This window comes from Coenobita brevimanus, chromosome 50 (assembly GCF_032717465.1).
Source record: "Coenobita brevimanus isolate Jiangsu-jjx chromosome 50, ASM3271746v2, whole genome shotgun sequence".
NCBI classification, from domain to species: domain Eukaryota; kingdom Metazoa; phylum Arthropoda; class Malacostraca; order Decapoda; family Coenobitidae; genus Coenobita; species Coenobita brevimanus.
In genome coordinates, this window is record NC_137003.1 from 48914225 (window position 1) to 49047520 (window position 133296).

A 133296-nucleotide genomic window follows, 5' to 3' on the forward strand; every position below is an offset into this window, starting at 1 on the left:
GCAGGGTGGTCTACATATATAAAACGCTAATTTTCACTCGCCGGGAATTTCTCGTGTCATGCTGGGACGGCTCATGTCAGGCATTATCCAACATCATGTATCCATTTCCTACTCCCACTTTTACATCCACCCACACCAGCAGACTGAACCGTCCCCGCAACACATCATACCGAAAGGACAGTTTCTGGCAGAGAGCTTCTTCCGGGCCAACTTGTATATAACAAATTCACAGGCTGAATGGGTTAATATACGGAACATATGCACCTAGGAAAACTAATTAACCAACATCAGGAGGAAAAAGAATAACCCGATATCCAACCGATAACAATTCCCGGTAACAGTGAAGAAAAAAAGTAAATATTCGAGTTTCCAGAACACAGCAATTCAAAAAATTGTGAAAAAACTTACGAAAATGAAGTGGGATTGCTATAATGAAAGGAGAGAGAGAGAGAGAGAGAGAATTTGAATACGAAATTATTACAGAAATTATCCACACGTACGTAAATTATGCAATCATGTAGGCCTAGGGTACGTGAAGCATGTACCGTACCGTATGTAGGCATGTGTGTGTAAATAACATAATAAACTCAGCACACTGCAAAAGGCACGAGAGTTGATGCAACAGCATTTTCAATCCACACACACACACACACACACACACACACACATATCGGAGAGAGAGAGAGAGAGAGAGATGCGTGAAGTATATGCATGCTTACGAGCAAAAACAAAATAAAGATGTACGTGAAGTGTATGCATGCTTACAAGTAAAAACAAAATAAAAATGTACCATGATTAAAATACAGCCCCCAACGACTGAACCGGGGTGGGTTAGGACAGGGCAGACTAGGCTAGATGGTGTGATATGGTTCCAACTACCCTCACGTCCACCTCCACCCATGTCAGTCCTTTCCCTATTTCCCTATACGGCAGGTGGACCCGTCCCCTTGGTTCAAGGCCCGTCCATGTCCTCACCCACGCACACCCACACCCACCCACATCTCTTCCTTATGTCGCTTGAGCAACAATTATCCCAATATTTTATGTTTCTTTTCAGTATACAGCACTTCTAATCAGCTTACAGGAGACATCGTAGCGAATGGATTTGTCACCAACCACTTCCTCCTATCCACACACACACACACACACACACACACACACACACACACACACACACACACACACCACCACCACCACCATCATAATGCCCACAGAGCCATATCAGCTCATCGTAATTTACCTCTTTCACTATTATGGGTCTTCCCTAAACTGAATTGCCGTGTATCTTCTGGCGTTAACATCACCTTCACATTCACCTTCACCCCAAATCCTCTCATATTCATCCTCACACACTCACTACGGTATCACAAATCCATCATCACATTTCCACTCTCAAACTCACTACGGCATCACACATCCATCATCACATGCCCACTCACACTCACTATAGCATCACATATCCATCGTCACACACTATGACATCACATGCACCACTAGATACTACGGCATCATGAATCCATCATCACATATCTAGGGTTGCCATACGTCCGGATTTTCCCGGACAGGCCTGCATTTACGTGTCAAAATCTTCGTCCGGGAGGAATTCTAAAAATTCTCCACTAAGTCCGGAATTTCAGTTTCCATCACTTTTTCTCTAAAAATTTAATATACCATTACGCTCTAATGACGAGAGAGAGAGAGAGAGAGAGAGAGAGAGAGGCCTTCGTTGTTTTCGTCAGCTGTTAAGTGTTGCCAACTTGGCTGGTTTAGTGCTAGCAGCTGGCTAAAATGTCCTGCCTTTCCCTGCAACTTCAGCCACGAGCTTTTTTTTTTTTTTTTAGGCCTATTCCTCCCATAGTGCTGTTATAGCCATAAAATACATGGTAATTGCACACAATTATTGGCTTAGTTTTCATTTTTACACTGTAGCATTTGTTATTCTTATTATCCTGCATCTAAGGCGCTTTAGCATTTTTCAGTCATAATCTAGCCAATTCTGTACTTGTTTTCGTACACTGAAGAAAGAGGGTTCGCGCCCCGCCAGGGTAATAAACTTTGGGAGCGTTCTTCTGGCCACGTACTGCATTGGCGGAAATAAAGGATGCTGTGGTTGAACCAGTGTTGCATGATATAAAGTATGCTTGCACCCAGTCGGCTTGTGCGGCCGATTATACTTGGTTCACAGACGACACACACATCCAAAGCCACTCCAACAATACAATTACACTTACAAGTACTTGTCACCCTACATACAATCTCTACCAGACAGCCTACAGTAAGCCACTTCGTAGAGATACATTGGCTGTATCGTCTCCACTTGGTCGGGATAGGCCGGTCCTGCAGTGGACACTCAAACGGCTAATGGGAATATATATATATATATATATATATATATATATATATATATATATATATATATATATATATATCTCAAGGTTTCATAACGCCAAAGGCCCAAAGTGTGTGTTGGGGGGCGGGGGTAGCATGGGTTTCAGCGCAGCGTCCGGTATTTTTGACAGGTCAGATATGGCAACCCTACACATATCCATCCTCACACTCACTACGAAATCATACGTCACCATCACATACTACACTACTACAGCATCACACATTCACTCACACACGCACTACAGCATCACAAATCCACTCACACGCACAACGGCAGCATACATCCACCATCACATATCCACTCATACACTCACTACGGCATCACATATCCACTCACACACGCACTACGGCATCATACATTCACCATCACATATCCACTCATACACTCATTACGGCATCACATATCCACTCACACACGCACTACGGCATCATACATTCACCATCACATATCCACTCATACACTCATTACGGCATCACATATCCACTAACACACGCACTACAGCATCATACATTCACCATCACATATCCACTCATACACTCATTACAGCATCACATACCCTCCCATCATGCGGGCTCATGGCCATTGGTTCCTTCTTCCTTGCATTAAAAAAAAAAAATATCCACCCTCACACTCACTACGGCATCACATATCCACCCTCACTATGGCATCACTTATCCACCCTCACACACTACGCCATCACATATCCACCCTCACACACCCACTATGGCATCACATACCCACCCTCATACACTCACTACGCCATCAAATATCCACCCTCACACACCCATTACGGCATCACATATCCAACCCTCACACACTCACTACAACATCACACATCCACCATCACATACCGGTACTGGTACTCAGGAGGTATCACACATCCACTATCACATACTAACATATTCATCTCATACCCTCAGTGGCCTTCTTGTTATCATCACTAATCTTTTCCTCGTATACCTTCACACCAACGCATCTCTCACTCGAAGTTTCTTCACTACGATTATATACTTATTAAATTCATGTAACCGTCAAGCTTGTCATCCTTGGTGTAACCCCTCGTAGTAAAGGGTTTAATATATATTCGTTACCTCTCGCAACTACACACCACATCAACCTTATTAATAATAAGTACAGCATATCACCTTATTACTATCGTCAGACCACTTTACTCAGTTTCGGCATCCTATCGTAGTGAATGGTTAGCCCCTTCGGTCCAATGACGTCGTTTGGTAAGGTATCCATACTGCCTCCGCGCGATTTAATTCAACTCAAGGTAGACCTCTCATCTTGAAATACTAATAGGCTAATAATAATAATAATAATAATAATAACCTTACGATTATTTCTAACCTCTCAATTTCAAAGACTCGTAAGTGAATAAAACCGTTTGGCAATCGAAAACGACTTCAAAACTCGTCATCGCAATGAAGTTAAAATCGCAACCATTTTTATTCCCTTCTAGGTTACCAGCCCCAATACTTTAATTCTCGCACAGTTAACTTTCTTTATACTGTGGCTCGTTTTAAATTGCTGAGGACAAAGGGCTTAGGCGTATATAAAAGTCTGGGACGGTTTTTTAAAAGTTTAATAGAATAACCCGATTAGTGTTTATTTCTGTGGCGTGTAAATATCACACACACACACACACACACACACACACACACACACACGTCTTTATTCCCTTGCTCACCTTCACCCTCAACCCCACATTCTCTCTCCATTCTTACACGTCGCTACTCCATCCTCCATTCTTGCGCACCCACTTCACAGGCTACACCTAATTTCTTCTCACTCCCTCACTTCACCCTACCATCTCTCTCCATTCTTACACTCAATCTTTACCCCTCTCTCTCTCTCTCTCTCTCACACACACGTCGCCTCCCTCTCCATTCTTGCGCACGCACTTCCTTCCCCCGATCCCCACCTTACCCTCTCTGTCCATTCTTATGCACTCCTTCCCCCACCTCCCACTCTTACTGTATGTACACAACTCTCTCTCTCTCTCTCTCTCTCTCTCTCTCTCTCTCTCTCTCTCCAGGTGGCGTGAAGAGAACCAGGTGTCAGGAGAGAAGGAAGGAAGGGAAAAGGGGTGGGGAGGAAGACGGGGTGAGGGAGAAGAGGGAGGGAGGGAGGGGTGTGGTGAGTCACGTAACCGGTGTTGGTGAACCGCGTGAGGCAGCAAATAACAATAACAACAGCACGCCGGCAAAAGCAAGTCGATCCTACCACACACATACTAAACTACCAAACTACCAGACACATTACCTCATACCGGCTTAGTACACCGTTACCACACACGCTCGCCAACCACACTACCTTACAAGTTAAACTCACCCCTGCCATATACACAACATTACCACATGTACTCACTACACTACATGACACACCACTACCACATGAGATACACTCACCACACTACAAGATACATATTGTACACTTCCACTACCAAACATGCAATACTACTGATATCACTACCTCACACACAAGCCTATCACACATGCTACACTCACCACTACCAAATATGTTACTCTACACACGCTACACCTTGGTACACTCACCCCACCACACCCAACCCTAACTGGCCTCCCTCCATCTAGAACTCGGTACGGTTCTCCCCCACACACCACGCTCTCTGCCCCAGCACAACAAACTTACTACACCACAAAGCAACTAAAAACAAAATACACCACTGTAACAACTCTGACACGCTGCCACAATTGCAAGCCGGCGCAAATCCAATTAATACTCCATATCTGGCTCAAAATCAATTTCTGCCAGTACCCCCATGAAAAAAAAAAAAAAAAAAAAAAAAAGCTGGGCCACTACTGTCGTGTTACAAAGATCCCTTCTCTATCCAAGAGAAGTTTCTCAATGACAAGATTGTTCTCGAGCTAACTGCATTACCAACTACCTCCCAACTTGCGCGCGAGCGCACACGCACGCACACGCACACACTAGCTCGAGTCTTGCAAGTCTACCTTCAACAGCTGTTAGGCTACCAGAGTGCAGGTGTGCAATGCTGTTTTTACTTGTACTGGTCTCTATTCAACATTCACTACCTAGCCTGTCTCTCGGCTGATTAACTCCAGCACATTACTACTACTAATACTATTACTATAATGAATGATGAATTTTTCGTTACTTTACGTTCTGTATGTTTCTAGTTACCGATTAACTATAATTCTCAAAACTTGTTAAAACACACACACAATATACAATCAATTCGAACACCACTGCTGCTATCAAATTGCAAGATGATTCGCTACTACACTGATACTACTGCACTACTTCACACTCAACATGATCGCAAACTTCTCGCAATGTCCTTCGGTTCCAAACTGTGCCGGTATGACGTTTGACATTTGGGACTTTAACGAAGCAATTCCCGCGTGGTATCTGCTTTCCGATCGAAGTTAGTGGTCGATGTTCATGGATTATGTGCTAGTAATGTTTCAAAGTTGTTATAGGTTGCATACTTTCTAACCAAGCCCAACACTGTTAAGTACTAAGCATGGACTAACTGCTACACACGAACAATGGAAAACAGGCCAAGCGTGTGGTGATACTAAATTATTTCGCGATTCTGGGTACAAAGTTTGGGCCTCGTGCGTCCACACATTTGTTCCCTGTGAAGGCAAACAAAAACACAACACTTACCTTTGGCTCCAGCATCATCGGACGCCCATACCACAACGCTGATTACGACGGTATGCAGTAGAACCACTTGCCGGTGGAGAAATCCTATATACATGGTTCAACCATCTAAATCACTAAGAATTTTAAGTGAATCACTGGAAATCACGCGCGGCGGCACAGCACTCCTCCCATCTCCCCAGCCCAAAATTCACTGTCATCTGCAGAAATGCTCTCGGAAAAGAGAAGTCAGTTGCCAAGTAGCCATATACCACTATCTTATTTATTGTCATTCCTTCCTCGTGATTCCTTTTAGTAATATTGGTAAGCTTACGTCCATCACGTTCCAGATCATGTTCTAGTGACTGAGTCTGAAAAAATAACTCATTTAAATTAGAGTATAATGTTTCATTAATACTCAAGTCAAGCCAGCTGATTGGTTCACATGTGCAGCGGTGCCAAATCTCTCTCACGGCAGCCTCACAGAAAACGCTGGTTAGATAAAGGGTACACTACTAATTTTCTTACTGACTTTGTTGCACGTCCCGTTCGGTATTTTGCAAACATATTTTGTTATATATAGCTAAAAAAAAATTAAGTCAGCAGCACAGACATTTCCAGTAACCTATACTTGTCTCTAAAACAATGTTATGTGCACTAGGAGATTCGTAGGCAATAATATTACTGCAAAACATATCGATAGTTTATTGTTGCAGCCTTCTCCTTTAATGCCCGTGGGGGATCTCCTGGATAAAGAATATCGCTTGTTGACTGCCAGTAAAAATTAAATCCTTTGTAATTTTTGCCGAACATTTTAATCTAGGTATAAAATTCCCTAATTTCAGTTATTGGTCTTTACCAAGAATACAAACCTGCTTACTAAACCGCAATGGAAAGGCATCCACAAAAACGTCTAATCAAATGCATTCAACTGTTGCTACTAAATGCACTCAACTGTTGTTAGCAAGCTTGTTTGTAATTATATAACACATCGTGCTTCATAAACAGTGCACGAACACCCTCTGACCTCACTGGGAACCGCCGCTGCGGGAGGGGGTCGGATTAGTTCGGGGAGAGGCATTTAGGGGTAAATTACTAAGTTGGGGATAATTTCAAGTATTCTACGGGTAATGGGACCCATCCGGATTACAGAAATTACTATGAACGAAACATCTAGAAAATTAGAGCAGCCAAACTGCCAATTCCGGCAGGCTGACGCGATGCCTCTCGCCCGAAATCTTCCTGGCAAACAGGGATGTTAACTTTTGACATTGGTATTATCGTACAGACCACAGAAAATTTCGTGTTTATTACAGTAAATTATAATCCTATATTATGTAGAAGCAGGATCTGGTCACTCGCCGGGACCCCTGGTAATGTAGGCCTACTCCAGATCTATCGTATTCAGAATCTGAACTGAAGTTTTATTTCAATCCTGTCTAACCGTTATGAACATTATTGGCTTCATATCAACCTATTCGTCAACCACAATTAAAGGTTTAAGGTGAATGCAACTGTTTTGCGTTGCTTCAACCATTTACATTTCTTTGTTTTCATATATCAGCTTATGGATATGCGTAGCAAAATGTTAGTTTTAATTGATTCCTCAGTTGGAATAACAACTCTCTCTCTCTCTCTCTCAAGTAAGTCTTTATTGTGACGAATTATGTTAACCCCATCTGTTGACACGGTGAATGTAACTAATCATATAAACTCACGGAAAGTTCATATTTGACTTTTACATCTAATTTTACCATCAGGTTGGAACAGTAGGGCGGGGATGAGAATTAGATTTAGCAGTTTTACTCAGTCTGTCTTGTAAATAAATAAACCATCTTGGTGTATCGTGTTTATCATATAACCATAAAATAAATAGTTCAGGTAGGCCGGGGTAATGACGATGCTCCGATCTCTTGCCACTGGGTATTACCTGTGTGTATTACACAAATTTAATTAGCGACCCCTTGGTTAGTACAAGCAACCATACTCTAGGTGACTTAGGGCGCTCCCTGGTATTTCTTCCTTAGCGACTTGTTTTGGATATAATAACAGCATTTCTTCTCATAATTTATAACCGTCTCACAGTCTGCATAAAAAAAAAAAAAAATGCAAGAATGTTGATGCGTGTCATACACAGATATAAACTGGTAAGGAAGACGTGCTGAGGATCCATCTAAATGCCAAACGAAGATCGTAGCACTCCTTCCTTACCTATTTATTTTGATTTTATTTTGAATTTCTAGTACCGGTATGTTATTTATGTTGCTTTAATATCGACACAGTATGAATAACATACAAAAGGATACTGGGGTGTAATGGGCAGAATAAATCACTAAGGTAGGAGGGTTACGAAATGCATAAATATTTCACGTAGTTCGTTGCACAACTTCTGCTATCCATCCTCCACAATGCACCTTATCATCCTCTTGAATACTACTAATGCAAATTGTTTTAAAAGATGGAAGTAACACACGAAAGAATAATAACCCTCTCATGGTCGCGACAACTCTGGACGATTTTATTCCGTTGTCATACGAATCTGGGGGTTAATACTGTCCCCACTAACCTTCTGATGAGGGTGGTAACGTAATACACACATAAATCGTTAACGAGGAAAGTGCTACGAAGCCTCCTGAAGCAACAAGAAAATAATTTATTCAGATGGCGCAATTTATTATTATTATTAGTAGTAGTAGTAGTAGTACCTAGACGATTTTATTTAGCCCAGGAGAGACTTTCGAAATGGTGGGGTTAGATAGGTCTCCATTATGTAGATCTTTTAAGACTTGTGCCCCCTCTCAAACTGAATAAAAAATCGTCTGGAAGGAGCTAGAACACACACACACACACACACACACACACACACAAAGCACTTCCTCGAGTGTAATGAGAACTTTTCCAAGTAAAAAATAATTTCATGCAAATATTTACCTCAAAAATTAACAATGAAAAGATAAATAATACAAAATATATATGGTGGTGTAACTACCGTGCCAGTAACAAAAGCTATCCACCCCTATCAACCACAGTCCCGAAACTAAATAAAAATGAATAAATAATACTGCATAAAAATGAATAAATAATACTGCAGATAAATGAATAAGTTTTGTGACTGTGGGGCCAGCATCAAAATATCCCCACCCTGCCCACACACCGCAGAAATATTAACCCCAGAAAATATATAAATGAAAAAGTATGAATAACAACAAATAAACAAAATGATGGTGTGACTCGTGCAAATATCAATATTTATTTACTGACTATATCAAACAAACATTTACCTCCGATAATTAATGAATAAATAAACAATAAATAAATGCATAAATTGATGGTATAACTGTGGCGTATCAAAAGCTATCCACCCTAACCATAAGTCGTGCAAAAAAAAAAAAAAAAATCACCTCCAATAAATAAATTAATAAATGAATGAACGCATAACTAGTGGTGTGACTGTGGCCCAAGGAAAATGCCCGACCATGAACAGCACACAAATTCATTTCCTAAATTAATCAATAAAGATATACAATGAACAATAAATAAATAAATAAATAAAATAATGAATAAATGGTGGTGTAAGTGTAATGCCCATGTTAAGGGTTATTCCCCGTGACCACAGAGCTGACACACCATCACTATGCTGTCCAGTTCCCCCAATCCCAGTAAAGGGGGAGCCTTGTGGTTGCGGAAATACCTCTACTGATGACCTGCCACTATACCACAACCACACCACACCACATCACACCACAATGCACCACACATCACCAAACCACTCCAAACATCACCACAAACTTCACTGTACTATACTACACATCACTACACACTGCACTACACTACAGCACGTATCACCACACATCAGTGTACTAGTTCATACTACATTATACCACACAGCACACCAGAACATAACACATACCACATAACACACCACAGCACATATCACATCGCACCACCCCTCGCACACCATACCACAACACAGCACATCACACCGCACCGCAACCCAGCACATCGCACCATACCACAACCCAGCACATCGCACAACACACCCTACCACTCCACACCACACCACACAAACCATCACTGTGTCGCCCAGCTCCCCATCCCATAAAGAAGGGCCCTTGTGTGTTGGCCGTGGCAGGGGAAATACCTCTACTATACTCCGTTCACTCTAACTTGACCTAAAATTGCCATCTCTCTGAATCACTGGACCATATATTGAAAGACAAACGAAACTCTGTAGCACATCTTCCGTTACGATTTAGTTTGCATATTACACCTAAACATTCTCTTGCATGCTTCTCACGTTATATATATATATATATATATATATATCTTTTCTGGTGTTGACATGCAAGAGGATACTGAGGCTTAATGTGTGGACTACATCGCTAAGAAAGAGGTGTGTTAGGAAATCTTCAAACCAGTGAGCGTCGTCTGTCTGTTGCTGTAAACGTTCTGGAAGTAACGGTAGGGATCCATTATACACTGCGCTGTGAGGGCAGAATCCCTCATCGAAACCGTCAGCTATGAACAGTCGACAGAAGCTGACAGATTTATCGTGTCGCATTAAGATGTTATCGTTTTCACGTCCTGCACTTGAACTTTGGCTGAGTACATGGTATGATATAATAATAATAATAATAATAATAATAATAATAATAATAATAATAATAACAACAACAACAATAATAATGGCGACAATCCATTCACCCATCATCCAATACCCCCCCCCCTTTTTTTTTCTGTCCCATTTGGAACATACCAGGCCCAGAGCTAGGGTGTTCAGTCTCGACATTTAGGGGGAGGGTGGCCAGCCTCATTCTTCCCTAAGTGGCATTATGTGAGCAATAAACCCCAATTATCCCTCAGATGGTAACCCTTACACGCTCCATCCGGTTGGAACGCCTTAACCCACTAGACTACCGGCGTCATTTGGTTATATGGTTACCATCCTCCGTAGTAAATGGTTTCCTGTGTTAAAGGAAACCATTTGCCTTGTCACGCAATGCTGAGCCACCTGAAGGCAGCACTAAATCGCGTGAGTGGACGATGGGCACTTCAACTTACATTTTTTCTTTTTTTTTATGTAGGTGCGTGATTAGTGTGCTTAAGTTTTTTGCATCACTGGCTCTAACAAGATGATTAAAATTACAATATAATGTTAATCACGAGAATGTGATGTGAAAAGGATGTAGCCACACTATGTTTGCTTTGCCACTGAGCTACGGGAAATAAGCTACACAAGAATGTAAATCTCTGCCAAGTGAAGACGGTAGGGTTGGGGGAAAAAAAAAATAAATAACGCTCGGTTAAAAAAAAAAAAAACGGGTTTGTTTAGAATAAAACCCGGGTAAAACCCTGGATTTTTACAAACAAAGAGATTTTTATACCTGTACAGAATTTTTTTTTTTTTTCTTTTAAACGATTAATTGTACAAAATATATTTTAAAGATGACTCCGGTACCATACTGTCATTTCTTTCAGTACTGGACTACAAGTTGAAACATGTAATACAGAGACGATGAAACCTAAGATGCTGACATTCATGTTGATATATATATATATATATATATATATATATATATATATATATATATATATATATATATCAAGTACAGTATTATGCATTTTTTCATCAAAGATTTATCTAACCATATTGTAAATATTCATGTTGAGACGTTGTGTAAAACATGATGAAATCCAGGCTACTTGGCCCTGAGAAGCATTTATATTGTAACGTGTATAAGCAAACACGCATTAATACTTCATCCAGAACAGCAAAACTGGACCAGTCTTTCTTGGGCAGTAGTCAGTGGAGGGTCACTACGCAACAGAACATCAGGACAAGTAAAGGCCGATACAAAGCTATAGAAAGGAGGGGGTTTGATGAAACTAATGATGAGAAGGGAAAAAAAGAACAAAAATGGAGATATTGTAGTGACAAAAAAAAAGAGGTTCAAAAGTAGACAGACTGAGAGAACACCTGAAGAGATGCACTCCTTTTATCAAGAAAACGTCTTCACCCAAAATCCCTGGAGGAGGAGGAGGATAGAAGCACAACTATTGAAAAAAATCTGCCAGGGACATCCACAAGCACTCTTTCATACCCAAAACTCAAAATATGTGCAAGTGACTTCACTACCTCACGTTCTTCCTTTTCACAGAACATTGATAGATTTGTTCACAAGACCACAGAAGCTGAGAAATTACTAGACCTACAGTTATACATATATACATACAGCATGTAGCGATATGTATATATCTATAATATGTATATAAATAATTAATTAATACATGTATTTACTATTATTTTTTAAAATTACCAACCCGGGTTTTTTTAAACTAAATAACCCGGGCCGGGGGAGTAAGTGTGTAGGTAGCTACCCGGGGACCTACCCACGCCAACCCTGGAAAATGGGGGAATTATAGTGATCCATCTGCCTTTCCTCCTCACCACACAGCATCACAATATCACAGCACACCGTTCACACACTACACTATCCTATACGCCACACCAAACTACACCATAACACACACACACACACACACACACACACACACACACACACGAATCAGTTACGACCTGTGACTGATCGTAGGCATGAGGATTGTATCCTGACTGACTTTGGAGATTTCGTAACACCTCCTTCATGACGATTTAAGCTGCACATTAAACCTCAGCATCCTCTATGCCTTCCTTTATCATTCTTTTTGTGTGTCTGCACTCCGTTCTTCCTACTTCTCTCGTCTTTCCTATCGCTTTTTATTACTCATTTATTTTCTGGTAGCTTTACAATGAGTGACAAACGAAATGGTTTCCTGTAAGCCTGGAAACCATTTACAACGCTAACCAAATAACCAACCCACACGTGTTCCCTACGTAACGTGTAAACAAGGGGTTGATGAAGGGTTAGTGCCCCTCCCCGTACAACAAAACTCAAAGACAAACGGCCATCCCTTATGGGATCATGGTGTTCGGCTATAGGTAGGTAGATAGATCCTCCAGCATGTTCGTCATATTAAAACGATATAAACATCATACAGCAGACCTTTTAATGTGCAATGTGTTTACTTAATCGCTATGGAAGACGTGTTAGGAAGCTTCTATGCAGCCTGAAATATACTGTATTTTATAAATCGCTTGTATATGATTTATGCCGTATATCCAACACTTTGAATTCTGAAGTTTTTTTTTTTTTTTTTTTTTTTTGTCAGAATGCCTCCAGGGAAGTATGTCTGCCTCCTATCCCTGTCTCTTCGATTCAGTAAATTCTATTCTGTTGTTGTTGTTGTTGTTATTGTTGTTGTTATTATTATTATTATTATTATTATTATTATCCATCCATCCATTATCCAATCCTATGCCGCCTCATGAGGAGCATAGGAGCCCGGGGCTAGGCAAGATGGTCCTGACATTTAAGATGAGAGTAACCAGCCTCACTTGTCTCTGAGTGACGTTACGTGAGTGATAAATCCCAACAAGATGAGAGTAACCAGCCTCACTTGTCTCTGAGTGACATTACGTGAGTGATAAATCCCAACCTTCCCTTGAATATAAACCTATGCAGGTTCAATCCGACTGGAGCGCCTTAATTACCCACTAAACCACCAGGCGCCATAATTTGGTTATATGGTTACGACCCAGCGTAGTAAATGGTTTCCTGGTGTACAGGAAACCATTTGGCTTGTCACTCAGTGTAGAGTCACCCACAGGTAGAAGGAAGAGGAAAGAGTGAAGGAAAGAAGGAAAGAAAGACAGAAGAGGGAGTGTAAAGTCACCCGCAAGCAGAAGGATGAGGAAAGAATGAACGAAAGACAGAAGAGGAAGGATGGAAAGAAGGAAGAGAGGAAAGGGCAGGCACCCAAGAGCAGCACTACATCGAGTGAGTGGATGGTAAGCGCCCCCCACCAATCGGAAATTATTATTTTTATTATTATTATTATTATTAGTAGTAGTAGTAGTAGTAGTAGTAGTATCCCCAAACGATTTTTCATTCACCTTAGGACAGACTAAGAACTGGTGTTAGATGTGAGCTTTCATTAACGTCTTCTTTACTAAGTGTTGAATGAAATAGTCTGCAAATAACAAGAGTCAAGAAACACGACACTGGACTGAAGTTGTGAAATTATCTGGACTACGGTTAGCCTAGCCCCGGGTTCCTACATTCAAAGAGGAGTAAAGAGGGATTGGATGTTACCGTGTGTGTGTGTGTGTGTGTGTGTGTGTGTGTGTGTGTGTGTGTGTGTCATTCATTCCTGTTCTGTCGGTATTAATAATGATAGGCGTCCAAACTGTAAGAGTTACCTTGCATCTCGCTGTTGATTACCTAAATGTTATTGTGGCCCCAGGTTCATCTGAAAAGTAAACCCAGTGATCTGCAGGGGGACAGGAATGGAGCTGAGTGACGTTTGTATAGCAGGGCAATGGAGCCGGCCAGCAGTATCGGTGCACCCACACGAAGGCATCCCTCTCGCTTTAAGCTGGCATGACAGGAGGAATGGCCAAGATGATTACGCGTGCCTAGTCTTACATACTCGTGTTTTAATCAGGCTTGCCCATCTTTTTATTCAGATAAGGAGTGACTTCCCGTCTTCTAAAGGTCGACCACACTGCTGCTAATCGTCTCTTAGTGGAACGTGACTCCAGCATTGGTTTAACAGATTGGCGTGTGTAATGATGTGCCTGTTGCTACACTGGGTTCGTACATTCCTAAGGAGAGTGGCACAGTACTGCACATGCTTACTGCTAATTGTACGAAAATGATGCTGTGTGTGTGTGTGTGTGTGTGTGTGTGTGTGTGTGTGTGCATATATGGGTCAGATAGGTCCATGAATGTCACGAGGATTAATCGAGAGAAATTTAGAATGAGCATATCACAGTTAAATCACACACTACAACCCTCGATCAACACAAACTGTAGTATTTGTCTTAACCCTGCCTTAAGTTGATGGCCTGCAGTTCACCACCCTCCTTCCAGGGGATGGCGAGGTTGCTGTGGGACGTGTTGAACCAGGCAGCTGAGCGATCTGGCTATATCCATGCTACCACATGAAGGCGTCCCTCTCCAGCACCAGGTACATAGTACACAATTCAGTCAACTTACAACTACTTCCCTCCTGTAACTAACCCTTTCACTCCGATGATGTTTTTAAAATATTATTGCTACCATCAAACTATTTCTATTCAGCTTTGGGGAGATTTTTGGTACTAGAGGCGATAGGTATAGCCTTCGTTAACTCCTTCACTATTTGAGGTATGTCCTAAGTTGGATGAAATTGTCTGGAAATAGGAGAAACACAGGCGTCATCGGACTGAAGGGACATTGTTGCATGAAGAACACAAGACATGTCGGGATTCACTCCTCTCCTTTCCTCCTCTCTCCTTACGAAAGTCCAAGTTGCAGCAAGGATTTATTTATTTAACTGTATTTTCACTTTCCCACAAAGAGAGGATGAACAAAATCGTTTGGATGTGGCAGATACACGATGCTTCATAAAGAGTGGTCATTCCCAAACTGGAAAATAATTCCTGGGAGTGGCAGTAATAAAATAAGTACCGCCATCGCAATGAAGGAGTTATGGGTCACTATTTTTAACCCTTTCATTACGGAAGGCCATTTTCGGGCTGGGAAAATCGTAAGAATAGGGTAGTTATTGGAGAGTGTGTTTAGCCTTTTCACTACATGTGGTTATTTCTAGGATAAGGACAATCGTCTGGGGCAGGCAGGAAACTAGGAAGCGAAAAGGTTTAACCTCTTTACTATTACCTAGTGTGGTAGGTGGGGGCGCTCACCATCCACTCACTCGAAGTAGTGTTGCTGTCGGGTGTCTGCACTTTCCTGTCCTCCAATCCTTCTTTCCTTCCATCCTCTTCTGTCTTTCCTTCATTCTTTCCTTGTCCTTCCGCCTACGGGTGACTTTACACTCCCTCTTGTCTTTCCTTCATTCTTTCCTCTTCCTTCTGCCTATGGGTGACTCTACACTGAGTGACAAGCCAAATGGTTTCCTGTACACCAGGAAACCATTTATTACGGTGGGTGGTAACCATATAACCAAATTATGGCGCCTGGTGAATAGTGGGTAATTATTGCGCTCCAATCAGATTGAGCCGGTGAGGGTTTGTACCCAGGGGATGGTTGGGGTTGATTACTCATGTAGTGCCACTTATGGATGAGTGAGGCTGGTCACTCTCATCTTAAATGTAGGGACCAACTGCCTAGCCCCGGGCTTCTACGCTCCTCATGGGGCAATGTAGGATTGGATGTTGGATGGATGGATGGATTATTATTTGGTAATATTTAATTATATTCTTACTACCTCCTAACTGTATCAGAGTACTGGGGTTTGGAGAAATTCTTTGAACTGAATGGTTTATGTTTTTTGGCTAAAAAAAAAAAAAAAAAAAAAAAAAAAAGAAAAAAGAAAAGCTGGAAGCCCACAAAAATTTGAACTTTCAGGATCAAATTTAAGAGAGAGACACAATTAACATCTGTTCAAGACGCCTAGGCACATTGCACTTAAAACTAAGGTTATAAACCCGGGGAAACACAGAATGAAGTTGAGTTCTTACCCAGTTTCATACATGAAGCACTGCAGGGGACAGTGAGAATGCATCGCTTGATGGGCGCTGCGGGATGGGACGAATTACCAAATCGGCTTAGGAATTACCGAATCGGCACTTTCAGTTGGAAAATGATACTTTTTATCACAATAAAGCTTCATACATACTTCATTATATGAGGTTCAGTCATAAATTGTATTTAGTCTGAAGGCTAAAAAGAAATCTGACTTCAACGCACAAACGTGCTAGTCTGCAAAAGTGCATCGTCTGCAGATACCTAACTCGCTTTGCTAGAGACCATTGAAAGCGAGACCGGACAGCCACCATGTTGGTGTAGCGAACTGATATTTGTTGAGCTCCACTCAGGGTCATATAAAGAAACAAGATCTCTGCTAAATAACACGATCCCTTAACTGTTGTTCATATTTCATGGCGCGTTTTTGAACATCTGTTATTCCATTCTTGCGCGACTGGTGCTTTCTTAATACGTAATGCTGTATAAAAATGAGATTTTCCTCTGGACATCAGTTAGGCTAATTTCTAGGTATATGATCAGTGAGTGTGTTGCCAAACGACGCTAGATCGATTAACACCGGCAGTTTACTTTTTTGTTTGTTTGTTTTTTCTTTTTAGGCTAACAAGTTTTGGTTGAAATGAAAAGATTGTTCTTGACATCCATGTGGGTGGCAAAGTGGTTTCCATCAGAATATTATCTAGGCTTACCTCCCTGTGTGGATTAGATGAGAATTGTTATTCTCTTGAATATTCTATAATTATATCTAGCGCCAGATGCCTTAATCCCATAAAGGGTGGCCACAGACAAATCGCCTTTGTGTCGCCCTGTCCCCTGCCATTTCGATGCCCTACCCCCAGCTTAGACCCTTCTCTCATATACCTCCCCACTCCATCTCACCCTCGGACTTCCCTCTCTCACTCCGCCTCCCCCCCCCCTCAACTTCATTCACATCACTCTCCTCGTGAGTCTCTCGCTCTCCATCTCCACATGGCCAAACCACCTAAGTGTATTTCTCCTGACGCTTTCTATCACATCCACCTCCACACCACGACGCTCCTCCACTTGCTCATTTATTAGTCTCTCTCTCCATGTAACTCCACGTGCTTCTCTCACAGTCTAATTCATTTCCACTACTCTCAAAACTCACTTGTGTCCTTGCAACAAGATCCAAGCTTCACTTCCATACTTAGGAATGGGTATCACAATACTATCAAGCAGCGACTTTTTTACTTCCATGCTCACTTCCCTACCTCTTATCACTGCTCTTAATGAACCTATCGGAATTATTTTTTCACAAGTATAGCCATGTACGCCCAACATTAAGATGACCCACATGTATACGGTATCTATGACTAAATGCAGACAAAGGTCTTCTCTCACTAACCAACTAACCTAACTTGCGTTTGACAGCTTGCTTTCAAACTTTAAAACGTGCGTTAGAAACGTTAAATATGGCCAGTTACTGATAGACGTCAGCGGAATATTTCCGCATTCTAAATCCTCATCTATAATTTTCAGAGGTGGGTTTATAAAAACGCCCAGTACTGTAGCTGTGGTATTCAAGGAAAAATAACTAGTAACCCGTGAAGAACTCATCTCAACAGAAAATATGGAAAAATACAACACCAAATACCGTGTCGAAGCTATGGGAAACTTAACGATTTAACCAAATATAACCTAACCCCTAACTTGTGTTTGACAGCCAGCTTTCAAATTTAAAAATGTGCGGTGGGAACGTTGGTTATGACAAGCTACTTGTAGACGTCGGTGGAATATTTAATTATTTACGCATACTAAATCCTCGTTTATAGCTTTTAGAGGTAGGTTTACAAAAATGTCCAGTAGCTATGGTAATCCACGAAAAATAACAACTCGTCAAAAACTCATTTCAACAGAAAATACGGAAAGGCCGCGTCCGTTGGGTAAAGAATTCAAAACTTCATTTAACAGGTGAGTGCATTCAAGTACTTGGGTAGTGTGATGAGTAAGGATGGAACTTTGGGGGATGAAGTACGTGAAAGGGTACAGCAGGGAAGAAAGGTTGTTGGTACACTGAAAGCAGTGATGAGAAATAGGGAGGTGAGTATGGAAGTTAAGAAGTCACTGCATGCTGGTATTGTGATCTCTACCCTGACGTATGGAAGCGAGGCGTGGACCTTGCAAGAGGGGAACAAGTCAAGAGTGAGAGCAGTGGAAATGAGTTACTTGAGAGGAGCATGTGGAGTGACGTGGAGGGACAGGTTGACGAATGAAGAAGTGAAGGAACGTTGTGGGGTAGATGTGGATGTGGTTGAAAAGATTAGGAGAAATACACTGAGGTGGTTTGGACATGTGGAGAGAATGGAGAATGAAAGACTGACTAAGAGGGTGTATGTAGGTGAGGTGGAGGGAGGGAGAGGGAGGGGTAGACCGAGGATGAGGTGGAGGGATGGAGTTGAGAGGTATACGAGGGAGGGGGGGGGTGAGTTGGGGGGAGGGAAGTCAAATGGTGGGTGACAGAGTGACTTGGAGGCGTTTTGTCTGTGGCCACCCTTTGCGGGATTAGGGCGTCGGGCTATAGATAGATAGATTTAACAGGTAATGAGGAAAGTGTGAAAGTTACAGAGGCTAAAGACATGGTCCAACATATAACCTGCTTATTTCCATATAATCATGAAAATATCCTGTATTCTTACACAGCCTCTTTCAATTTATATTATGGTATGACAACTCCTTTCATATATGGGCCACATACAACGTAAAATAAATAACACTTACCTGACAAAGCCGACGATGCCCACTTCCAGACCATTTCCTTCTGCCCATACTTTCCTTTTCGCTGGATCACAATTCAGTGGAGTCGGAGAAGCCACATAGAAGGTCCATTAGTGTTGTTGCACCCAAATGCAGCACAACCAACCATTAATAAAGACAAAATGGCACCAGCAAAAGAAACAACGCACCCCCCCGCTTAGCGGCCACCGACAGTTTGGTTTGCAAACATTACTATCCGACGATTATCTCGGTATTTCTGTGTACTTCGAAGTAAAATCCATATGTAGAGATGAAGATTAAAGCGAAAATCTTCAATAACTAGAATCAACAATATCTGCTACAATTAAATGAACATTTTATCAACCAATCATGTACAGTATCTCCTTGGGTGACGAAATGAATTTTTGGACGAATCTGCAGTCAGCTAGCACCCGGGCTGTGAGGTGTTAGCACAAAACTGGCCCAAGGTCGGCTGACCAGTCAGCGAGCAGCTGAGAATATTGGCTGTCTATAGGGTCTCAACGCCTTGTCAGACTTTTATTCTCCATAAATACTGAATTAGTAATAAAAACAACTGTTCAGTTTTCCTTCTTTGCACCCACTTCCGTCGGGTATTTCAATGTGCTCAGTGACATTATAGACCCCCTACGAGTCAACTTCCCATCATATTTAACACAAGTATATGGTACGGTGTGTATTAGTCACAGATCCCAATGTTCCGTGCAAAAGGGTGACATTTCAAAGATCCATGCCACCACCAATCCTCCATCTTCGCACCAGCATGATCACCCTGCCCGTCACTTCCCTCTCGGTCTCCCAATAGCACTATACTACCATCCATGAGCTTCGTACATTTTTTTCTATCAAGTCTCACAGATGTTCTCCTACTGTTTCCACCACCTTCAAATCTCCTGTCAAACCCTACAGTCTCTGGAGGGTCGACCCACGACGAAGATGCCACCACTCCGGGACCAGAATCACCCCAGCTGGCCAAACACACACACACTAACTATAACAGAGCCAAGTGGAAGGCCTTTACAGCTGAAACAGAACACTTGGAAACATTAAACAGTGCACCCATCACAAACATCAACACCGCTGTACACACTTTCAATACAATTATTCAAAATGCAGACAAAAGACATTCCTAGAGGCAAAAGACACACAGTCCCAACTTCACACCAGAAATTCAAGGCCTCATCAGTCAACACGACACATTACAACACTCCCCAACACCCCATACACAGGACACCGTACAAGAAACGCAAGAACTCATCACTCAAATAAACAATATCAGAGCAGCAAACACTGAACTGGAATAATTATCTCCACACACTTGATCACAAAACAAATACCAGCAAACTCTACAAAACAATAAACAGCATCACACTCTCCAACAGCATCACAACACTATCACACTCTACCATCACAACAACAGACACCATACCCTCAAACAAACAGGCAAACACTCTCATTAATCACTTTTCACACGTCAGTCGTCTAAACCCCCGTCGCAACGACCGATGTGTCATCCAGCGCAAGAGACAGTTCCCCACAGGCCCAGACTTTGCACCCTTCACTTACAACCAGATGAAGTACATCATTAGCAACCTTAAGTACTCATCCGCCAGTGGCCCAGACAACATAAGCAACATACACCATAAACATCTTGGACCACAAAGCATACAAGCACTCACCAACATATCAAAATACAGCTACTCACACAACATAATACCCAACATCTGGAAGCATGGTACTCTCATTACTATCACCAAAGCCAACAAAGACCCCAAGTTACCTTCCTTACACAGCCCCAGCACACTCCTCTGCACCCCCTCCAAAGTCACTGAATTGGTATTACAACTAATAACACCTCACATCCCCCTGGCCCCATCACATGGTTTTAGGCCGCTACACTCCATAAACACTCTTCTTACAGACCTTACATGGAGAGTTTTTGATGGCATCAATTCAGCTACGCCACCACACACAATGCTAGACATTAGCAAAGCTTTTGATGCCATCCCCCACCACAGCCTCACAAACAAAATATTCAACACAAACATTCACAGTAACACAAAAAGATGGCTGGCAAACTATTTAGTAGACAGATATGCACATGTAAACATCAAACTTCACAAGCAGCACCCCTCAAGGATCTGTTTTGTCCCCTACAGACTTTAACCTATAAATACATGACATACCCACACCCCACAAATATACATGGCTTCCTATGTAGGAGATGTAACACGTGTATACACCAAAATGCAAAGATAGCCGCACACATCCTCCAACCTTACCTCAACACGCTACATAAATGGTTCACCACAAACAGACTCATAATAGCCCCAGCCAAATCTACAGTGACCTTTCACACAAATTGGACAGCAGAACATCTCACCATAATCAACCCCCCTACAAAGTCACCTTTAGGTTCCGTTTCTTACACACTCTCTCAAACTCATCAACACACACACACACACACACACAAAATCCTTGATTTAACATACATCAATGCCATTCAAGCAACACATCACAAACATTAAAAATAAATTAATACCAGGACTCAATTCCCATACAATGTTTGGACACAACAAAGAAACCACTATCGCAGTGTACAAACAATACATATGTTCAGTAATGAACTAAGCAAGCCCAGCTTGGGCTTCTAACCTCACTACAAACACACTACAACACCCTACAGACCAAACAGAACAAAGCCCTAAAAGTAATCACAGGCTGCACAGCTACTACATATGCAGACCACCTACACCAAGAAACCAAAGTCCTCAAAGTAAAGGATCATCTAGACACGAGGCACACAGATTCTTGTCACAGCCTCCACACACCCACACTATCCACTTCACTACATGGCAGTACATCCACACACACCAAGGAACATCAAAACAACATACAGCACATATACACAATACCGTCATCTCTGCTCCCTCAAACCAGCTTCCAGAAGCATATATATGCTCAAATCACTCACCACTCCATTTAGTCAAAGACAACACAGAGTTGCATGCATGGCCTCTTGATATTCACCCTTCCGAATCCTACCTCCCTCATGAGAACAGGGTCCACCTGGCCAGGCTGAGATGTGGGCATCATCCAGCCCTCTTATCAGAAGAGGCTGAATGACTCCATTGCTGATGCCTGTCCAGGGTACAACACACATTGTGGAAGACTGCATTGCACACAATCTCCTGTACCAAAAACACAACATACACTCTTTGAGAGTTGTGATAAAGCCCAGTCTCATCCATGGCTTTCCTTAGAGACTCAGGGCTGGTCGGCCAGACTGCCTAAGGAACACCTACCACTGTCTCCTACCGTATTGGGAAAAACATCTTTGCAGTGCATGTTCTGTGGGAAGGTTCTGTTAAATGCTAAAGTTCACTGATGAACCTCTGCCAGCATTATATCCTGCCTTTCATATTCATATCTCCTCAATCACTATAAAGGGGGAGGCCAAGGATGAGATGGAGGGATGGAGAGGAGAGGTATATGAGAGAGGGCGGTGTGAGCCTCAAGCAGGGCAGTGAAATGGCGAGGGACAGGGCGACATGGAGGCAATTTGTTTGTGGCCACCCCTTACGGGATTCAGGTGTCTGGCAATACATACATAGACAGACACTATAAAGTATCTAGCCTTCTCATGCTTGCTTGTGTGCTTCACATTACTAGCACAAAAAAAAGTGTTTAACACATTACATTGCCACAGAAGAGGGCATATATTTAACAATAATCCCCAACCACACAGTAGCAAAAAAGGTGCCTGGCTGAAGCAGGTTAAGATAATCAGTGCACTCCAGCACAAACCCATATACAACTTGTATTATAACACTGCTGTAAACTTGCACATTCACTCCTTCAACCTGTTCTATCAAGATGTAAGAAATTCACTAAGAGTTGCTAATTTTCAGCCTGGAGCGCAAAAATATTTTTCTAGTCTGGCAGTACTCAATACCCTTCACAGACAAGTCAAAATACATCAGTTAGGTCATGGCCACAAGTTAGGTCACTGCCTTTTTATATATAAAATATATATTAAAAAAGATAAAAATAAAAACTCTGGGTACATCCATAATTTCAAGAAGTTATGTTACAAAGCAAAACTTTACTATAAAAAGGAGTACAATAAAGAAGAAAGTAACTGTTGGACTACCATTTATTAAGCACTAGAATGTGGAATATATTGCAAATGCACAAACACATACAAATATTGGTATGCAAAAATAGATGTTCAATTAATTCACTGCAAAATTAAATGGCATTTCATTGAAACTATGGAAATATTTGAAATACAAAACCCAGCCTTAATCATCCTTTGCTTAAGAGTGCCTCTGATGTGCTTCACTACAAAGAGTTCAAATGAGTTAAAGCACCAAAGTAATTCAAGCATATCTGATGAGCAGTCTTTTAAATTTGCATAAACTAGACTACCTGGCGACAGAACACCAGAACATACACATTCAGTAGTCCCATTAGTAAGTCTAAAGATTATGCCTATACTGATTTCAGTTTAGGAGATTGCCCATAGTGATTAAATGAAAATTTAATGTAGGCACACTTGTCATAACTTAATTTTATATAAATGGAAACAAAATACTGTTATACAAGTGGAAATGAAACACAGTATTACTTCTCAAATAAAACTGCTTTTGAATCCTGTGAAGAACCTCAAGATATAAACAGCTTAAGGTATTACACTTACGGATATGCTTCAAGTTCACTTCATGTTGCTTGATTATCAGTGAATGGAAAGCCCTGCTTCATCAAACATCAACTTCGACACAACATCAGGTGACAACATTAGAATTACAGGTAACCAGGCCAGACTACAGCCAGGCACTATACATGCACAATATTTTCTGAATTTGCATTGATAAACAACTTGCAACTCTACACTGTGACATCAGTGTTTCCATTATCATTCACTGTTGATTCTCAACTGGCACATCCATACATTAACTGTAGTCCTTATGATAAAATCCAAAATAAAATGGTAAGTTGTTGAAGCATTCACATTTGATTCATTCACTTTGAACTAACTAAAATATTTTTACATAATGTACAAAGATGAAAACTAAACTCTGTATTCCAAAGGGCCAGTCCAATCGAAATACAGATGTTTAGTTTGGATCTTGGCTAGAAAAATCCTTAAAAAGTAAAGACAGATCACAAGACTCTTAACGATAAATATCTGAGAACATTTCTCAGTGTTGGGAACAGGAAAGTTAATGACACAAACACGATGAAACTATTACAAGAGGCGCTAAGGATGTGGTGGCTGAAAAACACGAGAGCAGAAGGCAGTGTGTATGGGGGTAGAAAGGGAGGGCAGTACAATGCTTTTACTACAGGAAGGAAGAAAAAGGTCAGGGAAAAAAAGGGAGGGAATGGTAACGGGATTTTTTCCTTAATATCTGTGACAACTACCGCAATTATGGAGATATATATATTTAATCAAGGACCTCATAGTCACCTTGCACACCCACACATCCAGAACCCTAAAAACTTGTGTATTGTGGTATGGTTCCCTAAGTGTCTAATTTGTTGGTCAAGAAAAATTATTGGAAATTCATGCAACTGGTACATCTAAAATTATAAAACTGGCAGTAAGAGTCATCATCCTGTAGTATGTATGAACCTTAACATTAGCTATCACTTGTAACCCAGCCTGAATACAACTAATGCTCGTGCCAAGGACAGGTATTTAGAAGCCGACATCATAGCACAATGCGGTAAGGCCATTTCACAGGAGATCTTGGCCAGAGGGCAAATAAGGGATATTAGCTTCAATGGGTACACCAAATCTACAAAAATCATCATGCTACTAACCAACTTATGCTCCAAATGGAAAAGTAAATAAATATACTATGGATTATACTTGCTCAAGTGAATGAGCGATGGAGGGAAGAGCAGCATCTTCAGTCAACCCATACCCAAACAATGAATGAGCATGGACATGATTTCACAAGAAGAGCCCAGACCCACAAATATACTATCAACTCACTGCTGCAATTGTCATTTGTTTTGCCATGAAGAACAAGGAAAGAGGAGTACAGAAAGTTCAACCATCTCTTGTTCTTCCTGCAAATTAAAATATGAGTTACAACAGGGAGTCTATCATAAGTCTGTCTATGAATCTGGGAGCAGGTTAGTAGTTACTGTCCAAGCTGTAACAAACAAAGTGGGCACACATACAGTACACATTCCTGGATAGGCTTGGACCATTTAATCTTGCCATCCATAACAGTGATGCTGAAGATTCTCATATATACTAGTGGGTCACGCGGGCTGAATGGGTGGGTGGGTGGGTGAGGTTAGGGGAGGCAAGAGTGGCTTAGCCAGACGAGGCAGTTTCATGCTTCTCAGCAGCCATGAGGCGCTCCTTGTTGGCACGCACCAGCTCTGCTCTGCGATCCTGTGAAATGGAGGGAAGAATCAGTTCTCTGAAGTAATTATTATAATATGTTTTTGTGATCCTAGACTCATCTGATAACGAACCTGATGGGCTGCAGGCTGAAATTATCCTTCTGCAGTCCACCATCACCCGTTCAGGGGACAGGGAGGGACACCGCTGTCCAATTATACAAACTATGTATGTGCTATGCCAAATACCAAATAAAAACAAACAAAAGTAATCAGTGGTATGTAAATAAAAAAGAACAATAAAATATACAGCTGACAAAAATAACTTTAATCACTCTCCAAACTCACATTCTCCTCCTTAGCCTTCTTTGCCTTCTCTGCAAGCTCAAGGCGATTTTTGTCTGCACTCTCCAATTTTTGTTCCAGTTTCTCTGCAGTTTTCTTTTTGAGTTCCTCCTCCTCTTTATTTCTGTTCTCTTGGGCCTGCTCTAGCTTTACAGAGGTTGATTTTGTGCTCTCCCACTTGGCCTGCTTCTCCTCTGAAATCTTACGCAAGCGTTCTTCCTTGGCAGCCACCTCTTGCTCTCGCTGCTGCTTCATCGCTTCCTCTTTCTTGGTCACCATCTCCTGGGCCTCAGTGATCTTGTTTGACTGTTCCACCCAAAACAAAATAGTAAAGCAACTAAAGGAAAACTCAAAATGGCAGCATGCAATAAAATTTGCCTACAAAACAAAACCATCTTACTCGAGCTTTCCCCCTTAAAAACAGAGTGGATAAAGGTAGGAATAAAGGTTTCTGCTTAAAGGTAACAAACCAAACTCACCTCACCTCTCTTTGTAAAGTGACTGTGTAATTTATTTATTAAATCTATTATTCAATAAAGAGCTATATATATAGCAGACATATGATATGCAGAAATATTAATACAAAATTTGCAGCTTTCAAATACTTTATTTGCATAAGGCCTGAAGGAGTCGAGCAAACCTTCAATACTATATTCATTTCTTATGTCATGATGTACTTATATTCACAGTAAGTAATTATCAGATACTCAAACTGTAAGAACCCATACTCCAGACTTCTCCCTTATTTCAGCAAGACTCACATGTTCTCGGAGCGTCTCGAGCTTCTTCATGATCTCTGTGTCACGGTTGGCGGTGGCCAGAACAAGTTTGGACTGGATGCGTTCCTCCAGCTTTCGGATGGCTTCCTCATGGCCTAGGCGCACTTTCTGGGCATAATCCTCCTGTTGGGATAAATTGTTAAAATTTTCTGTGGAAGGCAGTTTGATGCAAAATGTACAAAACTAACCTGAAAGAATCTGTAAACGTAGGAAACAAGTGAATGCAAATAAAAGCAAAATGATGGTATTTGAAAAGTGAGAGAGATATATTTGCAATCAGTGCAGTACAGGACAGAGAAGGGAAGCAGGACGAGATGCAGGTACAAATGGAGGGTAGGGTGCTTTAGCCGATTATTTTAACTATCCGAGGGCTGTATTGTGAAAACTTGGCTAAGTAAAGTAGGAGGTCAAGATAATTTCTGGGAAGATTAACTGGAGAACTCTAGTAATCTGCTGAGAAGTAACAGTACTTTACCTGTTTCTGAGTAGATACAGGCAAAACAAGATGGATGAAGTTAACAAGAGAGAGTACTCTGGGACTGAAGGAAGTGATAAGTATCTGGCAATACAGATAAAAAGAAATGCAATGAGATGGGATGGACATGTTCTACAAATGCATACAGACAGGGTGTCAAAAGAAAGTCTTCAACCCATTCCGAGCAGTGTCTGTATATATACGGACAAACCAATAGTGTCAAAATGGCAGAGTCCATGTATACATGGACTAACTCGTTGTACCCTAAATTGCCATGTCCGTATATAGACTGACACAGTTCTATGCACATTTATGCAAAATTATTTGAGTCTGCCATTAATGTGTGACAGAAAATGGGATGACAGACACCCCTCCTCCCCTCCCAAGCCTTATACTGTACCAATATAATACAGTAGTCCCTCATTCATCTGGACACTCAGTATCTGGATGCTGGACCTTGGCTCTATTAAACCATTATCCACATTTACTTGCTATTATCCGGACATAATAGTCCCCGAGAACTTCTGCCGTCAGCTGACGTGTTCAAACTTCGGTATCGTGGTCGCTGGGCTTGAGCTATGAGCAGGAAGTAGTCTGTAACCCACAACCAGAGACAAAATGTCCCTCTGTCCCTGTACTTAATGGTCAAAGCTGCACACTTTCCAGATCACTTCCAGTGAACCTCCAGCACCCGAATAATACGACTGCAACCCGCAAGTGGTGTCAAAACATCTGTACGGATCCCCACCAAATGTCTAATAACGCGTGGCCACTGGGCTGTCTTTCCCAACTGCCACCACCACCGAACACAGACCACAGGCCACAAGTATTGTATGTGTTTGGCGACAGTGGCTGTCCACCTCTCTACTGAACATCGAAAGTCCCCCAGTCACTGCAAGTTGTGTTTCCGCATGGCCACCTGGTGTATAACAGACCACAAGTAAATGTACAGCGAAAGCCCCCATCCGCCTGTTGACAGAAGGGGGAGAATCCTGCCCATAGCCTCGCTTCTTCCCCCCTCCTCCATACCCTCCCGGCTCCCCCCTCACTCCATACCCTCCTCCGTGGTGATAACACCGACTCCTGAGTTTTCAAAGTTTTTTGCGATTTATTTGACTACAATTGGTCATATCAAAATTCTCTTTCCTATCACTGTACCCAGGTATTCAAATTCTCTCACCAATTCTGGTCTCTCTCTATTCATTGTAACCTCACACTGGGGTCACCTTCTCTCTTAATAATCATCACTTACTCTTTTCTACATTTACTCTCAAGGTACAATGCTCACAGACATCAGCAAAACTCTGCACTATTAGTGCTGCATCATAATATTACAACAAATTTGAGATACTCCATACATCATCATTCATTACCAACACCAACCGTCTTTCCATTACCTGTGTTTTTACTTCTCTCATCACCTCATCCATATTACCATGGGAACATCACACAACCTCATTGCGTGCCCACATTCATCATGAACCATTCACTTAGATGCCCATTTACCTTTACACATTCATCACTACCACCATGAAAACTCTTGACAGCACCTCGCAGCTTACCATCTACACCATACATAAGCAAAACTTCCACAATCCTTCTGTCTACTTTGCTGTATGCTTTTCCAGATCCATGAATGCCATTAACACCTTATAGTTCTTCTAACATGCCTTCTCCACTATCTGTCTTACTGTAAATATTTGATCCACACATCGTCTGCCACTCCCAAAACCACCCTGTTCATCATCGACTAGGACTTCTCTTCTCTCTCTTACTTTATCTATATTAATTCTTCCCTATAACTTCCCTACCACAGTCAATAATTCTTGCACTCACTTCACTCACCCCTAATTTTGTACACGGGTAGAATCACAGCCTTTTTCCACTCTGCTGGCACAGTTTCATTTATCTATGCCTTCTTACCTATCTCCAACTAGCACTTCATTCTGCTCTCTGCACGACACTCAATCATCTCCAGAAACAACCCAGCTGCTTTCTCATTTTTCAGCTGTTTCACATAATTCTTCACTTGTGTGAGTGTCACGTTTCCTGGCACTGCAATTCCTTCTCTGCATACTCCCAAACCAATATGTTTACAGTGGCTCTGCGCTCTCTATTCTCATTCATCAGGCTTTCAATGTATTCCTTCCATCTGGTCCTTACTTCATCCCCATGGGTTAATAATCTACCACTTACATCCTTCATACTTTCACATTTCTTTCTGCTGTCACTTCTACATTTCCACATCTCTTTCCAGAATAACCTCCTATTTCAGAGATATTTGCATTCATTTTTCTTCCAAGATCATCATTTACCTCCTCCTTTTTCCTCCTCACTAGTCTCTTCATGAGCTTGCTCTTAATATATTCAGTTATTTCAACTGAGCCCCTTCCCTGTAACCACTCTAGCCACTTCTTCCTCTTTTCCTCCATTGCTCTCTTAACCTCTTCATCCCACCATGCCATACCTTTCTTTTGTGTTGTTACTCTGAACACACAACACACTGCTATTTTTGTTAATTTAAAATGTAGCTGTAATGAGGGGGAGAGATGGGGGGGGGGGGGAAGGCATCCATACTGACATAACACACAGTGATTTGTGGTGACAAAATAAGGCATCAGTTCTGATTCTTAGTTTATATTATGCATTTACCATGATAGTGAATTGCTGTTAGTCTTGCCACGTCACATATTTAGCAGATAAGCATCCAGGAAATAAGGGTACAAGCTAACGTATGTATTATGGCATGTCGGAATACAACATATTTTGTAATTAACAGATAGTGGTCAGCTGGATGCACTACTTTTGTCTGCGGAGGGCAATGTTCGAGCCCTTTATAAATTATAATCAACCCTTTATACATTATAAACAGCTGCCTGCCACGGTATTTATGCTTTGAAACTCATAATTGACTATAATAAACCGTATTCTTCATTACTGCCTGCATATTTGGCCATTCAAATAATACTGACAACTGTTTCCTATGCGTATCACATTACTGTATACATGAAACTGGACGCACTGTTGACCAGTAGGTTGCCAGGGCACGATAATGAAACCTTCAGACTCGTGAGTTGCGACTATAGATGATACTAAGAGATAACTACCATCATAAAACTCTATAAGGAACGCCGGAAACATGAATTAAGGGAGGATCTGGGAGAGTTGAAATCCAAGTTGTGAATTAAGACTGGAATGTGGGTGGGATGATACTCAAGATAAGTCTCATGATTTTAGTAGGTTGACAAGGCATAAATAATGGTATTGTGACTTGCTGCAGTATACCCTGTATTAGGCAAGCTGCCTGGCTTCAGTATCAGGTAAACTGCCTGGTTTCAGTATCTGATAAACTGCCTGCCTTCAGTATCAGGTAAACTACCTGGCTTCAGTATCAGGTAAACTGCCTGGCTTCAGTATCAGGTAAACTGCCTGGCTTCAGTAACTGGTAAACTGCCTGGCTTCAGTATCAGGGTGACTGTTTTCTTCCAGATATCAAGGAGTGGTGGAGGTCCAGGAAAAATTATTTCAGTGAGAGAATTAATGGCTCTGGTGACAAGGTGTTTGAGGTGAAGACCATGAATATATCTAGCCTGGTCCTGCTGCTATAGACTGATTTTTTAATTAGCTGAACTTGAGGTTCATGAAAATGAGCTTCTTCATTTGCTTGTGCTTTCTCATTTACTTTTTTATTTTAAGAATGATATTTTTATGATACTGAAGCATAATGTACCTAATCTTTGCCTGATTCTTCATAATGGAGATGGTTCCATAATTGTTCAGTAAGATTTCATGGGTCTGTGATGGTGATTCTGTGTGAAAAATACATATACACACATTACCAAGGCTGTAAAAAAAAAATAAAAATAATAATAATAATAATAATAATCCCCACAAACTTCAATCAGTTCCAGAACTGTGTTTATTTTCATGGATTGTTTCTGCAGTGCAGAGGTGTCTAAGTACTGTACAAATCTATTGGGGGGGGGGGGGGGGGGGGGAAAGAAAAAAAAAAAAAAAAAAAAAAAAAAAAAAAAAAAGTTGCAAAATTCATCAGGCAATGACTTGCCCAAAGTTACAATGCTTGGAAAGCTTCTGGAAGGTAAATTGTAATTTTACAAGCAAGCACTGAAAAGGCTGTATTATCTTATGTTAAAAACTGTTTATCTGCAATCAAATTTAGACTTACATGTTCCTTAAGTTTTTCCATCATCTTCCCCATGTTTTCAGACCTGTTCTCCTCAGCAGAACGAAGTTTATCCTCGATGGTCTGGCGAAGGTCATTTGTCTGAGCTTCCAGTTGCTTCCTCACCATGTCCACATTATTCAGCTGCCAGTTAAAAATAACTTACTATGTAAAGTAAAAGCAATAGTGTAGTCATTACCTTACATCTTACTGTACAACACAAGTTACTCTATATAATGTATCTTGAAAATTTCATTGGACTAATATTTAAAAAAGAGAATCAAGTGAATGTTAGATGAGGCTGACTGATGAGCTAGAAGAGAGAAGGATGCTTGTGACATAATCTGCCATGAATAATTAGAAGACTTTACATATTTAAGTCTCAGTCTCATCATATAAATGTGGTATGCAATGCAAAAGAAACCTGAGGGATAACGAAAGAGAATCAGACAATTCAGAATGACTGAGAAAGCTAAGAAATAAATCAATGGCAGACGAATAAGAACTGTGGGTGCTGCATGGATGTTTTACACACACACATATAATTAACAATGAGTACTCACATGATCAGAAATCTTGGCGCGGAGTCCGTTAAGATACGCCTCTCGGTTACTGGATGTAGCATCTAGTTTCTCCTCCAGAGCTGCCTGTGTAGCTGACACGAAAGCAAGGTTGGCTTCTTCCCTCTTGCGGCTGGCCTCCTCCAGGCGGTTTAGCCTTTCTCCTACAGTGGCCAATCGTGATGCCTCAACAGACTGGAACAAGTCTTATGTTAGTGCCACACTACAGTGCTCAATACAGTATATCAAAAACAATAGAACATAATGAGAAAACTTTGAAACAACAACCCTTGATGCCTTGTCAATATATCACTGTGACAAGATAAATGCACAAATTTATTAAGTACTGTTCATTGAAATATGGGAGGGCACACCTGGAAACTAATCAGGTACATCCAATAAAGTCTATCAACAGCAGGTAAAATATGTTCATTCCCCAAACAAACAAACAAACATACACACACACTCCTTTTTTAGTTAAATTTTGTTATTAGGTATCTACCCTACAGATCTTGAAATTTATATTATACCACTTTTCGATCCAATGCTATACTGAACTATTCACTTTTGTAGCTAGACCAAGAACTGTTTCCAGAAACTATATACAGCAAACTTCTTGGTTGCTATGCATGGTTCACATTTAAGGCAACCTTCACTCCAAACCCTCCATGGGAGCCACCTTGTTGTGGTGGGGGGCTTGTGTGCCCTATAAATCTGGTGGCCCTTATTAGTGGGGGAGATCCCTCTCTGACTCAGCAAGAGGGCAGGGTTACCCACGCTGGAGGGGCCATCAGTCAGGGGTCAGACTAAGTGCTCCCAGGTCTTCTGCCTTGTAGATTACCCTTGGTTGGGTCAAACCTACAGGAGTAAATCCCAAATGAAAAATCCATGAGTGAAGTCTCATGTAAGGCGGGGCTCGACCGACAAAGCTCCCGGCAGACTCCTGCAACCTTGCTCAGCAGATAGTCATCGTGAATCTTCATGCCACTATCACAGGCTGGGAAAGGCTAAGTCACATGGTGGTAAGGGCTGCACACCGTCACCATCACACCAAATCCATTCATTGTGCAAACTCACTGCTATATTCACCTCCTGTCTCATCTTTCACCTAAACAAAACACCTATGGCAACAGGACAGGGTGACAGTGGCAGGTCATGGACATGGCTGGAAGTTGCTAACTGAAGTCCTGCACATAGATGGCATTGGCCCAGTGGTCGCTGGCATGATGGCATAGGAGCAGGTCGTGCCTTGGGCAGCATCCAGTGTGACTAAGCAGCCAGAAGTGAATGCCCAACTGCTTACCCCTGACAGGGTGGGGTTTAGAAAAGGTAACCTAAACATCAGCTGCTCTGCACCACCTGAGCATCCCACCGTGTCTGTCAAGGTCGAAAAATGAAAAGAATCCCTCTGACTCTTGCTACCTGGAATATACGAAAATTGCTTGATACTGACTACGACACACGACTGTGCCGAAGAATTGCCATTATTGTCCATGAACTGAAAAGATATAAAACTGACATTGTTGCCTTGCCTGAGACTTGTATCTCAGAAAAGGGAAACTTTAAAGAAAAAGAAGGGTATACGCATTTCTGGAAGAGATACCCAGAGAATGCAAGACGAAACCATGGTACTGGCTTTGCAGTCTGGATCAACTGTCTACAGAATATCCAAGAAACTCCTGTGGGTATACATGAGAGGCTGATGTCTTGGTGCATACCACTTTCTAAAGGCCAATATGCAACACTTATCAGTGCCTATGCCCCAATGCTTGATTCTGAGGACACCATCAAAGATTCCTTTACGACTCTTCGGATGCCACCATTTGTTCAATACCACTTAATGACAGACTGATCCTGCTTGGAAATTTTAATGCCAGAGTAGGAAAAGATAATCATCTTGGCAAGGCATTACAGGTGGCCATGGTGTTGGTAACATGAACAACAATGGGCTCAGACTGCTTTCCTTATGCTCAGAACACAGTCTGGTCATCACCATCACCAAATTTTCAACTTAAGAATAAACACAAGACCACATAGATGCATCCACGATCTAGGCACTGGCACCTAATTGACTATGTCATTGTATGGCAGCAAGATTGAATAGAGTTTTTGTAAACCAAGCTATGGGAGGTGCTGAGTGCTCAACAGACCACAACCTAAGTCACCAAACTTCAGTTGTCATACGTCCACAAATGCACCGTGGACCATCCATCAGGAAACTAAATTGTAGCAGCTTAAAGGAGGTGGCAACTTGTAACACCTTCCACAGTACTGTTACAGACAAACACTGTCAATGCCCACCACTTGATCCAAATACTGCAACTACCCTAGATGCAGAGTGGCTAACCATTAAAACACTGCTCCACAGCACTGCAGAAGAAACACTAGGCTTCTCCATTCGCCACTATAAAGACTGGTTTGATGAAAATGCTGAGGGTATACATGACCTCTTTGCACTGAAGAACAGAGAACAACAACTCGCTGACTCATCCCAGCTCCTTAACCCTAAAAACTGAATTCCAAAATCTCAGAAGTGAAACCAGAGAAAATTGCATGACATGGAAAACAATTGGTGGACTGAGTGAGCAAAAGAGGTGCAAAGACTGGTTGATATTAATGACCAACATGGGTTCCACAAGTCCATTAAAACCATCTATAGGCCAACAGAACACAACATAAACTCTCTTCGATCAGCCGAAGGAGAGCTCCTGAATGATTAGCAATCAATCCTACAAAGATGGGCACAACACTTAACACCTTACTGAATCAAAGAAACCTGATGGAGCACAATATCCCTGATAACATCCCAAAGTCCCCTCAAGCGGCAGATCTTGATATCCCGACTATACCTGCAGAAACTGTTCAGGCTATCTGATTCCTGAAAAACAGCAAATGCCCTTGCCCTGATGGTATACCATCTGAACTGGTCAAAGAGGGTGGCCAGTTACTTCAACAAAACCTCCATAATCTCATTCTGACTACTGTCTATGGAACCACGAGCAAATTCCATCAGAATAGCTTCCTTCTGATACTGTAACCATCTACAAGAAGAAAGGGGACTGCTCAAATTGTGACAACAGCAGAGGCATCTCCCTCCTTGTGATTGGTAGTAAAGCACTAGCCAAGATAATGTTATCCAGACTGACAAAACATTTAAATGAGTCAACACTCCCTGAAACACAATATGGATTTTGGAAGGAACGAAGTAATCCCTTTAAGACCTAGATGCCCAAGTCCGGGGCATTTTGGGCGCAGGTCCTTGGACATACACACACAAAGCCGATATGTGTTTATCCCTACTTTAAATTTGACATGTTGTGACCAACAGCAGCATTTTGGCACATAGCAGAGCACCCCTGCATCCTCCCCTCCCCTATTCCCGCCTACCTACCGTGGTGACTGCACACTCGTCGCCATGGCTGCGCCACGTGCTCGTTTTTTGTGAATAAACTGCAATATCTCACCATTAGACCATATGGGATTTTACAGTGTTGTGCAATGTTAAGAAATTAGAATTCTAAGTGCAAAAAATTAAATGCAGAGTGCAACAATGGCGTGGCGCAAGTAAGAACAGAATGTGCAATGTTAAACCATTGTAATTCACAGAGCAAAGGATTAAGTACAGCACAACACTGGATTATTGCACATGCTTCAAGAGCACTTTCACCACTGTCAGAGCCTTAGAGGAGATGGGTTAATCTTTGTGATGGCCGCAGACGTGTCCTAAGTACCCTGTACTGTACACTGATAAATAGTTTCCATACTCACTTCTGATTTCTCATTCTCTGGTTCCTTTTTATTTATTTCATGGTTTCTGTCCCTTATTTCTGTGCATAGGATATTAAATAGGTGCTGTGCATGTCCGATAGGGAGATATTTAGGTGGCTTGGGTTGGGGTCTATGAGTACCTGTCCAGGGGCATTTTTCCCAAGTCCTGGACATGCCTTTGGCTCTATTACATCAGATCATTGAGGGATTACTGTACCTGTGATTATGATCTCTGCTGCCTGACTGATACCAGAGAAATTCCATGAGCAGAACCATGACTTTTATATTGCATTCACTGATCTTGCAAATGCATATGACACTGTCAACAGAGAACTTTTATCGAAGCTCAGATGGGTCAGATAAGTGTTCCCCATGCCTGAGCACCACCTTCCCCACCAGATTCTGTATGGCCAACTCACTGCAGTACGTTGCAACCAAGGGGGACAGAAGATGAGATATAAAGATCATATAAGGACAACCCTGAAGAAATGCAACATCCTAACAAAAGATCTTGCAACCAATGCCTCTGACAGAAAACAACTGTGAGCCCTCTGCAGAGAAGCAGCCATTTATCTTGAAGAAGCTCAGAACCTGGCCTGAGAAGAGCGTAGACAACAGAGGCACAACTAAAACAAGAGTTCTCCCAGCAAACCTACACTAGGAATGCCAACTGTGAGACAAAGTACTGTACATGGACCCAGAATTCATCTGCACAGTCACACAAGCTGGCACCAAAGACTAAGAAGCACACCAACACAGTGAGTATGGCAGCTGTCGTCTTCTGTAGTAGGACTGCTTTAATTGAGTAGTACTGTTGTCACACAGTGAAGACACTCAACTAATCAACTCCATTAAATAAATGTTACCTTCCTACGTTCTTCAGCTTGCTGTAGTTTCTGGGCGATTTCTTCAGCAGTCATGCTCTTGGGGCGTGGAGAGGCAGGTGGTGGGGAGGGCTTGTCTGCTGAAGGCTCAGCCAGGATCACCTCATAGCACATCCCACCACGGGACTTCTCTTCACATCGGATCTCGGTAGCTGAAAGGAAAAAAAATACTGACTAATATACCAGCACTGCAAGACAGTAACAGAAAAGCTTCAAATACTGCAGGATCAGTTGATATTTGACTACTAAACTCAAAAATTAAAACTGTATAACACAGTGGTTTGTCTATATACACGAAATCTGAAAATTTTCTGCAAATCTGCTGCAAGACTTCTTCAGTCCATTAACGAAAAGGCAACAAGTTTGTCTTCAGTAAATGACTTCAAACTGCTAATAATTGATGACAGTGACTGTATTAGTGATAAGGTACGTAAGCAGGCTACAAATATGCACAGTTCAGTAATGATCAACTCCTATGAATGACTTCAGGAAATAACTCCTAAGGATGACTTCAGTACAGCCAGTAAGCACCTCAGCATAGCACTTACTGTATCAGTACAGTTTATCTATCTATCTATCTATTGCCAGATGCCTCAACCCTGTAAGAGGTGGCCACAAACAAATCGCCTATGTGTCACCCTGTCCCCCGCCATTTCACTGCCCTCCCCCCAGCTCAAACACTGGTCTCTCATATACCTCTCCTCTCCATCCCTCCGTCTCATCCTCAGCCTCCCCCTCCCTCACATTCCTTCCACCTCACTTACATACACTCTCCTCATTAGTCTCTTGCTCTCCATCCCCTCCACGTGGCCAAACCTATCTATCTATCTATCTATCTATTGCCACATGCCATAATCCCATAAGGGGTGGCCATTTGACTTTTGAGTTATTTGTTTTACGGAGAGGGGCACTAACCCTCCACCAGCCCACTTGTTGACACTTAGGGAGCACGTAATGTTTGGCCATGGTTACCACCCAGCATTGTAAATGCTTTCTTGACTTACAGGAAGCCATTTGGCTCAATGTAATGCCACCTGTAAAGGAAAGAAGAGCAATAAGAGGTGACAAGAAAAATGGGAGAAATAGGAAGAGAGGAGAGCAGGCACAGAATAAGAATGATAAAGGCTAAGGAAGAAGTAGGCAGCACTACATCAAGTGAGTGGATGATGGTCGCCAAACCACCTCAATGTGTTTCTCCTAACGCTTTCTATCACATTCACATCCACACCACAGCACAGTAATGGAAATATTTGTGGCCTCCACAGGCTGAAGCTCTTAAGATGCAGATACAGGCGAAGATGTAGTGCTGGGATTTATCAAAGGGTATAAGTGTGCAATAATTCAAATGAAAATGTACCTAGTATCTAAAGGCCACACGTGAAAATGTTTTAACCTTTCCCAACAGAAGAAATTCTCTTCCTAATGGGTTTCATCAAAACAAGATGGTATATGTGAATAGCACAGAAATCTTTTACTGAACAGCTCCATTGCACATGTCTTTACCAGACCATGTAAGATGTGCCATCATTGAAATCCCTAATGCCTTACAAGAACACAGCTCTTAACACGTGTGGATAGAAGTATGATACAACAATTACAGTATTACAAAATGAAATGCCTTCCCTTGTGTGGTGCTTGCCTTGTCAAAGGTGTGGTTTTGTTATCACAAACACTTAAGTTCCAATTACACTCCTTTAGGACATAAATATGGCTTCTCTCTCACACACATGCACAATGTGCAACACACACACGTGCTCTCTCACACACACAAACTAATAAGTTAAATTCCTCAGTGTTTCCCAACCTCTACACACACTGCCACCCAAATTGTACAATAATGAAGCCATCACCAGCTCACCAAAGTGGCCTTTCAGATTACCAATTTTGGCTAGGCCCATGAATGGGTGTCTTTTTTAACACATAAACAAACAACCACATACATGATTTGAAATGACAACTTTCATTGGACCTAGTCTGTCGAACAGTTCCTAACTCAGAGACCAAACTAGGTTGTGTATTTACTAGCAGGCCTACACAAAATGTCCCCGCCACATATCTGGTTTATATCGTGTATTATATTAGGGATAAAAGTTTTTGTTGTATACATTATGTTCCTTATTATGAGTAACTCCTTTAGTACAGTATCAATATTCTACTACACAACCCTGTGGTTAATGCCAGAATATTTTACTCAGCTTACTAGGCTTCTCTTTATGAGCATAATCCTTCAACCATCAACACAATAGTCTCGTTTTGGTTAACACCATAATTTATTGGATTAGGTGACTTCTGTGAGGTTAATGTTAAAAATTAATTGAAAAAGAGCACAATCGTCTCCACTTATAAGTACTACAGGGGTGGTGAGTTGAGGGTCTTATGTGGCACCAGGGTATTTGTTATGTCCCACGTTCACTGTTGTCTGATCACCAGGGGTTATACCAACACGGTAGAAGAGGCAAACTAACATACAATACTGTATCACGGAGTACCCCCAACACAGCACCCGTAGTACTTATAACTGAAGGCAATTGTACTACCTCCAACATACCACCCATATTACTTATAACTGAAGGCAATTGTACATCTCGTCTTCATGTAGGCTGTATAATTCATACAAATATCACTGGCATCTTCCGATTATGAAATCTGGACGGAAACGTTGTTGCACTGAGGCACAAATGAGAAAAACTTCAGAGTTTGAAGGAGTTATCAGGAATGAGGTCATGGTTACGTGGCAAGCTGGGTCTGTAGAGCTGGCAGGCAGGCAGGCAGGCCGGTCGGCCGGTGCCGTCACCTGCAATGCGACAGTGCAAGTCTGACTCACTGCTCTGACTTTTTTTCACCGTAAGATGAGTTTTCCGGACATGTCGCAAGGCTGTGTGCAAAATACCGTAAGAACATGCTACAAACACGTTAAAAGGTAAAGGGAAGATATTTAGCTTATTAAAATTAAAGTTCACCATCCGAACAAGAGGTAATGATTCTAGGGAATACACGTTAAACAGGAAGACAAGAGAAAGACAGTTCAGCGACCTCTTATGCCATTATGTCAGACCCATGAAAAATTTGTTACAGTTCTTTCCTCCCCTGCACGGAACTACCAAATTTTCACCATCAAACTTATCATCGGGTAAAATCAGTGAAGCAACGGCAAAATGGAGAAGGTTCTGCGTTTAGAAGAAGTTTGAGCAAGAGGCGAGGCTGGAGTGTGACGTAAGAGTCTGCTGCTGGCTGGCGGGAAGGGGGGGGGGGGAGCAAGAAAGGAAGGGGGGAGGGGGGAAGGGTAGGGAGTGAGGCTGAGAGCGAGGAGTGGCGACGCGGCGCCTGCTCCAGTCTGGTAGGGCCAGACCAAACAACCCCAGTCACCCTCACACCCACAGACACTCGCCGGTCTCTGACATCACCATCCGGCTCTAACTCCCTTCTGCTACACTGGAACCGATCTAATGATACACAGTTTCATTCCGGCTCATTAGAGAACTCCGACTGAAGGGGTTATTCTCCTATCCAGGGAACATCTCAACTTTTCGCCACATACCGGAGACCCATAAAGCGTTTCAGTCTATAATATCCGACAATTTTCAAGAACAATAATACGACTAACACATTCCGCAATCCATCATCGTCATAATCCTACCATCCACGATTAGCCTCATCCTATTTTCCACTACCACCCCACAGCATGACTCCTAACCCCACAGCCCCACACCATGACCCTAACCCCACAGCCCCACACCATGACCCTAACCCCACAGCCCCACCCCGTGACCCTAACTCCACAGCCCCACCCCGTGACCCTAACTCCACAGCCCCACCCCGTGACCCTAACTCCACAGCCCCACCCCGTGACCCTAACTCCAAAGCCCCACCCCGTGACCCCAACTTCACTGCCCCACAACAATCCCTCAAGCCTATCCACTATTCCGAACAGCTCTAAGGTACAATTCCGCCTCTGACCACAGCAAAAAAAACTCCCCAAATTTCAGTTTTATGGGGTCAGCAGTTGGTGGGCTACTTGAGTACCCTATCACGCAGAGGCTAAGCTGGGTACGTGGGGCCGGATTGATGGGGAAGGCTCCTACAACTGCTTCAACCACCGTCACTTTCCCTCTTATCAAGGTTATCAAGTTTACTCCTACCTACTGCCGCCCAAGGGACCACACTAACCAGACGTGGCCTGATATCCACGAACCTAAGATCAATTTCATGCCGTAACCTAAATCTGTTACAGTAGAAATAAGGAAAACAATGCACAACCTCTCCATGACTTTTGTTCTTCCTGGGGGAAAGGGGAGGGATCAGGATTACGAAGAGGAAACGATGTGTACCTACTGTCAGATAATTTTATTGACACTTTCCCGTTGTCTGGTCTGAGTTCATCTTTTAGTATACAGATTCTTCACATTTACCCTTTGAACAATACGAACGTATGATGAGGCTCTTGGTGATTTCGACCTTGGAGAGTTGGCATTAAAGGACAACCTTCCTGCAAAAGTCGGCAAGTGACTCATGCTTGTTCTTTAGCTTTTTAAGGGCACTATACAGACAGCACTCCAGTGCATTTCTCTCCCAACTAAAAATATTAATAAGCAACGTGAGAGTGCATGTGCCTGATGCCATAACTGGTACACTGATACGATTATCATGAACAGAAGACTCCTTACACAATCACAATGTACATAGAATATACATGCAAATAATGATAATAATAATTATTATTACTATAACTAGAAAGGTACCGTGCTTCATTAGGGGCGGATAAATGCTAAACCGAAACCTAAGAAGCAGGCTGGTAACTAGTCAGAAGGAAGGTGAGAGGAGTTGGAAGATTAGAGGAGGGGCGTCGAGCCGCAGACGTCAGTAAGACTAAACCGAGGAGAAAAGACCCCCATCCCCCTTCTCTTTCTCTCTCGTTCATATCTTCCTTCCTCCTCCTCCTCCATAATTTTCTTTTCTCGTCCTCCCCTCTCTTCCCTTTCTCTCTCCTTTCCCCTCCCCATCTTCTCATGTAACCCACACAAGGGAGTCGTTATGTTGATACTTTGCATTCTCTCTTATCTACAGCCACATATGGATGATACAGAGGAGGGCTACGATGGGGTAAGAGAATACATATTAACAGGTAAAGTACCTTTGGAAAGGCGGCATTAACCAGCATCCTTATCCTAATTTATGTCAATTTCATCCAAATCCCACCAGAAACGTACACGGTAGGGGTAGGATACTCAGTACTGATATTTAAGATGTAGCCAGTCGCTCCTCCTTGAGAGCCATGTGAACAATAGAACCCAAAGGAAAACAAAGGTGAAAACAAACAAGGCAAATTATGGCTCAGTGGAAAAAGGAACAAAGAAGGGTCTGGGAGATAGTAAAAATCCATCAGCAGAGTAAATAAATAAAACAATGCTCACCAGTAGGAGCAAGAAACGGTAATGAAGGGAAGAGAGAAATGACCCGTACGAGAAAAAAGTGAAACAAATAACCACCGCTCGGGGACAGGGAAACAAGTTTCCATCAGCGAGGGAAATTGGACGTTATTTGTCTTGTAAAAGTGGTTCTACATGAAAGCCCCACCTAAATTAGCTACCACAATACTTGATTTATAGGTCGCGCACTGGTGTTTTATCTTTAAATTAATATCATTTTTAATCTTACTACAACCGGACAATATTTTAAAACCAAAAACATTTAGATATTGAAGGGATTAATGGGAGCTACATCCAACTACCTCCCATGTATAAAAATATTTCTAAAGCTTAAAATCGTATGCCACCGGAGTGAAGTGGTTAAGAGGCCATACTATCAAACACTCTCATCAACGCTGTATCTATGGCAACAGTTGCCAGGAGTAAAGTTGTAGGAGAGCTAAAGGTCCCTTAGTGGTGTAGGCCTATGTAACTTGATTGGAGGGCCAGAAGGGTAGGTACCTGGAGAAGGGAAAAATACGAGGGGAGCGAGGACAGGACGAGAGGAAAATCGGAAAAGAGCATGAGAAATTAAGGAAAGAGGACCAAGGGAACATGGAGAAAGGAAAACTGAAAAAAGGGAACGAGGAAAGGGGTACTGGGAAGAGCACACTGGGGATAAAACGGGGAGGTCGAGAGGAACGAAATGATGAAGGGGGGTGAATGGAAGGAGGGTGATGGGAAAGGAACGGCAAAAAGAGAAACAAAAAGATTAAAAATGAAAAGAGGAAGGGGGGGGGGGCGACTGTCCTGAGCTAAGTACGTAATGATAATGGACATCAAAAGTTCTCCAGTCAGGGAAAGAAGTAAATACACAGGCATATAAAAGAGCTTGAACACAGTAATAATATCTATCTATCTATATATGTACAGTATATATAAGCTTACCGTACCGTCTGCTCCACGGAAATTACCTAACCCCTAACATATCTTAACAAAAACCATGGGATTCTCACCCTCAATCCCTCTGAAATAAATATGAACAAAGACAATACTCAGAGGCAAAAGAGTGTAAATTACAGCATTATAACTAACAACTGCAAACATCATGCACATACCCCACCCCAGGGAAAAGAGAGAGAGAGAGAGAGAGAGAGAGAGAGAGAGAGAGAGAGAGAGAGAGAGAGAGAGAGAGAGAGAGAGAGAGAGAGAGAGAGAGAGAGAGAGAGAGAGAGAGAGAGAGAGAGAGAGAGAGAGAGAGAGCAACACAAAAATATGAAAACCAAAGTCATCCTCTAGGTATCCTTTAACCCCCCCCCCAAAAAAAAAGCTTGTAAAACACTCAAAAGAACAAGGTAAGCATGAGGATATTCCGTTATACTTATCTACACCCCACACAAATAAAATAAACACAGCAGAAAAAAGCAGCACCCGAAGGAGTAACTATAGCACAGTAAATTCCACCAATACTCACCCACATACTTCCTTCCCTTCTTGGGCTGTTTGCATTTGGGCTTCTTCTGACCCTTCTTGATTGGCTTCTTATAATGCCGGCCTAGACAAATCAAGAGCGAAGAAAATTTCAGTAATTCGTATTCGAGACGTGTATTAGGACCGGATTTTGTTTGGAACTCTCAGATTGTGGAGGGGTTTAGTACTTGCCATCAGGTTCAGCTTTACATTACCATGATCATGGTTTTGCATTATTTCACTGTTACAATCGTCTTCCTTTATATATATATATATATATATATATATATATATATATATATATATATATATATATATAATGCATTATTGTAAATATATTATACCGGGTATCCCGGGAGGAAAGGGCGTAACTTTGGGAAATGACATGAGGGAATTCTAAGCAAAAAATGTTGTCTCAACTTGGTTCCACATCCCAACCGTTAAGGAGCTACAGTTACTGATGACCAGGGCGAATTACAGTATGATAGCGACTATTTTCGTTCAAAAGTCATTAAGTCATCAGTAACTGCAGCTAAGTATCGGCTGAAATTTGAACACACGTTGATATAAAGTTTTGCATAAAATACTCTCGCCTTTCATTTCCCAATACTGTGCCCTTTGCTCCCGGGCGACCCTGTGTGTGTATAATATATATATATATATATATATATATATATATATATATATATATATACACACACTGGTATACATATTTATTTTATATGTATTATATATATTACATATATAATATACCGGTATCTTATAATATATATATTATACATAATATCTGTGTATCGGTATATAAAGTAATTTTGCTAGCCCTTATGTTTCGTTTCGTATTAACATTTTCGTTTTGCTTTTTCGCTCGTGGTTTGTAGTACAAGAAACATTGTTTAATTTTACCTAAGCATAATCCCTTCACTACGAAAGGCCTTTTAGGTAAGTACATAAATAATCTATACGTAAGCAGCGAGGAAAACAAATCGTACTTTATGGATCACTGTGTAATTCATTAAGTACGAAGTTTTCCCAAACTAAAAGTTTTCAGGTAACAAGAGTTACAGTAATGGAAAACAAATCTCACCTGCATCCGTCACAAAGTCCTGAATGTACAGCCCCACTCAACTTCCTGGAGGTCGAAATCTAAGTAACTAGTCCGACCTCCTTAACACTCACTGCGGTTGGTGCACCTGGGATTTTATTGAAGCCATCATAGACTGTTTAGCTGAAATTCTGGCAGTCAGAGGCTTAAATTATTTATAGTAACCTTTGTTTGATACAAGTGACCAACAAATTTAACTACGATAAAACACCAGGCTTGTACACTACAGAAATTCCAAGCAATAAAATCAACTATCCAATGCAAAATAAGCACAATCTCTGACCTACACTGCACACGTCTAGATCAACAAAACTTTCAGAAATAATGGGACCCAAACACGAAGTCAATTAGCACAGCAATTTACAAGACGCCACAAGAAAGAACACTGGCATCGCAAAGTTTTGATTAAGCGAAGGCAAAATCCTGGCAAACACGACTAAACCATTACATCACAGGGGCAGCTGAGCCACTTGTGTCATCTTCAAATGTTAAACGAGTAAGCTGACTGTATTTATATTCCCTCCAAACATCAAACATATTGTAAGCCGTTTGTATTGCCTCCAAATATCAAAAATATAATTGACATTCCTTCAAAGTATGAGAGGGAGTAAGCCATTTATATTCCCTGCCGGGGATGAAGGGGAACGAGTGGAGAGAGAGAGAGAGAGAGGGGGGGGGGAGGTCACCCAACAAGATTCACCATATAAATTCCAAATATCAAACGGGTAAGCCATTTATATTCCTCTCGAAATAAGTCCCACGTTTCATGTTCATTGAAAATAAGAAAAATCAACGAATCAACAAACGACCGCAGCTACAATATCAACACTGCTACAAGAGCATAAAAATCACCCAAACACAAATTTCCCTACTTCTGTCAATCTATCTAGTGCCAGACGCCTCAATCCCGTAAGTGGTGGCCACAAACAAATCGCCTCCATGTCTCCCTGTCCAATGCCACTTCCCTACTTTCCCTACCATATTAACCATATTTTGACTTGCAATTAATGCAATGAATTATCGTGTCACCACCACAGGACTCATCTACCATAAACAAATAACTCCAAACAGGAAAAGTATAGCACAAAACTACACAAAACATAATACGGTATATATTTTCCCCCCCAAAAAAGGAGACTCCCCATCTTTCATCTCCACTCCCGGGTAACCGTATTATACAGTGAATAGCTAATATACGGAATGTGAAAAGTTGAGGCAGAACGAGACGACGTGCCTGCCCCATCGCTCAAGCCAGATAGGGGAGAGGGGGCGTGAGGCGAGGCGAGGGAAAAAGGGAGGGAAGAGTGAAGGGAAAGGAGTAAAAGTGAAGGGGAGTAAAAGAGTGAAGGGAAAGGAGTAAAAGTGAAGGGGAGTAAAAGAGTGAAGGGAAAGGAGTAAAAGTGAAGGGGAGTAAAAGAGTGAAGGGAGGGGAGTAAAAGAGTGAAGGGAGGGGAGTAAAAGAGTGAAGGGAAGGGAGTAACAGAGTGAAGGGAAGGGAGTAACAGAGTGAAGGGAGGGCAGTAAAAGAGTGAAGGGAAGGCAGTAAAAGAGTGAAGGGAAGCGAGTAAAAGAGTGAAGGGAAGCGAGTAAATGAGTGAAGGGAAGGGAGTAAATGAGTGAAGGGAAGGGAGGAACGAATGTGTGAAATGGAGGTAGGAAAGAAAATGTGAAGGGCAAGGAGGGAGGAAGAAAAGAGGAAAATCAAGGAATGAGTGACAGTAATGTGAGTGGGTGTCAGTGATACAAGGAAAGGAAGAGGGATTGTGAGGGTGAGAATGGAGTATGGAGGGAATGGGGGGAGTATGAGGATGTCTGAGAATAGGAAAATAGTTGATGGACACTGGGGAAAATACAGAAAATGTCTATGCAGGAAGATGGTGAGTACGGAAATTTAAAGAAAAGGACAAAAAGACTGTGTGTGTGTGTGTGTGTGTGTGTGTGTGTGTGTGTGTGTGTGTGTGTGTGTGTGTGTGTGTGTGTGTGTGTGTGTGTGTGTGTGTGTGTGTGTGTGTGTGTGTGTGTGTGTGTGTGTGTGTGTGTGTGTGTGTGTGTGTGTGTGTGTGTGTGTGTGTGTGTGTGTGTGTGTGTGTGTGTGTGTGTGTGTGTGTGTGTGTGTGTGTGTGTGTGTGTGTGTGTGTGTGTGTGTGTGTGTGTGTGTGTGTGTGTGTGTGTGTGTGTGTGTGTGTGTGTGTGTGTGTGTGTGTGTGTGTGTGTGTGTGTGTGTGTGTGTGTGTGTGTGTGTGTGTGTGTGTGTGTGTGTGTGTGTGTGTGTGTGTGTGTGTGTGTGTGTGTGTGTGTGTGTGTGTGTGTGTGTGTGTGTGTGTGTGTGTGTGTGTGTGTGTGTGTGTGTGTGTGTGTGTGTGTGTGTGTGTGTGTGTGTGTGTGTGTGTGTGTGTGTGTGTGTGTGTGTGTGTGTGTGTGTGTGTGTGTGTGAAGGGGAAAAGTAAGTGTGTAACAGTAACGAGGGGAAGCGTGCAGTAAAGGAAAAAGAGCGAGAAGTGAAGGTGCGACAGGAATAGAGGGAGAACAGGGTGCTAGCTGCATGTCCAGTAAAGGTAAAATGTCGAGTAAAAACGGGAAAATTGGAGGAGGGTAATGAAGTAAACGAATAAATAAAAAGATAAATAAATATATACAGAAAACAAATATCGAAACTTAAGTAACTGGAAAACAAAACGTGAACTGGGACGGAGAAGAGAACGGAAAAAAGAGGGGAAGGGGAGGGGGGGAACAAACGAGGTAAATGCAAGTGAAAAACCAAGGGGAAACTGAACAGTACTGCACCCAGCACAAATACTAACCGAATTTGAGGTGGGGAGTGTAGAAGGGAAATAGGAGGGGAAAGAGCAGGAAGAGGGGACAGCACAAGGCGAGGGAGGGAGAGGCCAACAAGCGGGGAAAACCAACCACGATGGAGGGAAACTTGGTGACTCATACCGGCGCAGTTGGATGTGGGGGGTGAGAGAGGGAGAGGGTCGAACTGGAGTAAGGAGGGCGGGAGGGAGGAAAGAGAGGGGAAGAAAAGAAAGGAGAGTGGAAGAAGGGGGACGAGAGAATCGAAATGGAGATGGGAGAGAGAGGAGTCAGAGTTACGAAGGTGAAGAGAGGAGCAAAGCTGGTAAGGGAGATGGGGAGGGAAAAGGTGCAGAGTTAAACTGGGTACCGAGGTAGTGGGGAGGGGATAGGTGGCAGCGTTGGGAAAGGGAAGAAGGGAAGTTGGAGAGGGAAGAAGATAGGGATTGGTTGGAGGGGGGAGGGAGAGATCAAGGTTGGAGGGGGGAGGAAGAGATCAGAGTTGGAGGAGGGAAGGAGGAAGAGATCAGAGTTGGAGAAGGGAAGGAGGAAAAGATCAGAGTTGGAGGGGGGAGGGTGAGATCAGAGTTGGAGGAGGGAGGGAGAGATTAGAGTTGGAGGGGGGAGGGAGAGATCAGAGTTGGAGGGGGGAGGGAGAGATTAGAGTTGGAGGGGGGAGGGAGAGATCAGAGTTGGAGGGGGGAGGGAGGGATCAGAGGTGGGGGACTGGGAGGGATGAGTCACTTTTAAAGGTTGGAGCGGACAGGTTGTAGGAGCGGAGAAGAACCTAGGGAATGTGAAGCCAGCCCACAATTCACATATCTAAATTACTATGAACAACGGCATTAATCCACGTCAATACAGCGGGGATTAAAGAGTGGGGGGAACACAAGAAGGAAGAAGTGTAAGGTTTCCGAATTAATCCTTCATATTCGAATACCCACTTCCTGATTACAGTACTGCTTGAATCGTGCCACTACAATAATCCATACAAGCACCAACTAATGACAGAAGGATGGTGTTATCAGTCATCTGTTATTTACAATTTTAAACAAGTCTAACAAGACAAAAAGATGCAGGCAGACGTAGTTCGAACACCTTACAGCACAGACTTTAATCACTTTTACCAGGACTTCACTATTTTATTCTGGCTTTTGAACCGACGGTGTAATACAGTGATGGGGTTAACGAAAGCTACAACTAACACCCGTAGTTAAATTTTAAGTTTCTCCTAAGCAAATCTGAAGGTTGCAAAAATAAAGAGTATGGGTAGTTTTCTCGCTAATTTAAGCTTTCTAGAAATTCTCCCTTAGAGATCTATTTTGCACTATTACACCTTGATATAACGACCACTACAGAAATGTCCAATAAGAATACATTAACATCCCAGACTCACATATGAACTAGTACAGAAGGGGTTACTAAAGAATCTCCTCCTCAAAGAATGCGACCTTGTGTCCCGTTGTGATGCGGTAAAAAATAGCTAATCATGTAACAGAAGCTCCCAGGTTGTGGCACGAGAGGTTGGATGAAGGTGTGCGTGAGGGAGAGAGGAAAAATGAGGCAGGAGGGGAAGGTAATGGAGGAAGGAGGGGCATCAAAGGAGGGCGAGGAACTGTTATGGGCTGGCAGGAAGGGCGCGACGGGTGGGAGTGGGGGTGATTAAAGAGGGCAAGAGGGTTGAGCGATACAGGAGGGTGGGAGTGAAGCATGTAGAGGGCAGGAGGGGTGGGGGACTAAGGTCAAGATGGGAGGGAGTGGGGGATGATAACGAGGCACGAAGGGGAAAAAGATGGAGAGATGGGGAGGAAGGGGGGATGGGGCAATGGGGAATGGAGAGGCATGCGAAGAGGAAAAGGAAACGGGAGGCGTTGTTACAAGGGGGACAGGGGAAAGGAGGCATGAACGGTTATTAAATAAGGGGAATCGGAAGGGGAGAGGAAAGGGGGGGGGGGCAAATAGGCAGACAACCTGAGACCTTGACATTGGCCAAGGTCAGCTTTCTATGTTAGGCAGCGGAGGTGGAGGCAGCGGTGGTGACGGCCTGTCCGGATCAATCCACCACAATACCTGTAACTATGCCACTGGATGAAAATCAACCCACGCCCAACTTAACACATAGTGCAAGGTCTTTCTACTTTATTCTGAGCAATGCAAGACTACTTCGCTTGGACAGAACCAATCACACAAGGGGTTACGTATTACCATTCAATGTAATGATGATTTTCGTTCTATTATGAGTGTTTAACTTAAGAAATCAATCTAGGAGGTAAGCGACATCACGAAGTACCGTAAGAGAAAGGAGAAGCTAGTACGTCTATAATGGATATACATGGGAGCCGTGCTATGCCAGAGTTAGAATGGGAGGTATGGCTAAAAACAGGGTTAGGTAAGTCAACAAGTAATGGGATGTTAAAGTGTAAGTAATGGGAGTCTAGGTTGTTCAGGTAATGGCAAGTTAGGCTGTAACAGGGGAAACGGGTATGGCCTGGTTGAGGAGGGACGAAGAGTAGGGCTCGGAGTGGGAGAAGGAAGACAAAAGGATAAGGATGTCAAGTACTACATTAAGATGAAAAGGAGATAATGAAAATGGATGAAAAAGGATATGAAGGTATGGAAAGAGGAAGGAAACAAAGAAGGAAAGTAAGGAAGGAAGAAGAAACCAAGAGGGTAAGAGGAAAAGGAGAAAATGGAGGCATAGCAGGTGGAAAGACGATGCAAGGCAAGAGTGAGGAAGAGGTAGACACGTCAAAGAGGATAACTCAAGAAAACAGAAAACGAAGGCAATGCAAGGAATGGAGAGAGAGAGAGAGAGAGAGAGAGAGAGAGAGAGAGAGAGAGAGACTGGTGTGAATGATGAAGGGGGGGAGGGGGTAGAAGGCTGTGTAGTGTATGGAGGCGGCGGCGGCAGAGGCAGGGTTAGCTACCAAATTACCAGCTGACGTGACCGGCATGCAGCACGCCGACCGCTACACCCAGACACACACAACACGGACCGCCGCTCACTGCGCGCGCACGCACACACACACACACACACAGTACCAGGACCCAGCCAGACACCCAATCACATGAATTAACTCTCACCCATACACACAGTACAAATACAGAGACTAGCCAGGCACTAACACAGCATCAACACCCAGCCAGCCATTCACATACAGGACCAGGACCCAGACTCTTAAAACAACACCAGCACCCAACCAAACATAGCAACAAAACCCAGACATTCACATGACTATCATCCAGACCACACAGCACAAGGATCAGGCCAGACAAAACGACAATACGACCCAGTCAGATATTCAACACAGCACCAAGACCCAGCCGGCATTCCCACTCACGCAGAGCACCAAAACCCAGCCGGACACTCACAGGCACCAGCAGCAAAGTAGTGAGGGCGTGGCCAAGTGCTGTAATGGACATCGATCTCCCACCACTCCTGGCCCTCCACGCCTCTAGTGCTCCTCTTCACCGCCCTTGCCAAGTGAGGGCGAGGGGAGAGCCGTGGCCAGAGGGGAAGTCATCAGTCAGGGTGTGGACAGGAACAGGAGTAAACGTTCACCAGGACCTGTGAGGGGTGGCCGGCCGGCAGGAAAGGCTTGGAGGAAAGAGATGTACGGAGAGGAAACTGAGGCTTTATAGGATTTTATTTTGAGGTGTGCAGAAGAAGGGAACAAAAGAGGGAAGCCGTCTGGGTGTGGACAGGAAAAGAGTAAAAATACACCAGGACCCGTGAGAGATGGCCAGCTAGCAGGGCAGACTTCTGGAAGATGTACTTATTTTTATTTATCCATTTATTTTTTTAAGATGTGCAGAAGACAGCAAAGAGGAGGCCGTCACTCAGGGTGTAGCAAAAACAGGAGCAAAACTTCTACAGACTTAGGAGGGGTGGCCAGCCGGCGCAGAAAAGGGGTCTGAGAAAGAGGAAGGAAACAGGCTTCACAGGCATTTATTTCATTTACATGTGCATATGAAAGAAACGGGGGGGGGGGGGGGGGGGGGTTTACAGGTTGTGAAAAAGACCAGGAGTAAGCGTTGACGATGTTTTGTGAAATGTGCCCAGCCGGAGGAAAGGGTTGGGGCAGCGATGTATGGAGGAGGAAAGAAACAGACTTTAAAGACTCTAAACACAGTAAAAATGGGCTAGCTGCCTAGCTGGCTGATGAACCGGTGTAAGAAGATCAAGGAGTGAGATAAGTAGATGGCTAGCAAAAAGGGGCTGACGACAGCTTGAGGGAGTGAGGGAACAGCAGCGGCAGCAGGAACAGCAGCCGGTAGTGCAGGCCGCGCCCTGTGTATAACCACCCGGGATCAATACCACAGTGGAGGGCGTGGGTGATACTGCTCCGTCACACATGTAGGCCGTTCCTTTATAGCCAACGCACCATATGCCAACACAAAAGGGAACGAACACACACACACGTTCACTCCTCTTTCTCGTACTAAAGACCAGAACACAATGCTGTGGTTATTACATAGTATCCATCAGCAGACACGTGCAGAAGAACTATTGCAAAAGGAACAATAGTTAAGCTACCGTATGTCAACACTCCCCAAAATAAATGCATTAACTAAAATCCTTCATCACTTTCCTACATACCCAACCAGAAAAACAATAGCTAGCTCTAGTCAACAACCTCCCTCAAATGATACTTGGAGCTATTTGTAAGTTCCATAACGAATAAAAGTTAAAACATTCATTCCTCTCATGCACACTGAACCAGAACAAAAATTTAGCTATTGTTATCATACAATGTTGTTGTCAACCAACGTGGAATTATCATATTTCAATACAATGATTGCCGACAATCCCTCATAAAAATATTCCCTTTTTGCACCTACAACTACGGTGGAAAAATAACTCATGATTGGAGAAGTTCTATAATCCAACGCATGAAAGTATAATGGAAACAAAATACCGTGTCTATACACGGTAGTCTCATGAGACTACGAGGCTTTTTACTACCTCAAAAGAATTTCACACACCGTACATAGGTCTACTGTAACCTGTGCTATATATCCATAACATAAAATAATTTGATTAACGCAACTATACTACTTGCAGTAATACGAGTAATCTGGCATATTGTGCCAAGGAGCCTTTAAGCTAACAAAAATACAACTTTGTAGCAACCTAGATAGAACACAAGTAAAAGCAGGCGTGTTAGGCCCGGACGGCTAAAAATACGGGGTGAAATGTCGAAGATCGAGATTTACCTCAGCATGGGACGTGCTTAACGTCAGAATTCAAAGTTGGCACAATTTGAAACTGACCTGTGTTTTACATCGTAACATTTTCACTACGACTATTTTAATTTCATTCTTATTACCTCTACTATAATCTAAAAGTACGTCGAACTGGATGGACACGATATAACTTGCATTAACTATACCAATACCACAGGAAGTTAAGAAAATCGTCTGAGGAAGCAGGACGTAGCCTACTGCAGATGTCGCTGTACTGGGACTGATAATAATACACCTTACTAAATACTTTCAAAAGAGTTTTTATAAAGGGCATCAACCATTAAAAAAAAAAAAAAAAAAAAAAAAAAAAAAAAAAAAAAAAATAAACAAACCGGTGAAGACAACCTTGACACTACTACCTTTAAGCAGAAATAGACTGATAGAGAATGGCAAAATTATATATACTGATAACTCGGGAGGGGGGGGGGAAGCAGTGTGGTATTATCCTAGATAAGAGAGGTGACTCAAGGTGGGTAACAAGGTATTAGCATAGGAGATTGGCTCATTCCCCTCCGGCAAGACGGCCATCAAAGCTCCCTCCTTCAGCCATACACCCCCAGACAGGACGGCTGAAGGGCCTAAGATGGTAACCAATTTAAGATTAATCTCCATAAAATTTACTTTATCACATACCGTATCGTTTATTTCGTACTGTCCCTCTAATGTTCACTCCTAATTTGACTGAGGTGTCTGGGTGCCGTAAGAACGAAGACAAATGTACTTACATGGAATCTTACAAAATTTACGCCAATGATACTTATAAGGTCAAAGGTAACACAGGAGACTTTATACCTCCTTTTATTAGAATCATTTTCAACCCCATTCGTGACACCCCTTTCTATAGTTTACATATTTCTGGCTCAGTAACTTATAAAGGAATATGTATAATATGTTACGCAACTCACCGAGGAGGTAGGGCGACGTCTTACGCCACAGAATACTACTTACTCCTACAACGCCTTGAACTACAAAATTCTTTCACACAACTATCGCCAGTCACGCACCAACCCACTCAGGAGGCAGCCAATCTGTATTTGTAGGACCCAACATGCCCTGCGATTCTGAGAAAATTACCCAAAACTTCTGGATAAAAAACGACAAACTTTGTACAAACTTTCTTCTCATACATAAACCAACTTCGTTATAAAAAAAATAATAATAATAATTAAAAAAAAAAAAAATCCATATTTTCGGAATACAAAAAGTACCATATCTACCTACCTACCTACCTATCTATCTATCTATCAATCAAATTATCAGCTTACAATACCACCCACATTTTAGTTTATCATATAGTCACATCTTACTATCCTACCTTCTAGTTCATTATATGTATACTCCATCTTCTTCACCCATCTTTAAGTATATATACTTTTCTTTTTATTCTTACCCCTCTTTATTGACGCACCATCATTCTGCTTCACTATTTTCAAACTTCAACTTTCCTTTTATCTTTTTCTCAGCTATTTAAAAAGTAATCAGGGACGTACGCTAGTCTGATGCTCCACCACTCTACATATCACGTTCTTCTTAGCTTACAGATGACATGTTTCTTTACCTACAACTGCCTGATATGATGTGTCAGGGACAAAAGTGACGGACATGCTTTAAGTGTCAAGCAGACGCAGTGCAATACTAGAACTTCTGCTTCATGACTAATAATTTCAAAGTTCTGCTGGACTATTAACACGAACACGCTCTTATTTTTACGCAACTCTTAACTCTGCCTCCAAACTGCCAAGGAGGCCACATCGGTAAATATTCATCACTACTAAAACGCACTTTGCTAGGGAGACTCTTGGAACTGGAGGGGAGGGGTTAGAAACTGCCATCATTCAGTCCCTCAGTACGAAAGGTCTTCTCAAAGCTGATAAAAATCGTTTGGAAGCAGCAAGAATACAATACAATGAAGTCTTTAGCTGAAGGTGACGATAACAAGCACGATTCCAGGCTACTTGGCATCGGAGAGCATATTCAGACTTACACATCTTTCGTTAATCCCTTCGGTACATAAACACAATCGTCTGGCGGCACCAAGAACAAACTACAAATGAGGTCCTCAGGGTGAATGAAACAGTAACAGGGCCAGCACGTCGTCCAACTCCCAGCCCTCGTAACTCCGTCCCAACACGCGAAGGAGGCCACATTATGGAATTATTGAGGTCGGGTGGTGTTCATTCAGTCCGGCCCTGAGGGGAGACACGGGGCTCTGATTATGTCCCCCACCCCAGTCTCCCTTTTCCCCTCATTCACCTCTTCCTTCTTTCGTACTCCCACCCCCCCTTCTCTGCCCTACTACCCCTTCTCCCTTCTCATTCGCCTAACTCTTCCCGACTCGCTCCCCTTCCCCTCTTATCTCCTATTTTCCTTCTCTCCACTCCTCTTCCCGAATTCCCATCCCACCTCCCCCCCACCCCCGGCTTCCCCTACACTCCTCACCCTCCCGCTTTTGCTTCACCTCTCCCATTTCGTCCTCTCTCCTCCTCTTTCTCATCCCTTCCTCCTTCCCCTCCCACTCATTTATCTCTATTCCGACTCTCTTCCCCATCACCCCCCATTTTCCTTCTCCACTCCCTTTCCACACTTCCCCCTTACTTTCCACCCTTTTGCCTCTCCTCCTTCCCTCATACTCCCTGAGCTCCGGTACCAAAATAAGGCAGCACTGTGACGGAGGGCTCATTCATCCCCCCCCAGTATCGCTTCTCTCCTCTCGCCCTCCTCTCTCAGCGCCGACAGAGATGAAACTGCCTAGCGACGGGGATAGTTCATTCATTTCCTGCTTGCCGGGATTCCGAGGGAAATGAGTGAGGGAAGGCAGAGAGAGATAGGGACAGGGGGAAGACGGGGGAAAAGCCAAAGGGTTGTAGGGAAACCGGAAGGGAATGGGGAGGTGGGGTAAAAGGTAGTTGCTAATGCACAGGAATGGAGGAGGTAGGAATCGCGTGTTAGGAGTGAAAGGACAAGAAAAAAGTGTAGAGAGGGAGGTGAAAAGGGAAGTAAAAGAGAGTCAAGGAGAGTGAAAAGGGATAGAGAGATTTACGGGAAGTGAAAAGGGAATCAAGAAAGGACGTTAAGAGGGAATACAGGGAATGGTGTGAAAAGGAGTGTAAAGAGAATCAAAGGGTATGAAAAGGGACAATAGGAACGAAGACAAAGGTAAGAAGTAAGGGATAATTCGAGGCACGAAGTATTCCTTTTCCCTTTTCGGCCGGCGTGAGAAAGGGTATTACCTAGTATCATAAGCTCTTTCTCGCTGTGAACTCTTACACTTAAATATACACAGGAATTACCTGGTACTAGACAACGAACTTACTGCGGTTACCTTTTGTTTTTAAAGGATATTAGGACATTACATGGTCATGGGGAACACTGGCAAAGAAGAGAACAAAAAGAACAAAGGAGTAGACTAAGGCGAGAGCATGACTGAAATGGAATGTCTATAGGTGATGAGTAAAATTTTCAGACAGATGTTTAACGTAAAGAACAGAAGTAATAAAAAATAAAAGATAAAAAGTTAACTAAAAGATGCAGTAGCTATTGAGGAAAACACTCAATTCTTCATACAAAATTCACGTCAGTCCACCTTGGGAACACAAACACTTCCTCCAGTGCTTCATCAAGACACACTCCAGGGGGTCGCGACAAATTCACCTCTTCGCTCATCGGACATGTCATTCACCCCCTCCCCCCACAAACAAACACAGGAACCCACAAATAAGCATCTCCAACACACAATCAACAAGCGCGCACACACACACACACACACACACACACACACACACACACACACACCAAACGCACACCCAACCCCCCAGCTCCCCAAATATGCATGATGGCGGCAGCTCAGTCTGCCTTCACTTTATATCCCCAACTTTCATCACCCGTAATTCCCCTCATCCAATTTACCAGAGTGTCTTCGGTCCACCAACATCGATCATCAGACCCCCACCCACACCTCCCTTCGCTCCCAGCTCTATTCTTCACCCCCAGCCAAGCTTCCAGGCAAATAATGCAGGATTCATTTCCATTCAGGTCGTCCTATCCTCATCCTTCTGACTCCAGTGAAGTTTTGTAACTAGAGTGAAGCTTCGATCACTTTAGTTGGGTACGGTTCTGCCCCCATCAATCGTTACCCTCCCTCCCTCTCCCTCTTCCTGTGCCTCTCCTCTTTAGTCTCCTCCATCTTCTCCCCTCTCTTCAGTCAGAATTCACTCTTGCTTCCTTGTCTACCTTTCCCCTCCCAGTTCCTTATCTCCTTTCGCTCCTCCTTCCTGTCCCCTCTCTTCCGTTTCCGGTTAACTTCCTTCTTGCTCACTTTTCGTACGTCCCTTTTCCTCTCTCACTTCCCGGTATTTTTTTTTTTCTTTTACCTCCCCCCTTTTCTCTCCCACATCCTTCTTCCTTCCCTCTGTTACATATATGGTTTTAATGTCATATAAGATTACAATGGGGAGCAGTGTGCAAAATAGATGCTAAAGTAGGATGCGTTACGGAGTCCCCTACGCCAACAGGAATACGACCCTCACTCCCTCAGCCATCCGGTCTGCGTCTATCCCTACCACTCCAATTCTACTACCGTAATACAAATGTGTGTGTGTGTGTGTGTGTGTGTGTGTGTGTGTGTGTGTGTGTGTGTGTGTGTGTGTGTGTGTGTGTGTGTGTGTGTGTGTGTGTGTGTGTGTGTGTGTGTGTGTGTGTGTGTGTGTGTGTGTGTGTGTGTGTGTGTGTGTGTGTGTGTGTGTGTGTGTGTGTGTGTGTGTGTGTGTGTGTGTGTGTGTGTGTGTGTGTGTGTGTGTGTGTGTGTGTGTGTGTGTGTGTGTGTGTGTGTGTGTGTGTGTGTGTGTGTGTGTGTGTGTGTGTGTGTGTGTGTGTGTGTGTGTGTGTGTGTGTGTGTGTGTGTGTGTGTGTGTGTGTGTGTGTGTGTGTGTGTGTGTGTGTGTGTGTGTGTGTGTGTGTGTGTGTGTGTGTGTGTGTGTGTGTGTGTGTGTGTGTGTGTGTGTGTGTGTGTGTGTGTGTGTGTGTATGTGTGTGTGTGTGTGTGTGTGTGTGTGTGTGTGTGTGTGTGTGTGTGTGTGTGTGTGTGTGTGTGTGTGTGTGTGTGTGTGTGTGTGTGTGTGTGTGTGTGTGTGTGTGTGTGTGTGTGTGTGTGTGTTTTCCCGCATGTCTCCCCTCATCGGCTTTCATTATTTCTCCCTTTTCCACAAATTCCCGTATGTGTTCCATTTTCACCCCCCATTGTCTTTTTCGTTCCCCTCCACCTGCTCTCTTTCCTCCTCCCACGGTTCCACCCTCTCTCTCTTACTCCTCTCCACTTTTCATTATCTCTCCCTCCCTCCCATCTCTCTCCACAGCTCTATTATTATCTCCCCTCCACTACCCAGGTCGTGTTTTCTCTCCCTTCTACCCTGTTTCACACTTCTCCCCTCCAAGTTCTATTACCTCTCCCTCCCCTCTCTACTATCTCCCCTCATCGTGTTGTCTCTCCCCTCTGGCCCGCCTCCCAAGAGACCTCACACAGCCCTTGACTTATCCCCGGTGGCCACTGCCGGATCTCTACCAAAACACCAACACCGCCAAAAATAACCCCAATATTGCCGGAACGTCAGACACAACAATTCCGGGAGAGAATATCCGGCTCGGCTTCCTTCTATTCCTGCCTCGTTAGTTAATTTTTATTTACCCTCGTTCTGAAGTGCAATCCCCTTCAAAATGACGTTATATTTATCCAATTCTTGCTACCTTCATATACTCTTATTCAGTTTATATCTGCTGTCATGAATGGGTTATAAACAAAACGGCTTGTCGCTATATTCGATGGAAGATGGCGCTGACAAAATGGCATCCATGTGTTCCACTCCACTCCATCAAACATGAAAATCTGATCTTTTACCGTCGATCATACCACACTTCCATTCACCTGTCCCTAGAGTAATAACGTTCCATGTGCTCAATTCCCTCTTCCTGTCTCTACGAACGAACGCCCTTCCCATGTCTCCCTATCACTCCCCCTTTGCCATCACCTGCCCCACGGCCATGTCCCCTTTAAGCCCCAACTTTACGCGTGGCGGCTTCAAGGGATCCGCTACTGGAAGGAACTGGCCACGAGGAAAAAGAGGTAAGGAAGAAGAGTAAGGAGGAGATGCAAGAATGCTGCGTCTGGTCAGATCATACCCTCAAGTAAAGAATTGATCGGAGAGGAGGAGGAGGACGGAGGGAGGGGGTGCCGGATGTTATGCCAGATCAACTCGTACCTCGCAAGAAAGAACTGGCTGGAAGAACTAAGAAGGCAATGGAAGAGGAGGGGAAAGCTATGCTTTGGAAAAGGAAGAGGTATAGGAAAAGAATGAGGAAGAAAAGAAAGGGCGAATGGAAGAAATAGAAGCAAGTAAAGGCAAATGGACGAAGCAGAAGAAATGAACGGGTGAATGGAAGAAGAAAGGAACGGGTGAATAGCAGAGGGAAGAGGTGTTGGGTTGTTATGTCAGATTAATTCGTACATGTACTGTTAGCCTACTTGCCGGGGGAAGTGTAATTATGTGGTAGGGGTGTAGCTGAGGACTGCTGGTGGGAGGGTATTGGGGGATGTGATAAGCGTAGAAGGGATGTGCCGCTGACCGATAAAGAGACGAATGGAAATTGGAGACAATGAGCGGAATGAAGTGGAAGAGGTGTAGGGATGTGGAGTGGTAACGGGTGGTGGAAGGAGTGTGATGGAGGGGATCTGGCAATGCTAAAATGGATATTGCAGTGTTGAGGGCTGCTGACGGGGGTAAGGGTGTGGTGGTGTGGTTGAGGGTTGGGAAGGGGAGGGGGTGTAGTGGTGTGGTTGAGGGCTGGGAAGGGGAGGGGGTGTAGTGGTGTGGTTGAGGGTTGGGAAGGGGAGGGGGTGTAGTGGTGTGGTTGAGGGCTGTGAATGGGTGGGGGTGTAGTGGTGTGGTTGAGGGCTGGGAAGGGGAGGGGGTGTAGTGGTGTGGTTGAGGGCTGGGAAGGGGAGGGGGTGTAGTGGTGTGGTTGAGGGCTGGGAAGGGGAGGGGGTGTAGCGGTGTGGTTGAGGGCTGGGAAGGGGGGGGGGTGTAGTGGTGTGGTTGAGGGTTGGGAAGGGGGAGGGGGTGTAGTGGTGTGGTTGAGGGTTGGGAAGGGGAGGGGGTGTAGTGGTGTGGTTGAAGGTTGGGAAGGGGGGGGGGGGGGGTGTGGTTTTGGGTTGCGAAGGGGAGGGGGTGTAGTGGTGTGGTTGAGGGTTGGGACGGGGGGGTAGTGGTGTGGTTGAGGGTTGGGAAGGGGGGGGTGTAGTGGTGTAGTTGAGGGTTGGGAAGGGGGAGGGGGTGTAGTGGTGTGGTTGAGGGTTGGGAAAGGGGGGGAGGGGGTGTAGTGGTGTAGTTGAGGGTTGGGAAAGGGAGGGGGTGTGGTGGTGTAGTTGAGGGTTGGGAAAGGGAGGGGGTGTGGTGGTGTGGCTGAGGGTTGGGAAAGGGAGGGGGTGTAGTGGTGTAGTTGAGGGTTGGGAAAGGGAGGGGGTGTAGTGGTGTGGCTGAGGGTTGGGAAGGGGAGGGGGTGTGGTGGTGTGGTTGAGGGTTGGGAAAGGGAGGGGGTGTGATGTGTGGTGACGGAAGTTGAGAGGGAGTAGGGCGAGAGCTGGCTTGAAGGGATCAGCTACTGGGAAAAACCTGGCCGAGGAGGAGTGAGAGACGAGGAAGGGAGTACCAAGGTATGTCACGTCAGGTCGACTCGTATCTCTGCCGAAACTTCCCAGGAGACCCCTGATTCTGTGGTGGAGAGGAGAGGGGGAGGGATGTGTGGTGAGGTGTGGAAGTGGTGGGGGATGTATGATGGAGTGGTTTACGGTTGATAAAGGAGAGGTGATGGAAGTCTGGTACAAAGGGAAACAAACAGCAACATACTTGTTGGTCCTTTCGTGGCTGTTTGGTATAGGGAAGGTTATAACTAAGAAAACTATTCTATCAGTGGTGTTGCAGACTAATATCGCTCCTCTTTTAGTCAAGTAATTGATACTTTTCCATGATATTCTAGGAATTTTGCCAGGATCCAAAGATCGCATCACTGTTTCGTGTTACCGCTTACTGTGTCGTTATGTATGAGAAAGAAATTAACAGCATAACCATACTGCCACCCAAAAAAGTATCTGGTACCGAGAGTCATGTAAGCCGTGTTCCTATGTATATCTGTCTGGTAACTGAACAACTAATCAAGTTTACGCCTAATTTTTTTAACTCGCGACCCAACAAATTACGTACGACTAACCGAAATAGGGCGTATAGCAAAGTATCCTCGAACTTTAATTCCAGCGTGAGTCTACTCAATGTACTACAGCTTCTAAGAATTTATATAAGCGATGGCGTGTGAAGGTCAGTCACGGGGGGGGGGGGGGGGGGGTTTCCCAGTTCAGGCGACTCCACTGGTATATACAGCAATATATCATGATAAGAAGCGCCATAATTTACAACTTCCACAATTTAAAGCTACAAGTGCCGTGCTGAATTCCAACGAGCAACTGAAAAGCCTAATACTGAACGCTACGACTGTATATTTATTTACTTATATGCATGTATGTGTGTATATGTAAACGGTTATACAGACAATTATTCTCCATATCGACAATGTACAGTCAGATTTTAAACCGACGTTTGGAATATTACTCAGTGAGGAGGAGGAGGTATTAATCTCCTTTAGGTGTTGAAACAGGGGTGTAAAGGTTGCCAATTACAGTGCCAGTGAAGGTGCAGCCGTAGGTTTAACAGCTAGAAAGGAGGGGGGGGGGGGAAATTTGGAAGAACAAAATGGACAGACAGGAATGGAAAGGGGAAGCCTGAACATTGGAAAATCGGAAAAGGGCGGGAGAAGAGTAAGATAGGGAAAGGGAAGTCTGACACTGTGGAGAGGGGGTGGGGGAGTTAGAAGGAAGACCTGATGGGGAAGGACGGAGTGGGAAAGATTGGAAAAGGAGGAAAAGAGGAGTGGAAGTGTCATGGGTGTGGTGGAGGCGGCGGTAAGGAAGGGACGGTGGGGGGGGGGAGGGATGTTGTACCAGCTGCCTTACCCTTTTCAATCCCCCCCCCCCTTCCACACAGTCGATACCATGCCATGTCCTGCGCCTGTAGATCTTGGCCTGCCTTGGATATACCGTGTGTGTGTGTGTGTGTGTGTGTGTGTGTGTGTGTGTGTGTGTGTGCCAATGCCCCACCAACCACACTCTTACCTGTCCATTTAACCAGTTCATTCCCGCAAGCAAGCACAGGATACTGGTCCGAAACAACATTACGATACAGCCTTCGTTCTTTTCACCGCCAGAAGACTCCTCAGCTTGGGAGGCCTCGAAGTGGAGAGGTCACAAATACTCCAATAGTCACTAGCAAGGGGTGCGTAACATATATTAACATTTTTGTGCTCAGTGCCCTGCATGTAGGACAGTGCTGAGCATTTTCAAAAGTTAAGGACTAAACCCAAGTTCACGACGAAAACTCAGCAGAACAAATTAGAAGAGTACACAGGAGGGCAAACAGTAACAGACCTGTCGGTCCTTTCGAGGCAGTTAGTTATTCTACGAGTCAGACAAGGGCAGAAAAGCAGGCATGCGGTACGCCAGGTACCTTCCCAGCAACATAATTTGCGCGCCAACCTTGGGTAGTGAATAATCCCTTTAAAAAGAATTTTTCAATGTTTAATTTCTACTACCACCAAAAGAAATTATTTTGCCCACGGTGATAACTGCGGCAGTGAAAGGGGTTAACTGCAGCAAACTGAAAGCCGGGGCCTCACGCACAGGCTACTGAACCCTTAACTGCCTCCCTGCCCTAGTTTCACACACTAGCCTTATTTAGGGCCCTAATCCATGCTGTGAATGCCAAAGTGAAAGATGCCGCTTTTGTACACTAAAGGGGTTGGGCGTTTTAAAGGTCATAAAGCTTTGCCCTTTAAAATGAAGCTCAACTAGCCACAGGCAGAGTTAATTTGTGATATAACTGGCATCACTATTTCTTTTATTCACGATACAGGCAAAAGAGAGATGTAAATGAATCAGGATAGTGAAAGCTTTTCCAATTTCAAACAATCACCAAACAATGGAATGAAAACAGATCAGAAACCCCACAACCAAGCAGTCAAATGCCAGACGAGACTAAATATAAAACTAATCGATCCAACTTCAAATCACATACTCCGACAAGTGGGGAAAAATCTGTAGGAAAGAAAAACAGACTGTGCTGATGTGAATGTGAACCTGTCCACGTAGTGTGTGTATGCGCCCGGTGCGGTAAGAGCCTCTTGAGTGATGACGTGGTGGTCTACGAGAAGAGAAGCATGAGTGTTAACCCGTTAACTGCTCATGGCAGTTTTTTGGAGTGTCGGTGATGCGCAGACATAGGAATAAATATGAAATTTCCCAAAGGCCAAATTTTGTCTTAGGAATTGAGAGAACACATGGCAAAGTATATAGTAAAGAAATATTAGGTCAATATTTACCTTGGTAAAGCCATGGATGAACATCGAAGTGTCTGATTCCCTATTGGAATGTATGGTTTTCGTTTTCTATTTCGGTTTCGGTTTTGAAGGCTCAAACATGACTGCATGGGTCGGCCTTGGTCACCATGGCACTATATTCGAAATTCACCTGCGCAGCCAGGGCTGTATTGAGCAGTCGCACTCGGAACAGCCCAGGCTGTATAGAGCAGTTAACGGGTTAAGCAAGTAAGGAGAGAGTCTGTAAGATGAACGAAGAGGTAATAAAGAGGTGGCATGAATGAGGAGGTTAATGATGAGGTGAAGTATGGTATGAGAGGAAAGGAGTGGTGAGGTAAAACAAGGTATGAGAGGAGAGTAGTGATTACGTGAAGTAAGGTATGAGAGAGGACTGATGAGGTGAAGTATGAGATGGGGAGTGATGAGGTAAAGTAAGGTATGAAAGGAGGGAGGCGTAAGGAGTGAAGTTATGAAGAATGGCATAAGGTGAGGAGGGGAGTGATGAAGTAAGGAATGGAGACGAGAGGAAAGGAGTGTTGAAGCAATATGTGAAAGGAGGGGAGAGTGGTGGTGAGGTAAGGTGTGCATTTAGTATAAGGCAGTGTCCGATTGCGGTGGCGCCGGACTGTCTCGTACGGATCGATGCTACACACACCTGTCCGAAAGGTTGTTGCCACAAAGGTGAGCACCGTACCTTTGTTTACATCCACAAGGTAGAGTGAATGGGCAACAAACAAAACATGTGCTTGGTTTAAATGGATGAACTGTGCAAGGAGACCGGACGAACTATTCAGGTATCGGCTGGCTTTATAGTGACAAACAGAAAAAAACAGTGGTTTGAAATTAAAATAGAAAAACATATTTCGAAATTATCGCGTCAACACCAGCGTTCAGGCACAATAAACTGCGGCTACAATGTTGTAAAGCAAAATCGGAAACAAGGCCATGACCTAATGAAAGCTTTGTAAGTGGCTGAATAGTGCGCGCACCCGAGGAAGAAATAAAGTGAGGGCGGTGCGGCTGAGGTATCGATAAGGGACCGCACACAAAGACCAGTTGGGGATAATAACCGGTGAGCAGTGTGTGTGTGTGTGTGTGTGTGTGTGGAAAGAGAGAGAGAGAGAGAGAGAGAGAGACGGGGGGAAGGTCATAAAGTGAGGTAGGGGGCGACGTGAGCTGATGTATGTCCTTACCAAGCCACCACCACCTGCTGACATCCAACACCACAACTGCTAAACCTACTCCGGCCCTTCTTTGTTCTTTTTCCCCATCCGAAACAATCTCTCTCTCTCTCTCTCTCTCTCACACACACACACACAAACACGCCGGATTTTTTTTTTTTTTACTCAAAAAATAATGAAGGTTATTGCATTGCTTCAGACAGCCACATTAAACAGAAGTTAAAACTTCAAGTAACAACGATATTTCCAAGTTATTGCACAGCGCCAGGCCACCAGACCGAACACAACTACCTCCAGGTGCCAGCCAGGTCAGGACAGTTGAGAAAGTGGAAAGAGTGGGGGGTAGATTAGAGGTGGGGATGGTATAGGGTCAAGGGGAAAGTGAACGAAAGGGGGACACTACTCGGCGGTGGGCGACACGGAGCATTAAGCCGTTTATATCCCGGTGTAAAGAGTCAAATGGCCAATGGTACAGCAGTGGCGGACAGGCTCAACGTGTGTGGCAGTGCAGGGGTCAAAGGAATAACAGACGAGGTGAATACAAGGGGAAGGGGTGAAGGAAAGGCCACCTGAACCCAAAATAAAGAAGGTAAGGGAGGGAAAGAGCGGTAAGAACAGGGAGGAAAGGGAGTGGGTAAGAATAGTAAGAGAAGAATGAGGGTTCAAAGGAATTACAAAAAGGATCGATGGATGAAAAAACGGAAGGAAGAAAGGAAGGAAGACTGGTATTGATGCAGGGAGAAAGAGTTGAGTTTGAGGGGAGGGAAGGGAAGAGTTGGAGAGAAGGGAGGGAAAGGGGACGCGTTAAATTGTAGTGTTGTAACTTGACGGAGCTGCAACGGAGAAGTTGGAGATGGAAAAGGACGGAAGGGAGAAAGCTGAAACGGGAGGGAAGGAGGGCAAGGTGGAGCGGTGGTGGTGGTGGTAGCAAAGTGTTGTGCGTCGCAGGTAATGGCACCCACCTGGCTACCTTACCTCGCAGCCAACATTTTAATGCCCGATATATTTTACACTAAAAAGTTCAAGTGTCACATTTATTCAACACTTTCTCTGTCTCAGGTACACCACCGTCCATTCCAATCACTGATTTCCTCAGTCTTCATCACCACTTTTTACGTATATCCATTCAGTAAGACTACTTTTATGTTCTATTCTTACCACATCCAGACAACTTTTTTTAACTTATACGGCTAATGAACAAAACTGTCTGGTGGTAGGCATTTATTACATTAATTGAAGGGAAAATTATTACACATCCTTTCTTAATCTTACAATAATTTACCCAATTTGCAATGATGTTCTGCACTCTTACGCTTTTGATCTAATAGATTAACGCACTCCAACCAGATCCGGCTTGTAAAGGTTTAGGGCCAAGAGTAGTTTGTAATTACTGCCCTGGTGAAAATCGCCTGGGTCACGCCTTACACGACTGGGTTGAACAGCCTAGTCGGAGCCCCAGTGCTCCTTATGGGGCAATGAAGGACTGGATGGATGTTGGATGGGCGGACTCGGCCATGCATGCATGGAGAAGAAGCCATAAATTTTACGTACCAGTTAGTAAATACAGACTAGCTGAAATATCGATGCCAGTATAACAAGGGTGTGTTGTACAACTCTGCGGTGGTGTACAGCCACGTTTCACTTACTCGTTTATTTTTCCATTATAACTACCTACCTGAACGTGATGTCTACAGGGGCAACCCTCCTACCTCCAGATAATCTTATTTCAGGGGAGACCTTCACACTGAGTAAGTGAAAGTTATATCTAACCTTCTATGTCTGAGGCATCGATCTTAAACTGTGTATAATCAGGCTGGGAATAAAATGAAGTAGGTCATCAAATCACAGGGTTATGTCCAAATTCCCACACACGAAAAAAAAAAAAAAAATCTTATAATAAATCTTAATAAATTAACTTCCCATTAATACTAGTCCATATGTTTAAATTTATATCACTATGGTACTCCAAATGGAAAAGCTATGCAAATAAAGTTCTCAATCAAAATTAATACAAATAGTATCTCCATCTCCATTAACTAACACAAGTTATCTCCAGAAACATACGAAAAATCAAAACTTTCAGCAACGATGACCCATTATTATTTCTACCGCCAGACGATTTTACTCAGCATGACTACGTTTACATGCATTAACGACATTGTAAACCTTCACAAACCAAGGTCTTTCAAACAAATATAAATAAAAAAATAAAATCTTACAGTACTCATAGCAAATTAACGTCAACGTACTATTGAGGTTAAAGCTGGTACTCCTCCTCTTTCTTCCCTTCTCTCCTCTATCCCCGTTCCTTCACTTCTATCCCCACTTCTCTTCTTTCTCCTCTCTCTTCGTTCCCGGTTCCCTTCCCGTTCCTCTTCCCCCTCGCCAAATAGCAGGGCCGCAGCATCTCCGACCGACCGACCGGCCGCTACACCACTAGGATTTATGAGGCTATTCCGGGATACCACTCGTAAATTCCCTACTTGTGTATCTCCAGGCTTACGTTTCTTATCTACCCTTATATCCTCCTCAGGGGACGTGTTCATCTTCCAGCCTACATTTCCTACAAGTCTTTACGTCGTTCTTCTGGGTTTATTTATACATCTACCAACAAACATTTATCTCCCTTTATGAGTTACCTGTGAGGGAGACCAATTTTGTCCATCAGCGTAAGTAATTGTAGTTTCGTACCGGCTGAGTCCCATGTCGATATAGCATTTATACTCAAAATTGGCCAACAATAAATTTTTTCAATAATATCATGGGACATTGTAGAGCTCTTCTGAGTTATATGTTGAGATCTACATTCATATCCAATCTGCCCTTATTTCGTCCTTCTGGATCATAATTGTACATTTTCCAGCATTATATTTTTGCAGGCCTTTATATTCTTCATGGTCGCACTTTTGTTTTTGAATCTCCCTGCACGCACTACATATCTGCCAAGATCATGTTTACACCCTCCCCTCCCCTCTCCCAATTCCAACTCAATCATGTCTTAATACTGCATTCTTAATAAAACAGTAAAAGACGTTATGAGTTCTGAGGTTTAAACTGAACATCAACAAAAACATTGGGTACGAAGCCATCAGAAAAGAAATAAAAACCAGGCCCCTATTGACAGAGCCCCTCCATAACAGTCCATTACATTTATGGAGCACAAACAACTTCACAGGCCATTAGGTCACTCTGGAACCACTCCACTGAGTCGCTGACGGACAATCCAAAACAGAATATATGATCTGACTGCATGTGGTTCTGATTGGGGTTACTGACTGCCTGACCAACTTACTGACCCACCAATTAACCAGACAAACCAACTGGCTGACTGACTGACCGAGTAAGAATTACTAGCCGATTAACAAACATATGAACCAACCAAACAAACCGACTAACAAATATTTCCACTAAGCAAAGGATAAATCAACTAACCAATTAAAATACCGTAAAAACTTGATACTGGACCGCCTGAATAACGCATTATATTAATAGGACTAAGTGAATAATAGCTACATAAAGCTAGGTAGCTAACTGACGAAGTAATACACAAATAACTGACTTACGGACTAACTGATAATAAACTAATTAGTAAACAACTGAGTAACCGATTACTTTGAGCTAACTAACTAAAGGATTTCCTGTGGCCATGAATCAACGTTCCGCTGGACTATAGGCCTTACTCTGCTAATCCCGTCTGGCCTCTCCCTACCCGCCTACCATAATGCCATTAGGCCTACACTGCCCAGAAACATTATCACCTCACACATCTCCATTCTATCCCTCCCCCCCTCTCTCTCTCCCTCTGTCTTCCCCCCTCTCAATCTCTCCTTCCCTCTCCCTCCCCCCCTCCCATTCTATCTCATTGGCTACCTTACTTCCAGACTGCATCTAAAAAGCCCAATCGCTTTCACAACTCTTGCAGCATATTCAATTTTATATAGCTCTTCCACACCAACTATTTCAACACCAAATTTTTCACGGTAAAATATAACTATATACACATCCAACCATGACTTTAGGCAAACAATTCCCATGCTAACAGCCAGCAGTTTCCTCCGGCAGCCATCAAGTATTTACACCACTAAACCACCCTCACCAACTATGACTTTTCCCCAATAAATTTCTCCAATAACCAATCCCAAATATATTTCCATAACTAAACGTCGTTATTTCCACCATTAAATCCCCTCCTCCCCCCACTCCACTAACCATAAATTCCTCACACATTTTCCTCTACTAACCATCATTACCTCCATTAACCATAAATTTCCCCAACTATCAATTCTCCTTCTCCCTAAACCATCCTTACACAACTCACTTAATTTTACCTTCTAACCAATTTCTAAAACGTTTGCCCCTACCTGCTGCCATTTACACTATTAACAAATTTCCCACTATCAATTCCCCTACCAACCACCATCTCCACAACTGTTTCATCTACATAGTCTCAACAACTCCCCACTCCTCCACCTCACTCCTGCCCTTTCACAACAGCTCTACGTACACATCCCCAAATAACAGTTGTTCTAATTCTCAAACTTGCTTCCCCTACCAAACATACTTTCCAACTCTCCAATCTCTCTCCATATTCCTCCCTCACTACCTCCCCCTATCTATTGTTCTTCCAACCCTCTCCTTCTTTCACTATCCATCCCAATCCCCCTTCCCTCACTGTAAGTTCACCCTCCCTCCCTCCCCCATTTCTACTAACCTTAACAGCCATCTAAGCCTCCAATTCCCAGCAGAAACACGACATGCTAATGAACGTCGGCCATAAAGCTGGTAACTGCAAAATCTGGAGAGGGGGAGCGGGACAGGACTGGGGTACGAGGACTAGAGGATTACCAACAAGGACTAGGCAACTAAAAGATACGACAAACGGAGATTTAACCCTCTGGATGCGAATTAACTACTTTCAGTTTATTAAAGTTAACGACAGATTACCCTGCTAACGAGAAACGCAGCGTACCAAAAATACTAAGTACTGTATGACAAAGTTAAAAAATGTACGAGTTATGTAAGAAGTTTCAAGAAAAGAAATGGTGTAAGGCAGTGTTTGAATACAATGTACGCACTTGGGGATTTGCATTCCAGATTGTGAAGGGGGATGAAAGGCTTTGGACATGGAGACAGTAATACCACATCGGACTTATCATGTAAGAAAGTGAATAACCGTGTACAAAGATATGCGAGAAAAATATCCACAGCATGCGCGGATACATGAATGGGAAGTTAAGTTTTTAGTGTACGAATGACTAAGAAAACTGTAGTATAGCTGTCATGTACGCACCTGGATATTTACTGCATGTGGGTTTTGCATGAGTAGATTCCGAGTGCAGGATTCAGGAACAAGCAAAAGCTAGAAAGGCCCTCAGTGGAGCGCATCTCTCCGGCAAGGGCAACGTAATTTCCAAACCACTCTTCATAATGGGTTAGGGTTTCGTAAAAAGTGTTTTCCGGATAATACAATCCGGATCGGTCCTAAAGGTTAATCGACTGTTCCCTGGGACATGGGAACTAAATCTGGTCCAAATCTTTTAGTTTTTGAGTAATCCTGCTAACAGACAAACTTACAAACAGGGGTGAAAACATACTGTCCTTGTCGGAGAAAAATCCAGTATACGAAGGTTTAAAAGCGGATACCGAAAAAAGGCGGACGAAGATTAACGAGAATATATCACAAACCTCCTTTTCGCCACACTTTGGTAATTTATTCGGACCTGCACTAGGACTATTTTGTTCAGCCAGGAAAACCCTACCTGTTACGATAAACGACCAAATATTAACAATTTCTCTCAAGTACTGAACTATAGGCTGTTTAGACAGGAACTGCTTTTAAACGCTAGTCTAAAATTACGAATGGTATTATGACAAACTACTATGAATGGGATTGACGATAAAACTGATTAAATGAGGGGGATCCTTGACAACCTTAAAAAATGCCAATATAAATTAGTAAAGTGACCATGATAATACGGCAAGAGTAGGGAGGGTGTGGTGTAGTGGGAAGAGGCGGGGTTCCCTCTCTTCCCCGTGGCTCAGCAAATATTGTCCCATCCCACCCCGCCCCACCCCACACATCCATATTGGCCCCATCACTCCAAGAGGGGGAGCGATCATGTCAACTGCTTAACTCTTTAATCCGATGGCGCATTTTTCGTTTTATTTTTGGTATCTTTAGGTGAGTTTATTTAGCTCTGGAGAATTCCAGCTGGAGAGGTCGGCTACAGTTCATTACCCCCTTCAGTATCTGGGTTCTCAAAACTGAACATCAAGAATAAAAACGTCACTGGATTGAATTTGTTAAGATATCGGTACCTACAATATAAGCTGTAAAGGGAGAGAGGAATAACTAACTGCATGTTGACTGATCGATACCGTAAACTTGTCAGAAAAAACAAACCTGCAGTGGGAACGATAACAAAGCTTGACGACCCAGCAATGATAAAATTACACGCAGACTAAAAAATAAACTGCTAGGCAAGAATGCAAACTGAAGGTGCAATAGTACAAACAACTTCAGTACAGCCAATATGAACTAATATGAAGCCACGATAATGCAACTAAAGCGGGGAGGGTGTGCGAAGCCAGTGTCCCTTTTACTTCACTAGGGTTCACCAAATACCGTCCCACAGCGAAGACACCCTCAATGACTCACTGCTAAGAATAAGGACAGTAACGTAATCAAGAAAGAACTATAAAAACAACTTATTTACCTCCAATATAAACTTACGAGAGGCAATGGCACTATAAACCGGCATGGAAGACAATGATACGAATATAACCAGTGAGGTGTGGTCAGCTGTTCTCCACCCATCGCTCGGCCTCCCCAAATATTGTTCCAGCACTCTTCTCCCCCAGCCCATCCCGGCCAAAGTGTTTCCACCTCAGCAGTACAATTGGTGGCTTAAAGTTAATAAACTACCGCGAGCCGTATTCTTGGGCAAGACAGGGATATATCATAACCTATCTTCCTTAATGACACTCGTACAGCCGACTGGCATTAATTCATATACCTTCTATACGTCCATACCGGCTCCATCTCTCCACAATGCCTAATATATAACCCGCAAAAGCCAATATTTCCAACTGGAAATCAGTTAACCCCTTCAGTAGGATTATTTTAATATTACCAACATCATTTAATTATACTGTATACATCTTAGAAGCCTCTCGTCAATTGAAAAATTCTATCTAAAACACATTTAGTACGTCATTTCATGCTTTCTATCGTCAGACAAGTTCTATATGGAGATCTCTCGTGACGAAGGGTAACTCTGGCTGAAAACGCAGAGATTAAGCTTGGAAGAAAAATACAAATTACTTGTTAAGCCTCGCAGATACCTTCCAGGAGAGGCACTTAATTCAATTTTAACTTCTTGTAAAAAAATGGACCTGAAATTATGAACTAATTAACTGGTTGAAACATTTGGAAGGGGAAGTTAAGGAGGAAGCCTGGTTATCTGTTATCATTACAGTGGAGGGACCCACCAGACAGCCATTTTTGTTGACTTGACCTGTGTTTGGACCTGATGTAAGGTGGCGGGTGGGTCTAATAAAGGGCCTGTGCGGTAATTGTCAGGTCGGAGTGACAGTTAGCTGGGGTGGGAGTGCAAGGAGTGTGCGAGGGAGGCCAGCTGGTGCGTGACGCGGCTGCTGGAGATGGCTGGCTGCCTCACTGGTATTTGGCCTCTACGTTACAAACAACGCTTTACCTAGTTTTATACAGCTTTCTTTATGGATTTTTTCCCCTTAACCACCTATTAACCCCTTCACCGAACTTTATTTTACATAGAACGGGCTGGATTTTTTTTTTTTTCTTTTTTTTTACCACTCATTACAAATAACGTTTAAAACTAAACCTGTCTGCACAAAAGATTCAATGAAATATACCGGTACATCAGAGAAGGAATTAATAACTTTCATCCTTGACATTCCTAACAAGTGTCATTACAGCTTTATTCTGTTCCTGTATTCCGTCCGCACCTACTCAATCTTCTCTGGAAGTCTACAGTATAAAGTAAACTAGTGTTGACTCACTACACAGCTGGTTAACCGTGCATTAGTCATCCTCAGTCATTTCCTCCTGCCTAAGATCACTATTTAGCCTACTGTCTGATGTATTTTTGGAAAGGACAGTAAAGTCTAATGGCTCCCTCTTTCCGATAATAATAGATAGGTAGATAGATAGATACATACATACAGATAATACTAACTTATCCCCCCCCCTCCTCCATATCTTTAATACTTCAACAACAATCCGCTGAGCTTAGGTTCTATTTCTACATACCGTGAGAAAATACTGTAATGCATTTGGTAATCTGAGCCGCTCAATACAGGTTAATAGTGAAACCGCTCTCATATAAAGAAAGAAGTGAAGCTTATTGCTATCCAACTTTACTACAGAGAATTTCAATTTCAAATGACCAACGCGGGTACAGGGGCAACACTAATACTTTAGGGGATTTTTTTTTAAATTCTAAACACCATTTCCAAATAACTTGACAGAGGATTCCCGTCCCTTAATAGTATTCTCGATATCGGCACTATTCAGTTCGAAATATTAAATGAAATAGTCCAGTTGTTGTTCCATAAATAGTTGCAATGTTTTATGCAACTACATAATTTCGAGCCTAACGTTCGTCAAATTTGCTTCTTTAAAAAGAGGCTCCAGCTGGCTAATTAATTTTACGGGTTCGGTCTAAATGTTCTGCCATTAAATGACTCGCTAAATACATATCTCAACGCTTCTGTTAATTAGTATTCCCACGATACGTTTTGAAAAAGTTCAGATAATTATACACTCGCAAAGATATTCCTTGACAAAACTAGAGTTTCTCAGACTAAAATGGAGGAGTCAACATTGCGCTCCTGATACGGTACCTTGGGTGTGACACAGACAACAAAAACAAATAACCAAACAAATTCTGGGATGAGCCAGTGACCGACACAACAAGGAAGAAAGGACACATATATAGATAAGATACAGATGGAGACAAAGAAAACAAAAACCCGCAGGAGAGAGAGAGAGAGAGAGAAAGCAAAATCCCGCTTGAGAGAGAGAGACAATCAGACAGCTCTATGCTGGTGGTGCCTGGTGACTCAGCGGTGGCGCCAGTCAAGCAGGCACCAAACAATTCACTCACACGGAACACTCGCCCTGAGTCACCGGTAGAGGGACGCCAATTACCGCTGACGGCAGAGTCTAGGGAGGAGGGAAGAGGAGACGGGGAGGGGAGGAAAGGGTAGCGATGGTGACGGAAAGGGTAGAGTAGGGGGGTGGGGAGAGGAGACGAAGAGAAGGAAAGGGAGGTGAATGTGACTGAGAAAGAGTAGAGGGGTGTGGGGAGAGGAGACGGGGAGAGAAGGAATGGGGAGTGAAGGTGACGGAGAGAGCAGAGTAGGGGACGGGGAGAGAAGGAATGGGGAGTGAAGGTGAAGGAGAGAGCACAGTAGGGGATGGGGAGAGAAAACGAAGAGGATAGGAATGGTGGTGAGAATGTGACGGAGAGAAGGGGAGCTGACGAGGAAAAGTGAGGGGAGGGAATGAGGGTAAGTGGGAGGATGAGGAAGCAGGGAATGTCGTGGGGAGGGAAGATGAAATGAGGGCAAGAGGTGACGAGGTGAGGGGAGGCAAAGAAGACAAAGACAGGAGACGGAACAGTAAAAAGTGGCAAAGGGAAAGGGAGAGGGAACAGGATGGAAGAGAGAGGGGGTTGAAGGACGTGTATTTAAGGATCAAGGAAGAAATGACAAGAGTGAGGGTAGGAAGCGGGGATGGAACGGGACGAGATGACAGAAGAGATGAGCAGAGAAAAGAATAAAAAGAGAACAGAGGAGAAAAGAGGAAAGAATGAGGAAAGACAACAGGGAAAGGAAAAGAAAAAAGGAATAAAAAGAAAAAAGGAAAGGGAGGGGAGGAATAAAAAGAAAAAAAGGAAAGGGAGGGGAGAGGAGGAAAAAAAAAACGAAAAGGGAGGGGAAGGGACGAATGAAAACAAAGAGGGAAGAAGGGGCGGCGGAAGGAAAGAAGGGGAACAATGGAATGTGAGAATCTGAATCTAAAGCAATAATGAAAATTGTGCAAATGAAAATAGGATAGAGGGAGAGTCGGTAATCTGAGATGGAGCAGATGGACGGGAAGAAGGTGGAACAAAAGAATGCATGAAGATGGGTCGAAAGGATGGAAGGGGAAAAAGGGGGAAGGAAGAGTAATAGGTTATGGGGAGACGAGGAGAGAGGGACCAAAGGGGAGAGGAGAGAAGCAAGGGATGGGGGAAAATGTGAAGGTAACACTAAGGAAGAGGAAATGAGATCCAAAAGAGGAAAGAACAGTAAGGAATGAAAATAGAAAGTACTGCACCAGAATCTACAGGAAAAGAAAAAAAAAAGTTCGCAAAGGAAAATATCTTGCCGAGAAAACACCCTAAAGAAAGAAAGCGCTACAGAGGACAACAGTACTAATTAACGAGGTAGGAAAGGGAGGTACCGGTATTGCCCTTCTGCACCACGATTACCTTTATAGTTATACTTTTATTCAGCTCTAAGGAAACCTGATGTAAGAGTTTAACAGTCTCCTCTTCACCGCAATCACAACTTAATTTCAATCTTCACTTTCAACACATTCGTTCATTCAGCCTACGGAAGAACCCTCATTGTGAATTACGAGAAGTGCTGCAAAGAAAATTAAATGAAAAATGAGTTTGTAAAGAAGGGAAAAACAAAGAAGAAATGGTTAGAATTACAATAGAAAAAGGGAGGAAATAAATGATGGGTGGAAAAAAATGCAATGAAGAAATGAGCCGGGGGGGAAAAAAGAAAAACGAAGTGCGTTCACCATAATGAAAGGACGGACGGTACGTGAGAAAAAAAAAAAAAAAAGGAAGAAGTTACATAAACCATACAGAAAGGAGGAATGGAAAGTGAAGTGGGACGAGAAAATAGGGACAAAATGGAAATACGCGATATATATATATATATATATATATATATATATATATATATATATATATATATACACACACACACACACACGGTATATTATTCACACACACACACACACACACACACACACACACACACACACACACGGTATATTATTCACACACACACACACACACACGGTATATTATTCACACACACACACACCTGAAGGGGAGAGGAGGAGGGAGTGACTGAGGGGAACGCGAAAAATGAGAATGGAGATAAGGTAAAACACTGGGTCTAGTGGACAATTTATATATACCGGTAGCGGACAAAATCTATACACCAAACAGAAACGAGGAAGAGCAAGCAGTTGACGGAATAGAGAAAATGGAAAGAGAAATGCAAATGTGGCGAGTAAATGGAATTCAATGGATGTGTGTACACCAAATTCGTGGGAAGGGGAGAGGGAAATTGAAAGGGAAGGTGAGGAAAAGTGGAGTGACCAGAGGCAAAAGGAAAATGAAGTGGATGAAAAATGAGTACCCTAGATGGGAATGCAGTATGATACTAGAATGCACTCACAAAGCGCATACCTCCGTCAATGTCATTGTAGGATCCGGATCCCCCCAAATATTTAATCAATTCCTTCTTGGTCCATGGCCCACCCTTCCACAAAATTTCACTGAGAACTTCTGAGATATCGTGTGGACAAAAACGAACACAGGTGAATACATAACCTCCTCCAACTCCGTTGGCGGAAGTAAAAATGGGGAAAAAATGAAAATATTAAATGTCACGGGAGCCGACTTGAAAGAAAAGAGAAGTGTAAAGTTTTCGAAGTGCAACTGTTACTAGGAATTACAAGCTGAACAATCTTTTCCGTTAACCAGAATAAAATAGTCGAATACACCAACCGCTGAGAACGTTTCAAACAATTAGGAGAGCAAGTCCGGAATGGGATACATAAGACTAAAGGGAGGGGAAGCTGAAAATAAAAAGAGGGCGATGAAGCGAAAGGAGACAATGGGACAAACTCGAACCAGATAGAGGAAAAAGACCAGGTGTGAGAGTGAAAGGACAGTACAGGGAAGAACGAATGGAGATACAGCTGACTGTGAAGAGTAAATAAAGAAGACCTGAGAGAGAAAAAGGACCATAGAGAAGAATGAATACTGGGGACACCGCTGAATGACAAGGCTAGATATGGATAAGTTAATTCAAACAATACTAAAAGCGAATAAGGCAAAAGGGAGTAACACAGAAAAACATGACCAAACATAAAGGGCACGACGTCAACAGTAAGGACGTAAACATACAAAAGGAAGAGCGGGGTGGGAGAAGGGGTTGGTGTTGGGAGGGGATATTTTGAGGAGAGCCGGCCAGCAGGTAAATACTCTCTCCCCCTCCCCGTCGTCTTGTGCGGTCGATACGGAGGCACCAGGGCGTCGCGCTTTCATGACATAACCCCCAGCCAGCCATGCAATATCGTATCTCATCTCATATGCACCTCTAACCTATAATTATACCTTTAACATTATACCTGAACCTCTCCCTTACACCTACGTCAACTTTCCTTTACACCTGTTAAACATACCTCTAACTTGACTGTAACACCACCTCTCCTCCCATACCTGCCCCTCTCCCTTCCCCCTCTAACAATACAAGTCATTTAACCCGGCCTCCCTATTCCTGCCACCGTCTTAAGAACCCCCCCGTCCTCAAAATGACAATATGAAAATCAGACATCACCCTACACCCACATCTTTGGTTTCATTTTAAAAGCATGCAACGCTTACATCAAAAAACCAATTCCTAATGCCTTTACACCCACAATACCCAACCCTCAATGCCCCTCAAACAGTCCTAACTTAAAGTTATAACTTCCCCCACCGGCGACACAACCATTCATATAGACCACAAGCCCAAATCTCAGCATTAATTTATCCTAGTACACCTGCAACAATACTCGCACGCGTTTTCATACCCGCAATACAACCCGCACTCATCCGCAACCCCCCCCCCCCTTCACACACAACTTTACCTACAATAATACCCACACCACAAGTCTCCTTACACCCACAGCAAAACCTGTTTATAATCTCCCTTAACATTATAAAATTGCATGTTCACCGTCCCACACCCACACCTCTACTTCACCCTAATACACTCCTGTAAATTGTCTCTCGCACTTACCTCTAATTTCATATTACACCTGACTTCCCCTCCTCCCCCCATTTTCATCTCGCTTTGATACGCTATCTAACTCTACTTCCCTTTCTTCACTTGCACTACACTCCTTCCTTCCTCTTCCCAAATCTACCCTTCCTCTTCTCCCTACTACTCTTCCCTTCTTGCCTCTCTTCTCCTCCTACTGTTCCTCCTGTCTTCAACCTCTTCCCCTCTCCCTACTGTTTTCTTCATCTTTCTCTACTCGATGTCTCCCCCTCCCTCCACCATCTGGCAATACAATCAGCAAGTCCGTATTTACCACAACACCCACAATACCACCAATCACGACCAATGGCGGCGTAATGCTGTCAAAATGACCAATATGAACAGAATGGCTAATTTTACTCGCCCATATCAATTACGATTCAGTGCCAACCACCATCATGGACAAACATTTAGTAAATTAATAATGTGATTACATATATAAAGCATCGATGGTTTGCCTGGTTGCTGTTTCAGAGGGGAAAAAAAAATGAGTCTTATAATATAAAGTTAATTCGACGGGTTTTTAGTTTCCAACCAATACTCAAATAAGACGTAAAGGTTTTGTTTGGGAGTGTCTCCTAATCATGAAATCTGTATCTAAACTTCCCGATTCTAAAAATCCTTTTGAACTTCATAAAATCACTAATGTCTTTGTGCTGAATAAGTAAAACAAACACAGGTAAGCCTGCATTAAAATTCTGTCACAGGCTTCATGAACTATTTGACACTGCGTGGCGGCAAACTGCAAAAACAATCCCCTTACCCTGCAACGTCGAATGATATTTACAAATAATATTCGGTATGCATTTGCATGTGTGTTCCTGAGTGTTTGAGTGGTGGGGGGGGTCAGGGGGTGAGGGCGCCAGGTGAGACAGACGGCGCCAGGAGGACCACTTCACCTGGCTCCGCATTTCGGCTGATCAATACACTAGGCTAGGGTGGGCCAAGTGACTCATCTTGCCCACCACCACCACAACACACTCCCCTCTCCCCACCTTTCTCGCCAGCCAATGACCACACCGCTCCCGTGCCACACAATATCAATACCCCCGACAACTATACAGCGGGAAAACCGGTAAACATTAACCCATTCTGTACGATAACACCCTTACATTTTTCTATCATACAACATCATTAAGCACCCACACCCTCAAAGTGTCACAAGTCGCCTTTTCTATTAAAATCTGGCCTTGGTCAGGCGATTTCAGACCGACTGAGGTCTTCAACTGAATACTAACTTCTGTGTACGACATACAATATACTCGTACCTCGTCGTAAAGCATTGGCTCTCCATTTACAGACGAGAAAAAGTTAAATATCCAATAACAGCCATTATAGTTACGAAATCCTTCGAACAAGCTTGATTTTATTAACAATGAAATGACCACTCTAGCGACGAGTGTGGCCAATTAATTACAAATCCCATCTATAAAACCAGGGTCAAAGTACAGGAGAGCGCCAATGCATTTTTTTTTTTTTTTTTTTTAATGCTCAAACTATTTGAAAGTTGCGGAAATGCGTAGTTTTGAAGATGTCAACTATTAAATCTCATCCATTTTACACGCAAGCCGCGGTATGTGTCCACCCGCCAAGTAAGACTTAGGCCGAGTCTGCTCCAAAGTCAGTTTGCATTCGTTCGTCCCTACTTATCTAACTTAATGACCTAATCTGACCTGACCTGACAGCCTAACTAAACACAACAACCTGCCCTAACTTGATTTAACCTTACCGCACCAACCGAATGAGTTCCGGATCCGAATTGTCCTATTGCCCTCAGTAGGATCCCACCACCTACGTCAACAAACCTAAGTTTAGAAAGGAATTTTATTTGCGCAAGATTCTGGGGTCATATATGAATTAAAATATTATGAAGGAATATCCCTGACAAAATTTTCAGGATTTGTTAATGAGAGCTCTACTGCAGTTGTCCAGAAGTATAACCACTATACCAAAGGATTAGAGTGATGAAATGCATGAACGGCACAAAATTCATAAACCTGTACATCTCACGTTACATTTGGGACAACAATTTTTCTTTAATTAAACAAACCTTACTTACAATTAGTAATCCCTCGTTGACAAGCAATGGATAACGACAGAACTTCTAGCAATTGTCCATCATCCAATCCTATGTTGCCCCATGAGAAGCGTAGGAGTCCGGGGCTCAGCAAGTTGGTCCTGATATTTATGATGAGAGTGACCAGCTTCACTCATCCCTGTGTGGCATTACGTGAGCAATAAGCCCCAACCACCCCTTGGATATGAACCTAGTCTCAATCCGAATGGAGTGCCTCAATTACCCACTAAACCACCAGGCGCCATAATCCGGTTGTATGGTTACCACCCAGCGTAATAAATAGTTTCCTGGTGTGCAAGAAACCATCTAGCCTGTCAATCAGTGTAGAGTCAGTTGCAGCTCCGATAATTACCTACTGTGCATTTCTATTCGAGCTAGGTAATTTTACTATGAAAAAAAAAAAAAAAAAAAAAATGCGCCTAAAAAACAAATAATAACTATTAACAGTTTTACCCGCGTACGAAAAACTACCCACATCACCATACGACGAGCTACTATATTCCCCTCACACTCACCACCGCAAAGGGTTCACAATTACCATTACCAGTATGAGCGACCAAGAGGCTCCCCCGCCCCACTTGACACCACCACAAGACACCTCGGTCAAAATGGGATATTGACTAACCGAGCCTCATTCAGTATTCATTGGAATCAATCTCTTATAAACGCGACACCACATCATTCAGGCCCCCAACCCCCTTTCTCGCTCCTTTTCCCCCCCTCCACACACACACACACACACACACACACACACACACACACACACACACACAAACGTGCCAATGAAGTACACACGTCACAAAGTCAAAAGAATTAAAGGCAGTGAACCCTCCTTTTTCTTAAGCGCTTGCCACGTATCTGCAAAACACGAACTTTATATTTTTATTTAGCTAACGTCACCATACTCTGCTCAGGTCCCAAAGCTAAACGCAGCATACAGAATAAGCCACCTAACAAGAACCTGACCGAGAAGTTAAGTCTGTATTTCACTCCCGCTGACGTTTTCTTCAGCTGACACACCCACTGGTCAAAACTGCAAACGTTTTCACCTAGACTCATTTTATTCTTGCTAATTCCAGACATCTTTCTACGGCACAACCTCCTGCAGAATCATCTCCATCTTACTCTTCCACTAGGATAAACACATGAGGTGGGGGAAGACCAAGTATACAAACATTGTATGAAGCAGTCAGTAATAATAATAATAATAAAAACAACAATAATAACAATGGCCATGTATGCAAACTGCGTGAAGTAGTAGTAGTTGTAGTACTGCAGTAGTAGTAACAACAATAACACTAGCGAACATACAGGTTATGGACAGACTTCCGCAAAACATGGTTGTATTAATAATACCTATTGATACGAGATAAGAAAAGAACAGATAGCAAGTTAAGACAAAACTATAAAATAAAAAATGTGTGTGTGTGGGGGGGGGGCTGGTAAACCTTTCTCTACGATGACTACTGCTACTAATGGACTAGGATTTCTCAAATAAAATAAGTGGTAATTTAGTAAAATACCAACGTCCTACCACTGCAGACTAGTTATTTTTAACCTGCTGAACTGCGTACGGCTGCAAATAATAAATTCGTCAGGAGTACGCGAAATAAAACATCGAAGTGTGATGTCAATCATTCGTCTGTAGTATGCGAAATAAAGTATGATCAACACCATCATTCGTCTGTAGCATGCGAAATAAAGTATGATCGACAACATGTCACGAAAATCCCCCCTAAGGGGGATGTTCCTTCACTCCCATGACATTTTATTCTTGCCTCCAGACAATCAGATTTATCTTGGGGAACGCTCTGCCAGTGACGGGATCACAAACATTCATTATAGCCCCCCCACACACACACACACAAACACACACACTACGAAAAGTGTCCCCAAAGCTTCAAGAAATATGTGGTACATATCGAGTGAACAGAACAACTTATCTGGACTGAAAAGGAACTAAACATCTACACCCAAAAAGCCTACACGAAGGTGGAGACTATCGCATGCTGAAATAAAATAAAATAAATACACCAAGAACATCAACAAGAAACAGACTACTGCATGCTGGAACAAAATAACACACCAGCAGGAGAGGGGAGTGTAAGAGGGCCATTCCAGCTTATATCGGTGGGCCAACGTCTTGATGGTAATAGCTGGTGAGGGGAAAATTATGGCATAAAAGGGGAGAAGGGGAGATGAAGGGAGATTGAGGGTGGCTAAAAAGGGGAGGGAGAGGGGGGATAGAAGGTAAGGTAGTAAAAATGGGGAGAAATGGCGAGTGGAAGACTGAGTGGGGCTTAAAGGAGGAAAGCGGGGGATGAAGGGGATAAGGTGGCAGAATAACACAAAGACCAATTAAATGGCAGACGGAAGATTCATGAGCTGAAGAGGGAAATGAGAGAACGACGGAAAAAAACAAGAAAAGAAAAAGAGGAAAGGGAGAAGGAAAATTAACTGCCGAAGGGGAGAAGGGTTAAAAAGTACTGAGGATCGACAAGACATTAAATAGAAACAAGAGGAAAGTAACGGGATTACACACATCAGGGAAAGAGGACGGAAGGGAAAGGAGAAAGAATAACAGTGGGATAAGGATGAAGATTAGGAGAAAGGACTAGGAACCAGTTTTAAAGAGAGTACAATGGCGCAAACTGGTCGAAAAGGTGGCATGCTGTTTAAGAAAAGGGAGGTGGACAAGGAAGGGAAAAATGGGAAGTGATCAGAACAAGTGGGTAAAGCCGAAACTGGGGAGAGACAAACACGAGGAGACAAATTTTGAAAGATATGGAAGAGACATTGGAAATACAGTTGACGAAAATGAGGAGATAACGAAAAGAAGGATAGACTAAAGAGGACAAACCAGGAACAAAGAGAATATGTATGGCGAAAAGGGTGAGAAAGTGAGACAGGTCATGGAAGACCAGAGGGGGCAGGGAAGGGGATGATTGGAAAGTGGTGAGAAAATTTGATAAAGGAGAGAAGGGATCGAAGGGAGAGATAAAGCTGATGGATCAGGAACGAGGGAAAAGTACGCTGTAAATGGGGTGAAGACGGGTTTTGTAATACAAGAGGGCAAGAAATGGAAGGACAAGAGGAAGAGGAAGTGAGAAAAGGGGAGTAAGGAGAGGGAGGGAAGAAGCAAATGGGACGAAGAGGCGGGGGGGGAACGGATAGATAAATTAGTGAGAACAAATGGAAAAAAGGCAATAGAAGAAAATGGGAGGAAGAGGCGGAAGAGCGAAACGGGGGACAAAAGAGAAAAGAAATATAGATTAAGAAGTAAGAGCAACATGAGGGGAAAAGTATGGGTTAAGAGGGAAAGGGGAGACAAGCTTTGGAAGATGGAGACAGGAAATGGGATAAGAGGCTGATAACTGTGGAGGAAAACGTAAGAAAGAAGAAAGGAAGGACTCAGGAGGCAGGACAAGGAAGGAAGGAAACGAGGCGAAAAAGGGAAAGGCATAGGATGACCCGGCAGGGAGGGGAATAAGATGTGGAGGAATAACAAAAGGAAAAAGGAAAACGAAGAAATACTGGAGGAAGAACGAGGGACGGGAAGCAGAAATAAGAATATAAGTAAAAAGCAGGGGGAAATGTGAAACAAAAGATGAACACAGGTGAATGCAATAAGAAGGGAACAGCAGATAATGGGGGGTCAGAGTGGATGGTTGGGAAAAAAAAAAAAAAAAGTAACAATACATATGGTGATAGAACTGTTTTGCCTTCCGACTAAGGCCTATAAACACCTTTAGGAGAGGATAGGAGTGGAGGAACATGAGAAAGGGAGACGAGGATAGATAGGACAAGAGGACAGGAAGTGAAAACTGGTAACAACGGGTGGGAGGAGGAGGAAAAGGAGGGATGGCGAGAGAAGAAATGTAGGAGGGAGGGGATGCAGGGCAGGGGAGGAGGGAAGAGAGCTGGGAAGGTAGGAGAGAAGGGAGAGGTGAAGAAGGGAGAAGACAAGGAGAGAAGGGAGGGGAAGGTGGAGCGCTGATATACTAGGAAATCCTTTTTGTAGTTTCCTGATCACGTCTTGGCCGGCTACCCAACACCAGCCAACCCTAACCACGCTACCTTACACCGAGGGAAAAGGTAAATGGTAGGTAAATGGCTCAGAAAGTAAGCCAAACGAACAGAAAGGAAAAACGAGGAAAGTTGTATATGAGCTGAGATGAACAATCATCATACCTAAACAGTATACGATCGATAGCAAGACCTAAAATTTGAAAAATAAAGATGTGAAACTAAGTACACGAGTACCAAGTTTAATGTAAGAGGACGTTAATTAATCCTGGATACCGCCAAACGGCGTTCTTCGGTTTAGCTCTAAATGAGCTACAAATACCCCCTAAACTGAAGTCTTATATTCTAGTCACTAACAATATTACGGCCATATCATCTCAAACAGACGGGGTTCATATGATCACCACTAAACGCTGATAATTCAAACTATACGCCCACTGTAACCCCTGTCTACCTTGTAGGCCTAAAGAACCTTCTCCCTCACCAACCCCGACCATGACCCCACCGGCACTCTTTGAACCGGCCTCCCTCCAGCTGCCAACCACACCCGTATGATCCTTTAAGGTGGCGGTAGTGGAGGGCAGCTTGAAGAGGAGAGCTTCGGGGCCAAGGTGGGGAGTCCATTATTACCAAGCCAGGTGGTGTCACCCAGCCCTCCACCTTCACCCGACACACCTGGGCCCAGGGTGAAGATCAGCTGCTACAAAGGAATTCAATGTTATATTCACCTTTTCAGCGCGAAGACGTCACTGTAATTTATTCTTTATACCTCGAGTCTTATTATTCATGCCAGCTCTCCACTGGTCAAAGGGTTAATGAAGTATGTATTCCCTCTAAATCGAAGTTTTTCTTACACAATAAAATGGTCTGGTTGTAGTATGAATAAACTAAAATACGTCACAATGTTAAAGGCGTCAATGAACTTACACCTACTTCCCAATACGGTAGATATGAAAGCTAAATTTTCTAAAGCATCCGCTGAAGGCTTGGTGACGATTAAGTGCTGTGCCCATCTGTTCAAATTTCGAAGAGATGGCTGAAGGGTTTACTGAACATGCTGCTATCAAGGGCGTTGGTCAGTCACCTACTGTTGAAAGTTCTAAGTGTGGTGCCTTAGCCTCCAGACCCTACACTTCGCATGACGAAATATGGGGCTTTGCTTTATTTATTTCATGTTATATATCAAAGATTACGAGATAATGTACATATGAACTGTATCAACTACTCCGGGATTAATACAAAACAAAACCAATACTGCCGTTTACTGTCCACTATCGGTTTTGTCAACTTTAAAGCAAACCCCTGCGTATTGCGCAGCTAATTACTGTGCACAACTGGGAAATAAGGTAAGCAATGGCGACTAAAGGTGTTGTATGGTATTAAAGGCGGGACGGGGGAGGGAAGGAGGGGAGAGGGGCTGGTCGACCCTTAAAAAACTGCAACACGAGGCGCACCACCTCTTAACAGGTGACTAATGGAGTGAAACAACCCGCTACACACACACACAACCACACTCACAATAACACACATGCACACCCTACACAAAATGTACACACAACGCGCGCTCATGCACACGTGCACCTAACATTTTACACACACACACACGTGCATTCGCTCACGTACACACCTTACACATACAATCACATACGAGTGCGCGCAGGCATGCACACAAACCACAAATTACTCTCAAACTCCGTAACACTACAGGGAACTGTGAATCAGCAGAGAACACCGCTGCATCTCCAGAATGTGGCTGATTAAAATGAACTCTCCTATCCAGTCATTACACTGCGCTGTTATACGGACTACTCCAAATACTCTCCACTACGATGATGTGTTCTATCATCCAGCTATCTTCAGAAGGTTTTATTCAATAATTTATTTGGAAATGGACATGTTACCAACAGTTTTCACAGTTGACGGTCGTTGAAAAGTTTAATAAAATCGTCTGGATGTAGAAAGAATAAAGTAATACGTTATCGTAGTATGTTAACCCCTTCAGTACGACTACACAATAACACCTACCATCGGACGATTTAATTCATTTTAGCCGACTTTTCCGGACGCCGAACCTTAACTTAATCTATTCACTATGACAGCTGAATAAAATCGTCAGGTTGCATCAAACAAAATTAAGGTAATGTACTGGTGTTAAAAGTACTTTTTTTTCCCGGAATATGTTCAACTGGTGTCCAATTCAGTCACAAATTTCGTCTCCATCCATGTGTTTTCCAGGTATCCGTATTTTACTACTCGTATCCCGTATTGTATTGCCTGAAAAAGGTCATTAAAAAAAGGGGGGGGGGGGATTTGTGAGCTTTCATTACAGCATTTATACCCGGTGCTGTTATTTTCAAGTATAATATTCAGTTTAAGCTATGAAGAAACTTAAGAGGTGGGGAATGTCGGAAGGTGAAGGAAGAGGTCAACCCTGGCTCGCCATACTCGTAAAGAGAAAAACCGATGTCACTGGCAACAATCCCGCCACAACAAAATTTTAATTGCTTCCATCACCGCAAAATTTTATTACTCCAAACTACCCATTCACATTAAAAAAAAAAAAAAAAAAAAAAAAAAAAAAAAAAAATCTTTCGACAAAGGTAAATTAAGCCAATAAATACTGAACGTATGGCGGGACTGGTACGCTAGCGTTCCAAGTGGAAACCTACTTCCTGAAAAAGTTTACACGTCAAATCCTTCACCAGCTATGGGGCTCTCCTAGGCCTATCGTCTGGTAGTAAAAAGTGGGAGGGGGAAGGACAATCTGATCGAAGGGATAACAAACATTCTTATAACCCAACCACTAACATCTACTTACACAGCCTATTCACTACAGTAACTTATTTTCATAATATATCCTTGCTCCTTGCTGACTTTTATCTTCAGTGTGACTTCTCGGGACTGGAGGGGACAGATCTGGCCTTCACCAACCCCTTCACTACTGATCATTCCAAAATTGACTAAAATCGTCGCAGGGTAAAAAACATGAAATAAACTTCACAGGTCAGAAATTAAATCTCTGCCACCTGACCCCAGTGTAGTTTTTATGGAATGAAGACCGGTATGTGGTGTAATTACAATTCCCGTGCTATGCCCCCCAACACGCTTCCGGGTCATTAATCCTCTCAGCCGCCGCCAACGATAATCCACTCGACCATGAAGTAAGTGACTGCGAGAGCCACTCCACCATACCCAACTTCAATCAACGCAGGATAGGCTAGTAGTCTGTTAGTTATTTTTACCTATGTGAACTGAGAGACTGTTTTAATACTACGTGTTGGCTGCACGACTTTCGACGAGTGCCACAGGGTAGAACCGAGTCTCCTTTATTACTATTCATCTAATTACTAATCACCTAATTACATATGTATCTTCGTCAGGTTAGACAACGTGCCAAGTCCCCATCTCGCCACAGACGGCAATAAGCCACTGAACCCTGACCTAAGTGACTGCGAGAGGCACTGCAGCATCCCGCCTCTGAATCAACGCCGGATGGGCTATTAGTGACTGCGGTCTACGGGGAACACCGGCCTTAACGACATGCGGCTGCCCAATCGATCGTTGCTATGGGCGATGCTGCATTACAGAAACACGGGAGAACCACCCTTGCTCACATCCAAGTGGGCGCGGCTCACACACAAAACGTTAAACAGAAACTGAAACCCGGGCTGGAAATTTCTGAATGGATATTCAAATACTACTACACAAGGATCTTCTCTATTACAAAACATATATGCTGTAATCTTCAAAAATCTTTCCGATTTTTCCATAATCTGAGAGTTCCAAAACCGGCCTGTTATTTCAGTATAAACACTCATATTTCAGGTAAGTGAGCGGGGATAGGCGTCGTTTCTGACCTGGTAGAGCGGTGTTGACGGAGCAGGTCTGACAGAAGCAGCGGAGGAAAGAATCTCGTACCAGACCGATGATCATCTTGACGCTGTTGGTTCACCTTGCTGGGGAGGAAGGTGGGAGTGTTGGTAGGTAGGTGGGTGGGTCCACTGGATATGTGTACTAATGTTCAAGGCAGACACCACCGCCCTATATACAGTGTACCGCACATCACACCCTCATCCCGTTCAGCATTACCCTCACTTTCACAGCCAACACCTCGCTGGCACTGGCATTAATGGCGTATTCTTATTTACCTCTGCTCTCATTTTACATCCAAAATTTAAGAACTGGTGGTCTCATTCTTACCAAAAAATCTCGTCGGAACCAGAACTGATAAGGAGTAACGTGTTTATCTCTTATCACCTTAGAACCAAAATTCCTGCAGATATGAAACTGGTGGCTGTATTTTGAAAACGGAAGATAAATGCAGGCCCCCAACTTCAGACTCAGTTACGGGTCATTTGACCTTCACTTCAATCCACCGACGTTCTTCAAAATATTTAGGTGCAGAAATCGACGGTGTACGGAATTACGGGAACAGGAAACCTCCTATATTTTTAAGTGTGGTTTGCCTGCATGCTATGTTGCAGAGCACATTCAGTAGCCATGGAGAAAAAAAAAAAATGTACTCAGCACGAGCTTCACATTCACAAATGACAGTCAGAAATTAGGGGCTTGCATACACCTTCACCATGTCTTGTATGAATTCTAGTTTTGACATGTAGCTGACATGAACAGACGTTGTGACTTTAGCACAGTAACATAATATGGCACTTATGAGACTGAAGGATTACATGTCACGTAGCCAGTCCCAGAGGTGTAGGCGAGGCTGGGTAATGTGATAGTGGGGTTGAGGGCGTGACGTGTTGTGCGTTGTATTGTGTCGAGTTAAGGGGGAGGACACCCAGCCTGCACCAGCAACTTACTGCCACAAACATATTACATTTACACAATGGGGACAAATCTTGGATCCACACCCCTGTGGCTATTTAAAAAAAAAATACATTAAAAAAAAAATAAAAAATAAAACTGATGCAAGCGAGGTCTGTAATTTGTGAGTGAACGCTGAACACACCTTCAACTGACACTGGCTCTACAAAGGCTGGCATCGATTGTACTGGAGTACCACAGAACGTGAGCCGGTCAGTCACGTGGTCTGACCTTGGCAAACACAAATGACATTTCTTTTATCAGTAACCAGACTGACAGTAGCATAACTTGTGATTTAACAGTTTATGACATTGTGACATGTGTACTGTGTTCCATCTCACAACAGTACAATCCTCAGAATGAATATTTACTCTTAAAAGTGTGTAGCGACACTCGGTGCAAACAAAAAATCACTATCATTCTGGGGGCGGGGTGTTGTGTAGTGGTTGTTGTGGTGAGCGACAGTAGAGCCTCACCACTAAGATATGGGTGGCGTGGCAGTGTGGTGGTGACGTGGTGGTGGTGATGGAGGTGGAGGTGGAGTTGGTGCGAGGGCCGGGGAGACACTGCCTACACACACTCTACCGCTGCTGCTGCTGTCTGGCTCGCCTCCCCTCGCCTCTCAGGGTGTGGTTACGGGGCCTGCGCGTTCACTCACTAACTCTCCACCCAACCTACCCTGCCTCCCCTCGCCTTCCTGCCTGCCTGCTGCTGCCTGCTTTCCTTCCTCTTTGCTCCCCTTCCTTCCTACATTTTCATATATTTCTCCGTTTGTTCTTTTCTCTAGTTTTCCTGCAAGCCTGCTTCTTCATTCTTTTATTTTACTTGCTTGTTTCATCCCTTTATTTTGCTTGTTTTCGACTTTAAATTTGCTTGCTTCCATGCTATTCCCTATTTCTGCTTGCTTTCTTAAATTTCCTTTCTACTTTGTAAGTTGGTGGGTTGCGTGCTTGCTCACCCTTTTTCCACTGGTTCCGTTTCTACTGGCTTCCCGACTCGTGCTTACACTAATCTTTCTTACTAAGTTTTCCTTTAACCTTCTTTAATATTAACCATTTCCTAGTGCTTGCCTCTTTCTGTTCCTCTATTAGTAACACCCATTCCTTCCCAAGCCTTTCTTCACTTTCTTCCCTCCCTGCCCACTACGCAGTATTCGATTTTCTCGAGCAGACTTCCTTCACTTTCCATCATCTTTATTTCATCCACTATCCTTTTCTTATTACACTGTCCGTCTTTCCTCTTCTCAACCCATCCTTAAAATGGTATTTCCCTTAGTCTCTCCTCAATCATTTTCTACTACATTCTGCCTTCCCTTATTTATTTCCTCCATACTTCATTTCTAATTACTGCATACCTCAAACAACCCTATTGATTCTTTCTGCTATCCCTTGGCGTTTTGTCTACTCTCTCATCTTTCCCTTCCTTTTTCATGTTCCCTTTTACATTCCTTTCCAGTTTCAACTCATCACTTTCCTCTCCCCTCCTCTTCCTCATTTCTGCTATAGTCTACTCCTTTCCTACACTCTCCAGCTCATTTCTTTTTCTCTTATCTCTCCCTCCTCATGTCCCATTCCACTTTTCTTTCCAGTGCCCCCTCCCCCCACTCGTTTTCTCCTCCTCTTTCTTTCCCATCCTCCTTTTTTCAAGACCCCGTCATCCTTTCTTGTTTACCCCCCTCCCCTTATTGTTATGATCATCATTATCTATAACCACCTATTTACCAATCTTCCTTATTATCATCATCCTTCTCTTCCTTCCCTTTCTGGTTTCCATTCCCAATTCTTTTACCTTTCCTCTTGTCTTCTTCCTCCTTTCCATATTCTCCGTGTTCCTCTCCCTTCTTACTTTTTACACCCACCCACCCTTCACCACCGCAACCTTCACGTCCCAGCTGCAATGTATCACAAGGCCGGCCTCCACACTTACAAACTTCAGTAAGTATTTACATAAGAAAGCAAGGCAAAATGGGCAACATCGATGGATGCCATTAGCATGACAGTACTCTTCGAAACTATCTCCCACCAGAGTTCATCCATGGATGATCGTAACAACTATAAAAACAGTGTTCAAGCCTGCCAACGCAACATCCCTGAACAGTTTCCAACGCCCAATGCAGCCGCCATAACAATACCTATATCCATACTGTGAAATTTTATCAATACCTTATTTTAAATACAGAAAATTACAAATTTAATTTTAAAAAAATTGTTGGAAGTTAAATCCCATACCTCAATGATCACAAAATTATGTCCAAAACCGGCCGTAAATCTTCTTTAACTTTGCTACTTACAAATCTGGGGAAACAGGTTTAGTATGATTTCTAGGGCAGTATTCTTGCTGGCAGGGGGAACTCTATAGCAACTCTTCCTTAGCGATTTATTTAACATACTAAGCATTACTATTCTACTGTATGACGTTAATGTTCTTGTATGTAAATGACTCGTTTCAACAGTTTAGTCACTGGCAAACATAAAAACCATGAAAGCGTAAAATGCAAAATATATCGCTGAGGAAGAGGTGTCATGAAAGATCTACGCATGTTGGAGCTTTTATAAACGATACGAACGATCTTACGTCTGACTGATGGGAAATAACTCCTGCCAAACTACACAGCGGATAAAACTAACCAAATTGTGGGCAGCAGGCGACATCAATCCGGCTGCCTAATTTCCATGACAATCCCGGGCCTCCCTCGCCAACACCACACGGGGATACGCACTGAAAACCGGACTTGAAACACACGTCCATTTATTCACCAGTGACCAATACTAAAGTGGAAAACAGCTATATTGTAAATATATATTTTTTTCTTCTGTATGACAAAACCTTCTCATTCTTGATACATTTTTTCTGCTAACGAGATTCACAGTGCAATTTTCTGTTATCATTCAAATGTTCCACACGATTATCTTACGCAGCTGACGAAGGATTTATCGAACCTTAAGTGCACATATGTAGGTATGGTAATATAATATTAAATGGGTTAGCGCTACAAACTACTCTACATTAATGAAAGGAGAAATTCAAGATATTAGCAAGAATAAAACAATTATCATCGCTGTAGGTTACCCAAAGAAAAAAGCCTCAAGATATTCAATAATATCTGAAAAACCAACTTATACACGAAACGTCTTATATAAGGAATATATTCAACAAAAATCTCTCTCCTGGAACGATATTTATCAGACAACACACTGAGGCGAGAATCACTAACATTTTCGGTCCAAGAACATGTCTCGAATTCTTTCAACCTACAGGTTGGCTTTCGAAAGTCAAGGGATGATCTAGGGTCTCCTTAACTCCCCCACTACGATTACCTATTGTGCATCTCATTCTTGTTACAACCAGAGCATATTTAATTTATATGAAGGACCTATAGTCAAAAAAGGGTTAATGAAGTCTGTATCAAACCCCCCTAATTCAAAATGCTTATCCTATGCTAAGTAAAATCGTCTGGGAAAAAAAAAAAAAAAAAAAAATCATCGTAGCAATGCAGTCAACTGATCCACCTATGATGGCATCAAGAATGAAGAAGACAGGCATCACAGAAGGCTTTTAAACTCGCCAGCAAATTTTATACAGTAAAACACTCTTTGGCAGGCGTCACAAGGCACGCCGGAAAAACCCGCTGAATAGGAGGGGTTTCCTGAAGAGCTTTAAGTTAACTGTTTTCCCCACTTCTCTTCGTCCACACAACTACACATATACGCACACACCCAGCATCCATATACACCTACACACACTTCAAGACCACATGAACATGCACACTCATACTAGGTTACTTGCAGAACTACATACACCTTATAAAAAGTTTCACACCCAAACCACACGAACACACACACACACCTTCACACCTTTTGCCACTTAAGAAAAACTTTGCAAACACCGTCATACCACACCTTGCACACACCACCATACTACACGCGCACGCCACCCCCCCCCCAAACACAACACTACTTGCGCACATCAAAACCAATCTGCACACACTTAACTATGCCCATTAGCTTTTACAACGATATCTGTTTCATTCTACATGCACAACGTTTAATACACATTAGGGGTCTTATCGAACTGAACGGGGTTGAACAGAGCTTTCTTTAATGACTTCACTACAGGAGGTCCTCTACACACTGAATACAATCGTCTGGCGGTAAAGTGAAAAGTCATCGTAGTGTGGGATATAATATTCAGTGGGGAAAAAAAAAAAAAAAAAAAAAAAAAAAAGCATCGTTTTTAATCATTCCTAACTTCAATTTCATTACCCTTGAATTCAATTACCTATTTTGCAATCAACCATAAGCATTTATTACCCCTTCAATCCAACGACCTGCCGTATTCTACGATATTCTGGCTACTTATACACGATATGATCCAAACAAAAAATCTTTGGTACTGAAGGTGTTTGTGCAGACTACATATTTCACATTTGTAACTCGAAAGGTCATAAGGAGAGCAAGAATATGAAGTAACCGTAATGAAGGGACTAATAACCACCACCCCACCACAACTAATCTCCCACACTCCAAACCTCTTCAGTTAGTCCCTGTACCACTTCCCTCTTCCCCAGCCTGCTGACAACCCTTCCCCAGTCGCTCCTATCATCATACCCTTCTCCATCCTACACCATCCCATCAACCATCCATAAAACACGTCACTCAATATACCTAAAATACACACCTTCAAATCAAATACACCCTTTCCACACCAATACCATCTCTATACCTACTACAATATAACTACACACCCATATGCACACCCATCCACATTTACACCCAACCACCCACCTGCCCATGAACATTACACTCACACTCATAGATGTCTACATCCAGACCCACACACTCGCCCCTTTCCATCGCCACCAGCACCGGCTGAGCTAAAGCAGAGCTAGAAACATGCCACAACAATATAAACCAACGCCCCCCGGCTCCCTCCTCCTACCGTCTCTACGAACGGAGCTTATATAACACGCCGCATTTTCTTCCACGACTTGAAAGGATTTCTTCCTTACAGAATTCATTTTTCCTAAACCCATAACTAAATGAGAATTTCTGTTATGCCAACATTTAAATTCATCTATTTAGTTACCGAAACTCAGCTATCAAATTTCATTAGCTGTTGACGACTTAACATTACTTAACCGACGGATTAAAAAAAAATCAAGTAACCTGAATGTTTAACTAACCAATTTACTCCAGTGTAATTAAAAGCACTCAATTACTTGTCAGAGGTAGTCCCAGTAAACATGTGGAAGAGATACAAGCAAACAACAATTCGACTCCGTGGACGAAGGTCATATCCTGCAAGTTTCCAATACTTTCCATAATCCGCCCCATTACCTCCAAGGACATAAGTCTCCGAGGGCCGCATTCTCAGGTGACACCTTCAATTTGAGGGCATCTTAATTTTACTCTTGCTACCACTACTCGAGTTTATTCAGCTTATGAGACGTCTTGCAATGGAGTTAAAGACGGATATATCAAACCTCATAAGATTACATCTTGCTGTGACACGGCTGATGAGGGCTATAATCTAACACTTAAGGCTCTAAAAGTTTGGATATCGTACGAAGAGAATATATATCTTCCGATTACACGAAATAATGATGCTTATATACACTTCTTGCCTGCCAGTTAATTTGAATGACGCTTTAAACCTTCCATACGATACGTCATTTACTTTACTCTTGCTACCGCCACATGACTATAAATCTTAGGGGAAAACTCTTGTAGATGGGATTATTGAAGACTTATCTAACTCTACTACTTAGTAAAAATTTCTCCAAAACAAAACTGTCCGGCGTTAGCATCAATGGAGTGTAAGACATCATACTGTTAAATCTTTTGTAAATTACTTAAGCAATCTATGCCAATACCAGCAACCCAAAACAAAAGGAACTGTAAGGTGTAGTATACAAAATATATCGCTAAGAAATGTTCGAACACAGACGAAGATACAAACTCTGAGGAAGGTTACGTATCCTCACACACGAAGCAACAAAATCAAACGACACTCGCTACTTACAGCAACATCCCTCTTTGCAAATATAAGGTTCCTTGGTAAACGTTTCGCCTTCGCCAACTAAAAGAGAATGAACAAATTTACCACCATAGCAACCAAACCGAAACCAATTTACCATTAGCAACCCAAGTCAAATATAGGTAACTAAAAACTAAACCACATCTTTTACCATGGAACCGAAAAGAAACTAAACAACTTCAATGCAACACTCAAGCCCCTGGAATCCTGGCTTCACCCACAGGCCTAACCATTTGTAGTTTTGGTGAGCATTTTTCTTTACGGCTCGATGCAAGTCAAATTTGCTGGATTAAAACATAAGGGGGGGGGGGAGGCTGCAATAGCCTGGTCATGTACCGTTCTAAGCACAATTCATCCATACAACTTGATCGCTTTGTCTAAAAAACTTTCTGAAAAATTGTAAAACAAACCCAATTTTAAAGCAGGAGTGAAATCATCCAAGTCCATAAGTCCCAGATGAAAGGATTAGTTTTGCCGGAGAGACGTACGAATGATTCCTGCAATTTACAGTCCCCGGCAGCAGCTGGGCTCCCAGAACAGCAATTTCCAGCCAGGGAACCCTCGCCACGCACCTGCCCGGCCCCCCTTCCGTGATATGGTGACATGATGGAGCAGTCAGGGGGAGCTAAAGGTCAGGTTCAACTGATTAACCCCTTCACAGCATCACGTTTCTTATTCCATTCATAATGTGATTACCATCACACTTAACTTCGCAGGAGACCTCTCGATATGAAAAGGTGATGAACAACATCCATTTTCCTAACCCACAGTTATATTGTAAAGGAGCAATAAAGGAGTATGTAAGTTTTAATAAAAATTACATTGTTACACGTAGACTTTTCACGAATGAAGTTTGGTGTAGGCAGGCTACGTACAGCCGAGGTATACATGCAAGACATTTCACGGCATCATTTTCCTCTTACTTTCCTCTCCTGGCTAAAATTCCAAAGCAGAGAGGGGCCTGGGAAACCTCTCAGCTCACATGTGATATCAAACATGATGCATCAGTGAAGCAGGTGACAGACGACCCTTAAGTGTGAAGCAGACGCAGTGGAACAGGTGGTGAACTTTTGTCCCAGACTGTACCTCCCGGGGCTCCTGCCACTCCCTGGGAATGAGTCTGGTGGTGACGTGTGAGGTGCTGGGGAGGAAGGCAAAACTGGGCATCACGTTACTGACCCTATTTCTCACCAGGTCACACACATTTAACCATATTTTTATACCGTGGTTTGCTGCTGACCCCTTCCATCCATTTGTTTACTCAGGCAGTACTGTTAACGAAATACAGCAGCACGTTTGGCTTTGTGTGTGTGTGTGTGTGTGTGTGTGTGTGTGTGTGTGTGTGTGTGTGTGTGTGTGTGTGTGTGTTTATGTGCGTGTGTTTATGTGCGTGTGTTTATGTGCGTGTGTGCGGGTGGTCGTGTGCGCCTGATAGTGTCTGTCTAGATAATCAATACAAGACACCGCCGCCACCACCGTCTGCCGTCTGGAAGAGAGAGAGCACCTTAACCTAAAGCCCTTCCCTTTCTACCACACACCTCCCAACCTCACATATAAACCCAGTGACTATAAATGACATAAGGAGTGGCAGAGGCATTTTAGTGGGTGACGGGAATATACACGTGCTTTAGTTGGTGCAGGGCGAGCGACCGACACACCAGACACAACAAACACGGCACTTAAAGGCGCATAACCATTGCCTGGTCCACACACCTCGACACATCCACACACCTTTCCTCATACCTCAACGCACCTCTCTACATTACATCCATGCACCTCTCCTCCTGCCATCTCCACTCATTCATGCATCTCCACTAACAACGACACATCCATATACCCATCACCGACACATCCACGCATCCCCCTCCCCCCCACACACCGCCTTCCAACACACACATACACACAGACACACACACACACACACATCCCACCACATGTACACAAAGAATCAAAATTACCCCCCATCAAACACCATTTTTACTGTATATACGTCTACAAACGGTAAAAGTCTGAACTGATGAGTCTGATGCTTCGACTTTCCTCAGCGTGCTCACCAAAGCGTGGAGGGGAAGACCTTTCTCTTTTTGCCCACCCACCACGCCTCATCCTCTGGCCTGGACGATAGCTGACGGGCCACTTTTCTCCATACAGGGTCAACCAAGGTCAAACCCGGTGAAGTGGACGAGACAACCCATCCTGAACCACACCTCACCAGTTTCTCTGTTCCTGTTGCTTCCCCCCCAAAAAAAAAAAAAAATAATAATAATAATAATGAAAACCGCTTCCTACTTACACCTCCGCTCATTCACCAACATACGCAGGCCATCTCACGCAGTACCGTTACACATCTCGTGCACCTCGCATGGCCACCTATAGAATACATACTCTACACCACATGCTGCACACCCCACCCCTCCACATCAACTCCTCCACGCACCTCCCCCCACCCCACCAACCACATGTACACTCGTCACCGCTCATCCTCCAACCTGCCAGACAGCCGACATGCTACTTCCCTTATACAGAGTCAGCCAAAATGCCCCACGGTAAAGCCCATTGAGGCACGACCAATCCTGACCGACACCACACTCCACACCCGCTACTCCTGCTACTGTCGTAATATTTCATTAACATACACTACCCTAATTTTCTTTCTCACTAATAAACGGGTTTGGAAACACTAAACTTCTACGTTACACCAAAGAATTATTTATTTAAATAGTACAAAGCTAACAGGCTATAATTAGTAGTAATCTAATTCTCGTTCACAGTTGATGAAACATGTAACACTACTGAAGACAAACAACTCGAACTACAATAACTGGAGCAAGGTATCAAAAGTTGACACTACTATGAAATGAAAAACCAATATAGAGGCTAAAGCGATGGGTGTGAGATTTTCTTCAGGGCCTGGGATGACCGGGTTGTGAAGAGAGATTTCCTTGGTAGCAGGAAGAACTGGCATGTGAAGTGGTTTCCATGCTGGGGAGAATGGGAATGAAACTTCCTAAGAGGTAAGGCTTGGAATGTTTAGGTGAAAACTCGACATAAGGTTGGCATGTTGATGTGAACCTTTATGACGGGAAGGACTGGCATTAAGATGGAAAACCTCTTACAGAGAAGGACTGGAATATTTAGTGAAACTTACAGATGATGGGAAACTTCTTACAGACAGGATGGACTGGAATGTTAAGTAGAAAAACTTCTTATTGAAGACTTGCATGTTACGCGGAACTTCCTTAGAAGCAAGGAGACCTGGTATGCGAGGTGAGGATGCCGTGCAGGTAGGAGGGTGAGGGAAGGAGGGGAAGGGGAGATGACCGATCCAACATTCATAAAAGTTACGAAGTAAGGTATGTAAGACAGCTAGTTTTATATATATGTACACTTTAATATTAGCTCTTACACCACACTTCTCACAACCAGACAAGTGAATAATGACAATACGAGCAAAGTTCCTCAGCAATCCGTGGCAAGTGATATTTCAACGCAAAACTCCATCCGACCCTCCATGAACAGGCGTCCAGTTGTGACCAGTGAATGTTTGGGGCACAAGTACAGACAGAAGGGAGCCACACCAACACGCACAGACGGCCAGGTGTCGCCAGGTAGTCCGCTCAACCCTAATGTCACCTAGTCAGGCCATGCAACAATTTACACCAACACCGCAAATTATAAACGCTTAAATTACACGCTCTCTGCAAACAGTGCTAATTAAGGTCAACGAACAAATGCTGTTGTGTAAATATAAATACATTACTTAAGATGCGATATCATGAGCAGGCGTGCAAAGATCCCCACGATCTCCATTTTTAATGACTAAAGACGAGGAAAATTTTCTGTGTAAAGGTCAGATGGTGCATTTTCCTTAAATATGCAGACAGCTAAGGGGAATAAATATGTTTCAACACATTCAATACCTATTGCATGGCTCAACAATGTTATCAAGCCTTAATAATTTGATAAGCACTGGTGGTGACAACTGCTTCCCAGCGTTATGTGAGTAAAGCTGTGATAGGGAGGAAAGACGAAAGAGGCCGTATTCTCGCTGCCTTAAGATGTTTGCTAACTCCCCTTAAGATTTACTGCGCATACTACACATTTCTAATTTCTTGACAAGTATTACCCCCGTCAACGGAGCTGAAGGAGCTTGTGTATTCACCCGTTTGTTTGTCCACAAGATCTCAAAGGTACTGATGATGGATTTCAATGAATTATGGGGTTATGCAAGTCATAGGCCAAGGAAGAGTATATTAAATTTTGATGACCTGACTAGTATGGTGTAGGCGTTAGCGGAGGTATGCGCTCACCAATTGCTGCATTCATGTTTGTCTAATTATGGACATAGTCCACAAAGTAAAATATTAGTGAGCAATTTGTAGAAATAAACTGGCACGAAAAATGTGCTATCAAGTCTGCCTTGATAAAATAAAAAGTTCACGTGCCATATCCGGAAAAACTGGCATAGAAAGAAAGTTGCTGTAGTCCACATTAGTAAAATAATATTAACGCGACTCTTATAGAAATAAACTACTGCGGACTAGGTGCTACATGCTGGGTAAGACTAATAAATAGCGTTAATATTAAGGTATCATTCAATAATACAGAAATATATTGAGGTGTTATATGTGTAATATAAAGATAACATTAACGTGTCACATGCAAAAAGAAACTGGTCAGGGCATGTGCAAGACAGCCTGTTAAACCGACGAGAATACGTCTCAAGGTGGGTGTGGGTCGCGCTACCAAGTAGAGAAGCGCAGTGGGTGACTCATTGGCTGGACCTGAGTTCGTATTTATCAACCATCTTTACTATCTCCCATCACTCAGCACAAAATAAACACGAGTTAGTTGGACATCAATACTAAAAGTCCCAGTAATGTGATGGTTAATTGTGACAGTATTAACTCTCAAGATCCTATGGCTTGCTCAGCTGAATAAAATCACCTGCTCTTAGTTGAAATAAAAATTGTTCTCGCATTCACTTCAGATTGGTTGAGCGTTTTATGAGGGTTATCTGTACGAGTATACGAGTGAAGACCAGCATAAACAATGTTAAACATCAACCTAAGTCCAAGAAGATTTTTAAATTTGGGCCCCAGACCCACCCACCGTCCCCTTGTTCACCCGACTCCCAGCTTTCCCTTGTCTATTGTTAAGCCCTTCACTACACTGGCATTTATTTATCCTATTTATTTATTTATTCATTTATTTGTGATTCGTGTTTTTTTTTTCCATATTTATTCAGACTTGGGAACCTTTACTAAGTGATGGGGGTTCCAAACAACTAACGCTCACTATGAGCCTCTAGCTACGTAGAAAAAGAAAAAAAAACGCAAGGAGTTAAAACTTAACGTTAATAATTAAAAAGGTGTCCTCAGGCTGAAACGAACGAGACCATCTACCTAGATTGCCCATTGTTTTTGTCAGTTTAATCCTTCACAAAACTTATCTAACCTTTAACTACAAGAAAGATGAATACAAATAAATATCTGAAGAAACACGGGACAACATTCTTATGAGTTACCAGTGCACGTAGAATTACTACAGATGAGCCTGGAGTCACAAAAACCTGTACTAACAACCGGAAGTCTCCATACTAGAATCGACATAAGGTCACTAACAGCACAGATTATTTACATATGATAGTACGCTCCTCGTGTAATGTAATGCATCGCATGTAGAATTGAAACACGAGGGATTAGTACCCACAACCACGTGAAGGGATGTTAATACAATGCCATGATACAAGAAAATAATAATTACCGCGCAAAGACTGAAAGAAATAGCCCAACATTAAATAAATACCCTAACTTATGAGAAACAAGGATACATTTGATTATTTGCAACTCCACACTCTTCGTTTTGTGTCAACTAAAGGGTTTTATCGTCGCATCCTGATTGCATTATTCAGCCAAGGGGAAAGGGGGAAGGGCAGACACTGACTCATCGTATATTTCCATTACATGTCAAGCCGCTGACCTCAGAACCTCCGTAACGGATCAATCAGATGTACTGATAACGAAAGAATAAAATAACAACCCTTTCAGAAATCGAAGTGAGATCATTACAGCTGGCAAGTACACGACAGCCTAATCAAGGGCCCAGTTCCGTGCTTTAAATCATAAATCTTAAGGAATATAAAAACAATCGCACCCAAAACTGCACCTTTAAAAGATCCCCTCACTGGCAACCAGCGAGATACATGATGCGGGTAGAGGGAGAGGGATGTAGAAAGGTTAACCCAAGTTCCCTCTGAAAATGGAGAGGGACTAAAAGGGGAGCCAGCTTCTTAAATTACCCATTCTCCCCCCTTTCAACACCATGTTCCAGACATCCGGGAAGCTTTTAACAAGGAAGGGAACCTAAACCACCATTTGACACATGACTGATGGGGGAAATTAAAATGTTTCTCAACAAAACATATGAAATATTTGCCCTTAAACTCCTGTATTACAAGAATGTGCCATCCAAACCTAGCAATACAATGCAGCTTTTGTCTTCGGTTCTTATCTCTCAACATGAAATACAGACAGTAATAAATATTTTCAGCTTTTCTCCGTTTCTGGATTCCACCTTATCCCATCTTTGGGGTGAATATGTCAGGATGATTAAAGGAATAATAATCGCATATTCCAGTTTTATTGTCAATACCCAGAGAAAATTACTGTACCCGCAAAACCTCCAAAGAAAATATACGTAGCCAACATTAGTCAAATTTCTCCCATATTAGCTAACCAGTAACCCAATCAGTTTCAGCAACCGTCAGAAATTTCTTCGGCACAGGAAGAAGAACCTACAGTGAGTGCCAATTCTGTTACAACTTACTCTCTTATGATCAGCTAACTTGCCATGTTTTCAAGCTAATGCCGGACGGTTTCATTAACCTGAAGGTGAGGCACAGAAGTAACAACACTGCAAATCTTATAGTTCCAGTGGTGTTACCCAAAGAAAACAGGAGCCGTGCTCGTGAAACGACCAAAGAAAATGTGATATAGTGATGTGTGGCAGAAGCAGACCGTAGAGTTGCTCGAGGCGTGTCCACCCACTTCCTTACAGCTCGCACCGCCATAAAAGTTTCCCATGAATTTATATACACAGCTCCCACAATCGTATTTATTGTGATCCTTAAACGATGAAAATGCTGTTGTTCTGAGGATGATAATACTAAAACACGAATTGTTAGGTGAGCTTAACAATACGCTAAAACTGTGTTCTGCTGGCATACGTGACAATACACGCAACCAGTATTTATGGCCATGGCAGTAACAGAAGTGTTGTTTAATGTCGGCAAAACGAACACCAAAATTACTGCTGTGATGACGAAACACTGAATACTGATGACAATAAAATAAAAATCAGTAAAAGGATACGTATTTCAACACTCAGATTTACCCGCGACACATGTTTTACAGAACCCCCTTTGTTACCATGACTTGTTACCGCTAAACGGTTTTACTGAGTTTTGGGGAAAAATCTTAGTGATGGGTAGCATTCAAATTCTTTGTTTCACTTCTATTTATAATACCTGCATAAACAACCAAAAAGGTGGGAACAGTATTTTCTGCCCCGGTGAAATAAGCAAATCCACAACACATTTTTCGCGTTCCTTATTACCGGTACTGTTGCTGATACAAAGGGAGGACAGGGAACGTGGAAACACGGTACACTGCCAGTGAACTAATTACTATCAAGTCCTTCAATAAGACATCTTCTAACCACATCCACTTCTGTCTAACCTAACGAAGCGGCCGGGAAAAGCTTATACAGAGACAGTAAAATGAAACTTATCTCTAAGTCCTTCAGCATGAATGGATTTTTAATACATGTTCATTTGTTGTATCGGCCTAAGCTACCACAAAGACGACATAGGGAAGGTGGAAACAGAATGGGTTGCCAAGGTGAGTCACTGGTTCCGGGAGAAGAGCGGGGCGTTGTCGAGGGAAAACCGGTGGGTAATGGAGACGAGTGCTGGGGAACTGGGAGGGAGGACAGCTGTATTCCTGGCGCCGCGCCCTCGCTGTCCCTCTTACACATGTCCACTCCTGACACAAGGACAATATTTCATATCCCACAAATATTATTGAAATTTACTAAACTAATCGCAAAGCACCGGTTTAGCGAACAAATTAGTCAATACACTGATCAACAACTAAGAATGGTTCGATAACATTAAAAAAAAAATAAATAAATAAATAAATAAATAATAAAAAATTAAAAAAATTTAAAAAATCCATAACCATCCTTTACAACTAAACGAAAGGAATCATCACTTAACCCACAACAAAGCTTTCATAACGAACGTGGTCATTTAGACATACTCTTCAATCCAACACCTATGCACACGGTCCATACAGTGACTCGGTAGGTATGCGAGTCAGGTTCTTACTTTCCAACCGCTCCTGCCAATTCTCAAACATTCGCATACCTTACGATGAAACAGAAAGCAATTGTATAGCTCTGCACTGCTAAGGTAATTATCGGTGCAAAGAATGAGAAACTTACATATCGTACGTCAGTCAAATATATATATCGTCGCCTTTTCAAGTTACTTTGACAGCATAATCATGTTTTAACTAATCTAGCATTTCTGCATTTTCAGCAACCATCATTCAATGGTAATTAAGCAGGGGAAAATGTGCATTTCTGGTATTAAATAAAATGCCGAACGGTTTCTGATATGAAAGTTGTTTTTCCAGGGATTTTGGTTAAGGAACAGAGCTGACAGCACTATCAAAGCTGTTTTCGTACGGTGGCTTACGAACGGTGGTGGAATAAGTTCATAACTCAGACGACGGTCAACAACAAAATACTCGCGGTGCAGTGCGTCTCAATCGTCAGAGCGTTAATTAACGTAAATCAAAGCAAGGATCATCCCTCACTAAACTGGCTCCGAATGTAGTTTATCTGATGCTCTGTTAAGTCTATCACCCAGTAATCTGGGTTCGCTTTCATCCAAACGGTGCGCTATCCCAATCCAATCATCAAGTGCTCTTCTGTAACAGTAATCCGTACAGATCCAAACTGGTATAGTCTCGAAGGAGGGGGGGGGAAAAAAAAAAAGTATAAATTCGCTCACGCACACCTAGAAAAAAAGAATCACGTGGCCTACTACTGATTCTAAATGCTACAATCTTAATTCAACCAAACCGATGAGGTAGAGAAGCTTATTAATTCCGTATAAATTTAGTCCAACCAAACAGGTCACGTGGTCTGGCAAAAGATTCGTGTAACACACACATATTATATATATATATATATATATATATATATATATATATATATATATATATATATATATATACACACACACACACACACACAAGACAAAGACTGTAAAAAAAAATAATAATAATTCAAAATAGAAGCTCTCAGTCTAGCCAAACTGATCACGTGCCCTACCCTAACACGAGAATCAGTGTACACTATCTGTCCTACAAAACGCGTCAGGTTGGTTCATCTATTAAGAGTAAATTGTATGAATTCAAATTAGTAAACTATCCCAACCCAACTACGCAAATGACGCGGCCTGGTCTAACAAAATCAGTATAAATTCAGTCTAGTCTACCTTTTCACCTTCCCCATGTCGCCTTTGTGGTAGTTTAGACCGATACAATACATGAACATGTATTAAACATCATTCATGCTGAAGGACACGTTGGAGGTAAATTTCATTTTGACAGCAGTCTCTGTTTAAGCTTTCCCCGCCCGCTTTGTTAGTTTAAACATAGAAATGGATATGGTTAGAAAGTGGTCTTACTGAAGTCTGGTTCTACCATACACATCAAAGTGGTTGGTCTCATAAAAGGAAGTGCGGCTCCTTATCACGCCCACCGTTTCTTATCTCCATGCTTACCACTCATGACCTTTCACAGTGGCTGCGTGACTCCCAGCGCCAAAGACGGTGGTTCAAGGTGTACTAATGACTGGGCGATTTCAGTATGGTCGTACAACAGATTTGTATGCACTGACCCTGAAGACCAGTGACATTTAATTTCGTTCTTGCAATCTCCAAACAATTTGAACAATTTTGCACTGGCAAGCTAGATAAAACCTTCGTTAACCTTATCACTATACTGGTACTCACCCATGCAATGATTTAGTGTGGCAGTAGTTACGAAAGAATGTAAACGACATAAGGTTCTTGGACTGAACATGCTAAATGGCCACAAAATTTCACAACCAAGTAAGCTCGGCATTACGCTTTATGGAAGAAACAAAAAAGTTTGTATTGCTCATATGCAATCAAGGATTGTTTTTATGGAAGTTTGTTAATGGCTGTATAATTCAACTCTTTACACTTAGTTACAGTACAATAAAGATTTCTCAGTCTTCAGGCAAGTCGATTAGGCTACTGTGATACCAATAGTCATACAGGTTAATGTACAGGAGTATGATATAAATTAATGGATGTTTATACACTAATCAGTCAGATCAACACAAACTTTTCCTCCTCTTCAGGCAAGTAAATCATCAGGTTATTATTATTATTCAAGACCTGTTAACTGGATTAATTTCCTGGATCTGTCATTTAAAGACTGGGTGAGGTTGGTAAGCGATCAAATTAAAACATAAACCAAACTTTTTCACAAATTTCGCTGCCATATATGCATTTAGCTTTGTTATTCAGGCTAAATACAGATTATGTAATTCAGAAGAGAAAAATCTGAACATTCCGGAGGTTTAGCATGGTATTGCTGAACCCTCTGTACTGGAGTTTCATTCGGCTGAACTAAGTGGTCCTGTGGTAGCTGATGCATCCAAAGAATGCGAAAAGGATTTATGTATCACCTAATTCACACAATCCAAACCCCAGTCTTATACGTGCACACACTCCGATATCCACAGCCTAGAGGAACAACTTTCACCAGACTCTCCCACTCAGGTCCTCCAGACGGTGCCCCACCTACAATACAGCCTCACCTTCACCGCCTTCGCCTACGCGTCCTTCATAGTTCAATCAGGCTACTCTCTCGTCTCCACCCTCCTCCTCCTCCTTGCCTAGCCTAGACCCCTTCACTTCCCAACAATTACGATGCCTCCACCCTTCCATTGCTCAAAGCCCCCTCCCCTCCCGAATTACTCCCCAGTAATTGTACTCACCTCCCACTACTTAACTCCTTAGGTACGAGTCCCTCTTAACCACTTTCCTACGATACTATCATGCTGTATTTTTGCTTCAGGTTAGCTACCACACTATTGAGTATATTAAGGACCTCAATCAGCGAAGAGGGATAAGGATTTACCTGAACCCTCCATTCGAAAATAATTTTGAGCTAAATAAGTAATCTGAAATCTGGCAGTATTAAAAAAGATAAAGACGTCATCGTAATCAGATGATTAAAGCAAAACGTCACTTGTACGTATTTGTCCAGCACCTCTACTTTCTACTGCCCTCACCCCACCCACAATACTTTATATACCATATGAACAGCACCGCACCCCATAACTGTTCACAAAGACCCATCCCGACTCCCCATTAGTTGCCCCCCCCCCTCCTCCTCCTCTACCTTCCACTGCCCTCACCTCTCCCACCATAAAACATCAATTGCACCCACACTATTACTCACTATCCCCCTCCATTACTACTTCCACTTAACTGACCCTCTCTTCCCAACCTTCCATTCCCTTACCCCTCCCACCACAGACACCCATTCATCTCACCCACCCCCCTCAACTCTCCATTAATTGCCCTTCCCCCTCTAGTGGCCAAATGATCCAAGTGCCTCCCTAGCCGAACAGAGGCCTCAAATGAGCTGTTGGCAAAGGAAGGAGGTCGCAACAACTCGAAGTTGGTGCGTGAGGAGAGGATACAGGAGCTAGGGCGAAGTGATAAACGGTTAAAGATAGTGGAAAAAAAAAAAAGTTCAATATCAGTCATCATTCAAGGGATGTGGGAGATGAAAATTATTCTTGTTTTAACACATTCATTATTCTCAAGCTAAGTTTCACTAATAAATGGGGCACGCAGAAGCCAGAAGCAGTACCAGAAAACATTAAGGCAAAACTATCAATGTTGCGCCTAGAGAAATGGGTCATACGTCACTTTCCCGAAAGTTGTCTTAGATGTTCCCAGTCTAATAAACTGCTGACAGTCACACAATACCTCGCAATTAGCCCGCTCTCTGGGGATTATACTTAAACAAGTTATCGATTTAAACCATTATATACACTAAAACATCATGACACCAATTAAGCCTAATATACATACATAAAAAAAAAAAAAAAAAAAAAATCGCGGTGTAGGCAATATTCTCAATTTAAGACAAATCTAAAACGCCAGGGAAGACAAGAAATTTTTAGATAGTAATCGAATTAACACAATCACTGGCTATTTTTTTTTAAATCCTGGTTTTAATGTAAAAAATTGTAGTTTTCCCTCCCCTTCGCCACTTTAGGTTTAATGCAATGCCCATAGGTATTCTCTCGCCTACCTACTACGTGCCACTAAACCCAATCACTTCAAGACAAACTATCTACACTTCTCAACCGTCCTACTGTATAGAGTATATGGGGAACGTCATTTTTACATTCCTTCCATTTACTACTGTACGCCATCACGATACGACAACCACTTCACCAAGAGGACGCTATGTATTTTTTTCTTTTTAATGCTTCCAAAACTATTAATTTTTCAGAAAGGACCTACTGCAGTGGACCTGATGTCTTATCCTTCCAATTCGAACTGTCCTAAACTGTATACCGGCATATATATATATATATATATATAATCGTCTGGTGATGCAAGAACAAAAAGTACGACTCCATCAAGTGATCGGAAAATCCTTTCACTCCAACGATGTGCTTCTATTTTCAGCTTGGTAGGGTTTTCGAAGGAGAAGGGTACGATAGTCTTCAATAACTCGTTAACTACGACAGATCTTCCCAAGTTTATTAAAATGGTGTGGAAATAAAAACAAAGGAACTATTCCCTCCCGCAATCGCTTATAAGTGTAGTAACGCTTATAGTGGGCCGCAGTATCCATTTCCACGCCCCCTTTTTCCCAGGGGTCTCAAGTCATACTGGGTTGTGGCCAGTTCTTAGGATAAACAACTCTTCACAAAAGTTAAACACCGTCAAAAAAAAAAAACATTACTTTCGCCGGACTATTTGCTATTTCAACAACTAGTTTGTTTTTGAAGAGTCTGGTAGTCGTACTACTTAAAAAGCATAAACAAACGCAACATAAACGCGAGAATGTTAGTGAATTTACTCCATGACCTTATTTCGACCCCCTGCGTGAGGCGCACCCGCCCTCTCACCAAGCCAATCCCCTCCCCACCCCGTCCTACGAAACTCAACACCTATATAAGGATGGAAAGGCTGTTGTTGTTGTGTGTGTGTGTGTGTTTTCCTCCCGTCAACACTCCAGTACCGGTAGATTACCTGTAACTCGTCCTGTGTAAACTCTCCAAGTCTACCACTTACCCCATTCCGTTTCAACCATCACACCTTCCCATGCCAACGCCTTTAACGTAAACCAGTCAACCACCAGCCTGCCCTAATGCAACAATCACTGCCTCTCTCCCTCAACCAGCCTCCCTTGCCGTGGAACAGTGCAACCTAATTTCCATTCAAATGTTTCCTCCGCTTCATCCCTCCTTTTCACTCCCCCCCCCCCCGCCTCCTCTCCCCCCATTTCCTCTAAGCTTTTCGCCCTCACTTCGTCAGGAACGTTCTTTGGAAGGATTTCGAGGAAAAGGAAAGGGGAAAGGCGGAATGTGGCTGGAAGACAAACTAAAGATAATGTGCAAATGAAAGGCGGGGAAGAAGATGCCAGAAGACTTGGGAGGAGGAGGAGGGGGGGAGGGTAGCAAGGAAGAAGTGTATAAATGGAGACTAAAAGACTTTGGGATTGACAGCGATGGGTTGTTGCAGGAGGGGAAGAAGTGGGTAAATGAGGACTCGGGATATGGACGGAAATTGGTTGAAACGAGGTATAACCAGACAACGAAAGTGGAGGAAAAGAACGGAAAATGGAGAGTAGAAGAATGGGAAGGAAGAGGAGAAAGTGAAAAGGAGGGAGGGAGAGTGTAGAGAAGAAAAACGTGAAGGAATAAAGGGGAAACGAGTTAGGAGAAAAGCAGGGATTGAGAGCTGACGGGACTTGAGCAAAATGAAAGTAGAGGGTCAGGGAAGGATGGATAAGATAGGAACCAAGGAATCGATGGTAAATCTGGTAGGTAAAGAGGAGGAAAGTGGGGTAACGAGGGAGGGAGCTAGGGTAACGGGGGATGCTGGAAAGAGTAATGGACTTGAAGAAATGGAGAGAGTAGCAAAGAAGGAAAGCTTCAAGTTTGAGGGAAACAGGAATACAAAAAATAATACATGAGAAATAACAACATGAGCCTCCCATAGTCGATATGTTTTATCGAAGCCTTTTTCTAAGTAAAGGAGAGAGGAACAAATGGTATTTAAGATTAAGCATCCGCCTCCCCCCCCCCTTCCTCTCTCTCACGCAGTTGTAGTACAATGGCTCTTCGTTGTAGCAAGCTTCTTTGCAGCACTCTTTTTATTTAAGAAATCCTTGTAAAATATGTGGTTCCTTGTAACAAGCACTCTCTCTCTCTCTCTCTCTCTCTCTCTCTCTCTCTCTCTCTAAGAGTGTAAGTACATTCTGCTGGGTAGGCACGCACCAACCCCTCTTACACTAATGCTAATTGTTTGCTGTCGTGCCAATCAGCTAAATAGACACGTGGCTCGTTATGTGAGGGACTAAAACAGCAGAGTCTAAAACTAAATTTGCGCCAACGAAAATATACAGCCCACTACAACTTTGCCTAAATTTGTCATCCCCATAATGAATCCTGAAACTCAAAGAAGAAAAGTATTGGGTTAAAGATTTCAGGTCACGAAAAAGTTGCATTAAAAGGACATTGTAGTGAAAGGACTGACTGAATATATTTGCATAAAGCTCATATCAAAACGCTAATTTTAACTTATACAAAAGGATTGACTGAATATATTTGCATAAAGCTCATATCAAAACGCTAATTTTAACTTATACAAAGCGAACCCAAACCAACTACAGCATGCTGTACAAAGTTTAACAAAGATCCACAAACAAAAGATAACTATATGTCAATTATCAGCCCCAGAGTTAGTTAATTATCAAAAACCTTTCAAATAACTAAATTCAGGTCCCAAGTACAGCCCATCATACAAAATTGGACAACCACAAAACTATCAACCTGTCACATACTGGTATCTAACCATACCTGTCCGATTCTATTTTTAACTCTGCCAAAAACTGTCATCTTTCAATATTTAGCTAATGTCGAGCTGTAGCAAGAGATTAACGCAAAAATATTGTGCTTGTCAAAGAACTAAGGAAGAGATGCGGAACCGTCCAGTCATATGACACTGAACCACGTGAAATACGCAACAAAAAGGTCGAAAATCTTCAAGTTAGCCAAATGCTAAAATGCTACCCAGTCCAAACTCCTACATTACACAAAATTCTAATTCCCATATGGCTTCCCTTCGAGACCCCACCGTAAATTCGCCTTATAACCCACTTACCCTGGCGTTTCCTTATGCTAAACGTAAAAGGGGGAGAGGGAGGACGGGGGTAGGGGGGAAGGCTTTGGACTGTGTCCCTAGGCCGGTAGTGAGAGCAGTGAAGGTGGAAGGAAAGGATGAGAGAGAGAGAGGGGGGGGGGAGAAAAGTTCCAACATAAGAAACTAAGTGCTGGTGAAAAAGAAAGAATAAGGCTGTGCAGAAAAGCAAGGAAATATGGAGGCTGCACGAACACAACTGTAGAAAGCCTTTGCACAGGCAAAGGGCGAGGGAAAAGGGGAGAGCATGGAAAACTGAAACAGCAAAGGAAACATGAACAGACAGCAAGGAAACAGGGTGAAGGCCACAAGTAACGAAAAATGGAGGAAAGGCAAGGAAAAGTGGCGAAGTGTGGAAGTAAAAGTGGAGGCCGGGAATCAATACTTCAGGCCAGCAACACCGACAGGCCAACTCGCTTACCTGACAACGAGAAATCTCAAACCTTCTCAGTCCAATACTCCACATGACCTATTCAATACTATAATGTATATTCGATACACACTAGTCCTGTTTCCTCTAGACGATTTTATTTATGGAAAGAACTGGTAGCGACAAAAGGAATCCCGGCTACAACGTAGGCCCTATCTAACCCTGAAGTTCAAATAATACTTCAGTTGAATGAACTTATCACATAATGAAAGAAAAATAAGATCATGGCATACCAGTTCACCCAGATCATTAGGCTGTTACATACGCACACCGCAGACGGCCTAAGTAACCTAAAACTAAAATAAAATAAAAAAAAGTAAGAAAGAAAAACAGACCACCACATTAAAAAAAAAATACAAACAGCTAATGCTACACAAGTTACCCAAACGAAACTACAGCATTAAACAGAGAAATTTAAAAAATCCACAAACTCCTCCCACCTCACCCAAGGTGAAAATTAATGAGCATTAACAAAATACTTCTAACAACCAAATACCAAACAATTCGAGGAAAAAAAAAATAAACCACTATCCCCACCCCATCATGTAAAATAAAATTAAATAAAAACTTTCCATGTCTATCAGAAAAGTGCGCAGCCCGTCACTTTCTGCATGCCTTAATTAGCTTCGATTTCCGCTGGCTCCACAAAGTCACAACCTTCCCTTCCACCCCATCTCCCGTAAAAACAAAAAGGGTCAAACGAACCCTGAAAAAGCAAGAAGCCAATACTTCCCTGTAAACCTTAATTAATTAGCACAGAATACTGCTTGATGCGTAAATTCACACGACCATTCCATAAATAAAGTAAATAAATAATATATAACAAAAATCAAACGGACCAATCAGAAAACAGTATGCGGTGGCAGTGTCTGCAAGCCTTAACTAGCATCGATTCCGCCTCCCTCATTACCGGGTGGGGGAACCAAGCAAGGCGGCGAGAGATAAGAGTGGCCAGGAACATGACAACTGCATTCCGCCGACCCCGTCATGTCCACGCTCGCCACTTTAAGCATTAGTTCACTGGTGACAAGATAGGCCCACTGACAAGACAATGGGCACGTAATGACACTGTTTACATGGTTATACGAGTGCATGGCTAGGTCGGCTACTTTAAGTAACAATTAACTGTTGATATTGGCGCGACCACTGACATGATGTGACATGAAACCAGGTGGTAGCTACGAACACCTGGACAGTGAATTAAGACTACATATGAGCCTACATGTCAGCCACTATAAAAGGTGACACGACAGACGGAACTACAGGACATGACACTAAAAGTACAAGGAACACTTAATCTAAATTACAACACCCATCCATGTCCTGGCTGACACTTAGGCAATCTGACTGATAAGACACTGCGCACATACCGCGACAGTTGGCAAGGGGAACATTAACCTGTAAAGACGCAGAGCTACGAACTTGTGGTCGATAACGACTTCCAGCAATATGCACAAACATGCCTGAGGAGTCACCAAATCAATATACAGGTAAGCATGATAACACTCACGCTCGGTGGCAGCGGCAGCGGCAGTGTCGACTGTTGCAGACATCTTGGATGGAGTTGTAACTGTAAAGAAAAATGTACGAGTCATCAAAAATATAACTCTGGATATCAATACACTTTTGTCCCTGACATACTCTATAAACCAAATTAAAATGATTATGAAAAATCAAATTATTTCACGTGTTTACATTTCCAGGTCACTAAAGCAGGCCCCAGCAAAGCAGGGGTTACACTTCAGGTTCTCTCGCATGCACAATAAGCAGTCAAGTGTTGCAACTGACTCGCCATTTCAGAGTCAACTTCAGTACATGCCAGTATTTGGATCACCCAGTAACGTATAAACGACACGAGACAAGTTAATACTGCCTAACATCTTCACTACGATTCCTTCAGGGGAATTAATTCAGCTTTTTTAACAGCTTTACGACATCGAGGTATGAATACAACCGTCCAGCGATGAAAAGAAAAAATTAACAGGTTAACAATGACAACTGTGGGTAATTAACAAGTGCAAAATAAGCCCGGTACGGTACACAGAGCGACACTACCTGGGTCAAGGATGACGCTGACTGTGAGCGACCTGCAGAAGTCGACCACCTGCACTAAGTGACCCTGGTCCATGACTGGCCGCTTTATGGAGGCTACACCACGTGTTTGGCCTCTTCTGCCAACATGGCCGCACTCTGACACTAACCCAGTGACAAAATGACTGGACCACGGAATGCCCAACCCTTCCTAAATAAACAAAAGGCCAGTCTACCACTTAATACTAAATAAAACGAGGTACCCATTAACTTCTTGCAGATGAAAAACAAGACAATTTTTTTCTGGAACATGGACACCGCTCTACAGCAGATGCGGTGAAGCTGGACAGAGTGTGGGGATGTATAGGAAGGGGGGCTGAGGGGAAGGGGGTGAAAATATCAATATGCCTACACCGTATATCAGATCCTATCGAATGCTAATTTATGAACAAGACGACACAAAATCTCCAAGTAACTCTAAAACCAGTTGGAAGAAGTATGCAAGTCTTAGGATTCTAATAACAAAATTGAGATAGAAAGGGGAACGCTAGTGGAAAGGGGGAACGAGAGGACTATATGGGAGGGAAGCAGTGGAAGGGGGGTTAGGGCCGGAGAGGGAGGAGTGAGGGGGGGGGAGGAAGGAGTGAGGGGAGGGGGAGAAGGAAGGAGTGAGGGGAGGGGGAGAAGGAAGGAGTGAGAGGAGGGGAGGAAGGAAGGAGGAAGGTGGGGTTGCACTGCGGCAGGAAGCGGCTCCGTCAGGTCAGGTGCAGGAGCCGGTGTCCCTTACTGCACGCATCGCTGCTAATTCACTGCCTCGTCTTTCACACAGCCTACAGTCTACACCAACTCAACCACTTAAAAATCATTCATTTCCTGAGCAGATACTATATCGCCATAGGCCCTCTTAATCGCACAAATAATAATAATAATAATAATAATAATAATCCTAAGCGAAGATGTCTTGTGGCAACAGTACAAAACTTCCATTATGACAGATCTTCCCTACACTCACTATAATCGTCTGATAATACCACAAATAAAAGACAATCAGCGTATCTAGGTATAAAACGGGCTGAGGTAAATGAAGCCGATAAACAACCCTTCCTGTCAACTTGCCCCTCTCCCAGAACCCATTTCATCCGTCAATACGTGGCATGGCAACTTCGACACTTTACGCCACAATCGATACCATACCTCACCCACTTCTGCTGCAGTGTCATTTTATCTCCCGTGACCCTCCCTACCCTCTCTCCTTCAGCACTATCACCTTGCAAACCGAGGCTAACATCCAACCACAAACTTTGCTTTTACGTCGTTTACATGTCGGATTACAGTTACGAAATTTAAACTCGGTCGTCTAATGATACTCCGGCTCCTCCCTTCGTCTTCACCAATACCATTATGCTAAAGTTACTTCCAACCGTGATCCTTTGATCTTACATCTTATGTGATCTTAATTTTATATTTTAGTTTCAAGCAATAAATCAACATCTTTTATTTCCATCTGTTGCCGTGTCATGTTTAACTCCCCTACCCCCTCATCTTCACAGTTGCCACCTTTCGGAACTAACAATGACAAACTTTGATACTACTGTGGTTTATAGTCGCGTTTATTTGTATCTCGAAACGAAATTTAACTTGGTCCGTTGTCATTTCAGATTCCCTCTCCTCCACTGCTACCCTGAACGGGATACATTCAACCACAAACTTCCGTTATTGTATTTTAGTAAAAAAAAAAAAAAAAAAAAAAAAAAAAAAAAAAGGTAATCTTCGTTTTAGGGTTACAGACCCATTTTAACTCCACTCTCTTTTACCTTTGACTATGCCACCTTATATACGTTACATCTAATCACTAATCTTGATCACGTTCTGTTTATAGATTCAAGTCCCCAGCCACGAAGTAGAAAACTGGCGGCTGTAGTATTGTATTAGCTTCCCTCCTCTCTCATTACCACTGCTACCGCAAACGTTACATCAAACCACAATGTATGATTTTTTTTTTTTATTAACTGTAATTCATGTTCCAAGCAACGATTAACCTTACATTTACTGGCATACCACTAGTTCCCAACAATGATTAATCTTACATCTATTACAATACCATTTTAGCATCCCCTCCCTCTCTCTCTCTCGGTCACTACTTCCACCTTGAAAATGTTACATCATAAATTTGATACGGCATGTGTACCGGTATAGCTTCAAGCAACGATATCTCACGCCTGCTTAAGTGTTCTTTTAGCTCACCTTACCTTTCTCTCCATCACCTCGTTAATGTTAATACCAAAGACTTGTTCCCGGAGATGTGATAGTTTAAATATTCAATAAAATTTTTGAAAAAAAAATCCTTACGGCAGCCATAAAACACAATATTCCTGTTGCTATGCTCAAATTTCATATTCCCAATCCCACTGGAAATGCAAGTATTTTGTCAGTTATAAAAATTTTGCTATAAAACTAGAAACTAGGATCTTGCAAAATTAACTTCACAGCATAATTCACTTCACCTTCGCCACCAGAACGCACCAATTATCAAATCACCGTTAAAATTATGCGAAAATATGAGTTAAGAGGGTGAGGCTGTTGGAGAGGACTGGGGGTAGTGGGGGGGAGGGGGAATTAAAGGTGACACCACCGGCCGGGCTGGTCATTCACCCTGCCACCCTCGCTCACAGCCACCCCACCACGTAATCAACCCCTCTACCTCGTCCACCCATCCCATTAGACTACGTGGCAACCTTTTAACTACGGGGTCTCCCCTAAATATTGTCCGGCGATAACCAAATGTGCAACAATCATTTTAATGGGCTTAGCAATATCCCTCACTATCTAAGACCACTTTGTTTCATAATTCTGTCCCTCATCAACATTTTTTGACTAACCCCATTACCTCATCCAATCACAGCACCTTGGCCACGTCATAACGCCACGTTACCCTGTCTCCCCCCCTCCCCCAACCTTCTTTCCTCACGATCTGACTGCCCCTAACCCTACATCACTACCCATTTTGTGACCTAACCCCATTCACCCCCAAGAACTCACTGTTCTAACCCCAACATCGCACTGACCCAATCCCATTAACTCACCCCATGATGTCATTCCTATTCCCTACGATCAGACTCTCCTCATCCCTATCCTCAATCTAATCGGACTCATCACGTGCCCTAACCCTATTCCTCACCCCTCCCACGACAGGCCTCGTACACACTAACCCTATGTCACCCAACCAACCCTCCATATCAAGTGACCTCATTCCCATCCATTTTTCTCGTATCACCACAATTCTCTGATCACACTTGACCAACCCATCTCACATGACCTGGTTGGCCGGCGCCACTCTTCACGCCATCACTCGCTCTATCCCATCCGACGCCACTCAATCTGACTCATCAACCAAAAACCTACCTACCCTTACCAACTAGCATATCCACACCAATGCCTGACCTTACCTTTCTCCCTTACTTCACCAGATGCCTCTAACCCGATCATCGGAATCCCTCAGTCCCATCATATGACTTGGCCCCTACCACCCACTACCACCACCTTCCCAAAATACCACAAACTAAACCCATTCCTCGCATCATCCAATCGCCTCTCCTCATCTACTCCAGAGATCTTACCCCATCTCCTAAAAACCATAACGTGGCCTAACAACTACCCTAGTCTGGTTTCCTATCAGTACTAAAACTGTCCTCACCTACCATTCAACCTCCTTACATCATTTGAATCCCTCCATCCATTCAGGATACTAGGCTAAGCCCATCCTTCACTTACTGTACTCCCCCAAATGAACATCAAAGTATAACAAGCCATAGTCATATGCATTTTTTTTTTAAATCAGGTCCTCAAGAAACTGCAGATAAACTAACAGTTCCACAGCTACCTAAGCTACAAACCTGATTTGCCGATTTCACTAAATACCCACGACGAACAGAAACAATGTCATTTTGAAAATCTCCTGTATATGAGTGCTGCTCGTAAACACACCCATTCCTCACTTGCCCTATTTCGTTCCTTCAATACCCAACTGGCGGCATCTCAACCCGCCCTACCGTACCTCACTTTCACATTGTCTCCATCCAGCCCTTTCTCACAATAACTCATCACCTGCCTCGAATCTCCCGTCACACAGTATTTTAAAACATTCCGTCATTATTATTAGGATATAAACATTCCAATGAAGATGCAAACTCCTTTTTTTCCCATTAAACTAACATATCAGTCCTACTAAAATTCTCGTAATATACAAACGCGCAGGCCAATCCATCAACATACTCGTACACCGTACCACATTCAACTGCGCCCAAGACTGAAGAACTAGCTTACCAGATCGTCCTAATGTGGCATACTGTACCAACACCAATGCCTACACTTACCCACTCTGTTAAGTAACTACAAGCGTGGCTGACAACTAAACAAGTAGCTGTCACAAATGTCTACATACCGGTATATCACAGCATTGTGGTTATGCTAGGAAAAGATTTTGCAGTTTAATGCACTAACAGGTTATTACGGCAACGTTAAATGACTACCTGTGTATTCCGCATCGTGGGGGATATTTTTTCTCCATCAATAAACCATTTCACACTAAGTTTGTCTTCATAATTAAAATTATTCATACCAGGTACCCAAAATAGAAAAAAAAATTGCGAATAACTTCCACTCACCACACCCATATATAAAAGAAGTCACTGAAAATATATCCAATAACTATATAGCCTGTATACAGTATGGTTCAATTTCAATTCACCCTCCCAAACAGTACAGCTATCCAAGAACGATAAAATGGCGATTGCAAGAACAAATACAATATTATTGGTTCACGTACCGACTGCATGTTGTAAACACATACTCCTGTATCAGACAGGTACCACATTAACGTTGACTAAATGACTACAAAAATAATGGAAGAAAAACTCACGCACTTCTTACCGAAGAGCTTAATGTGCATAACCTAGAAACCCCGCAAAGTAGTTTTTCATCCCCTGCCGCCAGCGTCAGCACACACAGGCACAGACACCCCAAAGCGACCACGGGGGAAACACGGAAGGCCCCAGGTGTGTGGCCAGGTATCAGGGTGTACGGGTGTAGACTGGAATGATGGGTGGTGGTGGAGGAAGGGGGGGGGGACTAGATAGTCAAGGTAGGGGAGCGGAGATTTCACGAAGCTCCTACCGGTTTGGAGGCATATGAACTTTTAAGTCACGGTCTAGGTTTAACTGTCAGGTTTCTAAGCACCAAAATACCTGCAGCATGTCACCCCAGCTGACACTTTGTCGGTCTGAAGTAATATTCAGCAAGTTCAGTGGACAGATGTAATATAAATGACGGTCATGTAGCTGTGACTTACGATCCTTTATGCTGAGTTTGCCAGACCTGCTGTACAAGTCAATGAGTAACTAAACAAAAGTCTAAACGTAATTTCAAAGTGCCTATTCGGGACGACGAATAGTCCATCTATGAAATTATATTAAATCCTATATCGCAGAAAATGAACCCGGCTACAAAATGTATACGCCATACAAACAAGACCATTACATAACCTACGATTACTTACTGCTTCATCCATATTTCGTTGCCAAGCCAGCGTCTTCAAAACCTGAACCTAACTCTAAACTTCCCTCATTAAGGCCACGCTTCTCTATTACATCGTCTTCCGCTACGTTAGGCTTACCATAACCTAAGTGGCTGACGTTTTAAGTACAATCAACTTTATCACTCATTAACCCTCCCAAAATCACCTCATTTCCCCCCATCCCGTGTCTCTTGGGACTGGGAACAAGCGAAATGAGGTTCCCGCGCCGAGCTCTCCTGGCAACAAAAGGAAAGTTACCCCGGGGACACTGAGAAAAGGTAAACACTAGCTGGAAACTGCTTGCTGAGGGAGAGAAGATGGAGAGGGGGAATGGGGGACTATGAGAAAGCGGAGGAGTACAGTTAAGGGGAGGCTGGGGTAAACGGGAACACCGGGTAGGGGGGCGAGGAAGGTTAAGGGGAACAGGAAAACTACACGGAAGAGCAGTTAAAGGGCGAGGAGGGCAGGAAACAGGGAAGAAAATGGGGAACGAGAAGTGTGGAGAAAACTCTAAGACTGAGGTCATGAGGAGAGGGTAAAATACTGGGGAAATGGTGGGAGACTGGGAGGGAGAGGAAATGAAAAACAAACCATAAGAATGAATAGAAAGCATGGAAACAAAAATAAACAGGTGGTGAGGTGAAGAGGTAAAGAGAAACATGAACAGCAAAGTAGAATGACAGCGTTGATAGTATGGAGAGAAAGTGAGACATATTGCTAAATGTTAAAACTAAAAAAGGTGGATTATGGGGATTTAACCAAGTTGAAAAACAGACAGGGATTTGGAAAAACGGGGCAAAGATTTACGGGAGGGAATGAGTGTGGTCGTGATGAACACGATGGGGAAAAGTGGGAGAAACAACCAAAGAGAAGACAGACGGAGACGGGAGGAGTAAGAATATACAGTACAATGGAGAGGAGGAAAAATGAAGTACAAAGAAAGGGAGACGAAGAGGTGGAATTGGAGGAAAGCACGAGTTTGGAGGGAACAACAATGGGTTTTGTGCGTGAGGGAGTTGGAAATTAAATCAGCTGAGACATCTCCATAGAAACAGATGCCACTGTTACAATGCAGAAAAACTAAAGATGACCAAGTCATTAAATTTCGCATAAACAAAAAGGGAGATGAAATTTTAGGGGAAAATGCAATAGAATACCATAAACAAGTGTTGAGCGTACAAGAACCAAGAAATTAATAAATACAAGTGGTATGAAAAAGTACTCACATCCCTCGGAAAGATTTTAAAATTTTTTACACTAAGCGACACTTACTGGATTACAAAAAAAAAAAAAAAAAAAAAAAAAAAAAAAAATACGAGACGTCCACCATGCGGACAGCGGTCTAGTGGTTGCAAGAAAAAAACATTCTAAGGCAGTTATACCGGTACCTTTTAAAAAAATAATTCATGTAAGTTGGTGCCACCGCAAAAAAAAAAAAAAAAAAAGGGGGGGGAGGGCAAATACGAACGCTAGCCTAGAACAAGGAAAATCCAGGAAGGACAGGGAAAGAAAACAGCTACTACAAGATGTGGAAGACAAGGGACAAGAAAGTACAGTACGAAGTGGAAAAACGCGAACACAAATGAGAAAGGCGTAAACTGGAGACAACCGGAGAAAAATGAGAAACAGCGAGCTGAACAAAGTGTGGGGAGAGCCGTACGAAAAGGAATACACGGAAACTAGGAAGTACACACACACACACACACACACACACAGTCTACAGGATGAACGAGAAACTGAGGAAGACAGAAGCATATGAGAGCAAAAAGACTATGTCGAGCCTATAGGGTAAGAGGAACGAACAAGGGAATAAAGAAAGCACAGGAGCATACTAGAATATGCGAGAGGGCAAAAGGAAGGAGAGTGGCAGCATAACATCATGGAGAAGCCTAGAGGAGCAGTTCAAAACAATGAGAAATCTGAAGGGAGAGCACAGGAGGAAGAACGAGTCTAGGAGAAATGACCGACTTACAGTTGTCCTCTACCATCCCGTCTACGAACCCTTAAACTGAGACAAAAGGCCAGTATGGAGAGCAGAGAGCACCAAGTACACTGTCTAGAGAGGAAGGAGTAGTAGTGAGGAGAACCTGGATAAGCCTAGAAGGAGGGAGGGATGATGGGGGAGCAGCAGCGGTCACAGGGCTCCCTTAGGGCAGTTTGCTGTGGCCGTCTCACCACGCTACCCTCACAACATACCACTAAACCAACTTGTTTATTTTACTTCTAATGATAGTATGATACTATACTACCGACAAACAATAAGCGCCAGGCGACTCTAAATGGAATCAACTATTTCATGAAACTACTTACTCGCCACCCTAATAAATTCTGCAGGTTACTCGATGTAGGATAAAGACTGTAGTTACTACAGTACTGTAAAATTATTAAGTCATTATAAACTGCTGCCTAGACAACTAGGATTGATTTAAGGTGGTACAATGGTAAAAATACTCCGCCTGGCTTGCCCACCCGACCACTGAATATGGTACGTTTCCCTCCCTCTCAGAAAGGACGGACCTAGACCATTAACGGTGGCAATGAAGGCTAAAATCTAACCCCTTCATACCGTCTCAAACGGAACAAGTCTGGAGGTAACTTAAATAAAATATACTTGGGGAATTAATACCTGGATCCTTAACGCTTATGTTAGCTTAGTAATGGTATCACAAAGAAAAATGTGAACCGTAAGGCTTGTAAACAATCATAAGTGCCTATCGACTTCGGAAAACCATATAATTTCTACCCGGTAAACCTTAATATCACACGTGACTAAACTTGATACTTCAAACATTACTTAGGATACTTGGTCTCAAGCAGTAGCGCAAAATTAGATTAGTAACTAAAATGCCATACCATTCCCGCTGGACACAAAGGAGCTGCCATTTGTTATATAACCCATCCCTGACTCTAACAACAATCGAGACAACTGCCAACAATATAGCACTTACAATAAGGGATTATAACCAAACATACAGGCCGACAGAAATGGCTAACAGAAAAAAGGGCACAGGGAGCTACGAACTGGGTAACACTGGGTTTTCAAAACATGGTGCGAATTATCACTCATAACACCTCGACACTTCACCAGGATATTATTTTACGTAACACACACGATGACAAACTCCTGCTTTACTTACTGGAGGTGCGAGAACGTAGAAATGCAGAGACTGGAGCACAAAACCAGACAAAATCAAACTCGTGTGTGAGCACCGTCAGTGCCTGAACAACGCATATATTCCGCCACAAAGCTCTGGCCTGGGCTGTACAAGGAGGCGGCTGATTGGCCCGCCACCACCCACGTGTTATACAAGAAGCACAGTGATTGGTTAGACATGTATTTTATTTTGCTACCGAGGCGCTGATTGGACCATACGAATCTACCGCGCCATGTTTCTTTTAAAGGTTGTGTGGGGTATATATGCAGGAAGAGAAGTTTCTGTGGGTTGAGTATTGTTTCTTATTATTTCGAGATACTATTATTTACTCTCTTTTCTCTCTCTTTTTCGTTAGTAATATTCACTGAAGTTGACTATTTACTCATTACATGCAAAACAACTTACATTTTATGTCTGCGCTCCCAGCTTTCACGTTTTCAAGATATACATGAGGAGATTTTAAAAGACAGGACACCAACGTTGAAAGTGAACGGTGACGGGAACAGACGTTACCTACCCGCATAATATAAGCTGTACACAGAATTTTATCTCAAAGCTGTCTCACTACTTCCTGTCATGGCTCCACATGGCTGAACCTCGTTATTTTCTCCATAATTCATACATATCGTTAACTGCAATGCTCCCTGCGTGCTAGAAATACAACCACATCGCACAGTTTTTCATATGGTGGATGTTGCCATATCAGGATCTCATGAAACGTCGATGACGGAATTTATATCGGTTCCTAACTATTTCCCGCGGTAAACGAGTGTCAGTATCAGTTCATATCGTTTTTTTCTTTTTCTTTCTTTTTTTGTTAATTCTCTATTCACTTTAGTTTAATGGGGGAGTGGTAATTGAATAAAAGGAGCTAAATATATAAACAAGCAATCTTACACACAGCTGAAGCTTAGGAGTGCTTATAAATACGCCTTTAGATTATTATCTCGATTGTCTTGCCATTTGAACGATGTGTAGGAATATTTCAGTATTTCATGATACAATCTTGGAATGTTTATTTATTTTTCTTTACACTAAATGTAGGTGAGTTTCTGCTGCCATGGATTAGGGCCAGTCGTACAATAGTTTTCTCGATGCTTTCTCTTTAACCCGAGTACGTCCTTTCTACAGTACTCTCACATAAAGTGAAGTTATGAAATGGGTTGGATGCAGTCTTCTGGAGCTCCTTCACCACTAGGGGTTCTCCTAAGCAGAGTAAAATCCGTCTATGTAAGTGGGAAAAAATTATAATACGTAAATGTACTGAGGTAAAAATAGGCGAGATAGTAATGTAAGCGTTCTCATAGCAAGCTTATTGAAGCCATTCTTCCCATATGTTCATAACAGTGAAACTATTTACGTATGAATGCTTTATCCTTGCTACAAAAGGCTGTTTCATATGCAGGCCCAGCATTGTTTTTCATGATGACTAGGGTGTATAAACATGTCAAGTTTTTCACATTATGCAAGAGTATAATTATTAAGGCCAGCTACTTTTAACTTACTAGATTCTTTATGTTATTTTTTGTCTCCCTTTGTCTCGTTTATTCTCTCTCTCTCTCTCTCTCTCTCTCTCTCTCTCTCTCTCTCTCTCTCTCTCTCTCTCCATGTAACTACTTGCCGCAACTTGTGCAGATTTGTTAAGAGGGATGTTGAGGCAGCTTTGTGTGTGTGTGTGTGTGTATAGAAGGATCTGCTTTGCACTACACCTTACAATTAAATCTAGCAGAAGTGATTTTTCTTGTTCTTTTTTGTGCTGCTACTTTACACCTAGCAACCGGTCCTAACATATAAGGAAACATAGGGTCATGCTCTATGTGGCTGTGGAGGTTTCAAAACATCTCTAATTTTTGCAACCTACGGTATAACACGAAATGAAAAACGCACAAAAGAATATTGACGCGTAATATGCAGCATAAATAGCAAAGGAAGAGGTGATACGAAGCTTCATGTGCCAACCATGCAGAGTAATGGCCCATTATCAGTGAGGGCCAAAACAGATATTTAAAGGATGGCAGAAGACAGGTAATGCAGGATTACAACAGACTTCAGTAAGTCATCCCATTAAATGTGCTATTTCTTATACTCGCATTCCTGCTATCTCCAAACGATTTTATTCACCTTAGGATAAATTTCTCAATATGGAGGGGTTAGCTGTGGCCTTCATGAACCTCCTCGCTAATAAAAGGATTTCCCAAGCTGAATAAAATCGTCTGAAAACTGGACGAATGAAATGTGAATGTCATCGGACTGAAGGGTTAGGGTATCATGGAAACTTTTACTTTACTATTATAGCAGCGACCTACCCATAAACAGCATAAAATCGTCTGGCAGTAGAAAGTTCATTATAAAAAGACCACTAAGATAAGTCATGGTACTGAAGGGTTTAACTGAGACATCACACGTCTCTCCTGTACCCTGTTCACTTTTTGTTGGAGTAAAATTGTCACCTCTCTACCTGGATTGCTGAGTTTAAACAGCAGATTAGCACAAGTATATGGCGTTAGACACAAAGAAGCGGTATGGAAAGTATGCAGAGCCGTTGTATTGTCTTATTCCGCCACTGAACTGCGAGAAATATAAATTGCAGAAGTGACTTCTCCGTTAAGCAAAAGTCAAAGTGGAAGTGCATTAGGATGACAGGCAGTAAGAATAAGATAAGAAATAATCGTACAGAAGAGGTTAAATTCTGAGAGGTAGGAATGAGAGGTTATAGGTGGTTTTGAGTGTGTGTGTGTGTGTGTGTGTGTGTGTGTGTGTGTGTGTGTGTGTGTGTGTGTGACGTAGTTTCAGTGATATTAGTAAATACCAGATGAAGCTAAATAGGGTTTGAGACGTGTGATGCACTCATTTCTCCTGCTTTGTACCTCTCCCGGTCCTTTGTCGTCTTTGTTGTTCTCTCTCTCTCTCTCTCTCTCTCTCTCTCTCTCTCTCTCTCTCTCTAAATTAAGCCATTTTTACTTGTTCTGCTCCCTTTCTCTTTCCTCCACACTGCCTCTTTGTCTCTCCCTTTTCTTTCCCTTTGTACTTGCTCTCTTCTCTCCTCCCTCACTCCTTCCCACCCTCCGGTTGCTTGAGTGTTCCTGGTACGTGTTTGAGAGAGAGAGAGAGATTACAACTGGTGCATGTGTACAGAATAAGCGTGATAATCTAGTGATAGAAACAGTAAATAAAAATGACAAAAAAATACTAACCATTTACTTTGAAAATTAAATCAACTTATATACTCCCCGCTTTCCATCGTTAATTATTTTGGACACACACACACACACACACACACACACACATTTAAAAGTGAACGTTACAGTGCAGTTACACACACGTCACCCTCTCTCTCTCTCTCTCTCTCTCTTACACACACACACACACACACACACTGCACCTCCCCTCACATAAACACACCCACACAAACCTTCGAATTGTAGATACAGGTTTTTCAAATACTGTATACACAAATTTGAAAATACACACACACACACACACACACACACACACACACACACACACACACACACACACACACACACACACAATCTTTTATTGCCCCATGAGGTGTGTTTGAGCCCCTGATTAGGATACTTCCAAACCTTTTAGGAGGGAATGCCCTGTCGCTCTCACCTGCGCGATATTAGGTGACCAATGAACCCCAACCTACTCTCAGCAGTAAACCCCTATGTGCCACTGCTGGTCTGACCGTCCTAACCCACTAAACCACTGACCGTTCGCTGGGTTATATTATTACCCCTATCGAAGGCTTGCCACGCAGTGTAGTCATAGGAAGTTAGCTCTACATCAAGTGAAGTGATGGTGGGTGCTTCCCTACACTCACATGAACATACATTTGAATTATAGACATCTCTCTCTGAGTCACATGAGGGTAACACTACCGTACATCAGGTGAGTGGATGGTGGGTGCTTCCCTACATACATATGAGCATACAGTATATTTGAATTATAAAGGCATCTCTCTCGGTGTCACATGAAGGTAACGCTACATCAAGTGAGTGGATGGTGGGTGTTTCCCTACACACACATGAACATATATCTGAATTATAAACATTTCTGAGTCACATGAAGGTAACACTACATCAAGTGAGTGGATGGTGGGTGCATCCCTACACTCACATAAACATATTTTTGAATTATAGATACCTCTCTCTCTCTCACACACACACACACACACACACACACACACACACACACAGCTGAGTATGAGTCACAACGTACGTTGGAGAGTTAAATAGCTGGATAGCAAAGAGAGGGGGAGGAGAAGGAGGAAGATGGTGGGGGAGTAGGACGGGAGGAAGAGGAGGTGGTGGAGGAGGGAGAGGAAGTGGAGGAGGATAGAGGGAGAGAAGAGGAGTGGTAGCAGAGAGGGAGGAAGACTAGGTGATGAGAGAGAGAGAGAGAGAGAGAGAGAGAGAGAGAGAGAGAGAGAGAGAGAGAGAGAGAGAATGGGCGGGGGAAAGAAAGGAAACGGTAAGAGATGAGAATGCTGGGAATTCAGAGACAGAGAGAGAAAGAGAGCGAAGTAAGTGGAGAAACAGGTAAAAAGAACAAAGCTGAAAATACACGAGGAAACAAAGCAGAGAGAGAGAGAGAGAGAGAGAGAGAGAGAGCGATGAGGTTAAGGAGTCGGTGAAGGGCACAGGAGTGTAGGACCAGGAAGCAATAGAAATATACCCTATTACACACAGACCACCCTTACCCATAACAGGCAAGGAAGTACTTATTACCACACTAACTGAAGTTTATTTATTTACTGACAAGCGTGTTCACGTCGACTGATTTATTTTTTTCCTTGTGTATATTTATTATTTAAGTGAACAGATGCGAATGAATGTGTTTGAATGGATGAGTAAATGGGGAGTGTGTTGTCCTGTCTCGGCTACCTCCCTTTTCTTGGGGGAAGCAGTCTAGGTATATAGATAGATAGATAGAACAGTTAATTTATTTATTACACCCTGCGAGGTAAGATTTCTGGTTTAATTACCAGTATAGCCTATGTTTCTCACCGACTTCAGTCCTATCGTACCCCCCACACAACTTTCATTGCTTGGTGTCCAGCCGCCCCACACTGACTTTAAGTTGGTACTGTGTTCGTTTATTTACACCTACTGTACTTATTCCATTATATAAAGAGATTGCTGTCACACACACACACACACACACACACACACACACACACACACACATATATATATATATATATATATATATATATATATATATATATATATATATATATAATTTACACTATTTTTTATTTTCTTTCTTTTGTCTACGTAACTGGAGACTACCTACTTCGCTCAGTTAAGTTTCTCATAATTTCAATGAAATCGTCTGGCGCAAGCCAAAAATGCTATATAAAAAACGTTATCGACTTAAAGTCAGTTTTGCAAACCTGCTGGCCATTATATTGTGAAGGCAGGGATGTGGAAGAGTGATGTGTTGAGGTTGTTGCGTTTCCGTCATGTGCCCTCTCTTGCACCAACACTGACCTTATGGCGCCGGAAAAATTTCGCAGCACAGCAGAGGAGGAAGGTCTCCGGTGATGGAGAGGGGGGGGGTGTAGAGGGTTTTGTTGAGTGGTGAAGATGTCGGCAATTACCAACACAAGGCCTGATGCAACGTAAAACACTGTGCGCCTCTACCGGTAATTTGGGTAATGACAGCAATAAATCTATCTATACTATTATATTTCAGTGGGAAGTTAGTAATGATGATGATAATGATGATGAAGGTGATGAAAGAAAACACAGTGCTCGGGTACAGATAATTCTTGCAATATAACCCTAATCTTACGCCAGGGGAGTATTCATTTAATCAATTAAATAACTAAATAATTATTCACTTATTAGTTGCCTGGAAACCTCTTTATCCTTCAACAAAGCAGTGCATAGTACAACTGACAGTATGTAGTTTTTGGCATATCACTCCAAATACTAACAATTTTTTATCCCTACAGTATTATATTGTAATTATTTACATTTTTCTTGCTTCACCTTCACCCTACCCTACCTCACATCTTTCCAGGTCGAAAATGTTTGCCTGCTGGACCCCTCCTGCTGTACGCCCTTGCATCCGGGGCGAGATAGGATTCAGATGGATGCTAATGATGATGGGGATGATGTTGGTGACGATAAGAATAAAGAATGAAAGGATAATACAGTTGGGAAACAGAAAGTGCACATATTTGGGCTACAGAAGTAGTAATAGTATTACTAGTAGTAGCAGTAGTAGTAGTGATGGTGGTGGTTAATTGGTGACACCCACTCATATACGAGTATTACGGTATCCACATCAGAGCTCAAGGAAGGCTTCCAGAAGTATGGTCACAGGAGACTTTGTAATGTCTATAATTATCTATTTTCCATAATACCCTTTATTTACTTTGGTGACTTGTATCTGTTTAACCGAAATTCTGAATCCATAAAACACGGCCCTAAGGTAACACACACACAGAATGACAAGGATAAAGAAATTTTCGGTAGGTCTAATAGCATGAACGATGAAAAGCAGGCAATTCCCAAGAACAACAGAAAATGTCTGCAGCGTGACATGTGCGGCAAAACAACTAATTGCGTGAGTATCTTACTTGGTGTTGCCATTTTGCCGTGCAGTTTTTCTAGCGTCACAGTTTCCGGGAGATGAGAGGAAGGTGGAATGAGGCTCCGCAGAGCACCCAAGTGACTGAAGTCTTGAATGTCTCAACATTTCAAAAAAATATAAGAATATTGCTAGAGGTACTAAAATTTCTAATTGTAGGTAATCAGATAGTAGAATGTCACTAAAACTTGGTCATTATTACCACCACCATCATATCACATTTTTTCTTATCTACGGATGGAGCGCCGTAAGAACACATTTTGCAAGAGTCATTCACTAGCGAATAATATTTTAGTGCATCCATAATAATTTTGAATAGTAATTGCTGAATACACGTGATTAAAAACGCAAATGTAGTAATCAGGATGGATAATGAGTTTCTGAGAGATGGGGAGGTGGGGCTGTAGGAGGAGGAAGGAAAGGGTAATCACGAGAAAAATGACGAGTATGAGTGGCAAAATGAAAACAGCTCTCGATCAGGAAGAAGGGATGAGTCCATGACTGATATGGCAGAACGGAGAGAGAGAGAATTAGCACCAAGACATAATATGGCTATCTGGTACTGTGGGAGTAGAGAGAAAATAATGGCCAGAAGAAACACGGAAATATCAAGAAGAGAGGCAGGACAAGAGCAGAGTACAGAGAGAAAGACTGGAGACAAAAAAGCCCCTTTTAGCCTCTGTTTACAAGCAGGGATTCTGGGGAAGTCTTCTTCCCCCTACCCCCTCCCCAGAGAGAGAGAGAGAGAGAGAAGGAAAAAGTAGAAGAACAGGACAGAACAAAAATCATGAAGTGGTAGAGAAATGAGAAAAGCAGTTGATGGAGGACAACTTGAACGGTCAAGTAGCAGGAGAAACGGAGAACAAAAAGAAGTAAAGAAGTAGGAAACGAGTGGGGAGTGAGTCAGGCAACGCACAGAAAACCAGATTTATTTCAAAACATCAATGACAAGGAAGCTCCAAACACCGAACAAGTATAAAAACCAGACCAAACTAAATGTTACTGTGGACAACGAACGATGATAAACGAGAAATGATGACTACACAGAGACGTCTGCTGCAAACGGTCCAGCAGTCGTATTAGGAGTGCGTGGGCTGGCGGCGATTTCCCTTCCCTAACGTCTCTCTTGCCCTTGTGGGACGCCTGGCCAAGGTGCCGAATCTGCGCATGCGCCTGGGGGACGTGCCACGGCTACTAAGAGGAATATGTTTAAACTCCCTCAGTTCAGTGGTATATTCAGCTTTATTCTTGCTCCTTTAAAACGATTTAATTCAAGTTAAGGTGAGAAGCCATTTTCTACAAATGGTTTCTCCAAAGTAAAAGAAAAAAAAAAATCGTGGAGGTAACAAAAATAAACTTACGAATATACGTCCTCAGATTCAAGGGGTTAATATTTTCGCTCCACTGGGGCATTTGTGTTTTTTTAAGTAGGCTAACACCTGAAGACTTGAAATGAGAGAAATGTTACCAGTCAGAAGCTTAGAGAAGGTGCTCTCTAGAGTGATCCTTTCTTTGTTCCTGACCTACGGGAAATTTAGTAAGGCGAACACTAGAGGCTCTATAGGGTCTCTAGCTAACACCAGAGATTTTGTTCAGTCGAGAGCAAGCCTAGCAGCCAAGCGGTTAAAGAGCACTCTACTCTGACAGCAGCCCAGTCAATTGTGAAAAAGCATAATAAAGGTGCACTACATAAAAAAATAAAAAAAAAAAATTTAAATTGAGTTATCAAAATCAAATGTACTGTATAGGCTACAGAAAGGCCGACAAATAAAATAACACGAGGGTAGCAAATAACCATCTGCTGTAAAGGTTCCGAGAATGAGGGGAAAATGGGCAGGAGAGTTGGAGGAAAGGTGTGGGGAGGAGGTAAGGGAGAATGGAGGGGTGGGCAGGTGGTGGAAGAGAAGAGGTGGAAAAGGTGATTTTTTTTTTTTTTTTTTTGGGGGGGGGGCGCTCACAGAAGGACGTATCAGTAACCCCTTCAGTCCATTATTTATTGCTTGCTACTTACAGACCACATTATGTCAAGTTTAGGGGAGGTGTCTGTTAGTGACGTTGCTAGTAAAGGCTATATCTAACCCCTTCAGTTTGAAAGGTCTTCCTAAATTGAATAAAATCGTCTGAAAGTATCAATAACAAAATAAAGGTCACGGGATTCATGGGTTGAAACTGATAATAAAAAGGTTTGTACAAGCCCCTCAGTTTTTGGCAATAATTTCTGAAGCATGTGATGAGATACAGTATGCCTGACCTTTCTGTATTATTGCTAAGTACGTTGTGTAATTTGACATGCAGGCTGATCACACCTAACAGTCACAGGTATTCCTTAAATGACCGTCATATGAGCTTGTTTACTCCTTGGTACCTAAGCTGCTAATGTAACAATAATGGATACATGATGAAAGCAGTGAATCAATAGAGGCAATGCAGTATAAGGGTGCTGTGTGGGTGTTATCAGTGAAGACAATGGTGGGAGTGTGGAAGTGGAGGGGGAGTGTGTGTGGAGGTGTGGGGTTGGAGTAGGGATGGGGGTGTGGGGAGGTGCATGACGCCGACACCTTATCGATCAGGAGTGATGGGTGGGGATGACGGTTGGGGTGGGGGACAGGACGAAAGTGAGGGAGGGCAGGGTGGGGGTTGGCATAAAGCGAGGGTTGGGGTGGGGAGATGGAGTCATGGGGAGATCTGGGATGGGGAAAGGGGTTTGGGATAGAGCGAGGGTTGCGGTAGGGGGAAGGGGACATGGGGAAGTTTGGGGTAGGAGGGAGGGGCTGGGACTGCATGACGCCGACACCCAACTTTTAATCAAGAAAGAAGGACACACCCACAGTCATGCACTCACCCTCCCTCACTCCCTCCTCCCTTCCCTACCTTCCTTGCTCTCGCCCTCCTTCCTTTCCTCCCTTCCTCGCTCTGTCCCTCCTTCCTTCTTCCCTCCCTCCCTCCCACATGTTTACTTCACACAACATTTCACCCACGCCACGTTTTTCACTTAATTTTTGTCATCTCCACACGATTCTTCTCACCTTTGTATATACTTTTTTTTTTGGGGGGGGACCAGTTAAAAGGATTATATACAGTCTTCATTAACCCCTTTACCACTAAGGACTCTCCTATGTTGAATAAAGCTGTTCAGAAATAGACTCTCCCATGTTGAATAAAGCTGTTCAGAAATAGAAAAAAAAAATAAGCCATTGTTTTGAACCAGTTGACCCTTCCACCATGTGAGAAATGATACCGTCTAGCGATTTTTTTTTTTTTCTATATTCTTTTTAGTACATGTGTGGCTTCCCTTCCTGCCTGTCAGCTTCCCATGCAACATGAGGTGCATGAACACAAAGGGTACATGCATGAAGCTCGATGGGAGTATGCAAACCAACTTAAGAATGTTGGATAATAATTTGTGATTATACCCAAGTAGTCATATTGTTTCTTGTGTTTGGAGTTTTGTATCCATTTTGTGTGTGTGTGTGTGTGTGTGTGTGTGTGTGTGTGTGTGTGTGTGTGTGTACCTTGTATTAGTTTAGTCCTTTGTGTTCTATTTGTCTCGTATTTGAACTCATATATTCATCTTGTCTTTTGTGTTTGAACTCATGTATTCATATTGTGTCTTGTGTGTGAACTCATGTATTTATATTGTTTCTTGTGTTTGAAGTCATGTATTCAGTCTTTTGTGTTTGAACTCACGTGTTCATCATGTTTCTTGCTTGTGAACTCATGTATTCTTTTTGTCTCGTGTTTGAACTCACGCATCCATTTTGTCTTTTGTATTTGGACGCCTGTATTCATCCTGCCTCTAAGAGTTTGGACTCACAGGCATACTCTCTTTACCTTAACCTGACTCAGATTATTGTCCTACTGCAGCTTATTTCACGGATCTCATTGACAGAAGGCAATGCTACGTCTCTACATCCTTCCCATAGCACTTCCTCGTGACCAGCATCAAATTCTAGTTCAAATGTATTGTTACAACGCCGCATTCAAGATGGAGAGAGGCCAATTTTAGAGCAAGTTACCGTAAAAAGAGCATAAATTATTCCGTTCATCCATTATCCGATACTGTGCTGCTCATGAATTCAAGAGAACTCGGGATAAGTTGACAGTACAGATATTTAACCCTCTGACTGCAAATGACCTACTGTGCACATTATTTTGGCTGTCAAACGATTTTACAATACCCATGAAAAAACTAGGACACTAAGATTGTTAATAATTAAGAACTGCTCATTATATCCCAGGTCACGAAAGATATCATTCAAATAATTAATTCGCCACAGCTTGAAGGTTATGACAACTCCATAAACTGTCCTTAATCACACGTAATAAAGGTGACGGCCGGGTAACCCTCGTGGACAGTAAATATTATGCAATCAGTTACATACACCACTCAATCTTATACACTGTTTTATACATCATTCAGATATATACCTTTCCCTGACGATACTCTCAACTCTTGTCTTGTAAAATAAAGATGGTTGTCTGCTTTTATGAACACTAAAAGCAATAGTAATCACGCCACCAGATTTATTTTGTACTCCGTTTCATACAACAGTGTTCATTGCTAATGCCATTTAAGATACCAGAACATTTTTGCTTTCGCTAACCTAGCTCTCTAGTTTTTTCAGGCTCTCGAGTGAAGGTTTACATGATAAAATGAAACTGATTACAGACATTGACTCATTCTAGTTTTGGAGACAGAAGGAAATGGTGTAAAGCAGTACATACCTTAAAGGTTGCGAAGCGCCCATTACTGAAGACGCGTTTTCTCAACTGATAAAACGTCAGGCGCTCGCCAGACTGATATCCTTATATCACTAAACCACCAGACGTCCACGACCACCGTGCGCTAACATTTATAGTTATTTCAGTGGAAGTTTATCAGATCTGGTGCAAGGCGTGCGTCACTGCTTTAAACTGTGTGGAGCAGACAGTAGCCGCGGGTGGGGAGGAGCAGTGATGGTAGAGGAATCTGTTTATATAGTGCATCTTTTTACACAATTTGGCTGCATTAAGGCGATTGACTGAATAACATTGATCCTTAATTTAATTTTATCCCTTATTTTCTTCTTACCTTCCTCTCCCCCCTCCCCCCCCCCCCCGCCACCACCATCCCCAGAGCTACGGGCATCAGAGTCGTGGATGATTTCAGCATGGAAAGATTTTAACTCTCCATCTTGTCCTGCCTTGTTATTGACCAAATCAGGTGCATTAGGGTATGGGGGCCGAAGATGTCATTGCAAACCATCTTAACCAGGTAATGTTGTAGACCGATGGGTTTGGTGATCTTATAACTAGTTAGTACACAAGTATATGTATGTATGTATATTTAGCAGACTACATATACCCTTATTATATGAAAAATAGATCCCATTTCAATACATTCTGGACGCCTGTGCATTAGGGCGATGAAAGCTTGGGAAATGAAGGGGTTTTGACCTTTAGCT

At 42.8% G+C, this 133296-nt stretch overlaps 2 protein-coding genes across 5 annotated transcripts in view; both read right to left on the minus strand.

Annotated features, from left to right (window-relative positions):
- Positions 1-6218, minus strand: part of LOC145399654 (uncharacterized) — a 555258-nt gene extending 549040 nt beyond the window's left edge. Inside the window, exon 1 of the mRNA XM_080272195.1 lies at positions 6050-6218. Within this exon, the coding sequence (XP_080128321.1) occupies positions 6050-6143 (94 nt within the window). The 5' untranslated portion in view covers positions 6144-6218. The remainder of the gene's footprint in view (positions 1-6049) is intronic.
- A 19430-nt stretch (positions 6219-25648) lies between these two features.
- On the minus strand, positions 25649-121278 carry stai (stathmin). 4 transcript variants are annotated; one of them, XM_080272394.1, is made up of 9 exons: positions 88937-89056; positions 87494-87592; positions 43605-43685; positions 36708-36877; positions 32077-32268; positions 31517-31657; positions 26838-26978; positions 26080-26382; positions 25649-25783 (listed from the first exon to the last, which is right to left on the minus strand). In XM_080272394.1, the coding sequence occupies exons 2-9, from the start codon at positions 87567-87569 to the stop codon at positions 25703-25705; spliced, it is 1185 nt and encodes a 394-aa protein (XP_080128520.1). In that variant the 5' UTR covers positions 87570-87592; positions 88937-89056; the 3' UTR covers positions 25649-25702. The 4 variants fall into 4 exon arrangements, with proteins under 4 accessions (XP_080128520.1, XP_080128522.1, XP_080128523.1 ...); XM_080272396.1 differs by lacking the exons at positions 43605-43685; positions 87494-87592; positions 88937-89056 and adding exons at positions 111990-112055; positions 121226-121278; XM_080272397.1 differs by lacking the exons at positions 43605-43685; positions 87494-87592; positions 88937-89056 and adding exons at positions 111990-112055; positions 112541-112593.
- Between the last annotated feature and the right edge of the window lie 12018 nt (positions 121279-133296).

Coding starts and splice junctions, on each gene's coding strand:
- stai (XM_080272394.1), bottom strand. CDS start 87,569: ATGATCATCGGTCTGGTACGAGATTCTTTCCTCCGCTGCTTCTGTCAG. Junction 32,269..36,707: donor AAGCTGAAGAACGTAGGAAG/GTAACATTTATT, acceptor GACTTGTTCCAG/TCTGTTGAGGCATCACGATT. Junction 31,658..32,076: donor GCGCCAAGATTTCTGATCAT/GTGAGTACTCAT, acceptor TTTAACTGGCAG/CTGAATAATGTGGACATGGT.